Below are 131680 nucleotides of genomic sequence, written 5' to 3'. Positions count from 1 at the left end.
ATGGTGTGTTGAGGGTGATGAGCTGTGTTGCTTTTATGCCAAACATATAGTTTTGCATTGTGGGCAAAAAGTTCGATTTTGGTTTCATCTGACCAGAGCACCTTCTTCCACATGTTTGGTGTGTCTCCCAGGTGGCTTGTGGCAAAGTTTAGACAAGACTTTTTATGGATATCTTTGAGAAATGGCTTTCTTCTTGCCACTCTTCCATAAAGGCCAGATTTGTGCAGTGTACGACTGATTGTTGTCCTATGGACAGACTCTCCCACCTCAGCTGTAGTTCTCTGCAGTTCATCTAGAGTGATCATGGGCCTCTTGGCTGCATCTCTGATCAGTCTTCTCCTTGTCTGAGCTGAAAGTTTAGAGGGACGACCAGGTCTTGGTAGATTTGCAGTGGTCTGATACTCCTTCCATTTCAAAATGATCGCTTGCACAGTGCTCCTTGGGATGTTTAAAGCTTGGGAAATCTTTTTGTATCCAAATACGGCTTTAAACTTCTCCACAACAGTATTACGGACCTGCCTGGTGTGTTCCTTGGTCTTCGTGATGCTCTCTGCACTTTCAACAGAACCCTGAGACTATCACAGAGCAGGTGCATTTATACAGAGACTTGATTACACACAGGTGGATTCTATTTATCACCATCAGTCATTTAGGACAACATTGGATCATTCAGAGATCCTCGCTGAACTTCTGGAGTGAGTTTGCTGCACTGAAAGTAAAGGGGCCGAATAATTTTTCAGTTTTTTATTTGCTAAAAAAGTTTAAAATATCCAATAGATTTCGTTCCACTTCACAATTGTGTCCCACTTGTTGGGGATTCTTCACAAAAAATAAAATTTTTATATATTTATGTTTGAAGCCTGAAATGTGGCAAAAGGTTGAAAAGTTCAAGGGGGCCGAATACTTTCGCAAGGCACTGTATTGTGACAGTACAGTTCCCTGTCCTAGTAATTGTCGCCCAGGTTTCTCAAATAGGCAGGTTGAGGGGCTCCAGGGGTATTTAATGTGGAGGAATCTGTTTTATCAGTTTCCTCCAAAGTTTGTAAAATACAGTTGGGGACCTGGAGCCCAGAGATTCCATAGCGTTATGGGTGGGATGGAATCTCCAGTCCTGGGACCGGGTTTTGGGAACAGCCAGGAGTCTGGCTGGTTGATTGAGCAGGTGGGTCCTGGGCTTATAGCAGAGTCAGGATTAGGGTTCTGGGCTCCACCCAGAGAGACAGGAGGTCTCCAGGAGTCCAGGGAGTGCAGGTGTGGACTAGTGAAAGCCAGAGACCCAAGTTGGAGGATCAGAGCAGAGAGGGGCTGCTTTCTAGATAGACGCTGTGTGGGTTGAAGCTGTGTGCATCTAAGGAGACAGGTGAGAGCCTGAAGTGGAAGGCCTGAGCAGCAAGGAAGCTTAAAAGAGGTACAGTAGTTGTATGGGAACCCTGTTATATGGCCAAGATGTCTGAAGCATAAAGCCTAAGGGGCAGTACTGCTGAAGAGAGAGAGCCAGGTGGCTCCCAGTGCATGTATGAACTTCCGTTTATTTTGTTCCTTTTAATAAAAGTGGGCTACCATGCCCTTAAACTAAAGTTCCTGTTTGCTGTGAACTTACTAAAAAGGCATCTACCACTGAGCTAGACATCCCCAATGTCACTATATATATATATATATATATATATATATATATATATATATATATATAGTGTAATACCACTTTAAAGCTCCAAAATGTGCAATGGCGCCATATCCACTCACATTAACATGCAGAATTGTGTAGTATCTTATAACACCGTTAAAATGTGTTGCCAAGCCCACTAGTTACCATGTGGTCACTCAATGCACCTTACCAAATATTAGTATGGAAACGCTCTTTTGCACAATATTCTCGTCAGCAGCACTCCTACTGGTTCTACATTCCTGTCAGAACCCATGAATCAGACCGAGACAGAAGTACAGTTAAATCCCACTTGTGTAATAATAAAAGTAAATATAACAAATATAGTCAAAACATAGCGGAGCGTATAGTCAGACAAGCCAGAAATTCAGGAATCCAGAGATCAGCGTAGTGGAACAGCAAGCAGGATCTGGAGCCAGAAGGAATGTCAGCAAAGTAAGTCTTTAACAGGAACGCAGGAGATAGTCTCTGTAATGTTGACCAAGGCGAAGGCAGAGATCATCTGGGCTGGACGGCTTGAGTAGGCAGGACTGAGGAGCAGGAAATCATCAACAGGTGAGTCACTGTGAAGAAATAGGAGCTGGCAATTAGCCAACAGCTGAGTGACCAGCTCAGAGGAAGGAAGGGCTGAAACCAGCCCTGACAGTACCCTCTCCTCAATGCCCCCTCCCTCACAGGGGACCACCAGGCTTGAAGGGAAAACTTCTATGGAAATCACGGAGGAGGGCAGGGGCATGTATGTCCAAGGATGAGACCCAAGTGCCTTCCTCTGGACCATGCCCTTTCCAATGCACCAGGTACTGTTTGTGCCCACGGAACCAACGGGAGTCAACAATGGACTGTACTTCCTACTCCTCATGGTTCTCAACCTGTACAGGGTGAGGACGTGGTACCGAGGTGGTAAAGCTGTTGCAGACCAAAGAGTTTAATAAGAAGACATGAACACATTTGAGATACGTATATTAGAAGGAAGGTCTAATGTGTAAACCACTGGGTTAATCCTGTGAAGAATACGGAAGGCCCAATAAACCGAGGTGCGAACTTCAGAGAGGAAACACGAAGTCCGAGGTTGGAAGATGACAGCCAGACCCTGTCCCCAACCTGGTAGGAATGTGCGGGCAGGCATCTGCGGTCAGCATGGATTCTGTACCTATCATTAGCATGTCGCAAAGCTACAGAGATGCTCCTCTAACGCAGGAATACTCTGAGGAACAATAGAGTCAGGCAACATGGAAGGTTGGAAACCATAGTTCGCCATAGATGGGGACAATCAGGAAACAAAATTCAAGGCACTATTCTGAGCAAACTCCGCCCACGGTATGAGGTCTGACCAGTTGATATGATGGTCAGAAAAATAACAACATAGGAATTGCTCCAAAGATTGATTGGCTTGTTCTGTGGCCCCATTACACTGCGGGTGATACGCAGAGGAGAAAGAAAGCTGAATTCCCAACTGTGCACAAAAGGTTCGCCAGAACCGGGACACAAACTGACTACCTCTGTACGAGACAAGCACCTTGGATAGCCCATGTAAGCAAAAGATCTCACAAGCAAAAATGGAAGCCAGTTCCTTAAAAGTGGGCAACTTCTTAAAGCGGAGTTCCGCCAAAAATATATTTTTTTAAAAGTCAGCAGCTACAAATACTGCAGCTGCTGACTTTTAAAATATGGACACTTACCTGTCCAGTGTGCCCGCGATGTCCTCACTCGAAACCGACCTGTCCCTCGGCTCTCAGGTGTAGGCGCCGCCATCTTCTGTTCTTCTGCGGCTTCGCAGAATGGTTGCCTACTGTGCATGCGCGAATCGCGCTGCGTGTCCTCACTGGTCCCTGCTGTCTTCTGGGACCTGTATGTCTCCCAGAAGACAGCGGGGGGCGGTGGAGGGGCCGGACATGGCGTAGATCACCGATGAGCCTGCGACAATCTATTCCCGGAAGTGGAAGCAAATACCTGGATTAGACAGGTATCTGCCCCCCCCCCCCCCCGAAAGGTGCCAAATGTGACACCAGAGGGGGGAGGAATCCGATCAGAGGAAGTTCCATTTTTGGGTGGAACTCCGCTTTAAGCCGAATACAATAAGACATTTTCGAGAATCGGTCCACCACCATAAGGATAACTGTGTTGCCCTGGGATTTGGGTAATTCCACAATGAAATCCATAGACAGGTGGGTCCAGGGCCTCTTTCCATTGGATATGGGTTGTAAGAGGCCCACTGGAAGGTGTCGTGGAGTCTTACTCTGAGCACACACGGAACAGGCATCTACGAAGGCTGTTACATCAGCACGTAGCCTTGGAAGAATGGTATGTCTGGAGCACGGCAGTACAGAGAATCTCTGGGACACATCAGCGGTCACAAGGATTCTCAGGAGGAGCATGGACCTGAGCAGCAAGAATTTTGTGAGACTGGTGCAAACTGTAGCCAGAATACAATCAGGAGGAATCACAGGAACTGTAACTTGCTCCATCTTGTAAAAGGAGGAAAATTGTCGTGACAAAGGGTTGGCTTTTACATTCTTAGTACCGGGTAAGAATGAGACAATGTAATTGAAACATGACAAGAAAGAAAAAGAGCCAATAGCGCCCTTCTGGGAGAGAGGCATTTAGTCTCAGACAAGAATGTGAGATTCTTATGGTCAGAAAGAATGAGAACCGGCACAGTGGTACCTTCGAGGAGATGTCTCCATTCTTTCAGAGCTAAAATGATCGCCAACAGCTCTCTTTCGCCAATCAATAAAATTTAATTATTTAATTATTCAATTATTCATTATTCACAAAATTCATCCGTTATTGTATATAATTATTTAATTATTCAATTATTAGTTATTCACAAAATTCATGTAAAAGATGATGTTATGCCAAGTAACTGGATATCTAACATGTCATGCTTTAAAATTGCACACACTAGTGGAATGGCGACAAACTACGGTACTCAAAACTCTCCATAGGCAATGCTTTAAAAATTTCTACAGGTTACCAGTTTAGAGTTACAGAGGAGGTCTTGTGCTAGAATTATTGCTCTGTGTGGTTTGGACACTGTTTACATTTGCAGCCACGACTTACATAAGCGTTTGCTTCTGTGCATAAGCACAGAGGGATGGGGCGCTTTTAAAAAATATACATATATTATTTATTTATATATATATTTTTTTTTTACACTGTCCCTTTGAAAAAAAAATTCTGATCACTTTTATTGTTGTCAGAAGGAATGTAAACATCCCTTGTGACAGTAATAGGCAGTGACAGGTACTCTTTATGGAGGGACCTGGGGTCTATAAGACCCCAGATCCCTTGTTTTCACTTAAAAGTATTCAAAACGCCAAGTTTGCCTGTTTTGAATACTGATTTTTTTTTTAAATTTGGCGCCTTTAAGTCTTCAGTAAACCAAAAGTGACTTCATGACATTGGGTTACTAGATCCGAGACCCAATCAAAGCCGATTCCGGCTTCACTCGGCCCTCTTTGATTGCTTCCATGTTTAAAAGAATGCAATCTAAGCAACCTAGTTAACATCCCCTAGTATATAATTTTCTAGAAATGTGGGCAAAAACACCTCTTTGAGATACTATTCACTGCCGCTAGCTGTGGGTCACTCAGCACATCTTTCTCTGAACTACCTGTATCGGATATCAAAAGAAGAGCCCAGTGTCATTTCTTCAGTGTTGTCACATGAAAAGATATAATAAAGTATTTACAAAAATGTGAGGGGTGTACTCACTTTTGTGAGATACTGTACATACAAGCTTTATTCTCTACCAGGAAACAACAGGCCAGGGTGGCTCCATAGGACATTTGAAGGGATTTTAGACACACCCAGGAAAGGCCACCAATGAGGGAGACAGTGTAGAACTGGAGTAAAGGCAAGGTTATGTTCAAGAGAAGGAGTCAAAACAACCCGGTCTTTTATCCAGCACCTGAACTTGCCTTAAAAAAAGGAGCATTTAATATCACAAATTTAGTCCTGCTAATATTAGCCAGTCTTATTATGATTTCTACATTAAAAACCTGGAGAAATCTCTACTACAATATGCCCACACAGATTTACTTTGTCCCTCATACTGAATCTTCCCATTTAGTAACTGAAACATCCATGGCTTAAATGGCTCAGGAATACAAACATAGGTGTGGGGCACTGACAAAGAGAGGCACTGCCTCACACTGGTCATGACTATAGTTATAGCCCACATTTAAATAATAATTTCACATAAAATAAATGCACATTTTTTTGCAGATAAAAAAATGCCTCATTAAGGGTTATTTTTAATGTTAGAATGAGTTAGCCCTTGTACACACGGTTGGACATTCCCAAAACAAAATCTGTCTGATTTTTTCAGGCGGATTTTGTCCGAAACTGGTGTTGCATACGCACGGTCGGACAAAGTTGTCGGAAAATCCGATCGTTTGTAACGTGATGACGTTATTTAGTTACGATGGGACTACGTTCAGGCTAGTAGCCAATAGCTTTGGCCTAGGAATTTGATCTGAGCATGCGTGGCACTTTGTCCAATCGGAATTCTCTACAAACGATCGGACAAAGTCCGATTGGATCATGTTGTCGGAAAATTTTATATCTAGCTCTCAAACTTTGCTGGTCGGACATTCCGACGGAAAAAGTCAGATGAAGCCCACACATGGTCGGATTATCCGACAACGCGGTCCGATCGGACATTTTCCGTCGGAATGTCCGACTGTGTGTACAAGGGCTTAGTGTAGGAGAAGCGCACAGACCCTGATCCATAGTCTGCTCACCTTAGGGCAGGACCATCAAATATGTGCCATTGTCCCTGGCTCTGGATATCAACGAAAAGGATAAGTTGGAAGTCGAAGTAAAATTGGACAAAAAGGGCCAGGCGAACTGGCATATCGTACCATCGGTCTAACATTTTATAAGCATTTTCCATGATGATTATGTTTTTGGAGCTCTTAGAAGAGCCAAAGCCATGATTGCCCAATCTTCTGGAGCCAGCACCTCCCCTAGCTCACACTCCCATTGATGTCGACAAGACCGCACAGGAGGTTTCCTATTAGATATGACTTGCTTTTAATCATATTTACTTTGATCACACTGGAGGCATTCTGATCACTGTATACAGCCCTCCCACGGACATGTAATTTCCTACTTACAGGATCGATTGACTATTTAGCCAAGACGTCTGCCAAGACAGACCCTCCCATTTAGCATGCTGGAAGCCAGAGGTGACAGAAACCTATATGTCAGTTTTAACAAACCACCAGATATTAAGAATCTGTAAAAACATTTACCAAAATCCTTACGATATATATAACTGACCTGCAGAGGACTGTTATTTTTATTAGCAAGTAAAGTTACACATAAACCTTAAGAGGCCTATATATACCGTATCCAGTAATCCTGGACTTGTGGACACAGGTGCATTTTGATGCCGATTTGTCATTTCAGCTGGTGACAGAGTTCACATAGGAGAAGTGTGCCAATCTATGTACACAAGTGTTTTTGGGTTCCTAAGATGGACAGGAGGCATTAAGAAACAATTCCTTTATGCCACTGACCACTTGTGCATACCTTTTTTTTCCCCATGTTATTTAGCCCTTTTCTCTCCATTTATATCAAATTCAAAAGCATACATTTATTACATTTCAGCTTACCTAGATGTGGTGGCTGCATTCATTTTCACTTTGTTTTTAGGCTTTTTTTGTTACCCGGTGATCCTGCCAGGTCTGTTGTTTTTTAACATAACACGTTCACCTGAAAATGTAGCAGTTTAAAGTATTGAGACAAGCCATTGCTTACAATGATCCGATTTTTTTTCTTTATGTAAAACCTTTATCACAAAAAGAAAAGAAAACTTAGCTGGAGTTTGGCTTCAATGTGTTAGTATAAGTCTGCTAGTACATCTAATGCCGCGTACACACGATCAAACAATCCGGTGGAAAAGTCCGGCAAACACAATCCGCCCATGTGTAGCCTTTGGCGGACTTTTTTTACCCAAAAGTACGGCGGACTTAGCACTCCAATCTTCCAGCCGGACTCCCATTTCGGCGGACAATCTGGCCGTGTGAGTGCCAGTCCGCCGTACTTTTGAAATGAACTGACTTTTCCCGCCCGGAGAAAAGTCCGCTCATTTTGAGCGCATCTCCAGGTAGACGGGGCCAGCGAAGGAGGCGTCGCTGGCCCCGTCACCTGGTATGGATTTAAAGGGGAACCCCAACACCAAAGAAATCAGCGTGCGGTTCCCCCCGGTCCACATCAGACCCTTGTCCGAGCACGCTACCCGGCCGGCCAGGAAAGGGGGGGACGAGCGAGCGTCCCCCCCTCCTGAGCCGTACCAGGCCACGTGCCCTCAACATGGGGGGTGGCTTGGGGAAGGGGGGGCCGCGCGGCCCCCCCACCCCAAAGCACCTTGTCCCCATGTTGATGAGGACAAGGGCCTCTTCCCGACAACCCTGGCCATTGGTTGTCGGGGTCTGCGGGCGGGGGGCTTATCAGAATCCGGGAGCCCGCTTTAATAAGCATCCTCTGGGACTGTGACATCATAATCCGGTGATGTCCCTATATAAGTCGCCGTGTGTCGCGTCCGTGCCATTGTGAGCGGACGATGTGACGAGGCAACATCTGAAGAGAAGAAGAGAAGAACAGAAGACCGGGCCACCGCCTGAAAAAGAGCTAGAAGAAGGCGCGGTGGCCCGGCAAGAAGAACCGAAGAGGGGGACAAGACCCCCGAAGTCGGAAGAAGAGGGCGGTGGCGAAGAAGAAAGCCAGGCTCCTCGCGCGGCCCCCCCTTTCCCAAGGCACCCCCCATGTTGAGGGCACGTGGCCTGATACGGCTCAGGAGGGGGGGGGCGCTCGGCCGGCCAGGTAGCGTGCTCGGACAAGGGTCTGATGTGGACCTGGGGGGACCCCCACGCCGATTTTTTTTCTGCATTGGGGTTCCCCTTTAAGTCCATACCAGATGACGGGGCCAGCGACACCTCCTTCACCTCAAAATGAGCGGACTTTCCTCCGCGTGTGTGGGAGAGTCTGTTCATTTCAAAAGTACGGCGGATAGTCCGGCAGACTTAGTACGCCGTATTAGTCTGCTGAAAAAGTGCCGTGTGTGGGCAAGTATCCCGTTCGGAAAGTCCGGCGGGAAGTCCGCCGGATAGTTGGCTACGTGTGTACGCGGCATAACTATACCCTTCTTCCCAGACTGACAATGCTTCTATCCAAAGGTGCCTCTGTACCCATTCATACAGATTGGGGGAAATCTAATACAAGAGATGTCTTGCTGGCCAGATCACCAAGTAAAAATAGATTGAGAAAAAAAAACATCCAATGATTGGTAAGTTGCAATATACTACATGTTTGGTTTTGGTTTAATACCACTTTAAATATCATTTGGTTTGTAATTCTTCTTTAATGACGAACTACAAAGCCATACCATGTGTTGTTTTATGTTTTTAGGCACAAGATTATGCTATGGCTGAATTTGTGAAACTAGAATTTTGACATTAACCTGCAGGGGGAAATTTAATATTTTTTTTGTATGTTTAGTACCACTTTAATATGTGGTAACTCCTCTTACATTTCTTTTTATTTATAATATCTAAATTAATGCATATGCATAACACTGATCACTTCTGAAAGCCTTAAAGTGGAGCTCCACTCAAAAGGTAAAGCTCCGCTTATCTGCTTTCGCCCCTCCTCCAGTGCCACATTTGGCACCTTTTGAGGGGGGGGGGGGGGGGTACTTGGTTTTGACAGGTATCAGCCCCCACTTCCGGGAGACCTGGCTGCAGCGAGATGCGGCAAGGTCCTCCGTAAATTTGGCCCCACTCCTCCTTTCCCCGCTGTTGGGCCATTCAGAAAGGGCATCACGCTTCACGCATGTGTGGTAGGGAACCACAATGATTCACTGCCATTTTCCCTTACAGGCAATGGTGGTGGCAGTACCCGAGAGCCAACGGAAGTATTGGCTGGGGTGCAGACATTGCTGGATTCCAGGACAGGTAAGTGTCCCAATAGTAAATATCAGCAGCTACAGTATTTGCAGCTGCTGACTTTTATTTTTTTCATGGGAGGCTGGACCTCCTCTTTAAAGTGGTTGTAAAGTCTTAAGGTTTTTCACTTTAATGCATTCTATACATTAAGGTGAAAAACCTTCTTTGCTACAGCATCCTCCCACACCACCTTTTTCTTACCTGAGCCCGATACTATTCAGTTATATGCACAAGCGCAGCGGCTTCAGCTACTGTTGCTCTCCTCATTGGACATATTGATAGCAGCGGGAGCTCCTGCTGCTGTCAATCAAAAGCAGGGGGTGGGGCCGAGTCCCACTGTCTGTGTCAATGAAACGCAGCAGGACTCGGGAGCGAGCCCGCACAGGTGCGCCCATGGAAAGTGGCTTTTCGCAGGGGCACTCGGTGAAGAGAAGGGGCCTGGAGCACCGGCAGGGGACTCTAGAAAAAGAGGATCGGGTCTGCTCTGTGCAAAACCAATGCACAGAGCAGGTAAGCACAAGCATGTTTGTTATTTTATTGAACATTGTGGGTGATTTGATAAATCATTGGCAAAACTCTTCCGGCGGAAAAGGCCTGCGCCTAATTCATGAAAGCCTTGTGACACTTTCTATAAGACTTATTAAGCATGCAACAGATGTAAGTAATTCTTAATTGTGTCACTTTACGAATCTGTGGCTATGGCTGTTACAGATTTTAAAAAAATATTACAATCAGTTGCCAGATTATGGTATGTGACTTGGGAGCCCAAAATCCCAATATTAATAAACAATCAATAAGAACACACACAGTAAACTGTTTGGCTTTAAACAGCCATGGTGTTCATTATGGAGTAACCCAATACATTAAAAAAAGCATAAAAGTTACCTAAAGCAAAGGCCTAGCCACAAAAAGATCAGTCTAACCCAGTCATGGTGAACCTTGGCACCCCCAATGTTTTGGAACTACATTTCCCATGATGCTTATGCACTCTGCAGTGTAGTTGAGCATCATGGGAAATGTAGTTCCAAAACATCCGGGGTGCCAAGGTTCGCCATCACTGGTCTAACCATTCAATATTGACCATCTTAACCAAAATTAACTTGTCCCTTCAGCATTATGCTGGATGACCATCCCACTAATAAACAACGCCACCTTTTCTAGTAAATGTTGGGGGAAGGAACATGGAAACAAAAAAGAGAAATAGGAGTAAGGAGAGAAAGAATGAGAAGTGGGGTGTCCGGCTTGGGGTTCAACCCAAATAGCTGCCAAGAAACAAATAGAAGAGTCTAATGTCTTAGAAATTGCATTTGTTCTGGGGAATGAGAGAACGTTATCCAAGGAAACCATAAATCCCTAAACTTGGCCATGGCTAATAATTCCTCCATTCATAATATATATGAGTTTGAATCTGTAACTCACTCCTGCATGGTAGGTGTTGTGGGAGACTTAAGCCGCGTACACACGTGGCGGACTGTCTGGCCAACTTAGTCCGTCAGACAATCCGACGGACAGTCCGTCATACTTTCGAATGAACGGACTTGCCCACACACGGCACTTTTTGAGCGGACTAATACGGCGGACTAAGTCCGCCATACTATCCGCCCTACTTTTGAAATGAACGGACTCGCCCACACACGCGGAGGAAAGTCCGCTCATTTCGAGCGCGTCTCCAGGTAGGCGGGGCCCGCGAAGGAGATGTCGCTGACCCCGCCGCCTGGTATGGACTTAAAGGGGAACCCCAATGCCGAAAAAAATCGGCGTGGGGGTCCCTCCCAAGCCCACAACATACCCTTGTCCGAGCACGCTACCCGGCCGGCCACGAAAGGGGGGCGAGCGAGCGCCCCCCCCCCCTCCTGAGCCGTACCAGGCCGCGTGCCCTCAACATGGGGGGTGCCTTGGGGAAGGGGGGGCCGCGCGGCCCCCCCACCCCAAAGCACCTTGTCCCCATGTTGATGAGGACAAGGGCCTCTTCCCGACAACCCTGGCCGTTGGTTGTCGGGGTCTGCGGGGGTGGCTTATCGGAATCCGGGAGCCCCCTTTAATAAGGGGGCCCCCGGATACCGGCCCCCCACCCTATGTGAATGAGTATGGGGTACAATGTACCCCTACCCATTCACCTGTAAAATAAAAGTACCAAAAAAAAACACAACACAGGGTTAAAATATTTTATTGCACAGCTCCGGGGGTCTTCCGTCTTCGGGGGTCTTCTCGCCGGACTCCTCCTCTATCTTCTTGTAGCTCTTTTGCTAGCGGAGGAGTCCGGCTTTCTTCCTCGCCGCCGGCCTCTTCTCCCGACTTCGGGGGTCTTGTCCCCCTCTTCGGTTCTTCTGCCTTCTTATAGCTCTTTTACAGGCGGTGGCCCGGTCTTCTGTCGCCGCCCGTTCTTCTTCTTCTTCTTCTTCTCCAGGAGATGTTGCCTCGACACTCTCTCCGGCCGGAATGCCAGGGACCAACCCATGTGACATAAAGCCATGTGACACCGCCCCATTGTCCCTATATAAGTGGCAGCGGAGCGCGTCCCTGGCATTCCGGCCGGAGAGAGCGTCGAGGCAACATCTCCTGGAGAAGAAGAAGAAGAAGAAGAAGAAGAACGGAAGGCGGCGGCGGCGGCGGCGACAGAAGACCGGGCCACCGCCTGTAAAAGAGCTATAAGAAGGCGCGGTGGCCCGGCAGAAGAACTGAAGAGGGGGACAAGACCCCCGAAGTCGGGAGAAGAGGCCGGCGGCGAGGAAGAAAGCCGGACTCCTCCGCTAGCAAAAGAGCTACAAGAAGATAGTGGAGGAGTCCGGCGAGAAGACCCCCGAAGACGGAAGACCCCCGGAGCTGTGCAATAAAATATTTTAACCCTGTGTTGTGGTTTTTTTGGTACTTTTATTTTACAGGTGAATGGGTAGGGGTACATTGTACCCCATACTCATTCACATAGGGTGGGGAGCCGGTATCCGGGGGCCCCCTTATTAAAGGGGGCTCCCGGATTCTGATAAGCCCCCCGCCCGCAGACCCCGACAACCAACGGCCAGGGTTGTCGGGAAGAGGCCCTTGTCCTCATCAACATGGGGACAAGGTGCTTTGGGGTGGGGGGGCCGCGCGGTCCCCCTTCCCCAAGGCATCCCTCCATGTTGAGGGCACGCGGCCTGGTACGGCTCAGGGGGGGGGGCGCTCGCTCGCCCCCCTTTCCTGGCCGGCCGGGTAGCGTGCTCGGACAAGGGTATGTTGTGGACTTGGGGGGGACCCCCACGCCGATTTTTTTCGGCGTTGGGGTTCCCCTTTAAGTCCATACCAGGCGGTGGGGCCAGCGACGTCTCCATCGCGGGCCCCGCCTACCTGGATACCCGCTCGAAATGAGGGCGGTAAAAGTCCGCTCATTTCAAAAGTACGGCGGACTGGCACACACACGGGCGGATTGTCCGCCGAAATGCGAGTCCAGCGGACAGTATTTCCAACATTCCGAAATACTTAGTCCGCCAGACTGCACGCTGAAAAAGTCAGCTGAAGCCCACACACGAGCGGACTGTCCGCTGAAATGTGTTATAGCGGACTAAGTTGGACAGACAGTCCGCCCGTGTGTACGCGGCCTAAGTAGGCCAGACAGTCCGCCCGTGTGTACGTGGCTTTACAATGTGTGCGAATTTTGTTGTTCTACTTTTAGGAAATGAATGTGCTTCCACACTTTTTAAAAAATAAACAAATACAGTTAAAACAAATCCCTCACAAGCATGGTAATTTTTTCCTTTTGGTTATGGTTTTGGTTTAAATTCCAAAAACCTTTTGTTTTGTTCCACTATTCTAAGAAACTACACATTCATTTTTTGGATTACAGAAAAGAATGAATTGGTAACAGATCTAAATACGTACACAATTATTTAATATAATTAGTAAAAAGCTGAGAGAAATAGGAAACAATGCTGTGTGCTATGTTTTTCTATTATTCCTTTGCACACACAAGGATTTCCTGTAAGTAGTTCCTTTACAGAATGTATTTAGACATGTGCTTTTGCCAAAGACGCATTAAAACATACATGGTAATGCACAATACTTCCACAGGCATCAACATATCTGACCAATTGTGAGGTGATATTGACCTAATCATTCTGAGCAGCACTCTAAGGCAGCAACCTCTCAAAACTTTCAGCGCTGCTTCGAGTGTAATGTGGCGTAATGCCCAGCTGGTGCTCAGGAAAGAGGGTGTTGGCATTCAGCTTCAAACATCCAGAGGTGTCAGTAAGAAAGGTATGAGGTGCCACTTAACCAACCCAATCCATATGAAGTGTAAACGATGGCCTCAGACAGAGCTGCTCTACTGACCATGCCCTGTGATTTGTTTCGCCCTGCCCACTGGGGTTTAATTGTAGACGTCTATGATTAAGCCCCGGTGGGCGGGCAAAACGTGTCAGTGAATGTGATCAGTGTAGCAGCACTGACTGGGGCCATCATTTACACTTCACGTGGATTGGGTTGGTTGAGCGGCACCTCATACCTTTCCTACCCTAAGGCAGCATTCATACTACATGTTTCATGATTGCGCACAAAATTACTTTATATCGTGCGTGTTTTTGAAAGGCATAAAAACACGTCACACCAGTGCTGTTCGTTGTTAACAGCACCCAAAACCAGTGGTGGCTGGATACATTTATTTTGGGCGGGGGGCACACATCATAGGTGATTTGGGTCATGTCACTAGCACAACCAGTCAGTGGGTCGATCGATGAGCCCTGCACTTACCCTTGGGCAGCGCTTCCCTCCGGGCAGCGGCTTCTTCCCCTGCAACTCCTATGGCAGCCCCCACATCTCCTCCCCTCTCCCTGTCGTGGCCCAATAGAATTCGTTTCTCTTTTTGACCAATCGGGAAACGGGTCTCAGGACCGGCTTCCTGATTGGCCGGGAGGAGAGTCAGTGTGACAATAGCGAAGATTTATTCACTATTGTCACACAACTGGGTGGGCTCTGGAGGCAGTTGCAGCATGTGTACACTCCTACCTGCTGCCTTTGCAGCTTAAAGAATATGTAAACCCAACATTTCATATTTCTGATATGTGCCTGTTGTACCATGCGAGTTCATGCACAGATGTCTATTCAAATCGCCCCGAAGTCGTACAGGAACTACTTTTGAGAATCTGTGCGACGCCGACTTTGACGACAATATCCACCTATTTGGCATGCAATTTGACATGTCAATTCGCATGCCAAATTGGCCCAATGTGAACGTGGGCTCAGGGCTGTTTTTCTGATTAGGTTTCATTCACATGGTTGCAGTGCAGTGGATTATTTTTAGGGAATAAAACAGCTGGTGAGGGGCAAAATTACTGCCTCCTCACTGCCTATCAAACACCCTCTGAAGAGTGATTTGCTACAGATAACTCTGCAGAGGGCACTGCAAGTGTAATCAAGCCTTTGCTGTGCAACCTGGGCAAGTGCAAAGGGCACCCTCTTGTGTACTCTGGAGTGATAAACCTCTTAAAACTGTGTCATAAGGAATTTTATTAAATGTTTTTAGGAGATAAAAGAAAAAGCCGTGAGTGCAATGCCTGCCACAAGATGTTGCCTTGTGCGCCTGCTCAAGTTGCACACTTAAGCTGGATACACCCTATACAATTTTCTGTAGATTTTTTCCTTCAGATTTACCAAAACCATATAATATGAGGTCAAACCTTGAGAGTTTCAATTTGTATGGAATCAGGCAGGCCCTTGCACTACATGGTTTTGGTAAATCTAAAGAAAATCAGACAACAAAAGTTGTATAGTGTGTATGGGGTCTAAGGCTGCTTTCACACTGAGACGCTTTACAGGCGCTATAGTGCTAAAAATAGCACCTACAAAGAGCTTCTCCTTTCACTCCAGTGTGAAAGCCCGAGGGCTTTCACGCTGGAGTGGGGCTCTGGCAGGACGGTAAAAAAAGTCCTGCAAGCCACATCTTTGCAGCTCTGTAGGAGTGGTGTATACACCCATTGAAATCAATGGGCAGCGCCGCTGTACCGATGGCAAAGCACTGCTGTAGCGGCACTTTGCAGGCAGTTTTAACCCTTTTTCGGCTGTTAGCGGGGTTAAAAGCATCTCGCTATCTGCTGAAAAGCGCCACAAAAACGACTGTAAAGCGCCGCTAAAAATAGTGTGAACTCAGCCTTAGGATCCTTTCACAACGTGTGCTTCACTCTCTTCAGCAGAGTATCGTAGGTGAAGAGTAGCACAATGGGACAGATTGCAAAAGCGGGCAAAAGCATTGGGGCCCTCTTTCCTGGGAATGTGGCCACTTAGCCCCTCATTCTGGTAGTCTAGGGGTTAAGCAGGTGCAGTTTGGGGTGGGCGTTTGTGGTGGGTGATTAGGCAGGTGTGGGTAGCCAATGTGTGAGCTAGGGACAGTTTCCCCATCTAGAAAGTCTATATAAGGGGCTGCAGAGGGTCTTGTGCTTCCTCTGCAGCTGACCTGGTGAAGAAAAGAAGCTCCCTCCCTCCCTTCCCATTGTGGCATTTTTATGTGGTAGAGTCACCCCGGAATCCATCATTGTTGCCTTAGTGAAATTGCCTGAGTTCCAATAACTGGGCAAGGTTAAGTGATTTATGGTGTATTTTATTAAAAGTGTTTGATTTATATGGTCATGTAAATATGTTAAACCAATAAATTGACACGGCCATTTTCTGCCAACTTATATGGTGTTTTTCTTGGGTGGTATGATTGTATCTGGGTATATAGGTGTGGGTGGGGGCGGGGAAGGCCTACAGTCCCAGTCACTTTTCTGACTTCCGTGTATGTTCAATTCTTCTGTCCACATTTTGACAGAGGTTGTTTTCAGACCTGGATTGGACCTATGGGTTGCTAGATGTATGCTGACTTGTGTCTGATTACATCAGGCTTCCTCTGATCCTTCATCTTTAGGTGCAGAAAAATGGAAAGGATGCAGTCCTTTAGGTTTTTTTCTTTTTTTGGAACTAAATAAACTCAAGACCGTTTACATCCACCTGCCCATAGACCAGCATAGAGAATCTGATCAGGTCCACCTGAAAACTGACAGGCGGACCTCATCAGAAAAGATAAAAAAGTGCTAACCAAACATGAGAAACATAAATCAAACATATAGGCGGAATAAAACTACAGAAAAAATGTACAGTGTCCAATAAAAGGAATCTAAATGTGATATTTCAAGGTATAATGCCAAGTAGATATAAAGTCAAATTAAGCCCTTCTAAAAAGAGCAAAGTCCCATCCACATAAGCCCGTGTTGAAAGGTAGAAAGGGAACACCACTGCTGTGTGCCCTCACCATCCACTCAAAATATGCTTACCAGATGGGATTGACTTCCAAGTTATAAGAAGTCAAAAAGCGCCTGTATCACAGAAAGGCATGTGGCTCCACAGCAGCATGGGGTCTATGCTCTCCAATACCACTCAATTTAAAGTCATGCTCATGGCTCACTGGCTCAGGGTTGTGTTGGAGAGTGGATCCCTACATGCTGGTTGTGTTGGATCCTCACATTCTGCTTGTGTAAGGTACAATGGTCATCTTTTTTCCTTCCATAAACCATATAACAACCTTAGGCAAGTGTGACCTGTGCAATGCAGAAAACTAAATCTGGCCAATTCTGTCTTTCCACCCTCTCAGTTGCATTCACAACTTATGCCGCGTACACACGAGCAGAATATCCGACAGAAAAAGTCAGACGGAAGTTTTTCATTGTATATTCCGATCGTGTGTGCGCCTCATCAGACTTTTTTTCTTCAAAAATTCTGGAGGACCTAGAAATAGAACATGTTCTAAATATTTCCAACGGAACCAATTCCTATCGGGAAAACCGCTCATCTGTATACTGTTTTCCAACGGACCAAAAACTACGCATGCTCTGAAGCAAGTACGAGACAGAAGCTATTGGCTACTGGCTATTGAACTTCCTTTTTCTAGTCCCGTCGTACGTGCTGTACGTCAACGCATTCTTGATGATCGGACTTTGGTGTGATCGTGTGTATGCAAGACAGTTTCAGCGGAATTCCGTCGGAAAAAAACCTTCAGAGTTTAATAGGTCGTGTGTACAGGGCATTATATTGGTTGATGTGTTTGCTGCTTATTTTCACTACTTACCTTGATTTAAATATTTTTTTTTCTTTTATGGACCTCATCAGAAAGCCTCTGTAAAAAGGGGCCTAGGACTTGATAACAGTCAACCTTACTGTGCAAACTAAGCATTGCAAAGGACACCATATTGTACAGTAAGAAATTGCTATTTACAGCTGCTATCTAGGGATTGCTAGACAGCAGCAGCATGAGAGAGTCAGCAATAAGGCCTCATGCACACTGGACGTTACAAAAATGCCAGTAGAGTTAGCTGTAGAAAGCTATAGCTCTAGAATGAGTTTTGCAGCATTTTTTTGCAGTAGCATTCTTTCGTTTTTTTTTTTTAAGCAAAACTATACTCCTACAAAATGCTCATAAATGCCAAAAAGCCAAGTTTTTGAGCATTTATATTTTAGAGTTAGAGCATTTTAACAGCTGAAAAACTCCTCTTCAGACCCACTAGTTCTGGGGGGGGGGGGGTTTCTAGCCAGAAAATACCCCTGCCAAAAAGAGCTGATAAAAGCCTATGTGTGCATGGACAAAAAGCAGCAGCTGTAAAAACGTCCAGTGTGCATGAGATTTAAAGAGTTTACAATAGCCTCTGTGTGCTGGTATTTATATATGGGACAGCACAAGGAATAGCAAGGGAAGCGTTAAATGGTTAAAAACTGCAAATCTATTTACACAGGTAATTGTTGATTTTTCATTAGGACAGAGTGAAGTAGAAACTAACACAGGGGGGTTATTTACGAAAAGGCAAATCCACTTTGCTCTGCAAGTGCACGTGGAAGTGCAGTCGTTCTAAATCGAAGAGGTAGATCTGAAATGAGTGGAAGCTCTGCTGATTTTATCATCCAATCATGTGCAAGCTAAAATGCTGTTTTTTATTTTTCTTGCCTGTCCCCCTTGGATCTACAGCGACTTTACTTCAAAGTGCACTTTCAGTGCAAAGTGGATTTTCCTTTAGTAAATAACCCCCAGGGTGTATACCTCATTACCTGAGGGAACACAGCAGTTTTCCATAGAGGACAGAGCATGCGGCCCTGTTCTCTGTCCACTTCTGTGTGCAAAGAATGCATCAAGGTAAAAACTTTTTAGTTTTATTATCACTTTAAAGGTTACCAGGTTTTTAAAAGGTATTCTAAGAATATTCTATTAAACGTGCCCATTTTAACCACACCAATTCTTAAACCGCACACACGATTGGATTTTCCACAGACAAAACCTCTGACTTGTCCGAAGGCGTGTGCTTGGATTTTGTCTAAAGCCGCGTACACACGGGCGGACTGTATGGCCAACTTAGTCCATCAGACAATCCGACGGACAGTCCGTCCTACTTTCGAATGAACGGACTTGACCACACACGGATGCACAAACAGTCCATCGAAAGCTTGCGCGATGACGTGTACAGCACGTACGACGGGACTAGAAATAGGAAGTCGAATACACAGCAATGCAACCTTTCGCCGTGTAAATCCTTTCTGAGCATGCGCCATACTTAGTCTGTCGAACTAGCCTACTCACGAGCGGATTGTCCGCTGAAACCAAAGTATGACGGACAATATTACGGAAATTCCGAAATACTTAGTCCGCCAGACTGCACGCTGAAAAAGTCCGCTGAAGCCCACACACGAGCGGACTGTCCGCTGAAATGTGTTTCTACGGACTAAGTTGGCCAGACAGTCAGCCCGTGTGTATGCGGCTTTACATATAAACGGCAAGGAATTGTCAGCCAACAAACCCGAATGTAGTGAAATATTACGTGGCTTTTCAGCTCTTTAGCGCCATCCTTTGGGCTCCTTCTGCTAATTTTGTGTTAATAGAAGTTGATTTGCGCTTTTCATTTCGCTTTTCAGTTTGCGCTTTTCTTTTTGTGCTTTTCAGTTAGTTTCTGATCGACCATTCGTCAACCAGACGTTGCCGAATCGGAGGAGATAACGTGTTATTTATTATTGGCCTTGGAGTTATTGATTTGACCCAAGTCCCGTCCAGGAACAGGAGTAGGAGGAGGATTTTTTGGACCAAAAATTAGTCGCTTTATTAATTGTGACCAATTATGTCATATGCCTTTGCCGTGGGAGCTCCAGGAGAATAATCCTGATGATTTTCGGAATTATCTCCGGATGACGAACCCCTGCTTTCACCAACTCTTGGCATTGTTGACCCCCTATATTAAGAAGCAGGACACATGCATGAGGCTTTTATTTTATTTTTTGTTTGAATAATGATTTGATTTGATATATTTTCTATATTGTTGGATGCATAGAAGGCAATTTTTGGTTAATTTATATTGGCAGATAGCATGTATAATTGTATTTGTTTTCTTTTTTTAATGCACGATAAAAAAAATAGTGTAGAATAATACTTTTTTTTACTTCAAATGAAAGTTTGGGAGTAGGCAGTTACATTTAAAAAATACTAAAATTGACAAGGGACACCAACATAGTTGTATCTTTGGTCTTAAAAACTACGGGATAATGGTGTTGTGGTAAAAAAAAAAAAAAAAGCATAATAATATTTTTCTTGTTATCACTAGAAAAAAAAAGCCTTTTGAAATACATTTGCCATAACTCCATCAGTATCACCAGCAAAGCAGCTTCATTATTATCCCATTAAAGCAGAAGAGAATGTGTGCTGCATTTTGAGATTTCATAATTTGCTACGTCTCGAATATTAATTCTCCATTACGAACGCTAGTTAACAAGACGGACTGATTCCAGCTCGTCCTTGCTTCCAAGCATGCATGTTTGTACTTTGGACTATTGTTCGATAGACTTGTGTACACACGCTTGGAAAATCCAACAACAGACATTTGTCTGGAATATTTTAAAGCCTGCCATTCAAAATTTGTCCGTGGAAAATCTGATAACAATTGTCTGATGGAGCGTACAAACGGTCGGATTTTCCGCCAACAGCCTGCCATCACACATTTCTCACCAGCAAATCCGATCGCGTGTACGTGGCTTAACTCAAATTGTTGTATTAGTGACTATACCTCCCTGAAGCCTCCATGCCTGGCCTGAATATAACAGAGACAAGCAATGCAAACAATCTTTGTCAGTTAGCTGAACACACCAAACACGTGAAATCCATGATTTTATTTTGTTGGACGCAGAACGCTAATGCCCTGTACACGCGGTCAGACTTTCCGCTGGAAAATGTGCGATCGGACTGTTTTGTCGGAAATTCCGATCGTTTGCGGGCTCTATCACACTTTTTCCATCGGAAGACGAAAGCTATTGGCTTCTGGCCTCTTTATAGTCCCATCATTGTGAATATAGAAGTCTCTCAACAAAATGTCGAGCATCTGCTCCATACTCACTTTCGCTGTCAACAGCAGTCCTCCATAGGCCGCATGTTGCAACAGTAGGTGATGGATTGTTACCAAGGACATGTTTCTTCATTAATTATTTGATGACTTAATTGTTTATGTCATTCTCAAAGTGCCCCAGAAACTCCAGGAAACTCCTATGGTCTTCTTGTACAATAAACAATTAATCTTCTGTTCAATGTCAGCTGTAACGGTTACCAGATCTCTTCTGAACCTCATAAGCACTCCTACAAGGTAGTTGGTCAAGTTAGGACCAATAAAAAAAAAATGTATTCAGAGATCCATCTTGCTGGAGTCTAAGGCGCCTTTCACACTGGGTTGGTTTTCAGGCGCTACGGCGCTAAAAATAGCGCCTGTGTAGCGCGTGAAAAAACCGACCCCTTTCACTCCAGTGTGAAAGCCGGAGGGCTTTCAAACTGGAGCGGTGCGCTGGCAGGACGGTGAAAAAAGTCCTGCTAGCTGCATCTTTGGAGCGGTGAAGGAGCGGTGCATTCACTGCTCCTAAACCGCTCCTACCCATTGAAATCAATGGGGCAGCGCAGCTATACCGACGGCAAAGCGCCGCTGCAGCAGCGCTTTGCAGGTGGTTTTAACCCTTTTTTGGTTAAAATTACGGTAAAGCGGCGCTAAAAAAATCGTCGCTTTACCGCCGACGCCCGCACCGACCCAGAGTGAAAGGGGCCTAGCAGTACCCTGATTTGTTTTGGCTTATGTGAGTGATAATCTCAAAAGAAGGGGAAATACCAGCACTTGTGTTCTTATAATGGTGGAACTGGCTCAGCATGATCCTTCTTGAATATCTTCTTCATAAAGGCAACAAAATGGTCTCTCTTTTCAGGCTTGTTCTTTAGTGTTCGTAGCAGTGAGGCAAATCTGGACAAAGTCTGCTCACTATTGTTTGGAAGCTTGGCTCTTACAGCACGAAGGGGTAAAGGTGCAACCCAGCTGTTGGAGTCATCCAAGAAGAATTCATTGTCCTTTACTCGGATTAATTCTCTGTCCTCGACTGACAGGGCTATTTTGTTATGTTCAGTGTAGTACAAAACACTGTTCTACCTAAGTTGTCATCACAGAGGATGTGACATTAGGCACTTGGATGATGTCTATAAGCTTCTCTTTCACTTCATAACGATGAAGGCATTATTTCAATTGAGTGGTAAGTCCATTTCTTAATACATGCCTTTTAAAAGAATTGACTTCAGATCGATTTTGCATCCTGTCCAAACATACATAACCCACTATTACGCAGGCTAGATTAAAGCCTCGTACACACAATCAAATTTTTGTTTGTCCATTTTTTTGTTGCATGCTAGTCTCATGTCAAAAGTAAAGAGGTTACTCACCATACGAAAATTTTTGTATAACAGACTTCAACTTCAGAAGTGAAGTAATGTGTTGAATTGTTTTCTATGTATTCTTTCGTTTCTGAGCATGCGTAGTCTTGCTCTTACAATTTTTTCCATGTGTCAAAAATGTGTCAAAAATGTCCGATGTGTCTGCCATAATGTCACAGTCACGATAACAATCACTGATTGCCGCCATTACTAGTAAACCAATCAATAAATGCTTATTGCGATTTTTTTTTTTTTTTACCAAAAATATGTAGAAGAATATGTATTGGCCTAAACTGAGGAAAAAATTTTTTTTTATATATTTTTGGGGGATATTTATTATAGCAAAATGTAAAAAATAATGCGTTTTTTTTTTTTCAAAATTGTTGCTCTTTTTTTGTTTAAAGCGCCAAAAATAAAAACCGCAGGTGTGATCAAGTACTACCAAAAGAAAGCTCTATTTGTGAGAAAAAAAGGACGTCAATTTTGTTTGGGAGCCACGCAATTGTCAGTTAAAGCGACACAGTGGCGAATCCCAAAAAGTGCTCTGGTCAGGAAGGGCGTAAAATCTTCCGGTGCTGACGCTGTTAAATGGACTGTAGTGTATTACTGCAAAATGCACTGAAAAACATGTATAGGTGTGAACTTTGTGTAAAGCTGTCCATAGATGGATCCACAAATGAGGTGGATAGAGGAATCCTCCCCACTGAGAAATTGTATTCTGACAGTAGGACTTCTCCACTGTCAGAATACACTGACCAGTGGCTGTAGCCACTAATCAGGATACATTTTCTAACAAGTGCATTCAACAGAAGTCAATCTCTAGACTGACTTCCATCAAGTGGGAGCAGCCACACTTGGCTGAACCGCTGAACCGGACAGATTTTGATCAATCTATGGCCAGCTTAAAGTGATATTAAACCAAAACCAAGAGCAAAAAACATTTATTATACTGCAGCTAATTCTTTGATGTGGTAGCTGCATTAGTTTTCTTCTTTGGGCAGTCTTTCCTTTATTTCCCCCGATGATCGGGCCAGTAAATCTGTTGGTTTTCAAAAGAACAAGCTGTCCTGAAAATGTAGCAATTAGAGGGTTGAGACAAACCATTTAACACTGACAGGAGTACTTACAATGATCAGCTTTAAGTAATTTATTTAAAACCCTTATTCCCAAAGAAAAAACTGTCACCGCCCCTAAATTAACAATGCTACTGTCCAGAGGTGTCTCTATTGCTCTTTCATCCAGAGTGTAGGCACCCTAAGCCCTTGTACACACGGTCGTAAATTGCGACCACAAAATCCATCTGATTTTTTCCAATGGATTTTGTCTGAAACCGGTGTTGCATACACACAGTCGGACAAAGTTGTCGGAAAATCCGATCGTTCGGAACGTGATGACGTTCGTTTGTTACGACAGGACTACGTTCAGGCTAGTAGCCAATAGCGTTGGTCTCGTAATTTGATCTGAGCATGCGTGGCACTTTGTCCAATCAGAATTCTCTACAAACGATCGGACAAAGTCAGATCGGATCATGTTGTCGGAAAATTTTATATCCAGCTCCAAAACTTTGTTGGTCGGACATTCCAACGGAAAAAGTCCGGTGGAGCCCACACACATTCGGATTATCTGACAACACGGTCCGATCTGACATTTTCCGTCGGAATGTCCGACCGTGTGTACAAGGGCTTCGGCTTGGTTTACACTTCCGCGACTTGGGATCTGACTTGTGAGACCTCAAGTCGCATGGCATGTGAAATCCCATCTTAGTCAATGAGAGCTGTCTTAACTATCACTACTGAAGTCGCTCTGACTGTAGAAAAGGTGACTGTACTACTTCAAGGTGACGTCTATCCGACTTGTACCCATAGACTTTAATGGAAGTCAGATCCTCATCTTTATTGATGTAATTTGGATCTGACATTATTGGAAGATTACCCCAGCAGAGCATGGCATCTTCCTGTATGCTGTTATCTCTGCATACCTGCACAAGACAAAGTCACATCAAAGAAGTACTCAAGTCCCATCAAGTCGTCAGCAAATTGCCAGACAGGGAGTATGTTACCGGTCGGGTGAAAAACAGGGAGAAAAAAAGAAGACCGCATTTAAGGATTGGTAAGCTGCAATATATTACACTTTTGGCTTTGGTTTTACCACTTTAAGGAGCCTCAGACTGCACTAAAACTGGACAGGAGTTCTAATCTACGCTCTATCTACATCTAAAAAATAAAAATAAAATAAAAGTTTTGAGTGTAGTTACACCTCTAAGATTTCTTTAACTAATGCAACAGAATTTGATCAATATGCCAGTTTTGCACACTCTGAGTATATGTAAAATCCGGGTAAATATTCGCCTGGAAGACAAACCTTTATCATATCAGCTGGAAAGTCACCCCTGTAAGACCTTCCTACATTTTCCCCATGTTACTCATGCTCAGGAATTGTATGAAAAGACTGTGTACTGGACATGATATTGTAACTAGAGTGCTGCCAAACAGTTTATCCCCCTCTGCTTTACTCTCCTCCCCTCTCATTCTCCTCTGTGTATGACTTGTGGCCAGAAGGTGACGTCAGCCAAGGAAAGGGATAAAGAGAAGATCAAAGGCATCAGGGGATCAGACTGTCTCTGCTTGCAGAGGGATAACTTCTCAGGGACCTGTAACTAAGTTCTTTGCCTTAGTTGTCATAGAGCCTACATCTATAAACTTCCTATAGCTAAGAAAATGCCACAGAATGTGGTTCTACCTGGACCTGCACCCTGGGGATTCAGGCTAACTGGCGGCATTGACTTTAACCAGCCACTGGTAATCTCTAGGGTAAGTAAAGCACTCTGATGTTATGTTTTTTGTCTTTGTTTTCCTCTCATCTCAGATAAGCTCACCATACATATTACAATCTGATTGTACAATCTCTGTTAGATCTAACAAGTATATAGTGCAAGGGCCTGCTTCATTGTATAAAGATTGATTTGATAGTTTAGGTTGGTCCTCATATTCCATAGTTTTGGTAGATCTTGTTAATGATTGTACAGAGATTGTACAATCAGGAGTGTGGTCAGCCTAAAAAAATATAGGGAGATAGATATATCGATCGATAGACAGACAGGGTGTGATAGAGCACCAGTGAGAACAAGTGATGCGCCAGGTCTTGGACAAAGTGATAGGTAGATTAGATGTTATTTTCAATGCTGATGTGTTTTGTATATCTCTGTATTTCACTGCCTAGAATGCAGTGCTTGTGTGTGACATTAAGATGTATTTGTTTGGGAGGCTCTGCATTGTCATATATAATGTAGATCTCAGATTTCAATTGGTGAGTTCTATTTGCTGTTTTTGGGGTGCTGATTAAGGCTGGGTTCACACACGTGCGGCCGCGGGTTCGTGCCTGGGGTCCGGTGTATTCCTCTACACCGGTTCAGGTGCGATTCAGGGCTGAATTCACACCTGAACCGGACCCAAAGACGCACCGGACCCTTCTTCAATCCAGACCACGGACATCCAATTCGCATATGTGGGAACCCAGCCATAAGACCATTTTGGAGAAACTTACTGCAACTATTGACCATTTGTACCAAACGTTCAGGTAAAGTTACTTGAATACTAATCACCTTCTCTGTATGCTTTACAAATGAGAAATACATCTGGAAAGATTTACACACTGGCACACTTTTCTTTACATGTTCATCCATACACACCATCCAATGGAATTATTAGCAGCTGTACACCTTCTTCTCATTAGAACTGCCGCACCCGGTATACACTACTGGTCATGACTGTGTATGGCCAAAACTGTCCCCATTCATGCTTGTGCGACTTGTCATGCAACTTTGGACAGCAAAGTTCATCATGTTTCCCAATGATAACCATTCATATATGTGCGACTTAAAAGAGAAGTATGGAATTTTTGATTTATTTTAGAATCATACCTAGGTGGATGCAGCATCGGTCCTTTGTGCACTGGTACGCAGTCATGTTGGAACAGGAAGGGGCCACCCCCAAACTGTTCCCACAAAGTTAGGAGCATTAAATTATCCAAAATGTCTTGGTATACTGATGCCGTAAGAGTTCGCTTCACTGGAACTAAGGGGCCAAGCCAAACCCCTGATAATCAACCCCACACTATAATCTCCCCTCTCCAGCAAATGAATTGGACCAGTGCACAAAGCAAGGTCCATGAAGACACGGATGAGTGAGTTTGGGTGGAGGAATATGACTGTCCTGACCTCAGCCCAATAGAACACCTTTGTGATGAATTAGAGCAGAGACTTCTTGTCCATTATCAGTGTCTGGCCGAAAATGTGCTTCTGGAAGAATGGTCAAACATTCCCATAGACACACTCCTAAACCTTGTGGACAGCCTTCCCAGAAGAGTTGAAGCTAATATAGCTGCAAAGGGTGGGCCAACTCAATACTGAACCCTACAGACTAATGGCCCATACGCATGATCCAAATATCGTACGACAGATCGTATGACTTCTTTCACTTAATAGTCGAAAGTAGAAATTGAATAGGTAACTAAAGTCAGGAAAATTCTCGTACGACAGAAAAAAAAAAAATCGGAAGTGATGTCATGTGTTGTAATGTATTTGTATTCAATTTTCGGACAGCAACTATACTGACTAAACGAAAATCGTACAATCTGGTATCACACAAGGAAACTTTTCATGCTTGTCCAATCTAATAATATCAGATGAACTGTCGTGATTGGCTCTCTAAAGTAGTGTACACACGATCCAAAAATTGTACAATTCTTATTCGGACGACAGTTTTCGTATGATATTCGGATCGTGTGTTTGAGCCATTAAAGTTCATGTACGTGTAAAGGCAGCTGTCCCAATACTTCTGGCAATATAGTGTACATTAGATAAAGGTCTGGTTACCCTGACATGGCTCTGCTAGCTTGAAGGGCTGGGTTAACCCCAAGACTGGCAGGAAAGAAATAAAAATTTTTGCCAAGTAAAGCAATTTCCCACATTTGTAATTTAGCTATTTACCTGGACTGTGGATTTAAATGGCTTCATTTACACATGTGGCTCTCACTGCGGCACCTCTGAAAAGCTTTCTGTGGTTATATCACTGGCAGAGGTGTTTGGCATGAGATGGCAATATGTTACTTCCCCGCTGCCTGTTTTAACTCCGTAAATGCCAAACCATTGTGCCACAATGTGTGCATTGCAGGCAATTGCAGCACAGTTGCAACACGCCCCTATTTGTCCATCGAGCATGATGAGGGGATAATTTTACTGCAACTGTGAAGCAAGGCACACTGCCTTTGTAGATTAAGGTGGGGTGGTTAGGGGCTATAAAAAACATGCCTCAAAACAACCACCCTATCAACTGCAGGTGTGAATGAGCCCTAACATGGTCCACTCAGTCAGAGCTAAATGTATTCATACAGGAATAGCTGTAATGAACCTGGAATCCCCACTACATAAAATCCCTTTTTGCCAAAAATGAACTGTTTTTGGAACACCAACTGCTTAGGTATATAAGTTTGCAAACCACCCACTGTAGACTGCTTACTTTCAGCCCTGGTTCACATTGCAGCGATTTGGCATGCGATTTGACATGTCGGCGTCTATTACCGGCAATGGCATTGTCCAAATCATTGCAATGTCAACTTGCAGCACCGTACAGTAGTTTCTGTACTACTTTTGGTGACTCCGGGGTGCGATTTCAATAGATGTTTGTGCAGAAACCTGCACAGATGTCTCTGAAATCGCCCCCGAAGTCAGAACTGACATGCCGGAATGAAATCGTGTGAATTCAGCTGAACTCGCACGATTTCATTCCCCCTGTCAGTGTGAACCTAGGCTCAAACAGAGGGAAAAAATGGTTCAGCAAGTATCCTACAACACTTGTAAGGATCTGTAATTGTAATGCGATTTATTACTTAACCACTTCAATACGGGGCACATCCCCCCCCCCCCCTTCACAACCAGGACAATTTTCAGCTTTCAGCGCTGTCATACTTTGAATGACGATTGCGTGGTCATACAAAACTGTACCCAAACGAAATTTTTATAATTTTCCTCCCACAAATAGAACTTTCTTTTGGTGGTATTTGATCACTGCTGGGTTTTTATTTTTTGCTAAACAAACTAAAAAAGACCAACATTTTTGGAAAAAAAAAGTTTTTCTTTGTTTCTGTCATAAAATTTAGTTTTCTCCTTCACTGACGGGCACTGATGAGGGGGTACTGATGGGCACTGATATGTAGAATCGATGGGCACTGATATGCAGCACTGATGGGCACTGACAGGCATCACTTATGGGCACTGACAGGTGGCACTGATAGGTGGCACTGATTGGCACTGACAGATGGCACTGATGGACACTAATAGATGTCACTCATGGGCATCACTGATCATGAGGTACTGACAGGTGTTACTGCTGGGCACTGATTGGCACTGTAATGGGCACTGGTTGGCACTGTGGTGAGCACTGATTGACACTGTGGTGGGCACTGAGAGACTTTATTGAGGAGCCACTGCTGGCAGCTGTTGGGCACTGATTGGCACATCTGATGGTGGCTGTGCTGATAATCAACACAGCTGATCACGTGGTAAAAAGCCTCTGTCAGAGGCTCCTTACCATGATCGAAGCCGCACTAGTGATCACGGCGCTGCATGCCGGCATGTTATCCTGCCGGACATCATATGATGTCCAGTCAGGATAACAGAACCACGTCCTGGCCATCAATCTGCTATAGGCTGGGAGGGAAGTGGTTAAAGTGGAAACCCACTTTCATCATTGCTAAACTACTGCCATAGTGCTTATCTCTTGGGATATACTTGCCTCATGCATGTATCCATACCTGTCAAATATCTCCCCTTTTTCTGTGTGTAACCCTGCAAAACTGCAGATTCTGTGGGCGTGTCTGTTGTCCAGAGCTCAGTGGGTGGAGTTGTGATGGCAGTAGACTCCCCACCCACCTCTACACTCCCTTTGGCAACATATATTTTCTCCTGTGTAGTTCTTACACTGAACTTTGGCTGGTCTTGTGGATTACGCCCCATGATCACTATCATCCAGTCAAAACCCAGGAAAGTCACCACATGACTTCGACATGCCCAATCATGCTGAGGTGTGAGTAGCCAATCATGGGAGAGTTGGAGAAGAAAAGAAGAAAGGAGGGGGGGTGTGAAGTAGACAGAATGCCTCTGTCACCCTTGTGCATGATATAAGGAGATCACCTATCAGTCACAGCAAGGGGGAAGAAACTGACACCTATTTCTGTGTCCATTTTTATCTTACTGAAAAAAGATAACAGGATTGCTCAGAGCTGGATTAACTCTTTGTGGCACAACTGGGCACAGATGACATGAAATCCTATACTCTAAAAGTTACAAGCCTTAATTAAAAAAAAAATTGGGTTTACATCCACATTAGGGTAAATATTTGCTGACAACTGCCAGATTTCACTTGCTGCTTGTATATTAACCACTTACAGACCGGACCATTTTGCTGGTCAAAGACCAGACCCCTTTTTGCGATTCGGCACTGCGTCGCTTTAACTGACAATTGCACGGTCGTGCGACGTGGCTCCCAAACAAAATTGATGTCCTTTTTTTCCCATAAATAGAGCTTTTTTTTGGTGGTATTTGATCACCCCTGCGTTTTTTATTTTTTGTGCTATAAACAAAAATAGAGTGACAATTTTGAAAAAAACGCATTATTTTTTACTTTTTGTTATAATAAATATCCCCCAAAAATATATAAAAAAACATTTTTTTCCCTCAGTTTAGGCCGATACGTATTCTTCTACATATTTTTGGTAAAAAAAATCGCAATAAGCGATTATTGATTGGTTTGCGCAAAAGTTATAGCGTTTACAAAATAGGGATAGTTTTATGGCATTTTTATTAATAATTTTTTATTATTTATTTTTTTTACTAGTAATGGCGGTGATCAGCGATTTTTATTGTGACTGCGACATTGTGGCGGACACATCGGACATTTTTGACACATTTTTGGGACCATTGTCATTTCTACAGTAATCACTGCTATATAAATGCAGTGATTCCTGTGTAAATGACACTGGCAGTGAAGGGGTTAACCAGTGGGTGGCAGTGTAGGGGTTAAGTGTTCCTAGGAGTGTGTTACTAACTGTGGGGGGGTTGGGCTTTCATTTAGTGAACACTGATCTCTGCTCCAATCACATGGAGTAGAGATCAGCGTCACTAGTTGTTATGCAGAATGGAGAAATGCTGTTTACATGGCATTTCCTCCATTCAGCCGTCCCGTGAGACGATCGCGGGTATGCCTGCAGCGATCGAGTCCGCGGGACCCGCGACCGGACTCAACCCAACCGGCAAGATACCGCTGCCGCCGGCGCGCTCGCGATGGCAGGGCAGCATTGAAGATTGGACGTACCTGTACGCCAATATGCCTGCCCGTGCCATTCTGCCGACGTACATCGGCGTGCGCTGGTCGGGAACCGGTTAAAATATAACTTTAATTTAGTAAAACATTTTCCCACTTTCTCATTTCCCAAAGCACCTTGGAACATCTGTCCGTTCCATAGCATCTCCCCTCTCACCCCCTACCCTCTCTTCTTTCCTTAGGAAAAAAGCAGGTTTTAGTTCCATTGTTATTTGGGGGTTCTGTTGCTTTTGGGGATATATTGCTTTTTATTTTATGTTAATACGGTATTTTTTTTCCAAGTATTGGGTGCTCATTTATTTGTACTGTAGTTGAATCTGTTTTTTGGGCTGCCTTTTGTTTGCAGCACACCTCTGCATTGTTTGAAAGATTGAAACTGTCATATGCCGCGTACACACGGTCGGAGAATCTGTCGGAATCCGTCTTATCGGACCGTGTCGTCAGATAATCCGACTGTGTGTGGTATGCATCGGACTGATTCTGTCCGAATCTCCGTCGGACCGTCGGACCCAATTTTCCAACATGTTGGAAATATTTCCCGACCAACTGGGCCGGTCGGACGTAATCCGATCATGTGTAGAGAATTTTCATCGGACCAAGTGCCACGCATGCTCAGATCAAATTCCTACATCAAAGCTATTGGCTACTAGCCTGAATTTAGTCCCATCGTAACGAAATTACGTCATCACGTTCTGAAAGATCGTATTTTTCGCCAACTTAGTCCGACCGTGTGTATGCAACAGTTTCGGACACAATCCGTCAGACTAAATCTGACGGACAAAATCCGACGGATTTGGTTGTGGAAATCTCCGACCGTGTGTACAGGGGCTTACACAACTCTATTAACTGAGGGCTGATGCTTTTTATTCTTGTTGTGAAGAACAGAGTTGGCACTAGAGGAAGCTGAACCATTGCTTCCTGTATAGTGCTGTCTCCTGTCACATGGGCAATGCAAAGGGGGTGGAGTCAGGGATGGAGTTGGGGGGGGGGGGGGGGCAAAATTAGGTTTTGCCTAGGTGTTTGCCTAAGCCCTGCTTGGTTCTCTGCATTTGTACCTGTCCTTGCTGATTGAAACTGTCCTGATGCTGGCCAATTTCTATAAAACGTATAAACACATGTCTAAAACCAGGCCAGTGTCAGGACAGTTTAGCATAAAGCTGGTCACACATGGCTCAGTTTTTCATTCAGCCAGAGGGCTGATTACAAAAAACCTGAACTGATTCCCCCATCCACACATCTGCCAGTCCCTGCTGAACAGGCCAAATTTTGATCAATGTGAACAGAACTGTTGGAAAAAAAGCTGCTCGATCAGCAGCTGCAGCACTGATTTGTATATTCTGACAGCGGAGGAGTTCCCTTTTGTTGGGGCTTCAATATGCGATATGAGGCATTCAACGCCAGTCACCGCTTGTTAATAATGGACGTAAAAATTCCTGAAAACACACAGGGAAAGGTGTGAATCCAACCTTATTGAAGCTGTCAGTATCTGTTGCAGATTCTTGTTTGCTGGGTTTCATGTGTCATAAATCAGCATCATAACAAGAACAAGGTATCTTCTTGTATGCAGATGGACAAGCCCATCCAAATTTGAGTTCCCACAGAATAAACACAACTTGATTTTAAACAGCTGAACTGTATTATGCATTTGGGATCACTTAATTAAGCGATCTTTAAAAATAGATTCTGTGACGACAAGTTGACAAAATGAATGATGAGCTTTTATAATTCAGGCTTTACATTTGAAGGAAACATTTGCTTTATTGGCTACTGTACTTCTTGATAAAGCTGAAACACACATAAAAGCCTATCCTGTCCAAGATAAAATATCAGCTGTTGTCTGAAGGAAGGATTAGCACTTAGTTAACTTATGTATTGGATTCCAGAATGTATTTCTTGTTTTATGTGCTAAGTCTGCTGAGTGCCTGCACACACTTATCATACAAGACCGTATTTATTTAACACGTGGGGAGATACATGTACAAAAAAAGTATCCCTAGATTTAGTTTCACAAGAACTTTTCACATTCTGTTTTATAAATATGCAACAGGAAGCGCAAATATTTGTGTTATCCATTTGTGTATTTAAAAAAATAAAAATAAATTAATGATCATATGTAGACGATCTAAGGGCTCATTCACACCGGGTGCATTCAACTGCACTGGGAAGCATTTTTCAGGGCTGTTCCAATGCATAGACAAAGCAAGTTACCTTATTTATGGCAGGAAGCCATTTTTTTCCCTGCAGCATGTTTCGACGCAGTCCCTCACATTGTAAAGCTCCTGCGATGGACAGAAAAGCATGAAATGTCACTTTGTAGCAATTCTGTCAAGTCTGAAAAGTTGCATTGCGGTGTACTGATTAGTACCGCTCATTTTCAATGCAGCTGTTGGTGTGAATGGGCCCTAAAAACAAAAAATCTCTTTCCTATTTAAAGTGTCACTAAACCCACATCATAAAAAACGATCGATAAATGCTGTATTAAATGCTGTTCGTACTCACTTATCCACTATGAGATTCATTTTATGTGCAAAAAAAACCTGGCTGATCCTGCTGCTCTCGATCTCCCCCTTCTGTTCATGTCCCCAATTCAGCTAGGGATTTTGCAGCTGTTGTGGCAACTCTGCACATGCTCAGATTTCAGTTTCTACAAGCATTTCCCCCCTATCACATCTGAGCAGCCAATGTGACTAATAGAGTCACACATGTGGGCATATACACAGTGGTAAATCACAGTCCACTCCCTCACTCCTTCCTCCATGCCCACTAACCAGCTAAACGCAATGGGGGAAAGATATTACATGCAGATTAACTACTTCAGCCCCGGACCAATTAACAGCCTAAGGACCAGAGGTCTTTTTACAATTTCGCACTGCACTGCTTTAACTGGTAATTGCGCAGTCATGCAATGTTGTATCCAAACGAAATTTGCTTCCTTTTCTTCCCACAAATAGAGCTTTCTTTTGGTGGTATTTGATTGCCTCTGCGATTTTTATTTTTTGCGATATAAATGGAAAAAGACCGAAAATTTTGAGAAAAAAATATATTTTCTACTTTTTGAAGAAAAATCGAAAAAAAAACTAAATTTTAGTCATACATTTAGGGCAAAATATGTTCAGCCACATGTCTTTAGTAAAAAAAATGTCAATAGACGTATATTTTTTGGTTTGCGCAAAAGTTATAGCGTCTACAAACTAGAGTACATTTTCTGGAATTTACACAGCTTTTAATTTATGACTGCCTATCTCATTTCTTGAGGTGCTAAAATGGCAGGGCAGTACAACCCCCCCCCCAAATGACCCCATTTTGGAAAGTAGACACCCCAAGGAAATTTCTGAGAGGCATGTTGAGCCCATTGAATATTTTTTTTTTTTGTCCCAAGTGATTGAATAATGACACAAAAAAAAAAAAAGTTTACAAAAAGTTGTCACTAAATGATATATTGCTCACACATGCCATAGTTATATGTGGAATTGCACCCCAAAATATATTCTGCTGCTTCTCCTGAGTACGGCGATACCACATATGTGGGACTTTTTGGGAGTCTAGCCACGTACGGCACCCCGAAAACCAATCACTACCTTCAGGATTTCTAAGGGTGCAAATTTTTGATTTCACTCCTCACTACCTATCACAGTTTTGAAGGCCATAAAATGCCAAAATAACACAAAACCCCCCCAAATGACCCCATTTTGGAAAGTAGACACCCCAAGCTATTTACTGAGAGGCATGTTGAGTCCATAAAATATTTTATATTTTGCCACAAGTTGCAGGAATATTATAATTTTTTTTTATTTTGCACAAAGTTGTCACTAAATGATATATTGCTCACACATGCTATGGGCATAAGTCAAATTAAACCCCAAAATAAATTCTGCTGCTTCTCCCGAGTACGGGGATACCACATGTGGGGGACTTTTTGGGAGCCTAGCCACGTACTGGACCCCGAAAACCAAGCACTGCCTTCCGGATTTAAATATAAAACGCTACCAAAAAAAACTGTTAGCGATCGCAGGGATCAGGCCTGACTCTGCGATCGCTGTAGTTATGTGTTTAGTGTTTTGTAAGTGACAGTGATCGATCGATACTGCACTTGGGTGGGCTGGGCGGAGGGGCAAAACGCAGGTGCTAGCAGGTATCTGGGCTGATCCCGCTAACAATGCGTTTTTTTGGAATCCTAAACTGCTGGGGACGCTAGTATAGATCTGATAAGATCAGATATTGATTTGTTCAGATTCTATACCACTACGGGAGGTGTATGCTTTGCGCGTGGGTGTTAGCGGTACTGGCACTAACCTAGCGCTGCCTGGGGCGACGCAGACCCTGACCCTAAAACCTAATTGATATCACCCGCCGGGTGATCAGGGGGTTAAACCTTTATTGGGTAATAAATGGTGGGTGCCCTAATGCTATAAAAAGCAAACTAACTAACCAGAGTCACCCGTAACACTTATACGGTGATCACTGGTGAAAGGGTTAACTAGGGGCAATCAGGGGGTTCAAATTTTTATTAGGTAGTATATGGGGGTCCCTGGCGCTATATAAAAACCTGACGGGGAACCTAAATAACTAACTGGCTAACCAGCGTCACCAGTGACACTTATACGGTGATCGCTGGTGAAAGGGTTAACTAGGGGCAATCAGGGGGTGAAAACCATTATTGGGTAGTATATGGGGGTACCTAGCGCTATAAAAACCTGGCGGTGAACCTAAAAAAAATAACTAGCTACCTAGCGACACTAGTGACACTAATGCAGCGATCAGAAAAATGATCGCTTAGTGACACTGGCAAAAGGGGGTGAAAGGGTTAACTAGGGGCAATCAGGGGGTTAAAACCATTATTGGGTAGTATATCGGGGTACCTAGCGCTATAAAAACCTGGCGGTGAACCAAAAAAAATAACTAGCTACCTAGCGACACTAATGCAGCGATCAGAAAAATTATCGCTTAGTGACACTGGCAAAAGGGGGTGAAAGGGTTAACTAGGGGTAATCAGGGGGTTAAAACCATTATTGGGTAGTATATTGGGGTACCTAGCGCTATAAAAACCTGGCGGTGAACCAAAAAAAATAACTAGCTACCTAGCGACACTACTGCAGCAATCAGAAAAATGATCGCTTAGTGACACGGGTGAAAGGGTTAATTAGGGGCAATCAGGGGGTTAAAACCATTATTGGGTAGTATATCGGGGTACCTAGCGCTATAAAAACCTGGCGGTGAACCTAAAAAAATAACTAGCTACCTAGTGACACTAGCGACACCAATGCAGCGATCAGAAAAATGATCGCTTAGTGACACTGGCAAAAGGGGATGAAAGGGTAATCAGGGCAATCAGGGGGTTAAATCTTTATTGGGGGGTGGTAGCCTGGACCTAACACTAACTGCCCTGGCAGTTTTTACTTTTACAACTGACACTGAATGCAGTGATCAGTAAATAAATGATCACTGCAATCAGTGACACTGTGACTGGGGGGGGGGGGGGCGATCGGGGGGAGTGTGTGTTAGTTAGTGTCAGTGTAGTGTTTGGTGCAGACTTACTGTGTCCTCTCCTCGTAGTCCGGTCAATAAGACCGCCCCGAGGAGAATGACATCACTTCCTCCCTGCCTGTGTATACAATACACAGTGGGAGGAAGCTTCTCATTCGCCAGGAGCGATCGAGAGGGGATGGCCAGAAACCAACGGCCATCCCCTCATCCCGGATCGCTCCTGAAGCGAACCGGACCGCCGCATCCAGCGGGAGGGGGTCCGATCGGACCCCCCACCCGCTGGAAGGCAAGCACGTACATGTACGTGCTTGTGCCTGTACATGCCATTGTGATGACGTACAATGGCATGCGGCGGTCGTTAAGTGGTTAATGGTGGCTTCACATCCTCCATGTTATTTCCACAAAATAATAAAGATTTGATTTCAAATATATATTTATACGCCGATTTACCAATTTAAATAAAAACTTTATTGATATTAATTATTTTTACTCTGTATTGCAAGTTCTGTTTTTTAGTTTATTTGTTTTTTTGAACATGTGATTAGTAGCAGAGGACTAGAATCTCCTCCTGCTTATGTTTCAATGCAGACAGGTTGGGAAAGAGCTGGGTCATGTGACAGCTGAATATCAATTAGGAAAAGGGTACTTGCATGTTTTTTATAACTAAAATAGTCACTAAAATATTTACAGTGCCATCATCCACTGAAATAGAAGGGACAATTTGAATTAAACAGTGTGTTCTTGTATCACTTTAAGGCTGGGCTCAAAACTATTGCGAATTGGATGCAGCTTTCCTCGCATCCAATTCGCATGTCAGGAGATTCTGATTGGCTCTCTATGGAGCCGGTTCACACATCTCCGGAGCGGCTCCAGTGCAGGAGTCCTGTGCGTCTTCTGGTCCATTTCAGGTCCGAATTCAGCCAAATATTCAGACTAAAATCAGACCTGAAACGGTGAACAGGGACCCCTAGTGTGAGCCGATCTGTGCGTCAGTGTGAACCCAGCCTAAGGCTAGACATGAACTGTTTATTTTGGCACAGGATTACATTTAAGTTTCTCTGACAGAACAAAAGCTTTTCTACTGGCAGAGCTTGTTAGATTTGTTCATTTACGCAAAATAAATGACTTTAAAAAAGTATTAAGGAGAGAAATTCAGACTTTTTATGCGTCAGCGGCTAATTAAGGTCAGTGATTTACTAGGTAGTGAAGCCAGGGTCAAAATATCAGCCCTGCAGCTTGCACCATTTAAAAACAATTTGTATCCTCACAGGTTTCCTTCTGGGGCATTAGGAATCAATGGAAGGTTTGGTTTGTCTATTACCGCCCCCACTGTTGGCAACTTGTCATGCTAGAGCTATGGGGGACCATAAACAGCACTTCTCTCTCAAAAATTAGTTGATGCTTTTTAATACCGCACTGCAGTTACAGTGCCTTTTCATGTTACAACTAAAAACGTAAATGTATTTTATTGGGATTTTATGTAATAAACCAACACAAAGTGGCACATAACAGTGGAGGGAAAATGATAGATGGTTTTCAATTTTTGTTACAAATAAATATGTGAAAAGTGTGGCGTGCATTTGTATTCAGCCCCCTAACTAAAATCTAATGGAACCAATTACCTTCAGAAGTCATCCAATTGGTAAATAGAGTTCACCTGTGTGTAATGGAATCTCAGCATTAATGCAGCTGTTCTGTGAAGCCCTCAGAGGTTTGGTAGGGAACTTTAGTTAACCAATAGCATCATGAAGGCCATTGAACATACCAGACAGGTCAGGGATAAAGTTGTGGAGAAGTTTAAAGCAGGGTTAATTTATAAAAAAAAATATCACAAGCTTTGAACATCTCAAGGAGTACTGTTCAATCCATCATTCAAAAATGTAAAGAGTATGGCACAACTGTAAACCTACCAAGACATGGCCGTCCACCTAAACTGAAAGGCCGAGGCAAGGAGAGCATTAATCAGAGAAGCAGCCAAGAGGCCCATGATAACTCTGGAGGAGCTTCAGAGATCCACAGCTCAGGTGGGAGAATCTGTCCACAGGTCAACTATTGGTCATGCACTCCACAAACCTGGCCTTTATGGAAGAGTGGCAGGAAGAAAGGCATTGTTGAAAGAAAGCCATAAGAAGTTCCATTTGCAGTTTGCAGGAAGCTGTGTGGGGGACACAGCAAACATGTGGAAGAAGGTGCTTTGGTCAGATGAAACTAAAATTGAACTCTTTGGCCTAAAAGAACAACACTATGTGTGGCAGAAAACTAATGTAGCACTAACCCCTGAAGGAACTGCTGGTTATTTTTGGGCTTACCATTGCCTTCCGCTTCTCCTTGTTGCACGTTTAGGGAATGTCCCGTGGTAGGTGACCCAGTAACTTGAGACTGACAATAGATCCAGTTGAATGGATTTTATTTGCAAACTTCAACCATTGAACAGTCTTTAACTTGGGATCAGAGGGTTAGAAAGGAATTCAGGTACTCTCAATGTCAAAGTCTATAAACGTTAAGGAACTTGCTTACTTTGACTACATCCAGAAAATAGCCATTCGCAGCTGGATAAACACTCAGGTTGGACAATCCCTCTCTCACAAGGCCTAGTAGCCAACAAGGTGCTTACTCAGGAACAAAGTCTTTAACATCGACATTGTTGCAGAACACGTAGGAAACTAAGCTATAGAACACTTGAAGGATACCTGAATCTTTTAGCCTACTTGGCGATATCCACAAGACCAGATTCTCTTGGTTACTTCGGCCCTTCCAGGCTCTTGTTAAGAAAACCCTGTATGTGGTGTTCTTCTAAAGAGTTCTGCCCTGTAATGCTGGAAGTTCAATGGGTCTCTCCCGGACTGGAGACGGCACCCATCCACCTTCTCTAGTTTCCATGCCTTGGGAAAGGTGGTTCTACAAAGTATTGACTCAGGAGGGCTGTATACAAATGCACGCTACACTTTTCAGATATTTGTTTGTAATAAAATTTGGAAATCCTTTATCATTTTCCTTCCACTTTCACAATTATATGACACTTTGTGTTGGTCTATAACATAAAATCCCAATAAAATACATTTTTGGTTGTAACACTACAAAATGTGAAAAATTGCAAGGGGTATGAATACTTTTTCAAGGCACTGTGGCCACTTTAGATGTAAATCATGCTTAGAGGAGTTCTTTTTTGAAGTTCACATGTCACAAACTCAAGGCAATTCAGATTGGATAATACAAAACCATACCTTATCGCAAATGAAAACCACATGTCAAAATAATCTGTACATAAGGAAATATAAAATGCTGAAATTATTTATAAAGCTCTAATTTCCTTATTTGCTGATTTGACCCCATTTTTGCTGCCTTCAAAGTCTCTCTATTGGATCTTTGATGGTCTTTTATTTAAATTGAACCTGTGCTTTGCTTAGGACAAATCTACAGAATCATCTAACTACCTGCCACCCCTTGCTGCCTAAAACTCATCTTCCCTGCACCTCCCCACTACTTAAGGCTGAGTTCACACCTATGCCAATTTGCATGACAGGTGATTGTGACCGACTCTCTGTGGAGCCGTTTCACATATTTTCATTGCAGCTGCGGTGCGGCTTTGGCTCAGTTTCAGGCAAAAATTCAGCCCAATTCATCCCTGAAACAGAGAACAGGGACACACCAGACCCCTGCTGTGTACCGCATCTGTCGGACATGTGAACCCACCCTAAAGGAGTTGTAACGTCAGAAGGTTTTTATCTTAATGCATTCGATGCATTAAAGCGTTTGTTAATCCCCAAAAAATGGATCCTTCTTTAAAGCATGGTATATGACACAGTGCTTGTCACACCTAAAAAAACTGGCTGATCCTGCCAGTTTCTCCCCACCCCTCTGTAAACTGACCACGGTGTATCATGGCTGGTGAGACCAGACACCTTAGTCAGTTTACATGCCTCTGTCATCAGCAGCCTGCTATCTGCTCTCCCCTTTTGCTGCTCTCATAACACTGACCTGTATACACCATCAGCACTGCCTTGTATTGCAGTGCCCCCTCTGTGAATGATTTATAAATATAAATGCTGTAAATACCTAATGTAAGAGCCGAGATTGCGATTACATGACCAGCCAGCTCTCTCCTCCTCCCCTCCAGACTGACATCAGCAGAGGAATCTCAGCCCCGCCCACTGCATCTCTCAGAGGAGGAAAGGAGGAAGCTGGCCAGTCATGTGATAGCAATCTCGGCAGTGAAATTAGGTATTTGCAGCATTTATTTTTATACAGAGGAGGACACTACAATAGGAGGCAGTGCTGATTTTTTTATACAGATTAGAGTGGCTTAACAACCACTTTAAGATAAAAAGTCTAAAGCAGCCCTCCCTCAGCCCCCCTAATACTAACCCGAGCCCCATCTTTGTCCAGCGATGTCCACGAGTGTCTCGGGCATCTGAAACTCTCCCCCCTAATTGACTGAGACACAGCAGTGGTGCCAATGGCTCCTGCTGCTGTCAAAGTCATTAAGCCAATCAGGAGAAAGAGGGGCGGGGCCAGTCTGCATATCCATGTCATGGACACAGGGAGCTGTGACTCGACTTGAGTGCCGCCATAGCAAGCTGCTTGGTGTGGGGGCACTCGGAAGGGGGGAGGGGCCAGGAGCACAGGAGAGGGACCCGAGAAGAGGGGGATCCAGGCTGCTCTGTGCAAATACACTGCACAGAGAAGGTAAGCATGACATGTTTGTTATTTTTATTGAAAAAAAATCTAGACTTTACAATCACTTTAAAGTAGCATTAAACTTTCGTTTTTTTTTTTTTTAAATAACAAACATGAAATACTTGCCTGCTCTATGCAATGGTTATGCACAGAATAGCCCCAATCCTCCTTTTCTGGGGTCCCCCGCTGGAGCTTAAGGCCCCTCCTCTTCGGCAAGTGCCTCCATGGGAAGCAGCATAGAAAGCAGCTTGACACATTGGTCTGCCACCCACTCCCTTGTCACAGCATTTGATTAACAGCCACAATGATCAATCTGCCCAAGGAGGAGAGAGACAGCAGCCCCTCATGCATGTCGCTGGATTGGATCAGGCTCAGGTAAAAATGAGGGGAGACTGGGGTGATCCTTAAGGTAAAAAAACCTTGAAGCTTTAGAAGCACTTTGAAGTGTATTTACAGTGGGTATAGCTACAAACCCCCCCCCCCCTTTTTTTAAATAATTACACTTTGTTTCTTTGCAGCCTGATATGAAGACCGACTTGTTTTATCCAGCTGTATTTACTCAGTCCAATGTATAACATCCAAGTGAAAGATAGAACACCAATATGTCAGAAAAGTTAAAAAGCAGAATCACTGAGTTGGAAAAAGGATCATCCCCTTGTGTCCGTATTTTGTTGAACCACCTTTTGCTTTCATTATAGACTTTAGACCCCTTTCACACTGAAGCATTTTTCCAGCACTAAAGGGCTAAAAATAGCACCTGTAAAGTGCCTGAAAAATGCCTCCCCTTCCACCCCAATGTGAAAAACAAGGGGAATGCCGCACTAAAAAGGTATGCATACCCCGGATGGATATCCAGGGATATCTTGTTTGGAACTTGCTTGAAATCGCTCAGGCCTTCTTCCCTTTTTTTTTTACTATGATCCATGCTGCTTCTTGGATGTGGTGAGCACCACCAGTGTAGGGGGACATTTCCACTGAAATCCAGGTTTCCGTGTCACCCTTGGCTTGACGGATGCAGGTGTTTTCACATGCCAGTCCATTCGTGTGAGTTTGTGTTGGAGATCGAGTTCCTGATTGCTGTTCATGAAATAAGGGGTTTGGGAGCCTGGTTCCCAACCAAGGCTCACCAAGGAGAAGAAGGGAAGTAAGAGGACTATCTCAGTACAATACAAGATACAATGGAAAATATAATATAATAATAATAATATAAAATTTAGAAAAATGTATTGATACATAGTACATGACAGTAATAAATTAAAAACAAAGGTGACTTGGTCATGGACAGTGTTTCAACTAGTTTCGTGGGATAAACCCCTTCATCGGGAAATACATCTGTAATTTAATAGACACAAGATCAATGACAATGTAGTCAAATATGTATGAAAAATATATTGTACAATTCAGCAGTGCATATGTTATATAAGGAGAGAAAAAAACAGGGGAAGTGTAAGGCTGTTTACCCAAGTCCTGGTGTGTACACAGCACAGGGTGTCACCAATGAGGTCTCCCGCAGTTTATGTCTGTTTGACCCACCCCCGCTGGAGTCTGTGTACACAGCTTAGGATAAGTGTACCCATCCCTTTCCCCTGGTGTTGGATGCACATCCCCGGGTGCCATGTGTATGTGTGAACATCACTTTGCATGAATTGACTTCACTATTACATCTTATGAATTTCAATATTCAGTGACCATATTTGAAGGATTGAACACAACACTTTTGAACTTTTTTTACTTTTTCTATACATACTTTGGTTTCTTTTAAAAGGATCATTCTCTGCAACATTTCAGATGCGATAATTTTCTAGTCATCCTAAGGCAGTTTATTTTGTCTGTATAGTGGTATTATTGTCAATGTTCTATCCCATTTCTAGGTTAACTTCTGAAAATATATACCTTACACAATAGCACTTTAGCACATCACTCTAAACATTATCATCATTTTTTCTAGGTTTATTCCTTGAAGCTATAGGTATCTAGCACTTTATTTATTTTGCACTTTATATCCCTGGATATCCATCCTGGGTATGCTAGCCTTTTTAGCAATGCATTCCCACTGTTCTTTATATTTTGCGCAATTAGTCTTATTGTTAATGCTGGCAGCTGTTGTACACTAGTAGGGAAATTTTTTCCTTCACCATTTTTACCCCAATGTGAAAGCCTGAGTGTTTTCACACTGGGGCGCTGTGCTGGCAGGACGCTCCTCCACCGCCCCTACCCATTGAAATGAATAGGCACAGCTTCCGAAGTGCCTGCAAAGTATTTCGGCAGCGGTGTTACACGGATGCATTTAACCTATCTTCGGCCACTAGCGGGGGTTAAAAGCACCCCACTAGCAGCCGAATAGCGCAGCTAAAACGACAGTAAATCCATGAAACGCGTTTCCACAAATCATGTCCATTAATAAATTATTTATTAAATATGATATTACTATTATTATTATATTATTTATGATTATATCTTATATCATAACTTTTTTACCTTTTATCTGTCAATTATGATTATTATTATTACTATTATGAACTACCCTTAGGGGATTGTAACATCCAATTTATTTAGAACAGTTTCATATATTGTCATATACATTAACATGCCTCATGTAAAGTCCCAATCCTATCCGCTATTTTTTACGCATATATCCCGGGATGGAGCCATGCTGATGTTGTTTTCAGGTTGAGACTGGTCACACTCATTTTTAGCTCATGTTGGAAGATGAATCTTCTTCCCATTGACAACTTTCTAGCAGAGGGCAGCAGATTTTCCATACATTTGATGGTATTTTGCCCCATCCATTTTTCTTTCTACCCTGACAAGCCCCTGTTGCAGAGAAACCGCATATTACCCCCTCCATGCTTTACTGTAGGAATGGTGTTATTTAGATGGTGAGATGTATTGGATTTCACCTTTTTCCATGTGGCCTCAGAATCTTCAAACTGCATTTTGGCAAAGCTCAGTCATGACTCCATGTGGCCTTTCTTGAGGAGTGAATTTTTTTATTGCAATCCTCCCATACAAGCCACATTTGAGTAGAATTGCTGTAGGCCTTTTTGGAGCCTCTCTGACCATTTTCCTCCTGGCTCTTTCATCCAGTTTGGAGCGACATCCTAATCCAGGGAGGGTCTGTGTTGTATCAAATACTTTCTACTTCTTAATAACAGATTCACTGTGCTTCTAGGCATTGATAAAGCCTTTGAAACATTTTTGTATCCATCTCCTGACTTGCAGCCATGATAAATGCGGTCAGCTCACAGAGGGGAAGTCAGGACTAGGCAGGATCAACCAGGTACTGTAGAAGATAGAAAGGGGCATTTGAAAGGGCAACAGAACTAAGCTACAGCTTGTACCATAAAGGCACAGAAGTATGATTTTTTTTGGGGGGGGGGGGGGGGTAACAATCACTTTAAGTAGTGGGGAAGTGCAGAAAGTCCTAATTTGTCCTACATAAGCAAAGCACCGGTTTCATTTTAAAGTCTTTCTACTCTTCAATTACCAATTTTCTGGCCCCAGTTGTCATGTAGGGTGGGAAGTGAGTCCTTAGGTTGTCTAACTTTGATCAGATTGACTTGGAACATACAACAGAATAAGGTGATGTAATATATACATATATATATATATATATATATATATATATATATATATATATATATATATATATATACCCCTATACCATATTTATCGGCTTATAACGCGCCGGCGTATAAAACGCACCCCAAGTTTAGGAGGGAATTTTAAGGAAAAAACTTTTAGGAGGGAAGTTTAAGGGAAAAAAAACTTACATTTAAATGCCCATAAATGAAGCCTTATCAGTGTCCATTGCAGCCTTGTCAGTCCAGCCTTGCCCCAGTGCAGCCTTGCCCTCAGTGTCTATTGCAGCCTTGTCCCAGTGCAGCCTTGCCCCAGTGCAGCCTTGCCCCCAGTTTCCATCGCTTGCACGATTTATAATTGGCGCCGCCGAGACTTGCCGCAGTGGAGCGAACACCGCCGAGTTCGCAGGGACTGGGCGGGGCCAAAATACACATAGCGAATGTACTCGGCTCTTCTTGGCTCCGCTCACAGTCACGCCCAGTCCCGCCCTATGATAGACATAACACAGGTCCAATGGCGAGACTGGGCATGACTGTGAGCGGAGCCGGGTACACTTGGCTATGTGTATCTCGGCGGCGATCGCTCTGCTCTGCTCACAGTCAGCGGAGGATCGGTGGGGATCGGCGTATAACACGCACCCACGATTTTCCCCTGATTTTAAGAGGAAAACAAGTGCGTGTTATACGTCGATAGATACGATGATATAGATCTAGATATCGATATAGATATACACACACACACACATATACATACAAACATACATACAAACATACATAAACACACACACACACTTTTTTATTTTTTTTAACATACGGATGTAGCGCTCCCTCCATTTAGGTAGGTGCTTAGTGATGGTTTTTTTTGAGAGAGTAGGATGTAGAGATAGGTAAATTTGGCCAGGGTCTTATTCTTTTCCAGGCCTGGTTGTTTATTTGGGGACAGGAGTGTCAGTGTAGATGGGGGTGTGGCCGCCTACACTTGGGCTCAGGGATGCCTCTTCTGGTTGACAGTGGATTTGCTGATAAGAGAGGAAGGATTGAGGCCTGATTGGTAAGAAACCCATGTGAGAGAATTGAGAAGTGGTTAATTTCTTTGGTCAATGGGAGGTCTCTCATATAAAAAGGGGGGATCACATGCACCAAGGAGAGTCAGAGGACGGAAGGCTGGAAAATGGAGAGTTGAGAGTCGAGGAGGGCCGGAGGGCTGGGGTTCAGAGACCTCAGAACCATATAGCCGGAGGAGGAGTCCACCACCATGGACACAAATCATTGTAATAGAATCTGGTGTAAATAGTTGTTTAAACTCAAAGAAAAAAGCAGATGTAAGTGCTCAGACATTTAGCTCAGTTTACACCTTTCAGTATGTACATGACATTTCGCAAACAGGGCTTGCCTTACGAGTCACGGCAGATCAAATGTAATGTTGCTGCTGAAGCGGGATGCCCTTGTGAGAGGAATGAGGTGATGTTATCACAGATCTGAACAAATGTACTGAGGGAGCACTGACAGGGTCATCTATCCGTGTGCACCTGCTATGCAGCTGACAGGGTCTGAACATTAAATCTTTAGCTCCCTTCAACTCTTTCTGACGTAACACATTTGCACTCTGTCTACCTAATAATAGCAACAGGAAACCAAAAGGAAAGCCATTTCAATGTAAATGAAGCTACTCCTGCAGCAAAAAAAGATTAAGTATAATAATTAGGAAGTTTTTATTTATACATCAATAGCTAAAACTGGTGTCAAATTCCTGGACACACTTGTAGAATGTACGAATGCTATAGAGCTACCCTTTTACACCAAAACTCAAACCGATTTTTATTTTCTCAGTAGGAATGGATTAGACCCATTATCTGTTTTTAACGGTATGTTCACACTAAACGTGGTTCTGAAATCGTGTGCGTTCAGCATTTCAGTTCGATTTTGGGGTCGTTTTGAAAGACACCTCCGCGGGTTCAAAAGTAATGCAGGAACAACTTTTGCAAATCGGTGCGGTACCACAAAGTTGGTGTCGCACCGATTGAGACAGTGCTGTTGCCAGCAATTCGGCATGTGATTTGACATGTCAAATAGCATGTGAAATTGTGGAAATGTGAACAGTGGCTCAATGCAGAACCTCCACTGAAGCACGTTCCCCACACTTGGTGTTTGACACTCATCTCCAGAATGGGGTGTGAGGTGAAATTCAACAGGCAGCTAAAAAGCCTGACATTCTAAACCTTTTGCCCTTGATTATTGCTGTATTCATGTTTTGGGGAATTTCTCTACACTTTTTTCTGGCGGACAAGTAGTAAGGGGGAAATCTCCAAATGGGAGCAACGACAGCAATTACAACTTAACACAATTTAAAGGATAAGTTCACCTTTACAAAAAAAAAAAAAAAAAAAATTGCACATTTATTTATTTCTTTTTTGTTAGGAACCTGTAAAGCCATGCACCCACGATTAGCAGATCATGAGTATAATGTCACGGTCCTGCAAACTGTCTGTGTAGCTGTCTGCCTGTATCTCCAATATGAGCAGGCAGTTACTGAATGACAGGAAGCTCATTGAACTACCTAGAGCAGTCAACAGCGTCCTGGTAGTTCATTGAGAACTACAAACCGACACCTGCAAAGGCTAATTTTCATGTTCACATAACATTGGATGAATGACATGGCATGACACGGCATCTAGCATTTACCCTTAGAGGATAACTGAAATGGTAAATGATTAGCCCCACAAGTGTCATAGGTGTGCGCAGCCTATTGCATTAGGGTGTGCACCCTAAAGCTCAAACACATGTCTGTGCATGTCTACATATATATGACCCCGGCACATTGATTTCCCTGCCTGCACTGGAAAGATGTGCGTAAACACTTTTCTTATGGCAGAGCCAGTAAGAGGGAGATCTTTCCCATCTTCCTGCTAGCACACAGAGTGATAATGCTAATAGGGTGATTAGGATGTGCCCAGGAACATCCAACACACCCTGTGTAAATGCCAATGTTGTCACTTGTCAGTGTTCTATTTTCTGTATACGCCATATGCTGTAATTGTGCATATAATCCAGTAGTTGCCACTACACATGTGTGAGAAAAAAAATGGGCCTGGGTGCTCAGCAAAGCAAGAAAAAACGTACAATCCAAAAGATAGGACAGTTGACAGGACAGTTAACGTCAGATTCTATTAAAATTGCTTGTAGTGGTGTGCATTGCATTACCAAGCATTATATTTTCTAATTTTCTAGCACTATTTTTGTATGATGTCAAAATTTTCCCCTGCTACAGGTATTAATAAAAATAAAAAAAAAACACTGCAATTGGTATGGTTGGCAAGCATAGAAGTACAGGAAAATACAAGCAAATTGGTGGTAAAAACAGACACCAATGAAAACTGATGTGCTGCCACTACTCTTACATTTTGTTCCAACAGAAAAAAAATGTGCTGTAAGGCTCTTGCTAAGAATAATGCCGCGTACACACGACCGGACTAGGTCCGACAGACTTTCGATGGAGTTCTGACGGAGTTCTGACGGACTTTCCGAATGAACGGACTTGGCCACACACAATCACACCAAAGTCCGACGGATCGAATGTGATGACGTACGACCGGACTAAAATAAGGAAGTTCATAGCCAGTAGCCAATAGCTGCCCTCGCATCGGACTAGCACACACACGAGTGGATTTCTCGTTAGGAACTGGGTCCGGCGGCGTTCTTTCAGAAAAATTTGAAACATGTTCCATTTCTAAAGTCTGTCAGACTTTTGCGAATCAAAAGTCCGCTGCAGCCCACACACGATCGAATAGTCTGCCGGAATCATTCCGTCAGACTTTTGATGTTGAAAAGTCCGGTCGTGTGTACGCGGCATAAGCCATCGGTTCTTACTGAATTAGAGAAGGAACCCCAGTTGGCATCACTATAGCACCCTGCACTTACATGTAATGATGCAGAGAATGTGCAGATTTTATCACGAGTGCCAATCCCTGCATCATTGAGGGCTGCCCACCAAAAACAAAAAAGATGCTCTAGTCATTTGACTGGATTGAAGACATTGGTAAAAAAAAAGCAATAAAATCACTGTGGAAGGGGAGTCCAGAGTTGGCCTTAAGATCTCAGGAGGCTTTCAACTATGAACATCCCACACAGTGGTTATTTACTAAAGGAAAATCCACTTTGCACTGCAAGTGCATTTAGAAGTAAAGTCGCTGTAGATCTGAGGGGGACATGCAAGGAAAATAAAAAAAACAGCAATTTAGCTTGCACATGATTAGATGATACAATCAGCAGAGCTTCCCCTCATTTCAGATCTACCCCTTAAATTTAGAGCGACTGCACTTCCACGTGCACTTGCAGTGCAAAGTAGATTTGCCTTCGTAAATAACCCCCAGTGTGTTTTTAGCCATGTGCAGGCCTATTGTCTTCTTGAAAATATCCAGAGAAACCCGAATACCTTGAAGAAATAGATCGTCTTCAGACGTTTTGGGAGAAATTAAAAAGGCTGGCATTGTTAAATTATAGAATCGCTATGGCAAAGATAGAAATATTCATAACACAATATGAATCATTTTGACATCCTATGCAGCCTTTGCAAAAGCCCATGGTTCATTTTCATTTGTGAGCGCATGTTTTGCACACACCATTAAGGCCGACAACAGACTGTTTGAATCAGGCAAGAACCGGACGAGATTTGAACCATGTATGGGCAGGCTAAATATACCAAGTCAATCAATCAACTTGAGTGCAACCAGCCTGCTGGATCTCACCTACAATTATCACTAGCGGCTCACTGGGGAGGGGGAAGCCGAATACAATGACTCGTCAGGAGGGATTGCCCCGTCAACACTGTCTGTGTTGATGGGAGAATCCAGCAAATTTCTTTACTGTGGTTGCAGCAAAGAAATCCACACCATGTATGGCCTGCTTAAAGATATTATTAAAATTATAATGCTGGTCTCCTAGAAAAGTGCTAGTTGCCAGGTTGTCTCTGGATTGAGTACTTGTGAGCAACACAAAGCCAGAAAACTAAAATTTTCTGAAGTAGTGGTTAGCAATAGCAGACTACATTTTCTCCCAAGACAGTAGTTTATGTAGTTTATGTTTATGTAGTTTAGACACATGTAGAAGTGTATTTATATAGTATTGAGTTTAGGAAGCATGCATAATTGTATGTATTTAGTCTACAAAGCTTTTACAGTGTCTTGTAAGGGTATGCCTAGCATTAGGTAGACAATTTGAGCACCATTCATAAAGCCTGAACCAGTATCTATTCCTGAATAATTTGGAGAATTTTCACAATTTGCAAAAAACATGCATCTAAACCCTGAGTGCTATTTAAATTAAACTACTCCTGCTGTACCATTTGGAAAATGATTAGCCTCTACCACAGCGGTTTCCAAACTGCAGCCAGGGGGCCATTGCTTGCCTTTATCTAGCCCTTGGGGCACTATTCCATCCACTGACAGTAATGATGTGGCATAATTCCTGTCACTGACACCAGCAATGGGGCACTAGTCCTCCCACTGACACCAGCAAAAGGGAACAATTCCTTCCATTGACACCACCGATGGGGCACAATTCCTTCCATTGCGCCAACGATGGGGCACAATTCCTTCCATTGACATAGATGATGGGGCACAATTCCTTCCATTGACATAGATGATGGGGCACAATTCCTTCCATTGACATCAACAATGGGGCACAATTCCTTCAATTGACACCAATGATGGTGTGAATGGAAGGATCTGTGCCCCATCATTGGTGTCAATTGAAGGAATTGTGCCCCATCATCAATGTCAACGGAAGGCATTGTGCCCCATTTGCGCAATGGAAAAAATTGTGCTCCATCGATGGTGTCAATGGAAGGATCTGTGCCCCAACTATGGGGCACAATGCCTTCCACAGACCCCAATGATGGGGCACAATGCCTTCCACCGACCCCAACGATGGGGCACAATGCCTTCCACCGGCCCCAACGATGGGACACAATCCTTTCACCGACCCCAACGATGGGGCACAATGCCTTTCACCGACCCCAACGATGGGGCACAATTTCTTCCACCGACTCCAATGATGGGGCACAATTTCTTCCACCGACTCCAATGATGGGGCACAATTTCTTCCACCGACTCCAATGATGGGGCACAATTTCTTCCACCGACTCCAAGGATGGGGCACAATTCCTTCCACCTACACCAACGATGGGGCACTATTCCTTCCACTGGCACCAATGATAGAGCACTGTTTATTCCCGCTGGGCGCCAGGACATTTTCTAGTCCTGCTGGCCCTAGTCTGGCCCCCCTAAAGTCTGAACGACAGTAAACGGGCCTTTTGTTTAGAAAGTTTTGAGACCCCTCCTCTACCCTATTTACATCAGTGCCTAACCCAAAGCTTCCAAAACTACAACATGCAGAGTGTCATCAAACTAGATGCTGATTTTCTATCCATTCTCTACACCAAACCATCAAATAAGTAACAGAAAATATGTGGAATCACAATGACCCCCCATGGTCAGAAAACCTAATCTCCCCAAGACACCTGTTATGTATAGTTGTCAGCACACCATGCCTCACTCTGCATGTGTTAAAAGGAGACAGCGATAGGCCTACACCAAAGGAGATTCTTTTCAACAACACAAAGTATGATGGGGTCAGCGATGTGCTAGAGTGTGAACATATGCTAGAAAAACCTCCCTGAAGCATGATAATGACAGAGTTCAAAAAAAGTGCAACTTCAAGGGGGTAGTGTGCCAAAGTGAGGTGAAATTAACCTGTTTTTTACTTTAAGGCATCATGCACGCAGAGCTTAAAGAAACACCACTGTTATAGGCGCTGTATTTTATTTATTTATTTATTTTTTAGTATGTAAAATCACCTCCATGTAAGCCTAATGCCACATACACACGATAAGACTATTCGGCGGATTTAGTCCGGCGGACAATCCGCCGGACTCTGCAGCGGAGGTCCGCCGGACTTTCCAAATGAACGGACTTGCCCACACACAAACTAAAGTCCATTCATTTTGAATGTGACTTCAGGTACGACGGGATTAGAGAAGGAAGTCAATCTCACCGTCTCCATTGGCGAGATTGACACCTTACGAGCCCCGTCGCCTGGTATGGGCTTTAAGGGCAACCCCCTATGCCGAAAAACAGCATGTGGGTCCCCCCAAAGTCCATACTTATACGAGCACGCAGCCCGGCCAGTCAGGAAAGGGGGTGGGGAGAACGAGCATAAAATAAGAACTTTTCTTACTTGCGATTTGATGTTTAAAGTACAATTCATAGGCTTTTTTTTTTTTTTTTGGGCAAAGATAGATTAGAACCCCTGTCAGTTTTTATTGCTGTCTGTGCCCCCGTTAACCACTTTCAGACCGGACCATTTTGCTGGCTTAAGACCAGACCACTTTTTGCGATTCGGCACTGCTTCGCTTTAACTGACAATTGCGTAGTAGTGCAACGTGGCTCCCAAACAAAATTGACGTCCTTCGTTTCCCACAAATAGAGCTTTCTTTTGGTGGTATTTGATCACCCCTGCGGTTTTTTGTTTTTACGCTATAAACAAAAATAGAGCGACAATTTTGAAAAAAACGCATTATTTTTTACTTTTTGCTATAATATCCCCCAAAAATATATATAAGAAAAGTTTTCTCCCTCAGTTTAGGCTGATACGTATTCTACATATTTTTGGTGAAAAAAAATCGCAATAAGCGATTATTGATTGGTTTGGGCAAAAGTTATAGGGGATAGTGTTATGGCATTTTTATAAAAAAAAATTTTTTACTAGTAATGGCAGCGATCAGTGATTTTTATTGTGACTGCGACATTATGGATGATACATTGGACATTTTTGGACCATTGTCATTTATACAGCAATCAGTGCTATACAAATGCACTGATTCCTGTGTAAATTACACTGGCAGTGAAGGGGTTAACCAGGGGGTGGCAGTGTAGGGGTTAAGTGTTCCTAGGGGCGTGTTACTAACTGTGGGGGGCTGGGCTTTGTGTTAGTGAACACTGATTTCTGCTCCAATCACTTGGAGCAGAGATCAGTGTCACTTATTGCTAGGCAGAACAGGGAGATGTTGTTTACAACGGCATCTCTCCGTTCAGCCTCCCGGGAGACGATCGCGGGTATCCCTGCGGCGAGCGTGCACGCGATGGCAGGGCGGCATATAGAAATGGACGTACCTGTACGCCAATATGCCTGCCCATGCCATTCTGCCGACGTACATCGGTGTGCCCCGCTCGGGAAGTGGTTAAGGAGATTCGCCCTTTCTATGTGTCTTGTTTACCATTATTACTGAAAGTGAAAGTAAATGAAAATCCCAAATTTTGGGTTTGTCTCTAGAAATATAATAGAGGGGAAATCTTCCAATGGAGACCCTAGCTCTGGTAAGCTGGGGGTCCCCAAGGGATTCCCTTAATTTGCAGGGATTTCCTTTCAATTCCTCTGTTGGCTATGGGACAGGAACTGAAAGGAAATCTCCCAAATGGGACACAGATGGCAAAAAAATAAACTGAGAGGGGCTTGTGACCCTTACTTACTCTATCCAAAGTGAAAAAAAAAAAGTTTTAGCTATAGCTATAATTTAAAGCTGAATTTTTAAATGCAAGCAATGTAGTTACCTAAATTTGAATTGTTATCGACTACTTGCCGTTAGAGATTGTAACCTGATCATCTTGTACAGAGAAAGACTGTTCCATCATAAAGTTCTTTAGTGGAATTGAGTAAATGGTACTGCTTTGAAGGTGGATAACATCAGCCCCAGAAATTGCATGGAGCTCTGTATGGAAGACCAACAAAGAAGTTGTCAAACCTGATTCTGAACTTTAGTCCACTTCTCCTGGCAGAAGAAAACCAAAGTCTGAATGGTATCCAGGAGATTTCTTCATTTGCAGGATCTATCCAAAGGTCTCCAGCATATGCAGTGTAAATGACATACTGGAGTACAAGGTCAGAAGATTGCTCTCAAGGCAGCAGATGTTCAAGGATCCGATACCTGGAATACCTCTGGGACAAAGAAGTTCTAGAACTGGTCCAATAACCTCTGTGAATGTTTTCAGAACCAAGACAACGTCAAAAAGAAAAGTAACAAACTGATAGTGGGTGATTTCCAAAGCGTCCAGATGTATAAATATACATTTATACATCACTCAATAGCTCCGGGCAGGTCTTTCCAAAGAAGAGAGACAATAACTGAATATATTCCATCTGAAATATTATAGACTGTACGAAGGCATAGGGTGTCCTAATTGGCTTGAAAGACTCATGAGCCTCAGAACTGTTAACCCCAAAGCTTTTAGTTAGCAGAAGTGGAAAACAGAACCCCCTTGGAGCATCAATCCCTAAATGACTGAAAGAAAGTCTGTCTCATGTTGCTGAAATGTGCAAAGCAGAAAATTGAGATGAAGGGGTAAAACCATTTTGTAACTTTTGATATCATCTGCCGCATCCATGCATTAGCTATGTAAGTTTCCCAAATCATTGTGAGAACCATGAGGCTTACCCCCATCTATGATGAAAAAGGTGGGTTTGCAGATCTTTATGTTTTGGATGTACATTATAGGAAAAGGATTTACCCACTCTTGGAATACTCATGACCAGCTGAGCTTGAATTGTATCAGAGGGAATAAAGAGATATGCTGAGTGACTTAGTCCAGTGGCCATCAACCCTGTCCTCAGGGCCCACTACCAGGCCAGGTTTGCAAGATAACTGAAATACATCACAGGTGATATCATTTGCTGCTCAGTGATTGCAGTATTCTAGTCTACATCTCCCCAAGGTAATACATAAAACCTGGCCTGTTAGTGGTTAGGGTTGATGGCCACTGACTGTCACTTTAGACTTTAGAACGCAGTAATCCCAGAACAATGTCTGCTGTGGTCTGCCATGCCACAATGCTGGCTCACTGAGGAGTAGAACCACTGTAGCACTGGCTGCTGTGCATTGGGCATTAAGCTCTTAAATGTATTGGCCTTTAATGCACTTTCATACATTGGCCAGGAGGATGTCCTGCCTACAGAATTCACTGGCCAGAGCAGGCACTGGCTGAAAAATGTACCTGTCACAGACACTGACAGAGGAGGAAAGTTGATGAAAATTAAATGTGGTTGTTGACCTGTAATGAAAGACTTCTGAAAGCAAAAAAGTCTGTTGCGCAAACGCTCCCATGTGCTGCCTCCATTGTATAATCACAAGTGTACACACATTCCTTGTGTAGCCTGAGTAGGAATAGAGAGAGGGGCTCCGCAACATGTCCAGCAAACAAACTACATAAAATAAAAGCAAGCCTATAAGTAAAAAGGAGAATATTAAAGGATAAGTTCACCTCTAAAGGAAAAAATAATGAATACACATATTTTTTTGTGAAAAAGTGCATTTATTATTTTTGCCTACAGGAGCCCACAAAGCATTGCACCTGCAATCAGTGGATCGCAAGTGCAATGTTACTCTCCTGCACACTCTCCCCAAAGCTTTTTGTTTGTACCTCCATTTGGGCTTTCTGTTCAGCTATGACAATTTAAATGTGAAAGCAGAAGTGAAGAACCCCCACCCACTGTCATGGGGAAGGGAGGGGTGCCTGCTGGAACATGTCATATGTTACACCCTAAATACAGGTGTAACATGTAACATTCTGAACTGAAAAAGGCAGTTCAAGTGAGATCCATTGTTTTATGTCTTTGTGTCTATGCCAGTGTAGCAACCTAACCATATGGCAGGCCATATGGTACTTAAAGAGGTCTGCTAGTGCTATGCCCCTTGAGGGTTTGAACGATAGAGAAATAAAGTTTCAACATAAAAGTACAATCAAATTCTAAAAATAAAATGCCAGACATTCAGACCATGTAAGCATTTGTTTAATTTGACAGAGTTGTTTTGCAGTGTATCATGCAAATTTACTGGAATTTGGTCGGAGTATGTCAGATGTTGCTTTAATTGCTGCTTTTGTGTTTTAAAGTGGTTAAAGCGGGAGTCCGCCGGGAGTGCGCGTTTTTTTTTTTTTTAAAAGCCAGCAGCTACAAATACTGCAGCTGCTGACTTTTAAAATAGTGACACTTACCTGTCCAGCGCGCCCGCGATGTCGGCACCCGAAGCCGATCTCTCGATCGTCTCTCGGGTGCTGCCGCCGCCATCTTGGGTATGGGAATCAGGAAGTGGAGCCTTTCGGCTTCATTTCCCGGTTCCCTACTGCGCATGCGCGAGTCGCGCTGCGCAATGAGGATGGACCCGCTGCCTCTGGGATCTGTGTGTTTCCCAGCAGGCAGCGGGGGACTTTCGGAAACTGGCGTAACGCCCCTTTCCGCAGAGAGCTATCCAGGAAGTGGGTGCAGATACCTGTACTGTACAGGTACCTGCACCCCCCTCCCCCCTGAAAGGTGCCAATTGTGGTGCCGGAGGGGGGGGAGGATTCCAATGAGCGGAAGGTCCACTTTAGGGTGGACCTCCGCTTTAAGTCACATTCCTCCATTACTTGTATCCTCTCTGTTTTATGAAGATCTAAAGTTCTGTGTGTGTTGTGTGTGTGTCTTTTTAAAAAAAAATTAATTATAATCTTAAATAAATTTTCTCTCACTGCCGCTCTGCAGTGACATGATCCCCTCCGCTCTCCAGCCCCAATCTAAGGAGAGCAGTGGGAGGAGCTGAGATTCCCCTCTGACGTCAGCCAGCCAGCAGAGGGAGGCCACGTGACCCACAGAGTAGTGCTGTGAAAGGAGGTATTTAGGATTATAATTTGTTTTAATTGGACACAAGTATTTTAGATCTTCATAAAACAGAGAGGATACAAGTAATGGGGGTATATATTGCAGCGGAAATAGCAGCAGAAGAAGAGGAGAGGGGCAAGGCACAGATCGGCGCTCACACACAGACTAAGCTGACAGGCAGGGATGGAGGAGGAGAGTAAACTGACCATGGTACCGTGGATCAGCAGCCATAATTACTGTGGTCAGTTGACATAGGGGACACAGGAACAGGCAGGATTAATCACTTATTTTAGAATGATTTTTTTTTATTTTTTTTTAGGGATACAACCGCTTTAAGTTTTATGGTGGAGCTACAGAAAAGAAGGTTCTCTATATTTGGCGATTTGCACTGGAAATTTTATTAAGTTAATTTTCTACAGGGTGCTACAGATATATATTTATTCTACACCTGCATCAATGCTCTTCTTAACCAGTTGCCACTTGCCCACTATCAAATGATGGCAGGGCAGCTCTCATTCTGGGACGCCGTCATACGACGACGTCCCAGAACAGCTGCTCTTGCATGCCTACGCCAGGACACACCGCGACCCCGATCTCTGTAAAGAGTCACATCCGCGGCTTTTTAACCATGTAATCGGCTGTGTCCAATCACATAAACACAGAGATGCCAGTAATCGGCACCTCACACTGACAGAATGTGTGGCGAGGACAGCCAATCAGGGGCATCTACACATGTAATCAGGGGGACAGCTACACATGTAATCAGGGCACTGATCTTCAGTGCCCTGATTACAATATAGCACCAATAGTGTCACCAATCAGTGCCCCCATGTGCCAGCAATCAGTGCCCATTAGCAATGCCAGTCAGTGCTGGCTATCAGTGCCACCTATCAGTACTGCCCATCAATGCCCATCAGTGTCGCCTATCAGTGCTCATAAGTGCCCATAAGTGCAGCATAAAATTATTTAGTAAAAAATAAAAAACACAGCAGATTAACAGATTAAAATTTACAGATTAACCACTTGACCACTGGGCACTTAAACACCCTTAACCGGTTCCCGACCAGCGCACGACGATGTACGTCGACAGAATGGCACGGGCAGGCATATTGGCGTACATGTACGTCCAATCTTCAATGCCGCCCTGCCATCGGGAGCGCGCCGGCGGCGGCGCGCTCCCGCGCTGGTTGGGACCCCCGTGAGTCCGGTCGCGGGACCCGCGGACTCGATCGCCGCGGGCATCCCCGCGATCGTCTCACGGGACGGCTGAATGGAGGAAATGCAGTGTAAACAGCATTTCTCCATTCTGCCTAGCAACTAGTGACGCTGATCTCTGCTCCATGTGATTGGAGCAGAGATCAGTGTTCACTAAATGAAAGCCCAACCCCCCACAGTTAGTAACACACCCCTAGGAACATTTAACCCCTACACTGCCACCCACTGGTTAACCCCTTCACTGCCAGTGTCATTTCCACAGGAATCACTGCATTTATATAGCAGTGATTACTGTATAAATGACAATGGTCCCAAAAATGTGTCAAAAATGTCCGACCGGTCCCCCACAATGTCGCAGTCACAATAAAAATCGCTGATCGCCGCCATTACTAGTAAAAACAAAAATAATAAAAAATTATTAATAAAAATGCTATAAAACTATCCCTATTTTGTAAACGCTATAACTTTTGCGCAAACCAATCAATAATCGCTTATTGCGATTTTTTTTTACCAAAAATATGTAGAAGAATACGTATCGGCCTAAACTGAGGGAAAAAAATGTTTTTTTATATATTTTTGGGGGATATTTATTATAACAAAAAGTAAAAAATAATGTGTTTTTTTCAAAATTGTCCCTCCATTTTTGTTTATAGCGCAAAAAATAAAAACCGCAGGGGTGATCAAATAAGACCAAAAGAAAGCTCTGTTTGTGGGAAAAAAAGGACGTCAATTTTGTTTGGGAGCCACGTCGCACGACCGCGCAATTGTCAGTTAAAGCGACGCAGTGCCGAATCGCAAAAAGTGGTCTGGTCTTTGACCAGAAAAATGGTCCGGTCTGTAAGTGGTTTAGGGCTGCAACTAATGATTATTTTCATAATCGATTAATCGGCCGATTATTTTTTCGATTAATCGGATAAAAAAAAGGGGGGGGGGAGAAATATATATATACGCACACGCACACACACACACACACACACACACACACACACACACACACACACACACACACACACACACACACACGCCCCCCCCTCAGTATAGATGACACATTCCTCCCCTCTCACCTGGTGTCACTGCCCCACCTCCTCTCAGTGCTCCCCTCCCCCCCTCTGGTGTCTTGGGTTTTCTCACCCCTTCATGGTGACAGCGGCTCCTCCTCGGTGTGCCGGGGTGGTGTGGGGCGGAGTCTCAGTCCGGACCCGCCACACGTGACTCGGCCGACTCCTCCAAATGGAGTGAAGGGCACCCCGAAGCCGGGAGATGGATGCACGCATGTGCAGAGCCCAACCTCCAATCACGGCAGCGCTGGAAAGCGGGGATGTGCGGGGACAGAAGAAGACGGGGGATGTGCGGGGACAGAAGAAGAGGACGGGGGATGTGCGGGGACAGAGGAAGAGGACGGTGGATGTGCGGGGACAGAAGAAGAGGACGGGGGATGTGCGGGGACAGAAGAAGAGGACGGGGGATGTGTGGGGACAGAGGAAGAGGACGGGGGATGTGCGGGGACAGAGGAAGAGGACGGGGGATGTGCGGGGACAGAGGAAGAGGACGGGGGATGTGCGGGGACAGAGGAAGAGGACGGGGGATGTGCGGGGACAGAGGAAGAGGACGGGGGATGTGCGGGGACAGAGGAAGAGGACGGGGGATGTGCGGGGACAGAAGAAGAGGACGGGGGATGTGCGGGGACAGAGGAAGAGGATGGGGGATGTGCGGAGACAGAAGAAGAGGACGGGGGATGTGCGGAGACAGAAGAAGAGGACGGGGGATGTGCGGAGACAGAAGAAGAGGACGGGGGATGTGCGGGGACAGAAGAAGAGGACGGGGGATGTGTGGGGACAGAAGAAGAGGACGGGGGATCTGTGGGGACAGAAGAAGAGGACGGGGGATGTGCGGGGACAGAAGAAGAGGACGGGGATGTGCGGGGACAGAAGAAGGAGACCGCACGGGGACAGAAGAAGTCAGGACTTTTTAGGAAAGTTGGAGGGAAGATGTGAAGTCTCTGAGGACTGAACTTCATTCAATCTGCTACTTGACAAGGCAGGCTGTATGGAAAGGGTTAATGTTAGAGTAATCCCCCTCCCCCCATACACAGACCCCAGCAATGTGAGGACTGAGGAACTCATCCTGCACCGTACAATAACACTGACAGACAGCAGGGAGAACCAACCGGTAGTCCCGCCACAGGGATGTGCGGGGACAGAAGAAGAGGACGGGGGATGTGTGGGGACAGAAGAAGAGGACGGGGGATGTGCGGGGACAGAAGAAGAGGACGGGGGATGTGCGGGGACAGAAGAAGAGGACGGGGGATGTGCGGGGACAGAAGAAGAGGACGGGGGATGTGCGGGGACAGAAGAAGAGGACGGGGGATGTGCGGGGACAGAAGAAGAGGACGGGGGATGTGCGGGGACAGAAGAAGAGGACGGGGGATGTGCGGGGACAGAAGAAGAGGACGGGGATGTGCGGGGACAGAAGAAGAGGACGGGGATGTGCGGGGACAGAAGAAGAGGACGGGGGATGTGCGGGAACAGAAGAAGAGGACGGGGGATGTGTGGGGACAGAAGAAGAGGACGGGGGATGTGCGGGGACAGAAGAAGAGGACGGGGGATGTGCGGGGACAGAAGAACTCCGTGACTCCTCCAGAATTCATTCACTTGGGCTGACAGGCTGAACGCCGCGCTGGGGGTGACGTCAGCGCGCAGCTCGCCGCCGCCGGGTGTACCAAGATGGCCGCCAGCTCCGAAGCTAGGCCGAAGCCGCGGTCTTTCCTAAGGCCACAGCCCGCTCCGCGGATCACATGGTGCGGACCAACTAATCGATAATGAAAATCGTTGACAACGATTTTCATTATCGATTATTATCGATTAATCGTTTCAGCCCTAAAGTGGTTAATAACCAGACCAATTTTCAGCTTTCGGTGCTCTCACATTTTGAATGACAATTACTCAGTCATGCAACACTGGACCTATATGAAATTTTTGTCCTTTTTTTTCCACACAAATGGAGCTTTCTTTTGGTGGTATTTAATCACCGCTCGCTTTTTTATTTTTTGCGCTATAAAAGAAAAAATACAGAAAATTATGTAAAAAAATGAATTTTTCTTTGTTTCTGTTATAAAATTTAGCAGATTAGTAATTTTTTCTTCATAAATTTTGGCCAAAATTTATACTACTACATATCTTTGGTAAAAAAAAGTACAAATTGGTGGATATTATTTGCTCTTTGTGAAAGTTATATAGTCCACAAGCTATGGTGCCAATATCTGAAAATTGATCACACCTGAAGCACTGACGGCCTATTTCAATTCTTGAGACCCTAACATGCCATAAAATTACAAATACCCCCCAAATGACCCCTTTTTGGAAAGAAGACATTCCAAGGTATTTAGTAAGAGGCATGATGAGTTTTTTGAAGTTGTAATTTTTTCCCACAATTCTTTGCAAAATCAAGATTTTTTTTACTTTTTTTTTTTTCACAAAATTGTCATATTATCAGTTTATTTCTCACACACAGCATATGCATACCACAAATTACACCCCAAAACACATTCTGCTATTACTCCCGAGTACGGCGATACCACATGTGTGAGACTTTTACACAGTGTGGCCACATACAGAGGCCTAACATGCAGGGAGCGCCATCAGGCGTTCTGGAGCACCCAGGACAATTCTGACATTTCTCTCCTACATGTAAAAATCATAATTTATTTGCTAGAAAATTACATAGAATCCCAAAACATTATATATGTTTTTTTAGCAAACACCCTGGAGAATACAATGGTGGTCGTTGCAACTTTTTATCTCGCACGGTATTTGCGTAGCAATTTTTCGAATGCTTTTTTTTGGAAAAAAAAGTTTTGTGCTTAAAAAAACAAAACAAAAAAAAACAGTGAAGTTAGCCCAATTTTTGCATAATGTGAAAGATGAAGTTACGCTGAGTAAATAGATACCTTACATGTCACTCTTCAAAATTGCACACGCTCGTGGAATGGCGCCAAACGTCGCTACTTAAAAATCCCCATAGGCGACGATTTAATTTTTTTTTACTGGTTATATGTTTTGAGTTACAGAGGAGGTCTAGGGCTAGAATTATTGCTCTCGCTCTAACGTTCGCAGCGATACCTCACATGTGTGGTTTGGACACCGTTTTCATATGTGGGCGGGACTTACGTATACATTCGCTTCTGCATGCGAGCACATGGCGACAGGGGCGCTTTAAAAAAAAAAATGTTATTGTTAATTTTACTTTATTTATTTTAGTTTGACTTTTTTTTCCCCAAAAATAAATTTTTTGATCACTTTTATTCCTATTACAAGGAATGTAAACATCCCTTGTAATAGGAATATGGCATGACAGGTCCTCTTTACAGTGAGATATGGGGTCAATAAGACCCCGCATCTCACCTCTAAGCTGGGAAGCCTGAAAAAAATAAAAAAAAATAAAATAAAGATTCTGGCTTTGATCGTATTGGCGAGTCGGTAGAAGCACCGGAGGGTGGCGGGAGGGGGGGGATGTCTATGGCTGGGTATTGCAGGGTATCACCGACTATGGCTGGGTATCTCAGAGTATGGTGTTGCAGAGTATTGCGTTGCAGAGCATTGCAGGATATTGGCGGGTGTTGCAGAGCATTTCAGAGTGTTGCAGGGTATTGGCGGGTGTTGCAGAGCATTGCAGAGTGTTGCAGGGTATTGGCGGGTGTTGCAGAGCATTGCAGAGTGTTGCAGGGTATTGGCGGGTGTTGCAGAGTGTTGCAGGGTATTGGCGGGTGTTGCAGAGTGTTGCAGGGTATTGGCGAGTGTTGCAGAGCATTGCAGAGTGTTGCAGGGTATTGGCGGGTGTTGCAGAGTGTTGCAGGGTATTGGCAGGTGCTGCAGAGCTTGGCAGAGTGTTGCAGGGTATTGCAGAGTATTGCACAGTAATGCAGAGTATTGCACAGTAATGCAGAGTAATGCAGAGTATTGCAGAGTATTGGCAGGGAATTGAGGGGTTAAATTTCGGTGAGCAGTGATGTGGGCACTGCAGATGCAGCCCACATCGCTGCTGACACCGATCTCTTACCCCTCCGCTGTTCTGATCGGTACAGAGAGGGGGAGGGAGGAACCGGCGTCATAACATGACGCCGGTTTGTTTACAAGTGATCACTCCGTCATTTGACGGAACGATCACGTGGTAAACGACCGCGAGGACCCGGCGGATCACGGATGCTCTCGAGTGCGCGCCCCAGGGGGCGCACGAGAGCGGAATTCTGGGAGGACGTCATATGACGGCCTCCCAGAGTTAAACAACCGCCCTGTAGCCGTCATTCGGCTATGGGCCGGTTGTTAAGTGGTTAAATACCACCAAAAGAAAGCTCTATTTTATGTGAAGAAAATGATAAAAATGTCATCTGGGTACAGTGTAGCTCGACCACGCAATTGTCATTCAAAGTGTGACAGCGCGGAAGCTGAAAAATGGCCTGGGCAGGAAGGGGGTTAAGTGCCCTGTAGGCAAGTGGTTAATCTTATGCACTTTTCTCGTTATACCTCAATTTCCTTACATATATTCATTTCCAAAAGACAAACGTGTTTACAGGGTTGACATATGCTCTGCACTCAGACTTTTCTCTACTTCTTTGCCATATGTAACAGTTCATACCAAAGTTATACATATGGAAAGTTATTTTTCTAGCTTTATGGACTGTCCACAATTAAGTGCATGTAAGCCAGGCCACAGCTGGTCAGTACAACTTGCTGAACTTGAATGTCACAGCAATCACTTGTTCTTGCTGACTTTATACATAGGAGTGTTTAAAAGCACTGTTCAGCTTTCTATACCTTCTTTACCCAATCAGTTCTAACATCTGCTATTACTGTCCCATCTTCCACAATAAAACCTGACACTTTAATACTGCACTTCAATAAATAACAAATATACCTAACCTTAGAACCATGTGCACAAACTGCAAAAAAATGACAATACCCAAAATTATGAATAGAGGACACATTCAAAAGTTCATCAGATTAACTAATGGCAGTGGCGTCGCTAGGGGGTGGCTTCTGGGGCTATAGCCCAGTCTCTGCAGGGGTCCCCAACCACCGGGCCACATGACAGAGCTGGGGGCAGCACAGGAGAGTGAAGAGCAGAGAGCGGGCGGCAGCATGAGAGAGCCAGCCAGCGGGACACATTGGAGAACCGGAGAGGGAGCAGCAGCATGAGAGAGCCAGCCAGCGGGACACATTGGAGAACCGGAGAGGGAGCAGCAGCATGAGAGAGCCAGCCAGCGGGACACATTGGAGAACCAGAGAGGGAGCAGCAGCATGAGAGAGCCAGCCGGCGGGACACACAGGAGAACCAAAGAGTGGGCGGCAGCATGAGAGAGCCAGTGGATGGGACACAGACACAAAGAGCGGAGAGCGGGCAGCAGCATGAGAGAGCCAGCCAGCGGGACACATTGGAGAACCGGAGAGCGGATGGCAGCATAAGAGAGCCAGCTGGCAGGACACAGACACGGGAGAACCAGAGATCAGGCGGGCGAGAGAGCAGAACGATTATATCATCTCTCTGTTGCCTGCCCTCCCTCTGGGGACCCAGATGTAAGGGGGGCTCTCTGGGGACCATGGTGAAAGTAGGGGCTTTCTGGGGACTCTGATCTGATGCAAGTAGGGGCTCTCTGGGGACCCTGATGCAAGTATACAAAGCTGGAAATCTTTGGCAAGTATATAGTGGGGGATTCTACCAATGTAATGGTGAATTTTCAATGACCATCAGTGTAAGGGGGAATTTTCACTGACCAACATGCAACAAGGCATTTTACGCCACCCATCAATAGAAAAAAGGGATTTATACACTGACTCCAATGTAATAAGAGCATTTACACCAACGATCAGTGTAAGGGGGAATATACAATGACCTCCATGTACGGGGGAATTTACACTGACAACCATTGTGGAGGAGATTTGTACTGACTATCAATGTAAGGTGACACTTCTACACTGACCACCAATGTTAGGGGGGATTTACACTGACCACCAATGTAAAGGAGGGTTTACACTAACCAGCAGTGTAAGGGCAATTCTGCACTTACCTTCAATGTAAAGGGAAATGTACACTGATCACCAATGTTATTAAGAATTTACACTGACAACCAATGTAATGGAGGATTTTACATCAACAGCCAATAAAGGGGGATTTCTACACTGGCCACAAATGTAAGGGGGATTTACACTCCCCACCAATTTAAAGCGGGCGTCTACATGGACCACCAATGTAAGGGAAGATTCGAAACTGAACACAAATGCAAGTTTGGATTTTTTTAATGATTACCAATATAAAGGAGAGTTTCTACACTGGCCACCAATGTAATGGGGATTTACACCAACCACTAATGTGATAGGGCATTCACAATAACCACCAATCTAAAGAGGGATTTACATTGACCACCAAAGTAAGATGCACCTTCACACTGGCCACTAGTGTTTATGAAAGGATTGTACACCAAGCCCCAATGTAATGAGAAGATTTACACTGACCACCAATGTAACTGAGACATTTAGCCTGCGTTCACATTTGTGTGTGTTGGGAATATATGCAAAATCGCTTTCTTGACATCACAGAAATATGCTGCCCTTTAGCAGATACACAGAAGTGCCATTAATTGTTAATTACACCCTCATGCATCAGCTGAGATGTGCGTATTCACATGCACCAAAGTTCAGGGTGCTGTGGCACCATGTTCTTTTGAAGAAGGGTTCCACCTCCAATTTGCTTACCTTTACAGAACAGGCTGATGTTAGGCTTAATGACTATAGCTGTAGGCAGGACTTTCAAGCATGCCCTCCCCAGTGAGCAGCATTTAGTAGAAGTGATGGTAGATATGACCTCGGGGATATGATATACATATGAATGCCGCATCTATTTACATATCAATACAGCAGTCTGCAACTATTTACATATTAATGCCGCCACAATTTACATATCAATGCAGGTTATTTACATGTAAACACAGGGTTTGCAGGTGAGTCATCTGTACATGGCAATAGGGCAGAGCTGGGCAGCAGCAACAGAACTTTACACTGAGATACTGGGACACAGCACGGGACTAAAACTTCAAGGGATATGGGATTTTAAACTGGGATAGTTAGCAAGTATGAAGCAGCTGCTTTGGGCCCCACAACAAGACAGGATAAGCAAATATCTGAATGTTCATTGGCAAGAACATGTCAATGGTTTTAAAAAAAACATTACTTTAGGAAACATTTAGGTTCTGTGATAATGCTGTGACAGTTCATACAACATAATGATAAAACTGTTGTTGTTTTTTCAGACCACGCCAGGAAGTAAATCTTCTCTTGCTAATTTATGTCCTGGAGATGTCATACTTGCAATTGATGGATACAGTACAGAGAATATGACACATGCAGAGGCCCAGGACAGAATTAAAGCTGCAACAGACCAACTCTGTCTGAAGATTGACAGGTAATAATTATCCATTACTGATGTCCTTTTAGACAGTGCAGCTAGAGTCTCCAGCACTCATCACATGGTAAAGTTTACTTTACAGGAGAGCTCCAGATTTAGTTTCCAAAGATCAGCAATGATTTAGGTATCGCGGAGCAGTGTCAGACATACAACAAATTGTGGTCATTTTTCTAATTATAGACATTCAACCTCTTCTCTAAATTATCATTGACAAAAACAGAGTGCACTGGGTAGTGCAGGTAAGACCACTTTAGTAATAATAAAACAAAAAAAATAAAATTGCACATAAAAGTGACATGATCAGTGCATGCTACCAGAAACAGCTCATCCAGAGGAATACCACGTCCCACCAACAGATGTGAATGTACTCTCACTGAGATGTTGGCAGGAGAGAAAGCAATCTAGATGGATAATCTGATGCGGTTGCTGGAGAAACACTAAGGAGATCAATTACTGAAATGTTCCAAGATGGAGCCAAACAGGGGACTCAATCTATATATGAGGTGATACAGTATCTCCATTAAATTAACATGTTTCAGGGTCCATGTACCTTCATCAAAGTGGAAGGAGAGAGCTAATATGAGCAACTGGAAGTGCTGTGCAATGTCCAAAGCCCGGGTAGGGGGACGCTTTAAACCAAAGCAGAAGGACTGAGTGGGCTAGTTAACCACTTCAATACCAGGCACTTAAACAACTTCCTGCCCAGACCAATTTTGAGCTTTCAGCGCTGTCGCACTCTGAATGACAATTGTGCGGTCATGCTACACTGTACCCAAATGAAATTTTTATAATTTTTTTCCCCACAAATAGATGGTTTGGTTTTTATTTTTTGCTAAACAAATAAAAAAAGACCAAACATTTTGAAAAAAAAAAAATGTTTCAGTTTCAAAACTTTGTAAATAAGTAGAAAAATTTGGTCCAAATCACTTACTGACACCCGAAAAAGTTAGGCACCTCATCCCCTGCTATATATGAATTTAGCATAACCAGGGAAGGAAGAAAAGGGGGGGGGGGAGAGAAAAGGGGGATTTTTCAGCAGTGCTAGATATAATACGGCTTAGGCCGCGTACACACGGGCGGATTGTCTGCCCAACTTAGTCCGCTGAAACGTGTTTCAGCGGACAATCCGCTCGTGTGTGGGCTTCAGCAGACTTTTTCAGCGGACAGTCTGACGGACTTAGTCTTTCGGAATTTCCGTAATTTTGTCCGTCCAAACTTGGTTTCAGCGGACAGTCCGCTCGTGAGTAGGCAAGTTGGACGGACTAAGTATGGCGCATGCTCAGAAAGGATTTACACGCCGAAGGTTGCATTGCAGTGTATTGGACGTCGAATTTCTAGTCCCGTCGTACGTACTGTACACGTCATCGCGCAAGCTTTCAGCGGACTGTCTGTTCATCGTGTGTGGTCAAGTCCGTTCATTCAAAAGTAGGACGGACTGTCTGTCGGATTGTCTGACGAACTTAGTTGGGCAGACAATCCGCCCGTGTGTACGCGGCCTTAGACAGAAAATACTAAAAATTCATAATAATTTATTGATGTACATTAAAAAACACTGTAACATCGCATATAATACACAGGAATATAGAAAACAGTATACGCATTGCTAGTCGTCAAGAGGAATCCCAGAGATAACAGATGACAAAAAGCAAATTAACATATGATGAAAGAATACATATAATGACCCCACTTTCATCATATGTTAATTTGCTTTTTGTAATACACTTTGTATGTTGTATACTAATTAATTCTTTATTAAATTTATTGTTAGTCGCACATTTCCCCTGAGGAAGCTCATTGCGAAACATGTTGGGAACAAGTGCTGTCAGCCTGTCATCTGTTATCTCTGGGATTCCTCTTGACGACTAGCAATGCGTATACTGTTTTCTATATTCCTGTGTATTATATGCGATGTTACAGTGTTTTTTAATGTACATCAATAAATTATTATGAATTTTTTGTATTTTCTGTCTAAGCTGTATTATATCTAGCACCGCTGAAAAATCCCCCTTTTCTCTCTCCCTCCCTTTCTCCCTTCCCTGGTTATGCTAAATTTGTAAATAAGTAACTTGGGCACTGATAAGGCAGCACTGATGGGCATCGATGAGGTGCACCAATGAAGTGGCACTGATGAGGTGGCATTGATGGGCCCTGATATGTGGCACTAATAGGTGGCACTGATGGGCACTGATAGGTGTCACAAATTGGCACTATATCTGGCACGGATTGGCATGGGTGGGCATGGATAGGCGGCACAGATGGGCATGGATAGGCAGCACGGATGAGCATGGATGGGCACCGATAGGCGGCACGGATGGGCACTGATAGGCGGCATTGTATTGTATTATATTGTACTGATGTGTGCCAATCAGTGCCAAACAATAATGCATGCCAATTAGTGATGCCCATGTGGGCACTGATTGGCACCAATTGTGGGCACTGACTGGCATGCCTGGTGGTCTAGGGTGGCATACCTGATGCTGGGCATCCCTGGTGGTCTGGTGGCGTCCCTGTTGGTCCAGTGTGGGCATCCTCGGAGGGGCTGCACTGATACTCGATCAGCACAGGCCCCCCCTGTCAGAGGAGCAGCTGATCGACTTTCCTCTACTTGCGTCTGACACACGCGAGTGAGGAAAAGCCGATTACCGGCTCTTCCTATTTACACCGTGATCAGCCGTGATTGAACATGGCTGATCACATAGTAAAGAGTCTGCGTCAGAGACTCCTTACCGAGATCATAGTTGCGGGGTGTCAGACTGACACATCGCAACAACGATCGCCGCGATTCACGCCCTCGGGGGCTTAATATCCTGATCACGTCATATGACGTCCGGTCAGGATATTAAAACCACTTTGCCACCGTCATTTTGCTATATGGCAGGCGGCAAGTAGTTAAGCTGTAACAACTGCAGAGCCAGATGCAAAAACAAAGTTAGTTTAATGGAGGTATGGTCTCACCTCAAATACTGACTCGGTCTGTTTCGATCCATCCTGAGACTATACTGCTTTTATGGTTTCTTCAGCATCCACCTCAGATTAACCATCCTGATTGCTTCCTCTCCTATTGCAGATTCCTCATTGAGCTGCTTTTGCATCCAATGGCAGCAAGTGCAGTTGCTTCAGGGCTTAATAAATGAAGTGAAGCTTCACTTTGCAAAGAATACCCAATCACATAGTTACATAGAAGGTGAGGTTGAAAAAAGACATCAAGTGTGGGTGATTATATGTCAGTATTACATTATATATCCCTGTATGTTGCGGTCATTCAGGTGCTTATCTAATAGTTTTTTGAAACTATCAATGCCCCCCCGCTGAGACCACCGCCTGTGAAAGGGAATTCCACATCCTTGCCGCTCTTCCAGTAAAGAACCCTCTACGCAGTTTAAGGTTAAACCTCTTTTCTTCTAATTTTAATGAGTGGTCACGAGTCTTGTTAAACTCCCTTCCAGAAAAAAGATTTATCCCTATTGTGGGGTCACCAGTATGGTATTTGTAAATTTAAATCATATCCCCTCTCAAGCATCTCTTCTCCAGAGAGAATAAGTTCAGTGCTCGCAATCTTTCTTCATAACTAATGTCCTCCAGACCCTTTATTAGCTTTGTTGCCCTTCTTTGTACTCGCTAAATTTCCAGTACATCCTTCCTGAGGACTGGTGCCCAGAACTGGACAGCATACTCCAGGTGCGGCCGGACCAGAGTCTTGTAGAGCGGGAGAATTATCGTTTTATCCCTGGAGTTAATCCCTTTTTTAATGCATGCCAATATTCTGTTTGCTTTGTTAGCAGCAGCTTGGCATTGCATGCCATTGCTGAGCCTATCATCTACTAGGACCCTCAGGTCCTTATTTCCCCAGAGGTTCTCTTCCTAGTGTATAGATTGCATTCATATTTTTGCCACCCAAATGCATTATTTTAAATTTTTCTACATTGAACCTCATTTTCCATGTAGTTGCCCACCCCATTAATTTGACCATTCCGAGTACTCCCCATTTATCACCACCCTTTTGAACTTGCCCTTATAGCCAGTTTTCAATCCATGTACTCACCCTATGGTCCATGCCAACGCACCTTATTTTGTACAGTAAACGTTTATGGGGAACGGTGTCAAATGCTTTTGCAAAAGCCAGATACACCACGTCCACTGGCCTTTCTTTATCTAGATGGTAACTCACCTCCTCATAGAAGGTTAATAGATTGGTTTGGCAAGAACAGTTCTTCATGAATCCATGCTGATTACTGCTAATGATACAGTTTTCATTACTAAAATATTGTATATAGTCCCTTATCATCCCCTTCAAGAGCTTGCATACTATTGATGTTAAAAAAAGTGTTAAAAAAGCTGCAAGAAACCCCCCCCCAAAAAAAATAAAAAAAATAAAAATGCAACACAGCAATCACCAGCAGTCAAAAGCAAAACTTGTTCACACTCTTTACTCAAGGTTCCCATGGTTCAGCTTCTAACCAGCAAGATTCAGATGTGCTCTACAGAAAGTTATGTAGGCCTAAGGCCGGGTTCACACTATACTACATGACAGTAGTACAAATTGCATCCTACTTTGCTCTGGGACATCAGTCCTACATTGGTCCTACATCCATCCGACTTTCATGAACAGGATACTACTTTGATCCGACTTTTCAGATAGTACAACTTGTCCTTTGACCAATTAAAACTAACACACAATGGGAGGGGCTACAGCAGGGGGCAGGAAATAACACAATGTCGGATGCCTAGCACAAGGATCCAAATTTGATCCTACTTTAACCTCCCTGGCGTTATGATTATTTCTGATTTTAGGTGCTGAAAGCGGTACCATTATTTTGCATGGAAATTTGCCGTTTTATATTGTAGGCCTGCAATTCTTAGGAATAACTCATCCCGGGTATGATAGTAGTTTGAAACACAAAATCATAAATTATAATATAATAAATAACTATAAATAATTATAACAAATAATAATATAATAATAATAAAAATTATTCAATAATGCAATTAAATCAAAAACACTGAAATTTGCTTAGTTGCAGAATTGTCGCTGCCATTAGATTTAGAGTTTGATGACGAATTTCCCCAGAAATCGCTATTGCTCAGTTCTGCAAGTGATTCTAATTTATTATCGCTGTTGATACCACTTTTGGCATAAAGGGACACTTTTTGGTTGCTATGGACAATCTCCAAATTCCAGGCAGAAAAAAAATGTATTTATAATATAAAACTACATGCAGGGCACTGGACCACTAGGGACAAAGGGTGCGTGTCATTTTTTTATACAGTACTGTAATCTGTATGTGTATTGTGTGTTTTAAATTTTTTGAATTTGGCGCCAATCTCCACTCCCGTGCGTCGTTATGTCGCAGGGAACGGAGCTCAGCGACGCTCGGGCACTGTGTGAATCGAGTGGAGGAGGATCCAGGGGACAAGGTAAGTAACTCTCCCTGTATCCTGAAATGTGATCCCGAGTCTGGCTCGGGGTTACCGCTTATGGTACTAAAATTCCACCCCGAGCCAGACTCGGGAATACCGCCAGGGGGGTTAATGATAGTCAATGGGCTGAAGTAGGATCAAAGTCAGACCAAAGTAGTACAGCATTTCCAAAGTCGGACCGACTTGTGTCAGACCAGTTAAGATGGCTCCTATAGGGAAACATTGATTTTCACACGTCATGTGTCATGAGCTCCCAATGTTGGAGCATGTGTCTTACCAGTGTGAACCTGGACTCAATCACCTGTGACCAATTAACTACTCCCCTTAATTAGTAGGCTGAAGGAAGGGAAAAAAAAGGCTGTTTAAAAAGTGACAGATGGTGTTAAAAAAGCTGCAAGAAACCCCCCCCCCCCCCCCAAAAAAAACAAAGAACAAAACTTGTTCACACTCTCCACTCAATGTTCCCACACTTCAGCTTCTAACCATGCAAGAAAAATAAAAAACAAAAAAACATTTTGGCTTGCACATAATTGAACAATAAAAATCTGCAGAGCTCCCACTCGGATCTAGAGCAACTGCACTTGCAGTGTACAATATATTTGCATCTATTAAATCAACTTCCATATATAAGTGATTTATTTTCATATCTCTACAATGCAATGTTGTAATAAACATGGACATTTTAAAATAAAAATAAACATATATTGATTGTTTTTTCTTTTTTTTTGCTTCTAGAGCGGAAACTAGAATGTGGTCCCCACAAATGTGTGAAGATCCTTATAAAATTAACCTTGAAGCTGAACCACAGGTAAAACTATCAACTGATGTATTTGTTTTGCAATCCATTTTTAATTGTGTATCTTAAAAAGGCCACCTTTTTCTAATAAAATAGTCCAGTGCTTTTAATGGACAGACTATGCCAAGAAATACTTTTTTGTATTATTATTCTTCTTTTTAATTCTGAAAAACATTTTAGATTATAATACTTTCAGAATTAAGTGATTTCACTAAAGATTTTACTAAAAGATAAAATATTAAACCTATCCTTGTCACCAGTCCGGCTCTGAGAAATAAAAAAGTTTTTTTTTAATCCCCATAAAATTGATTGAATATTGGAATGAAACACAATGTGGTAATAACAGCTACCCCTTCTTTTAGTAATCTGTAGTTTTGACCTTCTGCTTTCATCTTGGCCTAAATTGGCATTGGGGACGATTTACTAAAATTGGAGAGTTAAAAAATTGATGCAGCTCTGCAAAGAAACCAATCAGCTTCCAGGTTTCTTTGCCAAAGCTTAATTAAACAAGCTGAAGTTATAAGCGGATTGGCTACCACCAAATACTGAAACACCATTTTTGCACAATCACATTCTAACCGATGCAGCGCTACTAAGCTCTGAATTTACTCAAAACAGCAATGCTTCTAATGGCAGAAATGGGCATTAAATCCAGGCATTGTAAAATGTTGTTGTTGTTTTTTTTTTTTTTTTTTTTAAGCATGGAAATGCAAACATGCATGCTTACATCCTTGCAGTATAACACGGGTTAAGGGAGAAGAGTGCAAAAGATTTTATGTACTACTTAAAGCATATCTAAACTAAAAAAAAAATTGTATATATTGTATCAGTCCTTACGTTTGTTGGCTACATTCGTTTTCTTTTTTTCGGTTTTTCTCTCCCAAAACACTACCTCCGCTTCTCATTACTTTTTACAGTGCATTGTCACCTATCCAGTTTAATTAGGGTCAATTATTCACTGACATACAGTGGAAGAAATAATCATTTGATCCCCTGCAGCAGGGCTCAAGTCCTGGGTACGGAGTTCCTGTACTTTTTTCACAACAGGAACTCAGTTCCTGTTAGCAGCCGTGTCCTGCAAGACTTTGAAGTATGCGATCTGTGTGGCAGGTGCTACACCAGCAGCTGCCGACACAGCTCGCAATACTAAGTGCCGCACACCTGACCATTCAGGCATTGCCAGTAGGGGGCCCATGACAGCTACCTCTTTTATCTACCTGTCAATCACAGCTAGCTGACGGGTAGATCAGGTTCCTGCTGCTAAGAGATTGTATTTAGTCAGACCTCTCGTGAGGCGCTCCTCTCCGCCGGCCCCTCCTGATTTTCTGTCTCCTCACCTTCCCCCCCAGTCTCCTGCATACTTGCTCTGTTTCCCGCTGAATCCCCCCCCCCCCCTCTATCTTCAGTGCCATATGATGCGAGAACCCAGAGGAGGAGCACAGCTATTCAGGACATGCAGGGTGAGAGGTGAGCTGAGGGAGGAACATCAGTTTGGGGTGGTAAGCTGAGCACAATACCTGGCAAAGTTTAATGCTAGGAGGGAAGTTTATGTGGAAATATGTGAAGGGTTGGAATAGCAGCAAGTGTGTGTTGAAGCCCTGCAGAGTTTGCAGCCCCCCAAGCTAACATACATCTCCTAAGCAGGAACACATCATTATCTCCCCAAGCATTCTGTCCAGATAATGTGCAGTTGTTCGAGTGGATCTTGGGTGGGAGTACCCACACTTTTTTCCCCAGGACTTGACCCCTGCCCTGAAGATTTTGTAAGTTTGCCCACTTACAAAGAAATGAAGGTCTATAATTGTTATAAGTGTATTTTAAATGATAAAGACAGAATATCAACCAAAATTCCAGAAAAAAACACACAATACAAATGTTATTAATTGAGTTGCAGTTCAGTGAGTAAAATAAGTATTTGTTCCTCTACCAACCAACAATTCTGGCTCCCACAGACTGGCTACAGTATGTGCTCATGTGGTACACAGTCTAGTCCTGTCAATTTAAGAAGGTGCTCCTAATGACAACTCGTTTTGTGTATAAAAGACACCTATACACAGAATCTCTTTGTTCTATTCAAACCTCACCATGTACAAGGCTGGAATGGGTTACAAGACCATCAGCAAGAAGCTGGGTGAGAAGGAGACAACTGTTGGAGCGATTATTCGCAAATGGAAAAATACAAAATAACCATCAACCACCTGTCTGGAGCTCCATGCAAGATTTTGCCTCATGGGGTAAGGATGAACATGAGAAAAGTGAGGGATCAGCCCAGAGATACACAGGAGGAGCTTGTGAATGATCTCAAGGCAGTTGGGACCACAGTCACCAAACAAACCATTGGTAACACAATACGCAGCCATGGATTGAAATGCTGCAGCGGCTGCTAGGTCCCCCTCAAGAAGGCACATGTACAGGCCCGTCTGAAGTTTGCCAATGAACATCTAAATGATTCAGAGAAGGATTGGGAGAAAGTCCTGTGGTCAGTTGAGACCAAAATGTAGCTCTTTGGCATTAACTCGACTCAGCCAGAACACTGACGATGGGTCGTTGATGGGTTTTCCAGCATGACAATGACCCAAAACATACTGTCAAGACAACAAACAGTGGCTCTAGAATAAGCACATTAAGGTCATGGAGTAGCCCAGCCAGTCTCCAGACCTTAGCCCTATAGAAAATGTATGAAGAAAGCTGAAACTTTGAGTTGCCAAGTGACAGCCAAGAAACCTTAAGGATTTAGAGAAGATCTGTAAAGAAGAGTGGGCCAAAATCCCTCCTGATACGTGTGCAAGCCTGGCAACCAACTACAAGAAATGGCTTACCTCTGTGCTTGCCAACAAGGGTTTCTCCGCCAAGTACTAAGTCATGTTTAGCTTGGGGATTAAATAATTATTTTACTCACTGAACTGCAACTCAATTTACCGTATAACATTTGTATCATGTGGTTTTTTTCTGCATTTCTTTGTAAGTGGGCAAACTTACAAAATCTACAGGGGATCAAATAATAAATTTCACCACTGTATGCACCTTTTCATTTATGTATATCTACTGAATTGAAGTTACCGTATTTATTGGTATATAACACGCATAGGCGTATAACATGCACCTTCATTTTAGGAGGGAGGTTTCAGGAAAAAAACTTACATTTTAAATAAAGAACTTTAAAGCAAATTAAGGGTCAGTGCCCATCAATGCCATCTGCAGCATCACAATTGCCCATCAATGCAGCTTGATCAATGTCCATCTGCAGCCTCGCAATTGCCCATCAAACCAGCTTGATCAATGCCCATCTGCAGGCTCACAATTGCCCATCAATGCAGCCTGATCAATTCCCATCTACAGCCTCACAATCGTCCATCAATGCAGCTTGATCATGCCCATCTGCAGCCTCACAATTGCCCATCAATGCAGCTTAATCAATGCCCATCTACAGCCTCACAATTGCCCATCATTGCAGCTTGATCAATGCCCATCGGCAGCCTCACCATTGTCATGAATGCAGCCTGATCAATGCCCATATGCAGCCTCACCATTGCCATGAATGCAGCCTGATCAGTGCCCATCTGCAGCCTCACCTCAGATTACTGCTGCCTCGAAGGGGACAGGGAGGGGGGCAGGACGAGCGCCGCCAGATTACAAACAGCAAGAATCTCCTGTTTACTTAGTGGCCTCTTTAATACAAAGTCCCGCCTTCTAGACTGGCTTCTATGATAGACAGAACACTGGTCCAATGCCAGCCCAGGAGACGGGACTTCCTATTACAGAGGCAGTTGAGTAAACAGGAGATTCTCGCTGTATGTAATCTGATGGCTCTCATTCTGCCCCCCTCCCTGTTCCCTCCTAGGCAGCCCAAACTGCAGTATCGGCATATAACACGCACACACTATTCGGACCTGATTTTCAGGGTGAAAAAGTGTGTTATACGCCAATAAATACAGTATTTATTTATATTGTGATACAGTAAGCTTTTGCATAGTGAGTTTTGCACAGCATTTACATACTTCTTAACTGTTTATTTTATGGATAATGTGTGGTTAGCACAGCACAATTTCTATATATTGGGTATCAAAGTACTGTGCAGGCAGTTTTCCATTAAGTTATCTTTATTTTTAGCCTAAGTGCAGATTTTTGCATTCTTTATTTTAAATACAGCCACTAAATCGAAGGACTTGAAAACCCATGCCTTATAAAAATATATATATATATATATATATATATATATATATTTTTTTTTTTGTGGTTTAGATATTCTTTAAAACCGTAAGGTTACATCTGGTATTTGTAAGCAGACACTGTACAGTGTGAACAATGTGTGTAGCTTGCTTGTGTGTTTAATCTGCATGAACTGCAGTGTGGTGTGTTTTATCCAAATCTATACAGGAGTTCAAACCTATTGGCACTGCTCATAACCGAAGAGCACAACCATTTGTAGCAGGAGCAAACATTGGTGACAAAAAGCAGGTAGTGAGTTCTTCCTATAATACCCCAATTGGGCTATATTCATCTGGCAACATCAAAGATGCTTTTCATGGACAGATGAGGGGTCTTATTCCTAATGCAGATGAAATGTAAGTATTTTACATGCATGTCAGCAAGCACCTTTTCTGCATGGAAATTTGACGGTATAATTTTATAGATAACTCATATCACCAAAAAATATACTGTGTTGTGTCAAACAAATGCTGTTATTGTGTAGTATACAAAAAGTTGAGATAGAACAGTGATACTGAAAAAATACTGCATCACACATTTTTTATTTTCTTTGTAAAAACTGAAAAAAAAATCACATGGCAGAAGAGTATACCTACAGTATGTGATTAATGAAATCTATATGGATTTGTATAGGCTATGGGGTACCTCATCGTTTATAGAATTTTAAAAGAGTGGACAGAATTAACGGACTTTACTGGTACCAGTAAAGGACAATCAAAACAAAATTATACTAAAGATCTTTATTACAAAATTTACATTTTAAATAAAATCAAAATTATATGGCTCTAATCAATTTGATTGATCAAAGTTAATGCAATGATTATTGATTAATGCATTCTAATAATAAAAATGACTCCTGACAAAACTTTTTTTTTTTTTTTTTATAGTTTTTGGAAAGAGTGCTGAAGTATTAGAATAGCTGTCTGATTTGTGTTGCTTTCTGTTGGGAAGACATCCTTTCATTCCTCTGTCAGTGTCCAATGTTATGGGGATAGTTAGTGAGGGTCATTTCCCTGAGATTGTAGGCCACATGCCGCGTACACACGGGCGGACTGTATGGCGTACTTAGTCCGTCGAAACACATTTCAGCGGACAGTCCGCTCGTGTGTGGGCTTCAGCGGACTTTTTCAGCGTGCAGTCTGGCGTACTAAGTATTTCAGATTTTTCGAAATTCTGTCCGTCGTACATTGGTTTCAGCGGACAATCCGCTCGTCAGTAGGCTAGTTCGACGGACTAAGAATGGCGCATGCCCAGAAAGGATTTACACGGCGGAAGGGTGCTTTGCTGTGTATTCGACTTCCTATTTCTAGTCCTGTCGTAGGTGCTGTACACGTCATCGCGCAAGCTTTCGACGGACTGTTTGTGCATCCGTGTGTGGTCAAGTCCGTTCAGTCGAAAGTATGACGGACTGTCCGTCGGATTGTATGATGGACTAAGTACGCCATACAGTCCGCCCGTGTGTACGCGGCAACACTCTCCTGAACAAAACCATTCCCCAGATACGATCAAAGAAATAATTATACAAAGAATCAAGTTTGTCAAAATTTGGCCGTGGCACATTTATTGGTTTTAATATAAAAATAAATTTTTTCCCTTTATATTGACAAAAATAAATTTCATCATCACTTAACCACTTCCCGACCAGCGCACGACGATGTACGTCGACAGAATGGCACGGGCAGGCATATTGGCGTACATGTACGTCCAATATTCGTTGCCGCCGGTCGGGACCCCCGTGAGTCCGGTCGCGGGACCCGCGGACTCGATCGCCGCGGGCATTCCCTGCGATCGTCTCACGGAGCGGCCGAATGGAGGAAATGCTGTATAAACAACATTTTTCCATTCTGCCTAGCAACTAGTGACGCTGATCTCTGCTCCATGTGATTGGAGCAGAGATCAGTGTACACTAAATGAAAGCCCAACCCCCCCACAGTTAGTAACACACCCCTAGGAACACTTAACCCCTACACTGCCACCCACTGGTTAACCCTTTCACTGCCAGTGTCATTTACACAGGAATCACTGCATTTATATAGCAGTGATTACTGTATAAATGACAATGGTCCCAAAAATGTGTCAAAAATGTCCGATGGGTCCCCCACAATGTCGCAGTCACAATAAAAATCGCAGATCGCCGCCATTACTAGTAAAAAAAAAAATAATAAAAAATTATTAATAAAAATGCTATAAAACTATCCCTATTTTGTAAACGCTATAACTTTTGCGCAAACCAATCAATAATCGCTTATTGCGATTTTTTTTTACCAAAAATATGTAGAAGAATACGTATCGGCCTAAACTGAGGGAAAAAATGTTTTTTTATATATTTTTGGGGGATATTTATTATTACAAAAAGTAAAAAATAATGCGTTTTTTTCAAAATTATCGCTTTATTTTTGTTTATAGCGCAAAAAATAAAAACCGCAGGGGTGATCAAATACCACCAAAAGAAAGCTCTATTTGTGGGAAAAAAAGGACGTTAATTTTGTTTGGGAGCCACGTCGCACGACCGCGCAATTGTCAGTTAAAGCGACGCAGTGCCGAATCGCAAAAAGTGGTCTGGTCTTTGACCAGCAAATTGGTCCGGTCTGAAAGTGGTTAATGAACACAAAATTATTAACCTGTCCAGTTGTCAGCAAGTCACCAACATTCTAACATATACAAATCACACCACAAGCTGGACTTGCCTGAACAACCGCAGCCATTTCAATCCTGCACTGCAGGCCAAGACTGAATATGTCGAAATCTACATCTGAGAGGTGCACCCCATCTTGCCTGTAAAGCCCCAGGATTCCACCCTCCAGATCTACGCGTCTATATGATAACCAATAATGGGCATTTATTTTTCCATAGCCCTATTAATTCACTTCCTCATCTTTTCCATAACCCTCTTCTGAGGGGAGGACAGCCAAGAAAGACGTGAAATGATTTGGATATGAGTGTCCCCGAATCCATAAAGTGGGATGCCAGTATGAAAAATTAAACAAAAAGATTAGGTTTCACATACAATTAAAAAAAAAAAAAGATTTCCACCTCCTCCTTTCGTTAAATGGCCGATTCCTCCAAACCTCTCCAGGCCACCTCTGAAGCTGCGCCTATTCTAAAGGAATGGGAGGAGAAATTTAAATAGCTTAGACCCATGTGTCTGAGGCAATTATGAAAAATAAATTCAAACTGGTACTTCATCAGAGGTGCTACATATAAAAAGTAAATGCCTTACCACCGTAGGCCTGACTCCCAGAAACTGTCGAACCACCATTACCAGGCACACTGATTTATTTTCGTGAGTCCTCAAAGTAACCCCCGAACCTCTACTACAGGGATCCGTTTTAGAATCCTAGAACAGAATGTGAACAGCTGATTGCTCCACAGCCATATGATCATATAGGATACCGGAGTCACCATTTTTTGATCCCGGCACAAGCTAGATAAGAAATACCTCAAAAAATGGCAGGATAAAAGTGGACCTCAAAAAGAAAAGCTTCATTTGCAGAGGAGCAAACTGCAAAAAATAGCTGCACTAAGACCACAAAGAATTTCCAGAGAAATAGGTCCCCTGCTGTCTCATACAAAGGTCACCCTTTTGTATCCTTTAATGGCCTGATTAACCAAAAAAGAAGACATACAATTAGGGAGCCCCTTTAAACAAAAGAAAACGGAGATGCCTGTCAGCTCCTTCACTACTTGACTGCTTGAAAACTTTGCTGCATGAGGGATGTTATGAAAGCCAAAATACCCCCTTCTGACGGCCTGTTTATACTAAAAAACCCTCATTGCTCGCAAATGCCATCCTGCTACTCCAAGCGGCCCAATAACTCACCCAAGTCTTAGGATCGACCGAGCAATTTTGCAAGCTTTTCCTCAAACAACTCCATTTGACATGTGTAATTACAAGGTAGACAGACACATCTTTTCCTCCACCAACAGAACCCCAAAAAAATCTGGTAAATTCCACAAAATGTCTGCAACAAATCTGCACAAAGAGTAGAGCCAGATGATCCCACAAATAAAAATTCATACCAATAATATAACACACTATCCACCCCAGACTGAAAGCAAATCCCCCAATGAAAGAAAGTGGAGAAGGCTTTGAAGTATGAACATGACAAGGAACATCCCATTGGCAGACACTTGTCCAAGAAATAGCAGCCCTCAACTGAAAACCCAGGGAGTTGAAGGCTGATGGGGAGAATGGCCAGAGGCAAAAAGCTGATTTTATATCAGCTTTAGCCCTTTAGAGCGCCCTTCCCAAATGACCTAATTTTGACAATTGCATCCTAAAACAACACATAAGATACTAAGCAAGAGGACACAGAAATGTCATCATTTAACAAACTCCCTTTAGGAAAAACAGGTAATGAATAAGAGGGAAGGCCTTGGGTTCCCACTTAGGCCCCTCCCCCATGGGGAAACACAAAAGTTCCTAAAAGGCGGGTACCTAAAAAAAAACTCAATGTGCCCTTCAACTATCTTTTACCACACCTTGTCCCCAACCACCTGGAGAAAAGGCTCAATCGACTTCAAATTACTCACTAAACATACCTCCTTCTCCTAAGGGGGGGGATAGGAAAACCTGTGAAAAAAAAACCTTCAATGAGAAAAAACGCCTTCTCACTGTTTGGGTACTTGTCCAAACATGGGCACAGTTTCTCCAGTCTCTTGGAGTACAGGCTTTTAGAAAAAATAAATAAATGTCCCTCTGCTCTTGATTGGGCCCTGCGTTCACATGCTTCTTAAAACACTTGAGCACTGGGTCCGCTGCTGCACAAAAGGCACTTTCCTGCCTATATCTACAGGATGCATTCCAGCAGCATTGACTTTCATAGAAAGAAAAAACAGCCTCTTCTATAGGCTGTTATAACAGGGTAAACCGTACTCTGATTCACTGTGACTTGTTTCAGGGACAAAATCTAATTAAGCCACCCACCAGAAGAGATGAAAAAGGCCTGAAGCCAAATATGAAAGGTCCTGGGTATTTATCTACTCCTGTCCATATCCTTTCTTTCACTGACAAGCTTAAATGATAACCTAAGCGGTACAATTCACAGGATATAACATCTTCCATGTACACTTCAGGAACCCTAGTCATAGCAAGCACACAGCACTTGCAGGTTCAAGGACTGATAAATTGCTCTGTATGTGTGGGGTATGCACAGCCAAGGACATGACATGCTGGGTATCTCCATACCCTACTTCTTGCTGAAATGCCTTCTGTATTCTGGGGGCCCATGGAGAGGACGGCTGCTCCCTTTCTTTCCACTGTGCGGGCTGTCTGGCTTTGCCCCGCCTTCCTCCTCTATTCCCTGACGACGGGGAAAAGGACTGTCTCTTCTTGCTGGTGCAACAGCCCCAACCTGCCTTGCCGCCGCCATTTTCCACCCCTCCACTCTGCAGCTCGCATTCCTCTTCGACTTCCCCTGTGACTGGGCTGTAATGCTTCGGCGGGATGCAGCAACGAGGCCTCTCATGCATGGCCGTCTCCTCCTCATGCTGGCTTGAACTCCTCTGCTGTGCCCATGGGCAACCCATGCTTCCTCCATTATTCTGCTCCTGCTGATCTCCTCCATTCTCCTCAGCTAGCGCTAAACAGTGTCAAAGCCATATTTATCCCCTGTCACTGCTGGCCTTTTCCAACAACTGCCTGACCGGGGACACCCTGCACTGAACGTAAGCTCTTCTGCTGCTGCTCAGGGGAAAAGGACTAAGCCCACCACACACAGCTCTTATATAGACAATCCCAACTTCCAGAAAATTCCTCACATTCCCATTGGATCTTCTTGGAAATGCCATTAACATATTTAAAGGGACAGTAACTTTTCCTGCTAAACCATGGTGAACAACAATTAAATATTTTAAAGATACGAGGTGAGGTAGCTACAATCTTTTCAATATACTGTAGGTACATAGACACCAATACAATCCTGACAGAGATCTTAATATATTCCCACTTTATTAAAAAACTGTCATTTTTTTCACTGAATTTATCATGGGAGAAATCCCCTGTTATGGTAACAGCCACTAGGACAAGAAAATATATCTTCAAAGGGCACAGAGATAGCAAAAAGAATCAATCCCAACAGAGTTAAAATGAGGACTAAATGTCATGAATTTGGATGTCCCAGTTTTAATCTGAATTTTGGTGGAATTTTCTGGTGGTTAATTTTCCTAAACACTGGCAGCTTTTGCTCTTCAAAGTACCTGCTTCTTTTCTTGCCTAGACACCCTTACCTTGACTGGCAGTGCCAGCAATACTCAGCCTCCTTAGTGTCCCTGTTACCAAGGTTACTAGGAGCTACTGCTGTTTAATGCCATCTGTTTCACACTCTATCCAAAACATAAAAAGATCTTTCAACTTTAGCATTCTTTAAGGCTCCATTCACACTTGTGCGAATTGTCATATGACTTTGAACATCAAAGTCGCATGACAAGTCGTAACCCATTCTTTTTAATGGCACATGTTCAAATCGGTGCAACTTAAAGGTGAAGGGACTTTAAAAAGGTGCCTGCACTACTTTGGTGCGACTTTTGATGTGACTTTGGTCCAGGGAATGTAAAGTCGGATCAAAAGTCGCCTCCAAAGTTGCACTGGAAATCATGCGACTTTGGGAGATGCGCTAATGTGAATGGAAGAGAAATGAAGAGAAAACATACTGTAAGCATACTTTACACAAGCACAGACCCATACATTGACATTTTTGTTACAGATTATTTTTAATCATTGTACTGTTTGCCGTGGCAGTTAACGTTTTTTTTCCCCCTACTTAGCTGAATTATAACAAACATTTTTTGTCCTACAGGATATGGCCTACTTTGAACACAAGCATAATATCAGGCCTAAGCCTTTTATACTCCCAGGCAGAAGCAGGTTAAAATGATTTCAGTTCTGTGTGTTGTGTGCATGTTAACAGCAATCAAAATAAAATGTGTACATAAAAAGTTACCAATATCAGAAAGTTACACACACAAGCCATCTGATAGTGGGGAGGAGTATTTGTTAACTAAACAATCTCCTTATTCTCCAAAAAGTAATCCACACACATTGAAATTGTTTCTCATTGTGTTTTTTTTTTTACTCCTTGTAATGTCTCCAAGTGCTTCCAAACTTTTCCTTCCCACCTTCCCTAGTTGTGGTCATATGTACTGCTCTATGCAACGCCAGTCCCATAGGCCACAGTCCCTAGTCTATCTCAAGAGTTTAGCCAAAATTGGCCACCTTCTAACAGGAAGTGGAATCACTACAGCAAAAATAGGATTTTGAGATTTGGAGGAGGTTGGGAGCAATTTTTTTATTTTCATTTTTTTAGTTAAGAACATATAATTAAAGGATAATTTCACTGTTGAGAACATGTTACATGTTCCACCCGTTTTTAGGGTGGAACATGTAACATGTTTCCAATGCTGCAGCCCCTCCCTGTAACAGCAGTATGGGGAGAAGTTCCCTGTACTAGCTGTCACTTTTTTACATCAGCGTAGCCATGTGGGGCTCTGTGTATGAAGGGACTACAAACCTCGACATCCTGTTGGCTTGTAATTCTCAATGAACTACCACAGCGCTGTGGAGCAAGGTACTGATATCTCTGGTAAATGTGTTTTTTGGAAGCTGACCTATAGTTTGTTCATCCAAAGTGAACTCTTAAAATCACAGACGCAGTGATTCCCACACTGGCCACAATTTGTCACAATACCTAAAGAAATATTGCTATACAACATCTAAGATCTAAGCTACCTCATACTTTTAAATGTGTTGGGTTATATTATACCTTTTAAACTATATTAGAACATTACAATATAATATACCTTTAAACTTATTAGAAGGTTCTGACACTTTTTCTTTTAACCACTTGCTGACTGCCCTATAGCAGTTTTACTGCTATAGGGCTGCAGCTCTGTGCCGGATCAAACGGGCCACTTCTGCTGTGATTATTCACAGAAAAAGCGGATCTGTGGGTGCCAGGCACTTGATGTCCGCTGGCACCCGCCGATCGTCAGGTAGAGACTCGGAACGGAAAGCTGCCTATGTAAACAAGGTAGAATTCCGTTTTGACAAGGGGGCAAAGGGTGGATTTTGTTTTCCTCCAAAGCAGAGACTAAAATCCACTCTTCTAGTAGAAGCAGCTCATGTAGTAAACACAAACACTGGTTAGGCACAGAGTTGACCCTTTGATCGCCCTGGATGTTTAACTCCTTCCCAGCCAGTGTCATTAGTACAATGATAGTGCATATTTTTAGCACTGATCACTGTATTAGTGCCATTGGTTCCCGCAAAGTGTCAAAAGTGTGAGTGTCCGATTGTCCGCCACAATATCGCAGTCCTGCTATAAGTCACTGATATCCCATAGTTTGTAGACATTGTAACGTTCGCCTAAACCAATATATGCTTATTGGGATAATTTTTTTTTTACCAAAAACATGTAGCAGAATACATATTAGCCTAAATTTATGAAGCAATTATATTTAATTTTTTCTTATTGGATGTGTTTTATAGTAAAGTAAAACCTTTTTTATTTATTTATTTATTTTTTTCAAAGTTGTCGATCTTTCCACCGAAGAAGATTTGTGGTGGAAAAAATGACATACATTTTATTTGGGTACAGTGTTGCATAACCACGCAATTGTTAGTTAAAATAACGCAATGCCATATCGCAAAAAGTGGCCTGGTTATGAAGTCTGGTAAGGCCCCTTTCACACGGGACGGATCCATAATGATCCGCCCCGTGATGATCTGCTTTCTCAGCGCGGATCGCTCCGTTTGTCCCCGCTAAGCCGGCGGATAACAGGGTGCCGGGACCGCCCTGTCAGCTCTCCGTTCTCCTCTATGGGGGATCGGATTAACACGGACCGTCTGTCCGTGTTCATCCAATCCGCTCTGCAGATGGATAGAAAAATAGGATTTTCCTCCGTCTGCAGAATCGGACAATAGCGGAGGCGGACGATATCGGGTGTCTGCGGATGTTCATCCGCAGACACCCGCTATCCCATAGGAATGCATGTATGTCCGTATTTCATCCGCAAACGGATGGATGAAATAAGGACATACTGTCCGCATGTGTGAAAGGGGCCTAAATCTTCCGGAGGTTAATTGGTTGATAACAGAACCAGAATAAGAATGAGAGTGAAGTAACCCAATTTTTATAAATCAGGTTTATTAGATTTAGCTTTTAGTATAAAAATACTGCCCCCAACCCACACCCTGCTTGCATGGCATTTGATCTCTTCATCTAATCTGTGCATGATCTACTAAGTACATTATCTATTATTTTCCTCTAACTGCATGCATTCACTCTGAGCATTTTGTAGACCAATCCTCTGATACTCTTGCATCTCTTTTCTATTTCACTATTCCCACCCTTCTCTTTCACTGGTGTTGTGTCACAGTGGATGCAGCACCCCTTCAGGCTTTGATCCTGGCAGCGGACGCAGCACTCCTTCCACAGCAAGCACTGTTGGCGCTATAGATCCTGGTGAGCTCAAAGCTGCCTCTAGAATTGCACCTAACATTCCCTTGGAAATGGAGCTCCCTGGTGTCAAGATTGTTCATGCCCAGTTTAATACACCAATGCAACTCTATTCTGATGACAATATTATTGAGAGCCTACAAGGGCAGGTGTCCACCATCCTAGGGGATAAACCAATAAGGTACATAATATGTTTAGCTTCAAATGTATGAATTCATATTTCTTTCTTTAAAAAAAAAAAAAACAACTGCATGCTACAAATAAGAAATAATAAAATTTTAATTATTCAATGAAATTAATAAATTCAATTCAATTATAAACTGGAAGTGAAAAACAGTACCCCCACAAAAATGCAATATTATACATTCGGTGAACACAAAACTTTCAACCTAAGAGCCATTTTTGTATGAATGCAGAATATGACAGTAACTAGATGTTCATTTCTACTTACCTGATCAGGATACTTTAAAAAGGAACTCCAGCTATGGCAATTGCTTCAGCTTGGATCAAGGTAAGTATGTATGTGCCATACTTGTGGAACCCTTGTGAGAGCTGAAGGTACAGCTACTACAGTGCTCTCCACTAGCTTCTGGGTCCTGTGTTGAGCAGTTGCCCTGCTGCATTGTGAACACAGGAGGTCCCTCACTTGGCACCAGCGCCTATTAGAAAACAGTGTATTTCCTAAAGTTCGTAATGAGGATAAAGTCAGCTGCTGGAAGCCCACAAGCAATACTGACTCCACAGCTTCCACAATTCAGGTGCTTTTTAACCCTTTTACTGCTAGGTCCGTGCATGGTATGGACCTAACAACAGGGAGTCTTACATGCTGTGGGTGCATGTATATCTGACAAGCAGCTGTCAGATGGAAGCAGCCACTCGATTGCTTTCTATCCCCCCCCCCCCCCCCGGTAAAGGCCCCACCCCCGCTATGAATCCCAGGCTGTGCGCACCCATCAGTGTGCCTGACCGGCATGGCAGGTGCTCCTGAGTAGAGGGGAGGGACATGAGCAGCCACACATCTGTTCTCCTCTCCTTCTTCCTGACCTGGAAGCCACGTGAAAAACACCACTTTCGACTCTTCTATCTAATGCAGTGCAAAGTTTAAAATTGTAGAAAAAGAAAAGTCCTGGGTGCGAGAGCCACATGAAATGGCCTTGTGTTTGACACATGAGCTCTAAACTGATGACTTGTAGGGGCTTTTAAAGCGTTGCCTATGGAAAATATAGGGTACAGGCATACCCCACTTTTAAGTACACAATGAGGTTTATTTACTAAAGCTAGAAAGTGCAAAATCAGGCTCCCTTCTGCAAAAAAAACAAACAATGAGCTCCCAGGTTATTACCAAAGCTTAATTGAAGAAGCTGGGGTTAGAAGCTTATTTCTTTCTATGCAGAATTCAGCCTGATTCTGCACTTTACAGCTTTAGTAAATAAACCTCATTGTGTACTTAAAAGTGGGATATGCCTGTACTGAAGTTTGTAGCCATTTTACGGGCACATGAAATTTTAAATCTTGGTATCTAATTACTCGACAACACCTCATCTTTTATTTTTTAGTTTAAAAATGTATTGCGTTTGTGTGCCCTAAACTTATCCTCAGTGTAATTTTTACTGAAAGTTTGAATTTTTTTAGACCTTTGTGCTAATATTGTGTAACATAAAAATATGGAGCTACAACCATTTTATTCTCTAGGATGACCACTTTCAGAAAATATATAATATTTTGGGGACATTTATGTAATCTTCAGAGCGAAAATGATTTGTTAAACGTTTGGAAAAGATGCAAAAATGGCACTGGCAGTGAAAGGCTAAAGCCCCGTACACACGGGCCGAATGTCAGGCGAAATCGGCCAGTTCAATAAAAACTGTCCGATGTTCGACCCGTGTGCAAGCCCCCTTTCACACAGGCTTTCCGATTAGGTCTGCCTCAGTTTTTCAGATAGACCTGATTGAATACTCCATTCACCTCTATGAAGCGCTAGATGTCAGCAGTGACATGTCCACTGACATCCGCCGATATCCGATCCGATCCTGTCTGTGAAATACAGATGGACGGTGATCCTATTTTTCATCCGTCTGGCAGTTTGGATTGGATGGGATCAGATGAAAAAGGACAGGCGTTCCGTTTTCATCCAATCTCCCCATAGAGGAGAGCAGGGCTCTGACAGGTCCGTCTCTGCACAGTGAGCGAAGACAGTCCTGTCACCCGCCTGCTCAGCGGGAATCAGAGGATCGATCCCCTGCTGAGCAAAGTGGAGTCCATCGGCGGATCGCCCGTGTGAAAGAGCCCTAAGGCAGCCGGTCTGACAGAAGCCGGCTGTTACATAGTAGGTAAGGTTGAATAAAGACATTAGTACATCCAGTTCAATCTGTGTAGGTGTACGTGTGTCGATAATCATTTCCCATATCCCTGTATATTGTGTTCTTTAAGATGCGCATCCAAGAGTCTTTAATAAATATCAATACTCCCCGCTGACACCAGCACATTCTTACTGCCCTGACATTGAAAAACCCCCTGCGCAGCATAAGGTCAAACTGCTTCTCCTCCAATCTCATTGTTTGGCCGGTTTCTGTCAAACGAGCATGGTGGAAAACTAGTAGCCAACCGGAACCCGATTAGCACTTTCGGCTAATGTCTGAGACTGCTGACCGGAGTGTTCTGGCTTGGGGGGTACCCCTGTCAGAACACAAAAGAACAGCAGGACATATTGCTATAATAACATCGAATTGTTAGTACAGTGTCTCCGACCGGAGCTGTCAATTTTATTTTCGTTCAACCCCGTTTAACAAGAAAAAACAGTGGTGTGTACAAGGCTTTAAAGAACATAGAAAAAAAATGTCAGTATAGGTCATGTTTACAAAGTTACCAGGTGTCTTTGGATATACTAAAGGAGCTGATGTAATTAAAGCACCCAAAAGGTTGCAAAATGGCACTGATATGCACATACAGGTGCCTTTAGGTGTGCAAACATCACTGCAGGTTTCCTGTTGAGTGCTCTGGATCCCCAAAATTCTTCACTCTGCAGGTCAACAGCCTGAACCAGGCCCATAGCTCATCCTGTACTTCATTATTAGCCCACCCCATCATTGATGGTGGAAGGGGACTGTCAATCCATTTAGCTAGAGGGTGGGTTAAAATTTAAATACAAGAAAATCACAGGATCTGGGGATCCATAGAAGCTCAACGGAAAAACGACAGTGATGAGCCGGAGATGCCACTTTACTGAGATCATAACTGCACAATAGGAATTTCAGCTATGACAATGTGTTTAGCTGTAAAAAATGCTAATGTGTTTTAAACAAATAAATAAATCTTAGTTCTATTTCCAGTTGTAATTATACTTGCACATGGTGACTGCCTATTATCTAGTACATACTGTATACTTTGTATTTTGCTAGATAGCGTTTCACAGTGATTGCGATTTAATACGCTTAGCACAAGTCTATGGGGTTGTTTTAATAAAAGCAAATAGGCTGTTCATTTTGCAAAGGGAATTTTCCTTTAGCTTAGTGAATGAGGTGAAGCTCTGCTGACTTCCATTATCCAATAATGTGCAAGCAAAAATAATAAGCTTGTGTTTCTCTTGCATATTGATTGTGGGGAATCTTCACTTTGCAAAGAATTTCCAAAGTGAACAGCATATTTGCAGTCAACCCTTATGAATCATCTCAGAGTGTCTCAAATGAAGACTTTATATGTGGCTTATTCTTTATTTAAATTTATCTTAGCATTTTTTTCAGCAGAGATGCTGACTGCACTTCCTAAATATCAGAAACACAGAGAACTAACAGAGACATGTATGAAATATTATCAAATACAACAGGCATGTAAAAAAATGTGCAAGGGCCAATTCGCACCTGCACAGTAACGCAACGTATTGTAATGCATCATACACACGTTTATATATTTCTAAGCACACTGTGTACACAGTTAGTGATAATTGCATTTTCTTATTGTTCAGTGATCCAGTACCTGCCTCTGTGCCTCAGTCAGATGTTTATCGCTACCTTCATGATGACACAGAACATGAAAGCAGGCCCAAGCAGTCTGGCTCTTTCAGGGTGCTGCAAGACATGGTTGATGATGATGCTGGTTAGTATGTCTATTTTATCCATTAGGGCCACTACTTTAATTGGCCTTGAACATTATAGATGCATGCCTTTTAACAGGAATACAAATACTACACATTGCACACCTAAACAAACTTTTCATTGCCAGAAATAAAAAGCATTGCTGATCACAATATTTACTTTTGTTTTAGACCGTTCTTCAGTAACAAGAAGCGTTCGAGCTCCGGTCACAAAGCCCAACGTAGGAGGTGCAGCTGTGCAGAAAGTCCCACTGTGCGACAGATGTGGAAATGGAATAGTGTAAGTACAGGGAAAGCTCACATTTATTTTTATTCCGCTTGGTTTCTGACATGTATTGATGTCTTTAAGGTGACCCTTGCTTTTTCTCGTTCAAAAGTTTTATTTTAGAAACATTATAAGAAACAGCATATACAAAATATTAGACAAAGTTATTAGAGATACATATTGAAGTACGGATGGAACAAGAAAAGAAAAAAATCTATGAGTCTTACATAGTCACGACATTAGATGACATTATATAGACTTAAATGCGAAAACGGCTTATAACTGAGGGGTATTATTTAAAAAAAAAAAAACTTTCTAAACCAAAGTAGATATAAATATATCTAATTGGAGGTATGTAATTATCAAAATCTTGACCGTAACTTCAAATATATTCTTATAATAGATATTGTATTATAAGGGAAGAATGGTTGTGAAAAAAATAATTGTTTTGAGAGTTCAAGGAAAGAAGAAATGATAAAAGGACATAAAGGCAAATGGGAGGGGAAGGGGGCAAAACTCCGGAGGTGTGATTAGTATATACCGACTAATGTTGTAATCCTAGAGAGAGTCTTAACCTCCCTGGCCGTGATCCCGAGTCTGGCTCGGGTTGGGATTTTAGTATCATAAGCGGTAACCCCGAGCCAGACTCGAGATCGCAACGCTGCATACAGGGAGGACACAGGGAGAAGTTACTTCCCTTGTCTCCTGGATCCAGCGATGTCCTCCACGCTGTGTGAGCGAGCTGTCCTCCGCTCGATTCACACAGTGCCCGAGTGCCGCCGAGCTCCGTTCCCTGCGACGTTACGGCGCACGGGAGCGGAGATCGGTGCCAAATTCAAAAAAGTAAAAACACACAAAACACACACAGTACTGTAATCTTACAGTATTTTACAGATTACAGTACTGTATAAAAAAATGACACATCCCCTTTGTCCCTAGTGGTCTGTCCAGTGCCCTGCATACACTTTTATATTATAAATACTGTTTTTTCTACCTGGAATTTGGAGATTGTCCATAGCAACCAAAAAGTGTCCCTATGTCAAAAGTGATTTTAGACCAACTAGAAAACAGCAATAATAAATTATAATCACTTGCAGAATTGAGCGATAGCGATTTGTGGGGAAATTTGTCATCAAACACTAAATCTAATGACAGCGACAATTCTGCAAATGAGCAAATTTCAGTGTTTTTGGATTTGATTACGTTATTGAATAATTTTTATTATTATTTATTATATTATAAACTTTATCATACCCGGGATGTCTGCTAGACTCTGGGTTGAACAGATTTAAGAGAGTTATTCCTAAGAATTACAGGACTACAATATAAAACGCCAAATTTCCATGCAAAATAATTGTACCGCTTTCAGCACCTAAAACCAGAACTAATCATACCGCCAGAGAGGTTAATCCCCATGATGAGGGTACTCGATTATCAAAATTATCTGACATATAGTAATTAATCCAAGGCTTCCATGTGATGTCAAACTTTGTCAAATGATTATTATTAATAGCATTCACTTTAGCATTAATGAAGGATTGATTCATTCTAGACCCTTGCTTTTTCATGTTCAGTTCTATCTAAATGTTCTCGTGCCCAGAGCCTGTTAAACTTTTTCTTTGGTTCTTCTCTCACAACTCTACCTTAAGGCTGCATTCACACTGAGTGCTGGTTGTCAGTGCTAAAGCGCCACTCGCTGCGCTTTTCGGCCACTAGCGAGGCTTCTGCCTCTGAACTTCCATCCCGAATGCATTTTTTTGCGTTCCAAAAAATGCTTCTAAACTCAACTGCCTAGAAACTACTATAATGCCCCTTTCACACTGGGTGAAACAGCAATATTTTTAGCGTTGCTTTACCGTCATTGTAGCAGGGGTATTCGGCCGCTAGCGGCCCAGAAACGATTAGAGCCACCACGAAGTGCTGCTGAAGTGGCGCTTTGCCGGTGGTATAGTCATGCTGCCCCATTTATTTCAATGGGCAGGAGTGGTGAAGGAGCGGTATACACACCACTCCAAAGATGCTGCTAGCAGGACTTTTTTTACCGTCCTGCCAGTACACCGCTCCAGTGTGAGGAGTATCACTTTCAGAGCGCTTTGCGGGTGCTATTTTTACCACTGTAGCACCTGCAAAGCGCCCCAGTGTGAAAGGGGTCTAAACAATCCTGTATACATGTACTGATAAGATAACATAGGGGAGTGTTCAGGGGCAGCTGAAAAAACGCCCAACTGCTCCTAAACGTCCGTTTACCAGCAACAGTGTACATGAGGCCTAAATAGGAAACCTTCATTTTGTTTGCAAATATTAACCACTTCAGCCGGAAGATTTGGCTGCTCAATGACCAGGCCATTTTTTGCGATTCGCCACTGCGTCTCTTTAACTGACAATTGCGTGGTCGTGCGACTCTGTACCCAAATTGACATCCTTTTTTTCCCCCACAAATAGAGGTTTCTTTTGGTGGTATTTGATTGCCTCTGTGGTTTTTATTTGCGCTATAAACAAAAGAAGAACTAAAATTTTGAAAAAAACACAATATCTTTTACTTTTTGCTATAATAAATATCACACATTTTTTTATCAAAATGTTTTTTTTTCCTCAGTTTAGGCCGATATGTATTCTTCTACATATTTTTGGTTAAAAAAAAAAAATCGCAATAAGTGTATATTGATTGGTTTGCACAAAAGTTATAGCGTCTACAAAATAGGGAATAGATTTATGGCGTTTTTATTTATTTTTTTCACTAGTAATGGCGGCGATCTGCGATTTTTATCAGGAATGCGAGATTATGGTGGACACTTCTGACACATTTTTGAAACCATTGACAATTACACAGTGATCAGTGCTATAAAAATGCACTGATTACTGTGTAAATGTCACTGGCAGGGAAGGGGTTAACACTAGGGGATGATCAAGGGGTTAACTGTGTTCCCTAGGTGTGTTTCTAATTGTGGGGGGGATGGGAATGTCTAGGAGGAGAGAGAGTATGAACACACGATCGGTCTAATCTCCCCTGAAAGAACAGGAATCTGTGTGTTTACACACACAGATCCCGGTTCTCGCTCCGTCACGAGCGATCGCAGGAGCCTGCCGGGCACTCGCATTGGGGTCGGGCACACGCCGTGGGCATGCGCCCCTAGTGGCCAAAGGGCAAAATGGCATTATGTTATGTCGCTTCACCTTTTGGCCACTATGGAAGCATGCCCGCAGCGTGTGTGGTTAAAAATTCTAACTACCAGCAAGAAAAAGTCCTTACATTTAAAGAGCACCTGTCATTTCAGATCCATCATGGCAGCACCTGTTAGCGGGCATCCACTCACTTGCTGCGACTAGCTTATTGTCTCACTGCCGCATCACCAGCCGTCCCATTAACCTTCCTATCGGTATTCTCGAGTCTGGCTCGGGGTAAGATTTAAATACCACAAACGGTATTCCTGAGCCAGACTCGGGACCACATCGCTGGATCCATGGAGGGGTTTACTTACCTTGTCCCCTGGATCCAGCGATGTCCCCCCGCTGTGCTCTGTGAGCCGTCCTCCGCTCGATCTGTCACATCGCCAGGCTTCCGTTCCCTGCGAGCGTTGCGACGCACAGGAACGGAGTTCGGCGCCAAATTCAAAAAGTAAAATGCATAGTATAGATAGAGTATACTGTAATCTTACAGATTACAGTACTGTATCAAATAATTACACATCCCCTTTGTCCCTAGTGGTTTGTCCAGTGTCCTCAGAGGAGGATCCGCTGCGGGACAGAGATGACAGTTTTTATAGTTGATTTAAAGTGGATGTAAACCCGATTCATGAAATTTGAGCTGGGCATATGTATTTGTATGATTTAAATCGACTTGATTTATGACGGTCAAATGGTCACAAGCCCTGCCCCTGGCATTCCAAACCCTTTAAAGTGTCGGTGCATCACCAATGTATTGTATATGTTTCTCAGCCTGGTCCCACACAGCTGTAGGTAATGAGTGTAAAGGGATGTCCATCATCTCTTTATCTTTGCCCAAGGCCTGAGGAAGCTTCTGACTGTCTCCATGCAGCTAAAGAGTACCTGAGGCATGTGACTTCAGCAAAAGCCGACAAACGCTAGGGGATCTGTCCACAGCCTAGGAGCTTAGGGGAAGCAAAGAGGACACCGCAGTTACGTGACCACCAAGAATATATTTGGGGATTTTAGATACAAAGCATGTGTAACCAGGGGGTGAGCATTACCAAGATGTGATATGATATGTGTTATGTTCACAATACTTTTAATACCTTTTTTGTGGTGTGGCCTTCCAATTTCTAATTCCTCACCTAGGCGAGGAGGTGGTAGGGATCCTCCTCGGATGCCCATGTCACATATCCCAGGAGGCAAAGTCTGAGTGAGGGGAGCATGTAGGCTGCGAGATCCCAGGCATGCACAAACATACCGCTGGTTTCTGCCAGGCTTTGGTCCCAATCACCTGCAAGAGACCAACGGCATGTCTGTACAACTGTTTTAAATTTCAAGATTGCTCCTCAAAAGCCGAGCAGCACTAAGAGAACTTCAGCTGCAAGGAAAGCATTGCTGGAGTCCATGGATTTGTAAGTATGCTATTTTTTTTTTAAATTGCCATTCAGGGACCATTATTGGATAGAGAGAAATTAGTTTAATTTAGGTAGGGTGAGTCCCTCTTTAAAAATGGCACAGTGAGGCAAACTTGTTTCATGGATTGTTTTTCTTCTTTTATTTCCTAACACAGTGGCACGGTGGTAAAGGCCCGAGACAAGTTACGTCACCCTGAGTGCTTTGTATGTGCAGACTGCAACCTAAACTTGAAACAGAAAGGCTATTTCTTTGTGGAGGGCCAGCTGTACTGTGAAGGCCATGCAAGAGCACGGATGAGACCCCCAGAAGGATATGACGCCGTCACTCTCTACCCAAAGGCTTAAATTGCAGTTAGTTTAAGACACAAGGCTTAAGTGTAAGCCCTTCATATTTTAGGATTGAACATGGAATTTATTAGTAAATGTGCTTTCAGATGATATAAAAATGGAAGTTCATCAGTAATGCAAAAACAGAACTCCCTAGGGAGGCGATCATTTACTAGTGGTATTAAAATAAATCCACAAACAAAACCAGATAAATTGGGGATTTGACTTAGGCGAAGTAAAACGATTTCCAAACAGCTGGTTCTATTTAGCTGCTGCAACTTTGCAAATGCAATGTTTCCAAAAATTATCTCAGCCATAGGGTGCAACCTATTATATAATTTTGAATTTATAATTTTTCAGTTAAAAAAGTCACTGCACTGTTACTAGCTTTAGAAATTAGAATTAAATAGCTGCATTTGCACAAAGCACTAAATATAATTTAGCTTTTTTTTGTTGGGAATCCAATCCAGAATTTATGAAATTTAAATACAGCTACATAGTTTACATAACTAATGGGAGTTTAAGCCACGTTGTGAAAAATAAAATGCAGCTTTCTGGACAGGATAACTTGCTATCTTACAGGTGATAAAAGTCAATAATGCAAAAACAAGTGCTGTAATAATAAGACACTAAAGGTATCCTAAAATAAAAAGAAATAAAAAAAACCTTTGGTTTGTTTGTATTACACAATGTAGCTGTTTCTAGGTTTCGTTTAAGCTCCGTTTACACTATAAACCGCATGTGAATTGCACAGGAACTGCACCGCATTTCTGTTCCAAGTCACATACGATGCGATTTGAGCCCGATCATTTTGAATGTTTTCAATTTGCACTGCATTGAACCAAAGAAGTGCAAGCACTTTTTTGAGCCACACCGCAACCAAACCAGACCACATGGTCGTGCAATTTGGTGCAGGCAAACACACTGTGTTTGGGTTGTCTTTCATTTTGTATTGACACCTGCAGCAGATCGCAAGGGCAGTGCGATTTGCATGCAGTGTGGGAAATGTGCACAAATCGTGGCGTTTCCCACACCACATAAGTGTGAACCTAGCCTTAGGCCTGGTTCACACTAATACAATTTAAAATGTGACTTAGGTCACATAGAATCGCATAGCAGCGAATGACACATGTATGGGAGTCTGATAAGGCTGCACACCCCGATACAAAATGTTTGAACGAAAGTGAAGAATTCCCCATGGGGCTTTTTAGCAGCAAATAGGAGTAAAAAAATATTTTTTCCATAAAAATATATTAATTTTATTCATTAAGAAGCAATTGGACATCAATATGATACAAAAGTTAAAATATGAGCTCTGGTGTACACAATGTGAGACAGTTTGGACTAAGAAGGGGAAGCAAACAGTAGATATTACCATGTGATATAACTGATAAACAATATATATCAGAGGGTACTCCCTCACAGTATTGATGAATTATAATTATACTATCCAATATTTATAAAATGCCCCATCGAATCACATGACAATGGAAATCACATTGTTTTCATTGGTGCCTGTTCACATCAATGCAGTACAGCCCAATTATGGAAAAGGATCCTCTGCTACTTTGATGCTATCCCAGCACAACTCTGGTCCCATAGAATATGCAAACTGCATCCAAGTAGCATCCAAATTGCATTAAATAATCGCACTAAAAGTCAGATCAAAATCTGATTGCAGCAGGCCTGGTTCACACTAGTGCGACTTCAGAGGCACCTTGAGTCACACAGGATCGCATGGTACCAGAAATGACCGATTTCATTGGTGCCTGTTCACATGAATACAATATAACTGCAATGCGGTTTTGGGGTAGGCACAGTTGCTAATTTGGGTGCGATGCAGTGCAATTTTGTGCCCCATAGACTTTAATGGAAATGCACCAAAAACAAATGTAAAATGCTCGTACTAAAATTGTAAGAAAACAGTACACTTAAATGAAAACTATTAGTTCTGTTTACGTAGGAGAACAATTTTTGAGTTTGTCTCTTCGTAAATTTTAGTTTGGAAAGTCTGAATTGGATGTCAAAAGTTGCGTACACGCTATACAAAAATCAAACGATCATGCAATGTATTGTACCGAGTCACACCCAAAAGTGGAACTTCCGTTCATTGTACTCCTTCCCCCCTCTGGTGCCACATTTGGCACCGGGGGGGGGGGGGGGGTGGGCAGGATACCTGTCTTTCACAAGTATGCTGTCCCAAAATCCGGGGGCCTCAGTCACGGGTATTGAAATCACCGCGGGGCTCCCTCCTCCTCCCTTCTCCTTCCCCAGCTGCTGGACCAGTAGGAGAGAGGAGTGGGGCCTCGTGCATGTGCAGTAGGGTTCCCGGCATGAAGCCATAAAGCTACACTGCCAGATTCCCTTACTCACAATAGAGGCGGCAGCACCCAACAGCTGATGGAAACATCAACTGCGGTGCTGACATCGCTGGACTCCAGGACAGGTAAGTGTCCGATTATTAAAAGACAGCAGCTGCAACATGTGCAGCTGCTGGCTTTTAATTTTTGCAGCGGTGGACGGACCTCCGCTTTAAGATGGCACTACAAACCATAATACCATACAACTTCAATTAAATACATCAGAATGTCAGCAAATGCAGAAAGTGACAATGCTGTAGGCTTTTCAATGACAAAGTCACTTTTAGATTGGACTGCTTTATAATATACAATGCTTTACTATGTCTGGTATCATTTCTGTAACAAACGCATTTAGTGATGATTGGAAATATATAAATCCAGTAGATTCATATAATACTTTGGTAGTCCTTCGAAGTTTACTAAAATGTTCTGCACTATGTAATTTCTGCATGACTCCGGCACATACTTTGGTGCCCTTTGACTGCAATTCCTGCTTTAGAAATTCTATGTTCTTTTTATTTTTTTACGTTTGTGATTTCAGATCAGTGTGTCTATTATTTTGTTGTATAATGCAAAATAAAAGTTTTTTTAAAGCACTCTGTCTAAATTGTATGAGCATTTTAAGAACAAATTGGGAGAAAATAAACCAAATCTCATCAATTACACACTTGTTTAACCCCTAAGGGTAAAACATATCGGCTACAATCACCTTAAACATAATGCCTAAGCACAATTTAGCAATTTTTACATATGTTGGTAAAACTGTACATACCATCACAACTACTTTGTGCATCCAGGTGGATTATACCTTGTTTTTTTTTCAGGACAAATTGGCCTTTCATTTGGTAGTAAATGGTTCGGGATATCCTGTTTTGTTTTGTTTTTTATTATTACCAAAGGAAAACTGAAACAAAAATTATATATTTTTTAAAAATGTATCTGTATATTTGTTACTACAATTACCTACCACCAAAGAAAACCCAAAACAAAATTCTCCTGCTTCTGATGCTCGCAGCGATACCATCTATGTGTATGTCAGTTGTTGTTTGTAGCTGTAGTACAGTCCTGAAACAATAGTGCGCAATTTGCTTTTTTTGTGTCCTACCTAAAACACACTGACACTGATGCCAATTAACCACTTCAATACAGGGCACTTGCACACCTTCCTGCCAAGACCAATTTTCAGCTGTCAGTGCTCTCACATTTTGAATGACAATTGAGCAGTCATGCGACGCTGTACCCAAACAAATTTTTTTGAATTTTTTCCCCACAAATAGAGCTTTCTTTTGATGGTATTTGATCACCTCTGATCACACTGTGATCAGCTGTGATTGGACACAGCTGATCACGTGGTAAAGAGACTTCATCAGAGGCTCTTTAAGTAGATCAGAGGTGTGGTGTGTCAGGCTGACATACCACACCACCAATCGTCATGCTGAGCGTGCGATCGTGGCTTATCCTGCTGGACGTCATATGATGCCCAGTCAGGATAACTGAACCACTTCCCGGCCATCATTCTGCTATAGGCCGGGCAGGAAGTGGTTAAAAAAAATCCTGCCCAAAATATACTGACCCTGACCTTTTGACCCAAACCCTGGGGCTAATAACGGGTCACAGAAGTACAGCCAAATGAGCTGTAAGTGCAACATTTACAATTATTTATTACCCTTTGTGGGTGATCAACATACTTTCTCTGAACAATTCCAACATGCTGTAAAATGCATTGCAATAATAAAGTGATTGTAAATGATCACCTTGTAAAACAACCCATTCAGTTATAATAATGATGAGCAAAACATTTGTGTATAGATATAAAAAACATTTTTAAATACTTTTTTTACCTTTTTTCATAAGTGATCACAGATCCTCTGTTCTCAGCTGCATAAGAGCTGGGGGAGGAGACGCAGCAGTACACTGAACTTTCCCAGTGAATGGCTGTGCAGTGGTGTCGTGGCAGGACAAGTCTGATTATTGGAGGACAGAACACTGAGTTCCCAACATAGCTAGTGTTCTCCTGCTTAGCGTGGTCAGTTTTTAATATGAAAGCAATGGGATTAACAGGAACACCAGGGATTTCACACAAAGGAAGCAATTCAAAGAGAATAGGATACTTTCTCATACAAGTACATGGTATAGCAGGCACATATCAGGAATATGAAGTGTTGGGGTAACAAACGCTTTAAGTGCTTCTCATTGTCTGAATCAATCCTGAATGTTATACAATGCAACTTGTGTGCAACAGTTGTCAATTATCAGTGGTCTAAGCCAAAGTCGTATCCAAGTTGCACCCATCCAAAGTTGTGTCAAAGTTGCATCAAAGTTACACTCCAAAGTCGGCTCAACTTTGTAGTTGTACAAAGGGTGAATAGAGCAGGAGGAGATCAACTTTAGGTTGGGTTCATACCTCCGAGGGATTTGGCTCACAGCAGGGGTCCAGTGCATCCCTGTTCTCAGTTTCAGGGATGAAGCAGGGCTGAATTGTTGCCTGAGTTCAGCCCTGAAATGGAGCCAAAGACACACAGCGTTCCCGTGCAAGCCATCCTGCAGCCGCAATGGAGATATGTGAACTGGCTCCATAGAGAGCCAGTCACAATCTCCTGTCATGCGAATTGGATGCGGGGAAACCCACATCCAATCCACATAGGTGTGAACCCAGCCTTAAAGTGGAACTAACTTTTTATTTCCTTTTTGATAGAGTAATGCCCCGTACACACGAGCGGACTTTTCGACATCCAAACTCCGACGGACTGAGTCCGTCAGACTATCCGATCGTGTGTGGGCTGCAACGGACTTTAGCTTCGCAAAAGTCTGACGGACTTTAGAAATGAAGCATGCTTCAAATTTTCCCGACGGAACTCCGCCGGACCCGGTCCCCTTCGAAAAATCCGCTCGTGTGTATGCTACTCCGACGGACTAAAACCGACGCTAGGGCAGCTATTGGCTACTGTCTATGAACTTCCTACGTCGAATCCAGTCGTACGTCATCACGTTCGACTCCGTCGGAGTTTGGTGTGATGGTGTGTGGTCAAGTCCGTTCGGTCGAAAAGTCCGCCAGAACTCCGGCGGAACTCCGCTAGAACTCCGTCGGAAGTCTGTCAGACTTAATCCCTCTCGTGTGTACGGGGCATAAGGAAAGGTTATAACCCCAGTTTTTTTTTTTTTTGTTTTTTTTTATACAGTATCTCACAAAAGTGAGTACAACACCCCTCACATTTTTGTAAATATTTTATTATATCTTTTCATGTGACAACACTGAAGAAAGTACACTTTGCTACAATGTAAAGTAGCGAGTGTACAGCTTGTATAACAGTGTCAATTTTCTGTCCCTTCAAAATAACTCAACACACAGCCATTAATGTCTAAACCACTGGCAACAAAAGTGATGTCCAAATTGGGCCCCAAGTGTCAATATTTTGTATGGCCACCATTATTTTCAAGCACTGCCTTAACCCTCTTTGGCACAGAGTTCACCAGAACTTCACAGGTTGCCACTGGAGTCCTCTTCCACTCCTCCATGATGACATCATGGAGCTGGTAGATGTTAGAGACCTTGAACTCCTCCACCTTCCGTTTGACGATGCCCCACAGATGATCAATAGGGTTTAGGTCTGGAGACATGCTAGGCCAGTACATCACCTTTACCCTCAGCTTCTTTAGCAAGGCAGTGGTCATCTTGGAGGTGTTTTTGGGGTCATTATCATGTTGGAATACTGCCCTGCGGCCCAGTCTCCAAAGGGAGGGGGTCATGCTCTGCTTCGGTATTTCACAGTACATGTTGGCATGCATGGTTCCCTCAATGAACTGTAGCTCCCCAGTGCCGGCAGCACTCATGCAGCCCCAGACAATGACACTCCCACCACCATGCTTGACTGTAGGCAAGACACACTTGCCTACTGCTCCCCTGGTAGTCCCAACACGCACCTGACACCATCTGAACCAAATAAGTTTATCTTGGTCTCATCAGACCAGGGGACATGGCTCCAGTAATCCATGTCCTTAGTCTGCTTGTCTTCAGCAAACCGTTTGCATCATCTTTAGAAGAGGTTTCCTTCTGGGACAACAGCCATGCATTTGATGCAGTGTGCGGCGTGTGGTCTGAGCACTGACAGGCTGACCCCCCCACCCCTTCAAACTCTGTAGCAATGCTGGCAGCACTCATATATCTATTTCCTAAAGACAACCTCTGGATATGATGCTGAGCACATGCACTCAACTTCTTTGGTCGACCATGGCGAGGCCTGTTCTGAGTGGAACCTGTCCTGTTAAACCGCTGTATGGTCTTGGCCACTGTGCTGCAGCTCAGTTTCTGGGTCTTGGCGATCTTTCTATAGCTTAAGCCATCTTAATGTAGAGCAACAATTTTTTTTTTCAATCCTCGGAGTTCATTGCCATGAGGTGCCATGTTGAGCTTCCAGTGACCAGTATGAGAGAGTCAGAGCGATAACACCAAATTTAACACACCTGCTCCCCATTTACACCTGAGACCTTGGAACACTAACGAGTGACATGACACCAGGGAGGGAAAATGGCTAATTGGGCTCAATTTGGACATTTGCACTTAGGGGTGTACTCACTTTTGTTGGCAGCAGTTTAGACATGAATGGCTGTGTGTTGAGTTATTTTGAGGGGACAGCAAATGTACACTGTTATACAAGCTGTACACTCACTACTTTACATTGTAGCAAAGAGTAATTTGTTCAGTCTTGTTACATGAAAAGTTATAATAAAATATTTACAAAAATGTGAGGGTGTACTCATTTTTGTGAGATACTGTATATATCTGTGTCCAATTGCTGTGTCCTTTAATTCCTGTCCCATAGCCAAAACAGGAAGGGTGGATTTCCGAAAACTGTAACGTGCAAGTTCTGGTGCAGCTGTGTATGGTGGCCAATCAGCTAACTTCAGCTTGTTCAATTAGGCCCCTTTCGGATGAAGCAGAATCCGTCCAAGTGGATTGGCCTGCTCATTGGGGATCTCTCTGCTGATCCCCACTGAGCAGGTGGATGACAGGTCAGTGTTCGCTCCACTATGCAGAGTGGATATGGACACACCCAGTTGTTCTCTATGGGATGGTCAGATGAAAATGGACCGCCTGTCTGTTTCTATCCGATTGTCATCTGATCCGCCGGACGGATGGGGAATGGATCCCTATTGGCCTGTTTTTAGCATACTAGATCCGATCGGATGCCAGCGGGTGACAGCGGATACATGTCTGCTGACATCTGCCACCCAAAAGAGGGCAATGGGTGGTCTGCCCCATAGAGAACAATGGGATAGATAGAACCAATTGGTCCGCTTGTGTGAAAAAGGCCTTAAGCTTTGACAATAAAACCTGGAAGCTGATTGTTTTTTATGCACAGCTACACAAGATTGCAAATCCACAGTTTATGTGAATCAACACCAAAGTGAGAGGAAACAGCTGCTAACTAAGGCCCCCCCAGGGCCATCACAACTAGTGTCCCTATTGGAAGATTTCCCCTCTATTACTTTTCCGGGGACAACCCAATATTTGGGATTTTCATTTACTTTCATTTTTATTTATTTTTATTGTATATTTATTGAATTTTTGTGCGATAAAAGAGAAACATTTTAAATATAGAAAGCCAAATGAACATGTGAATCATAAACATCAAAGGCATGGTATTATTGACCATTGGTATATCATGTCTTGATTTCAGTCATGCGAGTATAATATATCATACAGTTATATAATATATAAGTAAAACATCAAAAAGTAACAAGAACAAAAAAGAGAAGGAAAAAAGAACTAGCACCATGACTGTAAGATATAAGGTTACATAACTATTACTAGGGCTGAGATATAGTAAGCATAAAGGATATTTACCTAAAGTGCCGGATAGATTGCCTCGGGGCAACAATCAGGGTCATCCCAGACGTTCCAAATTTTAGTAAATCTTGGCAACGACCCATCAATCAATGCAGTCATATTTTCCATCCTGAGTATGTCTGCCAAGGTAGACAAAAATTGTGAAAAAGTAGAGGGAGAGGTAGACAGCCACCATCTAGGTTTAACACGTTTTGTCGTCAGTAATATAAAATACATTAAGCTTCCGGCAGCCCTGGAAATAACTGGAAAAGGGAGGCCTAGTAGGTAATGTATGGGATCTAAGGGAATGGAAGTATTCAATAAGTTTTGCAAAAGGGTTGGGATCTGAGCCAAAAAAAAGCTAATATAAGAACATTACCAAAAAAAATGGTAATGAGTACCTATAGCGTTATTACATCTCCATACTTTCATTTTTAATAACAGTAAACAGAAAATCTCCCAGATGGTGGCACGGTCAGCAATAAAAACTGTCAGAGGTTCTAATTCCTCTTCACACTATTCAAAACTAAAAAAAATGCCTTTAGTTATACTTTAGTGACAAAACTTTATTCTTATTCTCAAAAAATAATACATACACATCCACTACTTAATTCGCCTTGTAATCTATTTTTCCTTTTGTGTTGTTCTACTCTGCCTTGTAACATCATCTGTGAGCTCCTCAACCTCTTCTTTTCCTTTTTATTTCCATTTTTTTGAAAAGTAGTTCACCTAAGTTGTGGTCATGTGCACTGCTCTATGCACACTACACCTTCCAAAGTTCCTAGCCCATCTCGAAAGCAAACAAGAGAGGGTGCCTATGTTCCTAAATGCGGTAGGACCATGGAGAACAAAGGCAGCCAAATCTGACTGCAGAATACTGTTGTTTTTTTTGTTTGTGACATTAAAACCAATTATTACATTTTTTTTGTAAATAACAAACATGTTATACTTATCTGCTCTGTGCAGTGGTTTTCCACAGAGCGGCCCATATGCTCATCTCCTCGGGTTCCCCGCCGGCCATTCTGGTCCCTCCTTCCTGCTGAGTGCATCCAGAGAAAGCAGCCTGCAATGGGTGCACACAAGCTGTGTTAAGTTATGGGGGGGGGGCTGCTGCACTGAGAAGGTTAAAACCTGGAGCCTTTAGAACTACTTTAACCAGATTTAGTGTACTACTTATAGTGTCACTATAAGTAGTACTGTACATTTTAAGTAGTGCAGTTAACTTGTATAGATATGACTTTCATGCAACATCTGAGGGTTAACACTGAAGTCTATGGCCTTCAAATTGCATTAAAGTCGGAACAAAGTAGTGCATGAACTACTTTGAAGTTGCTCAAACTAAGTCACGCATATATGATTGGGTATTATTGGAAAACATGGAGAGCATATGTCAAGGTACAGACAATTTTCCCCAAAAAAGTTCACAAACAGCCCAAAAACATATAAAAGAAAATCCCTTCAGAATCCAGCAACCAGTATACTGATTATACCTAAAATGATAACCTGCCTTTCAGGTTATATAGAGAATACTGCTGGGTATGACCAGGTTCATCAAATTATTTGCAGAAAAATCTGGCAATGCTGCACCCAAACAAAATTGACGTCCTTTTTTTCCCACAAATAGAGCGTTCTTTTGGTGGTATTTGATCACCTCTGCGGTTTTTATTTTTTGCTATAAACAAAAAAAAGTGACAATTTAAAAAAAAAAACAATATTTTTTACTTTTTGCTATAATAAATATATAAAAAAAATTCTTCCTCAGTTTAGGCCGATATGTATTCTTCGACATATTTTTGGTAAAAAAAAAAATCCCAATAAGTGTATATTGATTGGTTTGCGCAAAAGTTATAGCGTCTACAAAATAGGGGATATATTTATTGCATTTTATTATAATTTTTTTTGCTAGTAATTATTATTAATTTATATAGTGCCAACAGTTTATGCAGCACTTTACAATGTATAGGGGGGGACAACACAATTACAGTACAATACAAAAGGTACAGGAGGGCCCTACTTGTAGAGCTTACATTCTAAAGGGAGGGGGTGGTGGTACAAAAGGTAATAGCTGCAGAGAATGATTTGATGGGGGTGGCTCGGGGACAGTTAGGTGGGTGTGGGATAGGCTTCCCTGAATAAATTAGTTTTCAGGGAACTCCTAAAGGTGGACAGGGTAGGGGCTGATCGGACAGACTGGGGCAGGGAGTTCCAGAGGATGGGAGAGGCTCTGGAGAAGTCTTGAAGGCGAGCATGAGAGGAGGTAACAAGGGAGCTAGAAAACAGGAGATCCTGGGAGGAGCGAAGGGGACGATTTGGGCGATATCTGCATATGAGGGGTTGGTGGCGATGGGGGCGATGTTGTGGATGGCTTTGTATGTTACGGTTAGCATTTTGAATTTTACACGGTGGGGTAGGGGAAGCCAATGAAGGGATTGGCAGAGAGGGGCAGCAGTCACGGAACAATTAGTGAGGTGTATTAGTCTAGCAGCACGAACAAGTTGCTTTGTGGTGTCATTAGTCAGGAAGGGTCGAATTCTGTAGATGTTGCGGAGGTGAAGGCGGTAGGATTTAGCCAGTGATTGGATATGGGGGCTGAAGGAGAGGTCAGAGTCAAGGATTACACCCAGGACCCTGACATGTGTGGAGGGACCAATGGTTGTGTTGCTGATATTAATGGTGAAGTCACGGGGGGGGGGGGGGATCGTGAAGGAGGAAATATAACAAGCTCAGTTTTAGAAGCATTGGGTTTGAGAAAGTGGTGTGACATCCATACTGATATGTCATTCAGTAAGTTGGAGATCTGTGAGGAGATTGAGGGGGTGAGTTGAGGAGTGGAGAGATATATCTGGGTGTCGTCAGCATAGAGGTGGTATTGGAAACCATGGGAGGATATCAACTGGCCCAGGGAAGAGGTATAAAGCGAGAATAGGAGGGGCCCAAAGACAGAACCTTGGGGTACCCAACAGAAAGAGGAAGGGGAGCGGAGGAGATGACACTGAAAGTGCGCTGAGATAGGTAGGAGGAAAACCAGGATAAAGCAGAATTGCAGAGGCCAAGGGAGCGTAATTAGCTGAGGAGGAGCAGGTGGTCAACTGTGTCAAAGGCAGCAGAGAGGTCTAAAAGTATGAGTATGGAGCAGTGGCTGTTGGTTTTAGCAGTTAGTAGGTCATTGGTGAGTTTTAGTAGGGCAGTTTCAGTAGAATGTTGTAGGCGGAAGCCAGACTGTAGGGGGTCGAGAAGGTTGTTGTCCATGAGGTAGCGACGCATTTGGTCATGGATAAGGCATTCGATGAGCTTGGAGGCAAACGAGAGCAGGGAGATGGGTCTTAAGTTGTTCAAACAGGTGGGGTCTAGTGAGGGTTTTTTGAGTATGGGGGTAACCAGTGCATGTTTGAGCAGGGAAGGAAAGGTGCCGGAGGAGAGGGAGAGGTTGAAGATGTGGGTTAGGGAGTTAAGGATAGAGTGGGAAGGTTGTAGCAGTAAGTGTGAGAGGATAGGGTCCAAGGAGCAGGTAGTGAGGTGGGCCGGGGAGAGGAGTTTATTAACTTCATGTGTGGTAACTGGGCAAAAAGAGGAGAGTATTGAGCGTGGTGTTGGACCAGCGATCTGCAATTTTCATCGGGACTGTGACATTGCGGCGGACAGATCGGACACTTTTGACACTTTTTTGGGACCGTTGACATTTATACAGCGATCAGTGCTAAAAATAGCCACTGATTACTGTATAAATGCCATTGGCAGGGAGGGAGTTAACACTAGGGGACAATCAAGGGGTTAAATGTATTACCTAGGGAGTGTGACTGCCTAGGGGAGGAGGCCGATCGTTGTTCCTAAGCAGTAGGAACAACTGATCAGTCTCCTCACCCCTGACATAACGGAAAATTTTAAATGGGAACAAAATGCAGAAAAATTGAAGGCACCAATTATAAAAAGTTACATAGTCATTTATTAAACACATAATAATAGAAAAAGTCACATTTAAAAACTTGTTTGCAATAAAAAATGCAAAATTGACATCTCTCTAATACCTTGTACACACGGTCGGAAATTCTGACGGAAAAGGTCCGATCGGATTATATTGTTGGAAAATCCGATCATGTGTGGGCTCTATCTGACTTTTTCTGTCGGAAATTCAGACAGAAAAAATTTGAGAGCAGGATCTAAAATTTTCTGACAAAAAAATCCAATCTGACTTTTTCCGATCGTTTGTAGAGAATTCTGACGGACAAAGTTCCACGCATGCTCAGATTAAATTATGAGAACAAAGCTATTGGCTACTAGCCTCTACATAGTCCTGTCGTACACAACGAACGTCACCTCGTTATGAACGATCGGATTTTCTGACAACTTTGTCCGACCGTGTGTATGCAACAACAGTTTCGAACAAAATCCGTCGAAAAAAATCCGATGGATTTTGAGGTCGGAATGTCCGACCGTGTGTACAGGGCACAAGACAAAAAATGCATGACATTAAACATCATTGTAATCCTGCAAACATGATGTAGCATGCAAGAAAAAAAATGCTACGTGTTTCGTAATTGAATGCTTCTTCGGGAGCTTATTAATCGTTCTACAAGAGAGAAAAATATATAAACATACAAACAAATACAGCAAAAGACAGTAACACAATAGTAGTGTTTCAGATGTTTGGCAGAGTTTACCGAGAGGCGACCACAAAAAAGACTCCCATAAGTGACATGCATGAGGTAATCAGGGGTCATACATGAGGGCGTGCCCAGTAGAAAAAACATCTCAGAAACTGTAAAGAAAGCCACCAAGAAAAGGAAGTAAATAGAAGAAGAAAAAGACAAAAAAATAAAAATGAAAGTATTGCATCCATTCAACAGGGGGTTAAATATCAACAAGGCAAGCACGCATAGAAACAAGAAGAAGATATCCCCATAGCTCAAAGATGGGTAATCAGCCTACCTTGGAAATATTGATAAAGTATGTATCAGTAATAAACTGAGATAGTATAACCAGTCAGCAACAAAGCCTAAAATAAAGAATAAAATATAAAGATGTAAAAAATTATTATCAGTTTACCACCTAGAAGGTACACTAGAGAGCAAGGTAAAAAGCTGAAAGCATTAGGATAATAAACCCTCGCCTGACATTATTAGTAATCAGCATACAAATGTAGAGCCAGATTGTCAATTCAGCAAACAAACGTAATTGCATCCTAGCACACCTGACAGGCAGCCCACAACACAAGTGTGAAGCAGCTCATAAGCAGGCGGCATGGTAAAAATAGTATGGATTCATTCAGCACATCTAAGAATCAGAAAAAAGACAGAAAGTATCACTAAGTATGGGGATAGTGTTCAGAGTCTCGTGCAGTAGTTCAGTAAATGGAGTAGCTCATCTGACTCGGCCGAAAAAAGCATGCATCAGCAGCACGGACGCGCAATGTACAATGACAATTGCTCTGCGCAAATCCACTCGTACATTTGTACTTCATTAATGCCTGGCCAACATATGGCATGAAGCGTTCAATCCATTTTGTTTCAGGCTGGGTTCACACTGCTGCGGGGGGAGATCCGGATGTGATTCGCACCGCACTGCAGTGCAAATCACATCCGATCTCCGTAGCGATGCGAGTTCAGCCATACAGATAGTATGGCTGAATTCGCATCGCTCCCGCAGCAAACTCGCACAGGACCCTTTTTTTGGTCCGCAGCAGAATCGGATCGCATGGGTGTTCACACCATGCGATCCGATTCCTGTGCGAGTGTGCAGATCGCACTGCGATATGCGGACGGATCTGGGGGTGTCATTAACATATCATTGACACTCCCAGCCGTCCGCATAGGGCAGTGTGAACTGCCGGCGGGAGGTGTGCGATGCGGGAAAACGCAGCGGATTTGCGGCGTTCCCGCATCGCTGTGGTGTGAACCCGGCCTCATGCTATAGTATTCGCCTATCCCAATCTCCTCCCCTGGGGTCCTGTGGAATGACCGCTAAGACCATAAAGGAAGCAACAGACGTATCGAATCTACGACACGGGTCAAGATGTCTGCTTATGGGAGTGAGCATTTTCCCACTAGAGGAAAAGTAGATGTGATCATTAATCCGTTGTCTTAGTTGGCGAATAGTTTTCCCAACATAAAAAATTCTACAAGTGCAGGTCATTAAATAGATTACCCATTGGGTGTCACAGTCGGCCCGAAAATGGGGATAAAAGAGTTCCCCATTGGGGAGTTTGAATCTACGACCTGTAGACATCCAAGGGCAAAAGGCACAAATGCCCCATTTGTACATTCCCACCACTTTGGTATTGTGACCAGAAGTAAAAGTGTAATGACTTTGGGTCAGTTTATCGCGAAGCGAGATAGACCTTTTAAAGAAAATCTCTGGGTGGTCAGTAGCATATTTCCTCAAGATGGGGTCCTCATGGAGGATATACCAATCTTTCTCCAAAACGTTTCTTAACTGGTAATGTTGATGTGAGTATTGTGTAATGAATTTTTCAGTGGAGTGATTGTCTAACTTGGTTTTATGTTCAAACAATAGTGTATTTCTAGTTTGTTTTGAAGCCTTATTAAAGGCTTTGCATAAGAGGGATTTAGAATAGCCCCGTTGGAGCAGTCGTCCTCGCAAGAGATCTGCATGATATATAAAATCATTGTCATTCCTACAGTTCCTTCTCAGTTGAATATATTGCGCGTAGGGAATACTACGAACAAGGGTCCATGGATGGGCACTAGAAGCATGTAGGATCGTGTTTCCTGCTGATTCCTTACAATACAGTGAGTTTGCCAGGCAGTTATCCTGGTCTTTAAAAATTGAAAGATCGAGGAACGAAATATTAGAAAGATCACTCTTTACTGTAAATCTCAAATTGTACATGTTACTGTTAAGAAGATTAACAAAAGTGTCCAGTGTGGATTGTGAGCCTACCCAGATAATAAATATATCATTGATATATCTAAGCCACACCAGTACATGACTGGTGTGGCTACTGAAGTCTTCATTTGAAAAAATATCACGTTCCCACCCCCCTGGGTACAGATTGGCGTAGGCTGGGGCACAACAAGTGCCCATAGCCAAGCCCTGTACCTGGAGGTAGTGGGAACCATTGAACATAAACCAGTTATGTGTCAAAATAAAGAAAAGCAATTTAAGAAGGAATTCACTAAATGGCCAGCAATGGTTGTCCTCCTCACGGAGGAATGTACGCACCATCCCGATGACCTGCTCGTGGGGGATGCTGGAGTATAGTGCCTGACATAACAAAGATCTGTCAATCTACATTGATAGACCTCCATTCTGTCCTTCTCAGGAGCGATCGCGGGTGCCCGGAGGACATCATGATCACCAAGAACGCGCATCAGCTCCATCGTCACGCTGCGGGCGCACACGCCCCCTAGTGCTCTTAAAGCGGCCGACGTACAGCTACGATGATGTCCTGCCAAAAGCTCCAACCTGTCAAAAAGTCCAGCAGCGTTTACACAATAAGCGATTATTTATTGGTTTGCGCAAAAGTTATAGCGTTTACAAAATAGGGGATAGTTTTATGGCATTTTTATTAATATATATATATTTTTAATGACGGCGATCAGTGATTTTTATTGTGACTATGACATTATGGTAGACACATCAGACATTTTTGGGACCATTGTTATTTATACAGCAATCAGTGCTATACAAATGCACTGATTCCTGTGTAAATGACACTGGCAGTGAAGGGGTTAACCACTAGGTGTCAGTGTAGGGGTTAAGTGTGTCCTAGGGGCGTGTTGCTAACTGTGGGGGGCGTGGCTTCATTTTACACATCACTGATCCCTGCTCCAATCACAGGGAGCAGAGATCAGTGTCACTGTTGCTAGGCAGAACAGGGAGATGCTTGTTTACTTTAGAATCTCCCCCCTCTTCCTCTCCGTGAGGCAATCGCGGGTATCTCCATGGCGATTGAGTCCGCAGGGACCTGCAACCCGACTCACGGAGCTTCCCGCAGGGGTGCGAGTACGCCGTCGGCCGCCTCTTGATTTGGAACGTACAGGTACATGATTATGCCTGTACGTGCCCTTCTGCCGACGTATATTGGTGTAAGGCGGTCGGGAAGTGGTTAACCCTTTCTTCCAGTGGTGTGGTTTGTTGTATTTCCATACCCCCTTACTCTAAAGCCAAATAGAATTCTCTATCCAGTTTGCCCATATTCTTTCATATTTCTCCCCATTTCCTCTATTACAGTATGTCTCCCTATACAATGGTAGATTGCTATTCACTAAGTTTTTCCAATATACCAACGAGGGGGCTTCAGCCTTCTTCCAGTTTAACGCTATTGCCTTCCTTGCATAGAAGAGCAATAAGCACACCTGTGTTTTCCTTTCTATAGAAGCCATATTTTCCCCTACTAATCCTAGTAGGCAGATCTCTGCCTCTTGATCCAGAGAAACTGATGTTACTATAGCGATTACTCTCAAGAATACCACCATCTTCGGACAGGACCAAAATATATGAATAAAATTTCCTGGAATATCAGCACATGTCCAGAAATTTTGAGGATTTGATGGGAATATTTTATACAGTTTATATGGTGTATAATAACGCCTATGTGTTATTTTAAATTGGATTCATGTATCTCAAAGTGATACTAAAATCTGAAATGGGAATCCATATATCTCCTCCCAGTTTTCTGCTACTAATTTTGGGAGCAATTAACATGATTATCTGACAAAATAATCTACTGAATAAAGTGTGGTGTATATGTATGCGACTGTGGACATAGTTATGCAAATAAATCAAATAAAATTACAGATGCCTGTGTCTGGGTGACTGGCTTATAATAGGTCAAGCAGATCACCTTACCAATCCCAATATACAGTTCCCATCAGGTCCATCAGAACTTGACATTACCACATCCAGGGAACCCATGTGACCTAGTACTCCAACACTCAGGGGACCCATATTCCTAGCATCTATCGTCTCCAGTGCCGAGGGGACCCCAATCCCAGGATCCAATATGCAGAACCAATCATCCAAAACACACTCAGGGGACCCCTTCTCCGCTGGGGACAGGCATCCTATCTCCCCTGAGGAATGGGACCCTTTCTCCCCTGGGGACAGGGACAACCATATTACCTGGGGACAGGGACCCTATCTCCCCTGGGGAATGGGACCCCTTCTCCCCTGGGAACAGGGGCCCTATCTCCCCTGGGGACCAGGACCCCACCTCCCCTAAGAACAGGAACCTGATAACCCTGAGTGTGCCAACCTCACCGCCCTGCCTGATCACCCTGAGTGTGCCAACCTCACCTCCCTCCCTGCCATGTGTCCTGTGCGAGGGCCCTCCTGTAACAGCTCTTAGCAGGACTTCACCCCATTGTGTGCTCCCCTACATGGATACATGGATGTGCTCCCACTACACGACTGACCCCTCTGTGTGCTCCTCCTACATGACTGACACCTCTGTGTGCTCCCCCTACATGGGGACCTTTCTGTGTGCTCCCCCTATACGACTGACCCCCTCTGCGTGCTCCCCTTACTAGTTGGACCCCTCGGTTTGCTCCCCTACATGTCCGCATACTCTGACCACTTCCTGTATCCTGTGCACACCCTCTACTACCACCTGTACCATTTCCACATCCTCTGACTGTCTCCTGTATCCTGTCCGCATCCTCTGACCACCACCTGTACCATTTCCACATCCTCTGACTGCCTTCTCTATCTTGTCTGCATCCTCTGACCACCACCTGTACCATTTCTACATCCTCTGATCGCCTCCAGTATCCTGTGCGCATCATCTGACCACCTTCTGTATCTCGTGCACATGTTCTGACCACCTCCTGTACAATGTCTGCAGCCTCTAACCACCTCCTGTATCATGTCCACAGCCTCTAACCATCTCTTGTATCATGTCTGCAATCTCTATCTCTTGTCTTTTATCATGTCTGCATAGTGTCTGCAATCTATATCTCTTTTCTTTTATCGTGTCTGCAGTCTCTGAGGGGAAGTCTGGAGAGGAATCAAGAGTGAGAGCGCCTCCGGGATGGGGATTACGGGAGGAGTCAGACGTGTATGGACTGTAGAGAAAAGACTATAGGATAAAACCAGAGCCACCAACTTGGAGCTGTCTAACTGAGCCCTGCACAGTGTGCACCTGAGAGGAGGTCAGTGACAGTGCCATCAGGCCAGTCTGAGGGGGGTCTAACCCCCGCTAGTGGCTGAAAAAGGGTTAAAACCGCCCGCAAAGCGCCACTGCAGCAGTGCTTTGCCAGCGGTATAGCCACGCTGCCCCATTGATTTCAATGGGTAGGAGTGGTTTAGGAGCTCTTTCACCGCTCCAAAGATGCGGCTAGCAGGACTTTTTTCACCGTCCTGCCAGCGCACTGCTCCAGTTTGAAAGCCCTTCGGCTCTCACACTGGAGTAAAAGGGGCGGTTTTTTTCAGGCGCTATTTTTAGCGCTGTAGCGCCTCAAAACTGCCTTGGTGTGAAAGGGGCCTAAGGGTTTACAACCACTTTAACATGTTTCACATTGAAAAAAGTACAACATTTTTAAAAAACGACATTTATTTTATTTGTAAATAACTTTTTAATGCTTTGCACCATTGCTGACAGCTGAAGTATAAACAAAACAGTTGTGGTAGGTGTCGATACCGATTGCGATTGGTATCGGCGAGTATATAAAAAAAAGTATTGGTACTCGTAAAAATAATGGTATTGATGCATCCCTAATTCAAAGCACCAAAAATGTGACCTCATATTTTATATACCATTGTCAAGGTGAAGAGCACAGAAATAGCTGGAGGTTTCTGCAATTCATCATTCTCAAGGGCTCCTAATAAGCTAAATGGTTTTACAGTACAGGCCAGTCACTACAACATGGCAAGGACCGCAATGGAAACAAGTTCCTGGAAAGCCTTCTGCTAGGATTCAATTTCAAACACATGTTGAGGAGAAGAAGATGTAATTAAGTGGAACTTATGTGCGGAAATCACTAACTGATATCTTTATTCTACTAAAAAGAATGTATAAAATACCACCACTTAATGGCCCTGGAATATATTTTTCATTTCTCTTTCTTCCCCTCATTTATGTTTGTTTTTAAACTGCTTCAGCCCCGGAAGATTTTAACCCCTTCCTGACCAGAGCACTTTTTACAATTCAGCACTGTGCCGCTTTAACTGACAATTGTGCAGTCGTGCGACATTGCACCCAAACAAAATTGACATCCTTTTTTTCCCACTAATAGAGATTTTTTTGATTGTATTTGATCACCTCTGCGTTTATTTTTTTTTTTTGCGCTATAAACAAAAAAAAGCGACAATTTTGAAAAAAAAAAAAACAATATTTTTTACTTTTTGCTATAATAAATATCTAAAAAAAATATTTTTTTTCCTCAGTTTAGGCCAATATGTATTCTTCTATATATTTTTGGTAAAAAAAAAATTGCAATAAGTGTATATTGATTGGTTTGCGCAACAGTTGTAGCGTCTACAAAATAGGGGATAGTTTTATGGCATTTTTATCATTTTTTTTTTAACTAGTGATGACGACGATCTGCTATTTTTATCGGGACTGCGACATTATGGTGGTCACGTCAGACAATTTTGACACATTTTTGGGACCACTGGAATTTTTACAGTGATCAGTGCTATAAACATGGATTGAGTACTGTAAAAATATCACTGGCAGTGAAGGGGTTAACCACTAGGGGTCGATCGAAGGGTTAATGTGTTCCCTACTGTGTGTTCTAACTGAAGGGGTGAGAGGACTGTGTAGGGGGGATGACAGATCGCTGTTCATACTCTGCATGAACAGACGATCTGTCTGTGTGCCCCTCAGAAAACAGGGATCTGTGTGTTTATGTCTCTGTCTGTGTGCCCCGAGTGATTGCAGGAGCCCGGCGGTGATCGCGACCGTCAGGTACTCACATCGGCTTCGTGGGTGAGTGGGCAGCGCGAGCGCACCTCTAGTGGCCAAATGTAAAATCAATGTAACATGACGGCGATTCGCACAGTTGAACCATGTTGCCGCGGTAAAACTGCGGCGGCTAGTTGGAAATCGGTTAATGCTTCAATACTGGGTAACATACCCACTTCAGCTTCACTTCTTCAGTAGTTCAGTTCTCCATAATGACATTGCTGTAATGACTTGATCAAACCACTCCTTTTTATTTGCTTGTGAGGCTGAAACACCCTCCTTGCTGCCTCTCGCATACAGAAAACAAGATTATTATTATTATTATACAGGATTTATATAGCGCCAACAGTTAGCACAGCGCTTTACAACATGAGGGTTACAGTACAGTTACAATTCAATTCAATACAGGAGGAATCAGAGGGCCCTGCTCATTAGAGCTTAGATGCAAACAACTGTGAGTGCTGAGCTGTTTCTCATTGCTAACAAAAATATCCAATGCTGCTGTGGAAACCTGCATCATATTGGCGATTTGGAAAGAAAGGGCCACCCTACTTGCACCGTAAGATGGTCTGTGTAATGTGTCAGTAGTAGGTTACAGAGAATTTAGAATAAAGCCCAACTCCAGGCAAAAAAAAAAAAGTTTTCTTTTGCAGCGGGGCTATGCCCACACTGCAAGAGTTTATTGCTCATTTTTGTCAAGGGGATTGGAGAATGGAGATATACACTTACCTGATCCTCTGATCCTCCCCGCATAAGAGAGATCCCTGTGGCTCCTGTCCCCCCCCCCCCCCCCCCCCGTAGTCTAGCGCAGTGGACTATTCCTGACATCACCCAGCCCATAGCCCAGCTCTGGACATCAGGACATCAGAAATAGTCCACCACTGGATCATGGTGGAGCACTATTCGCAGGTGGAATGGAAGATCAGGTGCATATAAGCTTTCTAATCTCCCCTGGATAAAACGAGCAGTTAACGCTTGCAATGCAACCACAGATTCACTGGGAAACTTTTTTACCCGGAATTGGGCTTTAAAGAAAAATGAGTGAACTTTTTGATATCAGCACAGCTGCAGTATGCTGGGATGCATTATTATAGTAAAAAAAAAAAATTGGTCCTACAACAAGCTGTGTGTCCATAGACACACACAGCACCACTAAGCTACTTCCCTGCTTTCTCCTCACAGGAGTTTTAGAGCCCTTTCACATCGAGCCGCCCCAGGCATCAGCGGTAACGTACTCACACTCACACAACTTGGGAGCAGTGACTGTGTCTGTGCAGCTGCTGTGCCCCAATTGACATGAATGGGATTACCTACACAAGGATGCATGGAACACTCATGTAAATCGCACTGGAAGCACTCAATGTTTAGGTGAGAGTTTCCCACTGGGCTCCTTTGATTTTTTTAATCAAACTTTGTTCAGCCAGGTGGTGCTGACAAGCAGCAGGAATCGGGTGAAATTCAAGTCTTGAACGTAAAGCTGACCATACACCATACAATCTTCTTATTCAATGTTCTTTAGATTTACTTTTAACTATTTAGTAGAAGGGCTTGCCTGATTGCATACAAATTGAAAGTGTTTGGCCCCATTCACACGGAGGCGCTTTGCGGAGTGCTGAAAATAGCCACTGCAAAGCGCCCCCAAACAGCCGTTGCTGTTTTTCCAGTGTGAAAGCCCCGAGGGCTTTCACACTGGAGCGGTGCGCTTGCAGGACGCTGAAAAATGTCCTGCAAGCCGCATCTTTGGAGCGGTGTATTTACCGCTCCTAAAGCGCCCCTTCCCATTGAAAACAATGAGGCAGCGCTCCAAACCCGCCTGCAAAACGTGGACTTAACCCTTTTTCGGCTGCTAGCGGGGGTTAAAGCTGCCCCGCTAGCGGCTGAAAAGCGACGCTAAAACAACGGTAAAGCGCCGCTAAATATAGCGTGCTTTGCCGCCAGCGCGCCCATCGCTTCAGTGTGAAAGTAGCCTTTAGGTTTGACCTCATATTATATGGTTTTGGTTAATCTAAAGGAAAATTCTACAAGAGAATTGTATAATGTATCGCCAGCCTTAAGCCTCGTACACACGGTACAATTGTTGGCCAGCCCATCGTCTGATTTTTGTCAAAAGGGCGTGTGTCAGGATCTTGTCTTGCATACTAAGCCCTTGTACACATGGTCGGAAATGGCGACGGAAATGGTCCGATTGAATTATATTGTCCGATCATGTGTGAGCTCTATCTGACTTTTTCCGTTGGTAATTCCGACAGAAAAAATTTGAGAGCAGGATCTCAAATTTTCCCACAACAAAATCCGATCTGACTTTTTCCGATCGTTTCTAGAGAATTCCGATTGGTCAAAGTGCTACGCATGCTCAGATCAAAGTACGGGAGCAAAACTATTGGCTGCTAGGCTGAACGTAGTCCCGTCGGAACGAACGAACGTCATCACGTTCCGAACGATCGGATTTTCTGACAACTTTGTCCGACCGTGTGTATGCAACACCAGTTTCAGACAAAATCCGTTGGAAAAAATCCGACTGATTTTGTGGTCGGAATTTCCGACCGTATGTCCAAGGGCTTATGGTACACAATTGTCGTGCCACAGACACGAACGTAGTGACATACTACAAGGAATTTCAGCTCTTGAGTGCCACCCTTTGGGCCCCTTCTGCTAATTTTGTGTTTGGTGAGCATTGATTCCGAACATGCGTGTTTACACTTTCGACTGTTGTGTGATGGATTTGTGTACTGACCATACAAAAATCTGACGTCAAATCGTTGTCTGCCGAAAATTGTCAAAAAGAGCGCACTAATGGTAAGATTTTAGGGCGACAGGCTGTCAACAGACAATCCCCTGCAAAAAATCAAACCGTGTGTATGAGGCGTTAGAGTCTAGAACAAAATCTATTAAAATACAACCAGAGCTGTACAGATTTTTGTCATTATATACATCTGGTAAAATAACAATACAACCATTAGTGTCACTTACTGCATATGATAACACCATCAGGTGAACAAAGGCAAATTTCCTTTAACCAAAACAATTTTTTTTCCGCTTTTTATATATCATCAAACAATATACCAATATTGTCACAAGAAGACTTGTGCAATGCTGCCCTCTTGTGATCATTGAAGAATATTCACTTTTGATTTGCTAAAATAACCACATCGATAGAAACTGTGCTTTAACCACTTAAAGCACTTAAAGCAGAGTTCCACCCAAAAGTGCCAATTTTGGCACCTTTCAGGAGGGAGGGGGGAACAGGGACCTGTCTTGACAGGTCCTCTTCCTCAGTCCTGGGAGACCAGGCCACAGCAAAGTACATCAGTAGCTTGAAATTTGTCCTTTTTTCCACACAAATAGAGCTTTCTTTTGGTGGTAATCACCTCTGGGTTTTTTTTTTTTTTTTACCTATAAATAAAAAAAGACTGAAAATTTGCATTTTTCTTCATTTCTGTTATAAAATTTAGCAAGTTAGTAATTTTGCTTCATAAATGTTGGCCAAAATTTATCCTGCATATCTTTGGTAAATATAACCCAAATTAGTGGATATTATTTGGTCTCTGTAAAAGTTATAGACTCTACAAGCTGTGGTGCCAATCACTGAAAATCTATCACACTTGATCTAATTTCTTGAGAATTAACAAGCCAGGACAGGATAAATACCCCCCAAATTACCCCTTTTTGGAAAGTAGACATTCCAAGGTATTTTTTTTTTTCACAAAATTGTCATATTACCGGGTTCTTTCTCTCACATGGCATATGCATAACACAAATTACACCCCAAAATACTCCTCCTGAGTATGGCAATACCACGTGTGAGACTTTTACACAGCCTGACAAACAAGATATTTGGGGGGCACACCCTAAAAAAATGCATAAAGATGGTGCTGCCATAAGACCATACAACAGAACAAAAATATTACAGCGCACACATGCAAAACTAACATTTACCTCCAGCAAGGCTTTTTAAAAACACCTAGACATTTTCAAAAAACATTATCAAAAAATATGGGGATTTGGTCACACCATATTGCTATACGGTGCTTAAGCCCACTTACTGCGACAAAGTACCCCATGATTAGTGGGTCCTACGCTATCCATAGACTAGGAGATCCTGCTTCTCTAAACCATGGGAGCTATACTCCTCTATATGGGAGAACATGAGGTCTCCACCATGACACAAGTGGCCACTAATGAGAGGTACTTACTGAGGGAGTGGGGTGCTCCACCCAACAGGATTTGGTCAGAATCCATACAATAGACAAACAAGATATTTGGGGGGCACACCCTAAAAAAATGCATAAAGACAGTGCTGCCATAAGACCATACAACAGAACAAAAATATTACAGAGAACACATGCACAAGCACCGTATAGCAATATGGTGTGACCAAATTCCCATATTTTTTGATAATGTTTTTTGAAAATGTCTAGGTGTTTTTAAAAAGCCTTGCTGGAGGTAAATGCTAGTTTTACATCTGTGCGCTGTAATATTTTTGTTCTTTTACACAGCCTGGCCACATACAGAGACCCAACATGCAGGGAGCACCATCAGGTTCTAGGAACATAAACCACAAAATGACCCCATTTTAAAAAGAAAACACCCCAACGTATATTCTATGAGGCATAATGAGTCTTTTGAACATGTCATTTTTTTCCACAGGTTTTTGGAAAATGTGGAAAGAATTTTTGTTTACATTTTTACTGCACTGTCCATGCTGATGAGGATCCACTGATTGGGTGGCAATGATGAGCACTTACTGATAGGCACTGTATTGGCACTAATGGGCACTTTAGAGCACTCCTGTTTGGCCAGATGTGCACTGCTGGGGCACAGATATGGCACTCCTGGGCAGTGGGCACTGATATGGCACTGCTTGGAACTGATGTGGTACTGCTAGGGCACTCCTTGGCACTGATGTGGCACTACTGGGGCACTCCTTGGTACTGCTTGGCTTTGATGGGACACTCCTTGGCACTGCTGGGGCACTTCTTGGTACTGCTGGACTCTGATGGGGCACTCCTAGGCACTGCTGGGCTCTGATGGGGAACTCCTTGGCACTGCTGGGGCACTTCTTGGCACAAATGGGGCACTCCTTGGCACAAATGGGGGCACTCCTGAGCACTGATGGACACCCCTGGGCACTGCTCCACACTCAAGCAGCCTGTTAGAGTCCAGATGTGGAGCCCGACTTGTAGGAGGAGACCTCTCTTACAGCGCTGGTTCAGGAGCCGCTGGAATGGGAACAGCGGTCTCGAGAGCACAGTGGGTAGGAGGGCCTGCTGGATAGGGCCGCTGGAGCTGGTAGAAGAGCGGAGATCCCTCTGAAGACTGAGTGGACTGCGGTTTGCTGGAAGCAGGCAGTAGCTTCAGAAGCCGAAGATTGGAACTGGCAGCAGGCTGGAGAAGAGTCAGACGGTCCGGGTCAGAAGGTAAGCAGACTGGTGGTAACGGAAGGCAGAAGAGGTGTCGGTAAGCAGGCAGAGGTCGGCAACGGAATCACAAGCAGAAGAGGTTTCGAGGTCAGGCAGGCCGGATCGGGATTGGAGAAGGCAGAGAAGTCAAGCAAGCCGGATCGATAACGGTAGCAGGTAATCAGGTTCAGGATCAGGTATTCAAAGGTAACCGGGTTCAGGATCAGATATTCAGACACACGGAAGCTGAGACGAAACAGCGCCGCACCGGCGCACTTGAGGGTCCTTTAAACGCTCAGTGGCGGGAAGGAGCGCACGCACGCCACGCACGACCACGTGAACGAGCGCGCGTACGAATTGCCACTCGCGAACGTGCACACTAACGCGTAAACGAACGCGTACGCGAACGCGTACGTGAACGCGCAGAAGACACACGCCGACGCCTGTGTGCACGCAGCTGTACCTGTCTATTGCTGGTAAGTTCCTGACATTGCCCCCTCCCAAGGGGCAGCCTCCGGATGCCCAACAGGTTCCTCTTTTCTGGATGGGCAGACAAGTATGCGTGAATTAACCGCCTGGCATGGATATTGCTGTTCGGTTCCCAGGAATTGTTCTCTGGCCCAAATCCCTTCCATTTGATCAGAAATTGGATGCGTCCCTGTCTTTTTCTGCAATCGAGGATGGCCTCCACCTCGTACTCCTCATTTCCATCCACTAAGATGGGTTCTGGAGGTCTAGTTCCTCTATCAGGAAAGGGATCAGGGGTGGCAGGTCTCAGCAGTGACACATGGAACACAGGATGAATCCTAAGCGACTCAGGCAGGGTTAGCTCGTAGGAAACTTCATTAATTTTCCTCTTAACCGGAAATGGTCCCATAAATTTAGGTGCAAGTTTCCTGGAGGGACAAGCCATTTTAATGTTATTGGTAGAAAGCCATACCTGGTCGCCAGGTTGTAGGATCAGTTCCCCTCTTCTTCTCCGGTCAAAGGCTCTCTTACTGTCTGCCTGGGCCTTGGCCACTGCTTCCTGCAACACCCGGTTATTGTGGCTGAGGAAATCCACTGTCTTCTGGACCGCTGGAACTGAGGTTTCTGGAAGAAAATCAGGCAAAAAGGTTAAATGAAAGCCATAATTGGCGAAAAAAGGGGACTGACCGGTGGCCGAATGACAAGCATTATTGTAGGCAAATTCTGCCAAAGGCAGCAGGGACACCCAATCATTCTGTACGAATGATGTGAAGCACCTAATGTACTGCTCAAGAGTCTGGTTGGTCCTTTCTGTCTGCCCATTAGTTTGGGGATGATAGGCCGAGGACAGTGCCAGCTCAATTTTCAGGATCTCGCACAGGGCCCTCCAGAAGCGTGAGGTGAACTGCACTCCTCTGTCGGAGACTATATTCGCTGGAATCCCGTGTAGCCTCACAATCTCCTTAATGAACACGTGGGCAGTCTCCACAGCAGATGGGGTGCCTTTTAAGGGTGAGAAGTGGGCCATCTTGGATAGCCGGTCTACAACCACAAAAATAGTTGAACATCCCTCAGAACATGGAAGCTCGACAATAAAGTCCATACTAATCATTCTCCAGGGTCTGTCGGGTACAGGTAGGGGTTTCAGCAGTCCCCAAGCCCGGTTCCTGGGTGTCTTGTTCTGGATACAGACGGGGCAAGAGCTGATGTACTTTTCGCAAAAGTCCTTCAAATTGGGCCACCAGAACGTGCGTTGTACCAGATCAAGGGTCTTGCGGACCCCAAAGTGGCCTGCCAGTGGGTGGTCATGAAGAAGGGACAGCACCTTAACTCGGACATTCTTGGGGACAAAAATTTGACTTCCCCTCCAGAACAAGCCATCTCTGGACATTAAGGTGATTCCGGGGGGTCTAGAGGAGTCAGAGGATGCTTCTCTGATCAGAGAGAGGAGGTCAGGCTGTAAAAGTAAAAAATTCCCGGCAGGTAAGATGGTGTCAGGAACAGATGAGTCCTTGGGATTGTCATACATCCGTGACAGCGCATCCGGTTTCACATTCTTCGATCCGGGCCGGTACGTGATGTGAAAGGAGAAACGTGAAAAGAACAGGGCCCAGCGGGCTTGTCGGGGTCTCAGTCGCTTGGCAGACCGTAGATATTCTAAGTTCTTGTGGTCTGTGTATATTAGTACCGGGTGAGCAGCGCCCTCCAATAGGTATCTCCACTCCTCCAAGGCGGCCTTAATGGCGAGCAACTCTCGGTCGCCTACGTCGTAATTCTTCTCCGCGGAAGAGAGTTTCCTGGAGAAGAACCCCACGGGATGCATTAGGTCCTTGTTGCCTTGACGTTGGGAGATGACCGCTCCTACGGCCACTTCAGAGGCGTCTACCTCGAGGATGAAGGGTAGAGACGGGTCCGGATGGCTGAGAATTGGGGCGGACGTGAAGAGTTTTTTAAGTCTTTCGAAAGCACTCTGGGCCTCCTGAGTCCAGCAGAAGCGGAAGTTTTGTCTGGTCAGTTGCGTGATGGGCGCAATTATAGCTGAAAAGTCTCTTATGAACTTTCTATAAAAGTTCGCAAAACCGATGAAGCGTTGTACACCCTTCTTATCCAAAGGCGCTGGCCAATCTAGTACAGCAGACACCTTTTGGGGATCCATCCTGATGCCCGTTGGGGAGATCACTAGTCCCAGGAATCGGATGCTCTGTAACTCAAATTCGCATTTCTCAGCCTTTGCGTAGAGTCGGTGCTGGCGAAGGCGGTCTAGGACTTTACGGACGTGTTCTCGATGCTGATCAAGAGAGTTGGAAAATATTAAAATGTCGTCCAGGTAGACAATCACGAACACGTCGAGGAAATCCTTAAACACGTCATTGATTAGGTGTTGAAATGTGGCCGGGGCGTTGCAGAGCCCAAAGGGCATCACTAAATATTCATAATGACCGAATCGGGTCCGGAAGGCTGTTTTCCATTCATGCCCGGCCTGGATGCGAACTAGGTTATACGCTCCCCTTAGATCCAACTTGGTGAATATTTTAGCGGATCTCAGTCTCTGGAAGAGTTCGGGTATCAAGGGTAAGGGGTAGCGGTTCTTAACCGTAATCTTGTTTAAGTCTCTATAGTCCACACATGGACGGAGGGACTGATCTTTTTTAGTGACAAAAAAGATTCCAGCTCCTGCTGGGGAAGTTGAAGGACGGATGAACCCCTTCTCTAGGTTTTCGTCCAAGTAGGTCTTCAGTGCCCCCTGCTCCTTTTCTGATAAAGGGAATATGCGTCCGAAAGGAATCTCGGCCCCAGGGAGTAGCTCGATCGGACAATCATAGGGACGATGGGGAGGCAGAGTGTCTGCTCCCTTTTTACTGAACACATCAATAAAGTCATGGTAGTGCTTGGGCACAGTCTGCAGTAGGTCTTGATCAGAGTCTAAACATAAAAGGGTGGCGGAAGGCTTGGTGGAATCTGTTAGGCAGTGTTTCAAGCAATAGGAAGATGGAAATGTGACTTCTCTGGTAACCCAATTGATGTAGGGGTTGTGGGCTTGGAGCCAGGGTATGCCCAGAATGATCGGGAACATGGGAGAGGAGATGACATCCAACGTCAGAAATTCCTTGTGTTGAGAGGAGATAGTGACAGGTAGAGGGAGAGTCTCTTGAATTACCTTTCCAGAACTGATGCTAGACCCATCGGCCAGAAAAACTGAGAGTTCATGAGCCTTGCCTCGTAACGGAATGCCCTGTCGGCCCGCAAAGGTGGAGACTATGAAGCAGCGGCATGCCCCGGAGTCAATGATAGCGTTGACTGTCACCGTCCTTCCTTGGAGCTGTAGTGAGAGAGGAACAGCAAGGTGGGTTGAGTTGGCAGTCAATGCAGAGAGACTGGTAGAAGCAGAAGGTAGACATTTACTTGTCTTGACAGGGCAATTAAAGACATAGTGACCCGAACCACCGCAGTAGAGGCAGAGATTCTGCTGCCGGCGACGTGCACGCTCTTCTGGAAGCAAAGCGGGGCGCAGTAGTCCTAATTGCATGGGCTCGGAGGTGTCAGGAGCCGTACAGGGCGGAATAGGACTGGACGGAGGTACATAGCGAGAAGCAGGCATTGGGGCTCTCGCTGTCATCCAGACTGGACGGGCTTGCTGAGCGGAGCGCTCTGATCTTCGCTCCCTGAGACGGCGATCAATCTGGATTGTCAAGGAGATCAGGGCCTCCAGGGTTTCTGGTATACCGACTCGAGCCAGTTCATCCTTAAGTCCTTCGGATAACCCCATGCGAAATTGATGCCTTAAAGCCGCATCATTCCATTCCGTGTCTGCGCTCCAGCGTCGAAAGTCCGAGACATAATCCTCAGCCGGTCTGCGGCCCTGCTGGAGCGCAAACAGAGCAGATTCAGCCGTGGCAGTCTTTTGGGGGTCCTCGTAAAGCTGAGCCATGGCCTCAAAGAAGGATTGCAGAGAGAAGGTTGCGACTGAATCTCCTTCAAGTAAACGGTGGGCCCAGGTCTGCGGTTCACCTTGTAGGAGGGAGATTACAAATCCTACCTTCGTGGCTTCCAGGGAGAAAGTCCGTGGTTGTAGGGCAAAATAGAGTTGACAAGCGTTCCGAAAAGACTGAAATTTGGTTCGATCCCCAGAAAACCTTTCCGGAATGGGTACCCTTGGTTCAGGTGGAAGCATGACAACGGATGGTGAGGCGACGGGCTGTGCTGATAGGGAGGACGGAGCAGGGGCCACGTGACCAGTATCTGTAAGGTCCTGGACCTGTCCTTCAAGCCTGGCGTAGCTATCTTGAAGCGATTTTACCGCTTGGGTAAGGGCCGACAGGTGCGTGCAGATCTCCTTCATGGGAGAGGTCTCTCCTGCGGGCTCAGTCATGGCTGTTTCGTACTGTTAGAGTCCAGATGTGGAGCCCGACTTGTAGGAGGAGACCTCTCTTACAGCGCTGGTTCAGGAGCCGCTGGAATGGGAACAGCGGTCTCGAGAGCACAGTGGATAGGAGGGCCTGCTGGATAGGGCCGCTGGAGCTGGTAGAAGAGCGGAGATCCCTCTGAAGGCTGAGTGGACTGCGGTTTGCTGGAAGCAGGCAGTAGCTTCAGAAGCCGAAGATTGGAACTGGCAGCAGGCTGGAGAAGAGTCAGACGGTCCGGGTCAGAAGGTAAGCAGACTGGTGGTAACGGAAGGCAGAAGAGGTGTCGGTAAGCAGGCAGAGGTCGGCAATGGAATCACAAGCAGAAGAGGTTTCGAGGTCAGGCAGGCCGGATCGGGATTGGAGAAGGCAGAGAAGTCAAGCAAGCCGGATCGATAACGGTAGCAGGTAATCAGGTTCAGGATCAGGTATTCAAAGGTAACCGGGTTCAGGATCAGATATTCAGACACACGGAAGCTGAGACGAAACAGCGCCGCACCGGCGCACTTGAGGGTCCTTTAAACGCTCAGTGGCGGGAAGGAGCGCACGCACGCCACGCACGACCACGTGAACGAGCGCGCGTACGAATCGCCACTCGCGAACGTGCACACTAACGCGTAAACGAACGCGTACGCGAACGCGTACGCGAACGCGCAGAAGACACACGCCGACGCCTGTGTGCACGCAGCTGTACCTGTCTATTGCTGGTAAGTTCCTGACACAGCCTCACGCCGCAGCTTCAGCCTCCTTTCCTCACACAATTGGGGTGAGGAGAAAGAGAACCGGATATGATGCTCTGTCCAATTGGATGGAGCGATCATGTGGTAAAGGGCTGCTGGGATTGGCTCTTTACCCCGATCCATGTCACGCCAGGTTCCGAGAACCCGGCGATCACGGACATTCCTGGGTCCGTGTCCCAGGAGTGTTCGGGAGCGAGATTCTGGGAGGACGTCATTGTACTGACCCCTTCAGTGCTGCTTATTAGGGCAATTCAGTGCCGCCTCATCAGTGTCTATCAGTGAAAGCTGAAAATTGGCCTGGGCAGGAAGGGGATAAAAGTGCCCAGCAGGCAAGTGATTAATAAATATGCCGTCTCCTTTTCCCCAGTCACCAACTCAAAATGATCTTGCAAAGGGAATACACGTTCAGACCTGACCTTTATACTATTAATATATTTGAATAATTTCTGGGTTTGTCCTACTCTCTTTTGCAATCTGTCGTTCATTTTAAATATTTTCAGCCTTGATTTCCTTTTTACATATTCTGATATATTCTTTGTAACTTTAAAATGATGATAGTGGTCCTTTATGTTTATATTTTTAAATGCCTTTTTCTTATTATTCATAGCTTCTCTAACTTTGGTCACGAGCCACATTGATTTTATTTTTAGCCTTTTAAACATATTGGCAATGGGAATATATTTTGCATCCTACGGGCAGGCAGTTTCAAAAAGCCTGGAAGAATCAACGATCTACCTAGATGGCTCAGCAGTGCCCTGGTAGTTCATTGAAAACTACAAGCTTACAGCCGCAAAGGATGTCGGTACTTGAAGTTCATTCATTCACAGAGCTCTATGAATGAATGATGCGGCCATATAGATGGAGCCCCATCAAATAGTACGCTAGTACGGGGAGAAGATCCCCCGCCTGTTTTCACAGAGAGGGCTCGGATCGGGGAGCGGCTGCAGGAGTGGGAACATGTTACATGTTCCCAAAGGTGAACTTATCTTTTAACCACTTGGCCCCAGAAGGTTTTACCCCCTTCATGACCATTCAATTTTTTGCTATTCGGCAGTGTGCTACTTTGACTGGGAAATTTGCGGCCATGCAACACATACTGTATTACGGTAATGAAAGAAGGCTGAAAATTTGGGAAAAAATAAACAATATTTGCTACTTTCTGTTCTAAAACACATCCAATAAAATCAAAGTCCTTCATAAATGTAGGCCAAAATATATTCTGTTACATGTCTTTGTGGAAAAATACAAATACTGTAAGTGTATATTAATTGGTTTCTGTGAAAGATATAGCGTCTACAAGCTATGGTATATATAATGGAATTTTTGCAGCTTTCTTTCTGACTGCCTATCACATTTCTTGAGGCCAATGAGCCCTTTGTGGAAACCCCAAAGAATCTGTTGAGAGGCATGTTGAGCACACGGAACATGGTTTTATTTACACCCCAAAACAGAATCTGCTAGCTACTTCGCCAAAGTATTAAGGATACCGCATGACAGACTTTTTGGGGGCCTAGCCATTTACGGGTCCCAAAATCCAATGACCACCTTCAGGTTTTCAAGAGGCTTAACTTGCCCATTCCATTGTTATGGGTAGTCAGAAAATGTATGGTGAGTATTTTGCAGATCTCATTTTTTTGTCACAAGGTTTTGAAAAATGAAAAAAGAAAATAAATACATTTTCGTTTTATTTATTTATTTCCAAAAACTTGTGGCACAAATGAGATTTGCAAAATACTTGTTATGCTTCTTAGCAAATACCTTGGAGTGTCTACTTTCCAAAAAGGGGTCATTTGCGGGGTGTTTGTACTATCCTGGCATTTTAGTGAAATTAAATGTGCAAGTAACACCCTTTAAAAAGCATGAAGGTATTCACTAGATTTTAATGCCCCTGTATGCAGCTAGGCTCCCAAAAAGTCTCACACATGTGGTATCCCCATACTCAGGAGAAGTATGTGTTTTGGGGTGTAAGTCTACATATACCCATGACGTGTGTGGGAAATGGTAATCTCTGGGAATCGTTCTGCGCTATTCAATATACAGTATATGTGTAGCTGCTGCCTCCACTTATAAAAATACTAGGGTTGGCGCTGCTTTATAACAAGGTGTGCCTCATTAAAAAATGTGTAAATAAGCAAGAATACAAAATGAAAAGACTAGACAAGCAAAAACTGCAAAATTAGATTTATGTGCTATAAGGTTGTTGTATATATGAGTGCAATGCCAGCTGCTAATTCATTAACCCTAGAAGTATTTACCCCCTTAATGACCAGGCCTTTTTTTGGGAAACGGTATTGCGTTACTTTAACTGAGAACTTGCGCGTCATACAACACTGTACCCAAACAAAAAATTGGTGTCCTTTTTTCCCACAAATAGAGCTTTCTTTTGGTGGTATTTGATTACCTCCGCGGTTTTTATTTTTTGAGCTATAAACAAAAAAATGTAACGGCGCTATGAAAAAAAAAACAGTATTTTTTACTTTCTGCTATAAAACATATCCAATAAAAATATATAAAAAATCTAATTTTTTCATCAATTTAGGCCAATTTGTATTCTGCTACATATTTTTGGTAAAAAAAAATCCCAATTAACAAATATTGATTGGTTTGCACAAAAGTTATAGCATCTACAAACTATGGGATAGATTCAGGGACTTTTTTTTATTATTTAATTTTTTTACTAGTAATGGTGGTGAGCAGCTTTTTTTAGCAGGACTGTGACATTGCATGCGGATGAACATTAAGTGACACTTTTTGGGGACCAGTGACACAGTGACACCAATACAGTGATCAGTACTAACAAAATGCACTGACACTGTATAAATGATACTGGCAGGGAAGGGTTTAATATCAGAAAAATCAAAGGATTAAATGTGTTTCCTGTGTGTGCTTTCTAACTGTGTGGGGGATGCTGACAATAGACAAAGAGAGAGATCGGTGTTCCTGATTAGCAGGAATCACAGATCTCTCTCTTCCTCTGTGACAGAACGATGGTCTGCCTTGTTTACATCGGCAGACCACAGTTCTGTAATTCCCATTACCTGAACAATCGCGGGTGGCATGTGTCCATTCACAGTAGGAGCGGGTCGCCGGTGGCACGCACACCCCAGACCAGGAAGTGCGAATGTACAGGTACATGGTTTCGTGCAGCTGGGCTGCCCTGCTGCAGTAAACCCGATGAGGTCCTCCTGGTTGGCATTGATGTTGAATCTTTATACTTGTCTATACCCCATGAGTGGGGTATTTCCGCAGTATATCACTTTCTGGACAAATTATTCCCCACCATAGGTGCCCAAAACAAATTTAGATATGGCCCTAAACAACAATTACTTCCAGTCCCTGGGCAGTAACTATAAGCAGATACGCGGTACATCCATGGGTGCCCCTTGGGTGCCTGCCTATACCTGCCTACATTTGCGATGGTGGGAAGAGGAGGTGGTATATGCCTTGTCGATGTACCTGGGCCATGCTCGCACCTGGCTAAGGTACATCGAAGACGTCCTTATGATATGGGAGGGATCTATGACAGAATTAACTGCATTCTTGGAAGAATTTAATAACAACACTCGTAACATACATTTGACTTATGTGGTGGACCCCCACAAAATTTCCTTCCTTGACCTTTCCATTAGGTTACAGATGGGTAAATTGATAATTAAAATCTACAGAAAGCAAACAGCGGCCAACATCCTCCTCTCAGCTGACACTCATCACCCACAACATTTGATACGGGGGATATCAGAGGGCCCCATAAAACTAATCACACAGTATGGTGCACAATGAGACCAGATCAATAAAATTCTGCAGAACCATTGGCATATACTTACTCATTCGAAAGGTATTGAAGCCTTCATTGGCTCTAGACCATATATGGTGGCAAAACATGCCAAGAACCTTAATGACACACTTGTTCAGTCAGAATACACCCGCCCCCTTAACAGGAATTGGCTCACCGACCTACCTAAGCTAACAGGGATCTATCCCTGTGGACACTGTGGGATGTGTTGCTATGTTGAACGCCCAAAAGTTTTCACTGACTCTGAGAGACGACATAAATATGATATAAAACAGTTTATCAATTGCGCTACAATGCGTGTACTCTACATCCAGCAATGTCCTTGTAAAAAATTGTATGTGGGAAAAACAAAGCGCTAGCTTCAGGTGAGGTTTGGCGAATATTTAAAAAGCATCAAGCAAAAAGAGGTTACTCCTCTAGCACACATTTTTTTACAGTATCATGGGGTACATCTATGGGTCTTAGGGTTATGGAATATGGGATTTTTTGCCCTGAACCTAACTGACCATAGAGGTAACTATGACACAGTATTACAACGTAAAGAAAAATCCTGGATATTCAAGCTAAGGGTATTACAGCCTAAAGGATTGAACAATGAGTTATGTCTCAAGGTTTTTCTAGAGTCCTAGAAGAATACGATAACATCTTTGATCCCCAAATTGGAATATATGACCTTCAGCCCTGGAATAATAACCTTGGGACTTAATCTCATCAAGCTCTATTTAGAATTTAGCAAATTGGAACTATATCCTGTGTAGACATGAGACATGTATGAATATATGAACTAACAGATTGATACTGCTGTAAACATTCAATTGTCTTCATTTCCCCTGTGTTTTAAATATGATATGTCACCACAAGATGGCCCTCTCACCCCTAGTGTTACTGTTTACATCCCCAAATTTTAAATAAAGTTTGTTTTCCTGTAATTGTACCTTTGATATACGGTGGTTGGCCCCGTACTGCTATCTTTAGGGAGACATCTCTTTGTCTCTGGTCCTTGGTTTTGCAATTAAGGTTTATAGTTGCAGAGGGGTCCGTCTATTTAATAAATCAGTGTACATATATTTACCTATATACCCCCATTGGCTAGTGGGTCCTTTGCTTTATTTTTGTAAATTGACTTTACACTGAGGCTTAACAAGCACTTTAACCACTTGCCGACCGCCGCACGACGATATACGTCGGCAGAATGGCACGGGCAGGCATATGGGCGTATATATAAGTCCCTGCCTGCCCGCGGGTGGGGGGCCCGATCGGGCCCCCCCCCGGTGCCTGCGGCGGTCGGCATTCCTTCGAGAGCGATCCGGGATGAGGGGGCGGCCATTCATTCATGGCCACCCCCTCGCGATCGCTCCCGACGAATAGGAATCCCCCGTGACATCACTTCCTCTCCTGTAATGTAAACACAGGAGAGGAAGTGATGTATTCTCTCCTCCGTGTCGGTATTTTTCGTTCCGACGCGGAGGAGAGCGGATCGGTGAGTTGTACCAACACTCTACACACACAGTAGAACATGCCAGGCACACTCACACCCCCCCTTTACCCCCCGATCACCCCCCCAATTACCCCTGCCCCCCAGTCACAGTGACACCAATGTCATTTTTTTTTTTTTTTTGCATTGGTGTCATTTGTGACTGTAATAACTGTTAGGGCAGTTAGAGTTAGCCCCCTTTAGTTCTAATGTACCCCCCTAACCCCCCCAATAAAGGTTTAACCCCGTGATCACCCCCCGTCGCCAGTGTCACTAAGGCTGGGTTCACATTGCAGCGGTTTATGAGAACGAATGTGATTCGCACCGCACTGCAGTGCAAATCACATCCGATCTCTGTGCGATTCGAGTTCAGCCATTCGCCGCACCCGCCACACCCGCCGCACCCGCCGCAAATTCGCACGGGACCCTTTTTTTG

At 43.7% G+C, this 131680-nt stretch overlaps 1 protein-coding gene across 2 annotated transcripts; it reads left to right on the top strand.

Moving 5' to 3' along the window:
- The first annotated feature begins 24919 nt into the window (after positions 1–24919).
- Positions 24920–97873, top strand: PDLIM3 (PDZ and LIM domain 3). 2 transcript variants are annotated; one of them, XM_077477319.1, is made up of 8 exons: positions 24920–25131; positions 65641–65792; positions 71949–72021; positions 83016–83083; positions 85594–85854; positions 89635–89765; positions 89935–90043; positions 94749–97873. In XM_077477319.1, the coding sequence occupies exons 1-8, from the start codon at positions 25039–25041 to the stop codon at positions 94936–94938; spliced, it is 1077 nt and encodes a 358-aa protein (XP_077333445.1). In that variant the 5' UTR covers positions 24920–25038; the 3' UTR covers positions 94939–97873. The 2 variants fall into 2 exon arrangements, with proteins under 2 accessions (XP_077333445.1, XP_077333446.1); XM_077477320.1 differs by lacking the exons at positions 83016–83083; positions 85594–85854 and adding an exon at positions 76387–76574.
- Positions 97874–131680: the final 33807 nt, after the last annotated feature.

Source organism: Lithobates pipiens, unplaced genomic scaffold (genome assembly GCF_037356315.1).
Source record: "Lithobates pipiens isolate NorthernLeopardFrog02 unplaced genomic scaffold, aLitPip1_a1.2 Scaffold_13, whole genome shotgun sequence".
Lineage (NCBI taxonomy): Eukaryota > Metazoa > Chordata > Amphibia > Anura > Ranidae > Lithobates > Lithobates pipiens.
This window is presented reverse-complemented; position numbering and strand designations above follow the sequence as displayed.

Excerpts from the sequence above, each read along its gene's own strand:
- PDLIM3 (XM_077477319.1), top strand. The coding sequence starts at position 25,039 with ATGCCACAGAATGTGGTTCTACCTGGACCTGCACCCTGGGGATTCAGG. Across the intron at positions 25,132-65,640 it reads AGCCACTGGTAATCTCTAGG|ACCACGCCAGGAAGTAAATC; the intron begins GTAAGTAAAGCA and ends TTGTTTTTTCAG. Across the intron at positions 90,044-94,748 it reads AGATGTGGAAATGGAATAGT|TGGCACGGTGGTAAAGGCCC; the intron begins GTAAGTACAGGG and ends TTCCTAACACAG.